Source organism: Idiotropiscis lumnitzeri, chromosome 1 (genome assembly GCF_059441095.1).
Source record: "Idiotropiscis lumnitzeri isolate Australia: NSW breed Sydney's pygmy pipehorse chromosome 1, RoL_Ilum_1.0, whole genome shotgun sequence".
NCBI lineage: Eukaryota > Metazoa > Chordata > Actinopteri > Syngnathiformes > Syngnathidae > Idiotropiscis > Idiotropiscis lumnitzeri.
The window spans coordinates 16166085-16283058 of NC_142391.1; the positions used below are offsets into that span (position 1 = coordinate 16166085).

The following is a 116974-nucleotide window of genomic DNA, read 5'->3' on the forward strand; positions in this document are numbered from 1 at the left end:
AATAAGGCGGTGACCCAAACGTTTAAACATTTGAACTGCCCAACAATTCACCAAAATGGCACAACCTCTCAACCCTTCTGAAGCGCTTGACAGCGTCAACTAAACTTTGAGCGCGAGATCACCCCACTTGCCCCGTCCCATCACAGAAGGGTTTGATTCACAGGACTGACAACCTTATTATGCGGCACACTTATTATTGATATTACGCCGCAGAGGCGCGGTTGCCATGGTCACAGAGCGAGAGACATTTAATTTTCTCTCCTCCATCATCATTATCTATGGGGCCATCTGTTGTGGAAAATGAATTCAGCCTCATTTGCATGACTGATAAGCACATTCTTTATCTGTCCCACAGAAGGTCATATGCCATGGATTTGGGGGTGGGGGGGTTGTCATGTGAAATGATGCAAGGTTTTACTTTTAGGAATAAGGTGTACAGGATCATAAGGGTGTGTGCGTTTGTGTGTTTGTGAGAGTGTAGGTATGTGTGCGTGTGTGCGCGAGTGCCTGTCGTAGCTTGGATGAGTGCGTGTGCCTGCATAATCCATCGACATGTAATGTTTATGTATGCCCTCTTGTTTATACTCATGCCATGCCTTTGTTCTCATTTGGATGCTTCTGAATTTGCATAAGCACGTTTGTGTGTGGGTACCACTTTTATGAATGCTTCCAGCAAATTTAACACTGACAGCATTCAGTAGTGTGCATGTGTTTTTGTTATTATATGAAAATGTATTTTGTGTAATGCCATATCGAAATAAAATACATTATATATAAATTCAGTCTCTGGCGGTGTAGGGGTTCACTCGCATGACTTCCTCTGAGGCACTCTGGCTTCCATTCCCACTCAGTAGCAGTGCGAATGTGAGTGTGAATGATTGCTGTCTCTATCAGTGCACTTTGATTGACTGCCAACCAGTCCTTGGTTTAGTCTCTCAGATGGAGTTGGCTCCAGCTCGCCGCGACCCTGAATGTGACAAGAGCTATAGATAACGGACAGATTGGTGACGACAGTCTTTATGTAAAAGTTACATAATTGATTAATAATTGATATAATATTCTTACAAAAACAGCACCTGACATAGCCCACTTCCGGGAAGTCTGATTTGTCCCTTTCAACCAAAGACGGCAATTTTTCCCATTATTGCATGTATCCCAAGATTATCTGAACCGATTATCCTGTAATGGCGCCTTATGCTCGTGAATTTCAAACATGATCAGTAGTTGCGACGAGACTATGACTTAGAAGTGGACAATAGCCTGTCAACCAAGGCTTTGTTCTCACAGGATCTCAATTCATTTTTTTTTAATCCATATTCGACACATAAACAATTTTTTAATTAATTTTTTTGAATGCACTGAGAAAAGTACAATTACAAATTTTTTCAAGTCCGACCCAGGCTTCTTTCATATTTGGATTTAAACTGGATATGTATGTGATGCGTCTACAGCAGTGCTTCTCAATTATTTTTTTGTTACCCCCCCAACCTATTCTACGCAGCAACTAGGATTACAGCATTTTCGTCGCAAAACAAACCTACACTGTAGCGTTAATAAGGCAATGAGAGCGCCACTGCCAACTACTGAAGTGGATGTGCAATTACACTTTTTTGGAGTACGGCGGAAAAAAGCATTGTCACGATCCATGTATTATCGTTGCAGCTGGGTGGGCGTGCCCGACGGCGCGCTACTTTTGGACTCGGCCGCGAGCGAGACGCGCTCACGAGCCACACAGCTGCGACCCATGAAGATAATGAGTCACGGACTATTTAAGCCATCGACGCGGACACACTCGCGTCGGATTATTGACCGAACTTGCTCTTGTCCATGTGCCTTCGCTACAGTCTTCGCCCGAGTTTTCCCGTGTATGGTGTTTGTAAGTTTTTGTTGTTTCCTATGTTTCAGCTACGTTTCGGCTCGCTTTCTGTTCTCGCTTCGTGCATTGGATCTAACCTTACCCTTTTGTGGAAGGACATTCTCGTTTTCGGTTTTCTTGCATTGCAAGCATTTTTCTGTTCCTCGTTTTGATTTTCCTGGTGTGAGTTTTCTCCACCAGCGCTTTTCGTTCTCGTCTCCCGACGACAGTAAATATAGATACCCAAGTATTATTGATAGCAAGTTACCTTGCCTATTGAGTATTGATTGTCATTTGCCGCTCAAAATAAATCCTTGTTACCCAACCTTTTCCCTTGTCAGCGCCTTAAGAATCCACCCTCACCGCTTTCCAGCCCTGGCTGGAGAGCGGTCCTCACAAGCATGTTCCCCAGGGTCACATGCGCCCCCCTCAGCATCGTCCCGAGGGGCCCGCCCCGCTATTTGAGAAGCACTGGTCTACAGTATGCATGCTCATCACACATCAGACCTATTCGTCATCAAAAGCCCAGAATGCGCTCCTCAGGGGGTCTGTTAGTCTGCTAAATTGTTTTGAGAAAGTGTATATTTGACTTTAATTTCATCCCACTCGAAACATGAAGCATAAAGTGGACATTTGGACAAATTTATAAAACAGTGTTCGAATGCTACATATTAATTTTGCTAAGTAAAGAATTGGAAGAGTATTTTACTCTTTATTGGATCGAAATGGAAATTAGTGTGATCGAACATCATTTCCTTGTACAATATGTCTTACAAGTCATTAATCCCAACAGAAATAACAAGTCGTGTTGGTGTGCAAATGTCACCAAAATGTAGATACCAGATAAGACAAAAGGTTGTCTAGCTTCTTCTCCTACTTTTTCTTCTTCCCTGTGGCGCCATGTTGCCCATCACGGGTCAGTCCGTGTACTCTTGCAGACTTGTGGCTTTGGGGTCGAGACTCTTGATTGTCGATAGAGATATCGTTAAGTGGGTGGTGTGCTGCAATATTTTCCTCTGGATTGTTGTTTCAGCCCACGCAGCGAGTCTATTGTTCACTCACGCCTATTTTAAGTTACTAGAGGCTAGTTGGTAACTTTGTTTGACATTTTGGAGTTGGTTGACACTGTGTGGTAGGTCGATAATTGCACGTTTCTACACTATGTCAGATTCATTATAGAAAAGGTGTTCAACCTCCCCACAAACTTCAAACTTTAAACTGACAATTTTAGAAAAAAAAATAAAATTGTGCCCAAAATTAATATTAAGACTAATTAGTAAAATTACAATTATTTTACGTATTATCCCGAAGTAACACTTTGTAAATTGAATCTATTTTTTTAGTTAAAGTAGTTAAAAAGTCCAAAATGTTAATTCTTCATTCATTTTAATTCCTGACAAAACTTTGAGAGAAAAGTCAACATTAAAGCACTTCATGATACTGGATGTTCTTTGAGACGAACAGTGTTGGGATAACGCATTACAAAAGCAACACGAGACATTAACAGATTACATCTTGGCGTTAACCAATTCATAGAAAGAGTTGCTCATTTTTTTGGTATTATTGTTACAGTTACTGCATTTATTATTATTATCAACTCTCTCTCTCTCTCTCTCTCTCTCTCTTTATCTCTCTCTCTCTCTCATCTCACACTCTTTCGAGTCTGGGAATATTTATTTGCTGGACAAAATATAAATTCCAAAGGTTATATTAAAAAATAAATCTTAATTATACAAATATTGATCAAAAGTCGTGTTCTCCCACCGCAGAGCTGAAACATTTAATATTATAGCCCACACTATAGAGTTAAATATCTTAGGAGTTAACTATGCCTGCTCGAGTATGATAGAACAATTTTCCTTTCCCTTCGAAATGAGTCAAAAACATTATTAAATAAATGAATCCCTCATTTATAAAAAAAATAACTTAAAAGTAACTTCAACTTGTGTACCCCATTACTCTATAAAGACAGTTATATTGTAAAGAAGCATACTACTTTCACATGCAAGTGACTAGCCATATGACATATATTACAGCTGTGATGGTTTAATTAACGTGACCCGCCACATCACAATGAGTGACAGTGACCTACTTATATCTCAGAAATGTGTTTTTTGGTTTAAGCATGATCAAAAATAGCATAATCTAAGCTTTCCAATAATATTTTAACGATTACGCTTTGCTATGGTCATGCAGTCACGGTGGTTTTCTGGGCTGCTACAACGTGCTGGCGTATATCTGGGATTATTATTACAAAACAATACAACTTTAATTTGTATTCATTACACTACTCTATCAAGCAGTAACAGACCAATGAGAGGCTATTATTGTTGGATCATTAACATGGCAACTGTTGCTATGCAAGAGTTCACGGCAATTATTTTTGGAAAATCCTGTGGAACCCCTGCCTAATTTTAGCTCATGATGATGTTCAATTATTCAATTTAGTACAATTGTTTTACCATATGTTGAGTTTACTGACGACTTTGTTGAGTATGTTTTACATAACGTGACATTTTGAACCATGTTTATATCATGAAAATGAAACTTTCAACTGAAATGAAAGGAGTCCATGTTTGACCTACTGGACCATTATTGCCTCGCATCTCAGGATCTACCTGATGCCGGGGTCACAGATTTGTGAAGCACTGTATTTGCAAGTCGCTTCTTCTTGACATTGTATGTCACAAGGGTTAAACGGTGATTACTGAGGCTATAAAGAGCTTTTTTTTTCAATGGGGTTTAGATCACACGAGGAGATGCACTTCCCTCCTGGGCAGGTCCTCACAATGGCACTATTCAATTGTGAGGGCACTAATGTATTAATCCAATGGACGCGTGTTTTTGTATGCGAGTGCGTGTGCATGTTTGTGCGTGTTTGTCAGTCAAGTCTCGCCGCCTTATTCGTCCCATTAAAAAAAGCCACGCATCCACGCACACACCATAATGTAAGGTTAAAGCTTGTTATTCCTCTTCTGTCTTACTCCCAGTGCTCCAGCAATGCAGTCTCTCCTCCCTCAAGGTTTCACTCTTCCTGCTCTCCCTTTTCTCCCAGCAGCTCAGCTCCCTCAGTCCCACTGAACAACAAGTCTTCACCTTCTCCCACGCTATCATCTTGAGTGAGTCCCACATTGCACTTTCTCCTCATGCTTTCCCTCCCTGCACTTTCCTGCAACTTGCTTTTTACTCGGTAACATCGCTAACCTCAATAACATCTCTTTCCCTCCGTCCCTCTCGACCCAGCAGCTATCGTGTCCTTCATTTTCTGTCTAGTCTTGGAGCAGTGTTCGCCATACATGCATGGACTGTTCAAAAGTGGTTTATTTGTGGGAAAGAAAAAGGTTGTCTCACTTACAGTAAAGAAAAAAAAGTCTTGAAAAAAATACAATTTGAAGCCAGTAACAGCCAGGCCACCATTTTCATAGACCTGCACCTGTGGCTTGATGCAAATGCCAGCGTATCCTGATTTTCGTATTGCTGCAAGGCTCGCTCCGTGTACATGCCAATTGGAAGACCTGTCTCTGCTATGCTGGGGGTTCCAGCGTAGGGAGAGGACGTCCTTGGAGATGCACCCTGCTGAGTGACCATTTGGCGGCAGAAAGTTTGTCTAAACTTATGCCCCTTCAGACCACGTCTTAATAATGGCGTTGCTGGTCTAACACAAATTGGGTAAATTTGCTCAGGGCACAGCGACAGACAGATTTTGAGCTTTGTGGATCTATTCTGTTTGTTGAGTTGTGACTCTCGTGTGTGACTTGTGGACCACTTTCAAGGAATTGAAAGGAGCCACGTTGATTAGCCGTGATTGAATTCGGTCTTTACCACTATCACTGCTGCGCAGCATTGCTTCTCGCAGATCCGCCGGCCTGCACTTGTCTCTGAAATGACAAACATTGGAACTTAAGCAGGAATTGTCAATCAGATCTTTCTCAGTCACCTGCATTCACCTTTTGGTTTGACACAAAGCAAAGCTCTAGTGATCGTGATATTCAAGCAGGTCCATTCCCCCATCTTGCTTGTTTATCAGTCTAGACGTTAGTGTACGATCGCTACTGAGCAACAGTCGGGGTAAAATATTTTTCAATCAGTTCAAATCAAATTCTTGAGCCGCATCACACCATCAAATTGATTTTATGATTATAATTCTTTGCACAGTGATATAGTCAAATGAATTTTAGGCTTAAGAAAAACATTTTGATGGTTTTCTCTTGTGAATGGAAGACTACAAAATGATCAACTGAGACGTCTTTAATGATCGACTTCATTATTACTGGCCTCCCCACGATGGCTCCCAATAAATCGGAGTATTTTGTTTAAAAATATTATTTGCTGGTTGACCTCATTCTACTTTCTCGAGCTTTTCCACCAACGCTGTCCCAGACGCCTGCAGACAGATCACTTCTTGTTGTCCGAAGCGCAAACTTAGTGGAAATGGAGTCTTTCCTGTCGTAACGCGCATACTCTGCAATGAATTGACTTCGCCCCCACATTCACACACACACCCACACACGCGCACACACACCCCCGCGCACACACACTAGATTCAACTCGCCGCACCCTGCTTGCGTTCAGATCCCGTTTGTTCTCCTTGGCGTTCTCAGACCATATATGAGAGTTGGCAGTTTTGGGTTGAATTTTATGCATGCTTTATTTACCCCATTATTGATGTTCAACATGTTTCCCAAATATGTTGTTTGTTATGTGCTTCATAAATAAATTTGATTGGAACTGCATTGGACATTATGACGTAAAACCTTCAACTCACAATTTAGCAACATGATTAGATGAAACTCATTAGACTGTGAACTGAACAGGTGTACCTAATGAAGAGTCTACTGAGTATTCGATAATTAATGAAATTTTTAATTCGGGGACATGGCTCCACTTTGGTTTATTGGTTTAACAATGAATTAATTGTGCTGAATTGGCATTAACATCGCCAAATAAGAAGTGGAATTTACTAATACAGTATCGGATGCCCAAAGGGTGTCTGTGTCCCAAACCACCAGAGTAGTTATCATGTCTTCCTCAACAGCCTGGCAGCATTGTTGCAAATATCTGTTTGTTTTTCATCTGATCAAAAAAAAAAAATAAGACAACAAAAAAAAAGGGGTATGCCATTTCATTTGATTTCTGCCTTGAGCAAGATGGAAATAATGTGCCGGATGTAAATGAATTAAGCAGAATGGAGACTTACACCATTGAATGTTACTCAAACATTTTGATATGGTCATTGATTTATTTGAAATTGTTATTTCATTGGACATTACAAAAAGCATGAGCCTACTGTAAGTTTCCCCGGTAAGCAGCCTGCAGCTGCAGAGACACCCCTGGAGTGCAGGCAAATGAATAGATTCGCACCTCTTGTCCACTTAGAAATGAACCAAATTTGTAATCTAATAATGATGGTAACTCATCTGAATTATCAATGTCTGCATGTGTGGGCAAATAAAGAAATCATATGATGAAACATCACAATTTCGTAGGAATACATATTTTTGGGTGATTTGAGCTACAAATAATGTTGCTCAAAGTCACGAGCTCACCTGCACCCCTAATATGGATAAGTGGTATGAATGGATGTTTTTTTTTTTTTAATATGTCTCAAGCTTAAACTGTTGGCTACGAAAAAACTTTTTAATCATACACACAGTTGTCACGTCTAATAATGCCAACAATTTGGCTGCTCTGCTTTCATTAAAACACAGAACCAATGAATTACTCTGATAACAAATGTTGACATGAGGTGACAAATGCGTCCCTTATCTGCCTATTCTTCATCTCTTAACCCCCATGTATGATTTTGGAAATGTGTCTCACTAAACAGTGACCAAAAGCAAAACGCACATGCAGAGGACAGTGATGTGTGAGCTCATGCATGACGGCAATTTGAAATTGGACGGTTTGCACAACCAGTGGTGTATTTCAACAGCAAATTCCGAATGTTACCATCCGAGCGTTGTTGGAGCTTTTGGAAACAGCACGTCACCCGAGGACCAGTGCCGCCTTCCACTGTACTATTTCACGTTGTGTGCTCTTTATTCAACCAAGAATAGGGAAAAAGCTTTACTTATAAGCAAGCAGACCATCTATTAGTGTGCATCGTGCATTCCTTTCAAATATGGCCATGCCAGAAAAGAATACGTGTGTGAGAGCCCATTTCAGGACACACCAAAATGTGTCTGTGTATTAAATGCAGTGCACATATTTCGCATGAGCCCGCCCCCCCATCATCTCTTGTCTGCCGCTCTCGCCCTCCCTCCATCGCTTCCGTGGGCCCGTGGGAAGAGCAGAGTCTGGGAGCAGACAGTCTGCAGCCCTAAATATATGTAGAAGAGGGAGAAGGGGAAGGGAGGGCACATTAGCAGGCAGAGGAGCAAGAGAGAGCGAATGAAGGGATGCAAGAAAGGAGGGTGGGAGGGAGGGAGACATACTGAGTGTTGGAGGACATACATTGCACAGTGTACAGAGAGACTCACATCCACAGAACAAGGAGTGAGAGGGAAGCAAAGCAGAGAGGGAGCATTTGGGGTTTCAACTCACATCCCTCCTCCTCCTCGGAGAAAACACATGCTCACACACTCTCCGACTCTCTCTCTCTCTCTCCCTCTCTCTTTCTCCCTGACACACACGCACATGCACAGACACACACGCACGCACACACACACGCAGACAGAATTGCTTTAGGGTATACCAGTCGGCTTTGGCAATCCTTCCCTTTGTTGTTTCAGCTATTGGTTAGTCTCGGCAGCAGCGTGGCGTGTGCCTCTATCGTTGGGGAGGGTGTTTGTGTTTGTGGAGTCTACGAGGCAGTGTATGAAAGGATGCAGCTAACAGGAGCCGGGTAAGTCCGTTCCTTCCTTCCTTCCTTCCTTTCCTGCCTTTCTTCATGTTCGCTTCCCTCCACCGCCTGTGCACATTGGCTACATAAAGCGCTCATCTCTCTCTTCCTCAGCCTCTTTCTCAGTCTGCTTGACACCGTCTCCTCCCAACTGTGCTCTCTCCATCCTCGCTTCCCTTGCCCGCCTTCCTCTACTCGCTCACTCGCTCACTCTCCCTCGCTCCCTCTCTTCAGGCTGTGCCTCATTGGTGTGTCCTGATTTCCCTTTTTCCATTAGGCGCCGGGCCCATTGGTTGCCCGCCTTCCAACCATTATCTCCACTCGTCCAGCTCTGTGTCATCCTGTCTCTCTCCACTCTGCCTCCTCACATTCCCGGTCATTACTGAAGTCGTTTAAAAAAAAAAAAAAGAGTTTGCATGCAATGCGGGAGCAGAAGTTTGCATTGTGCACGTTAAATGAATTGGGGGAGAAGTAAAGGGAAGACTCTCAGAAAGAAGAGGAAGCACATTTTGGAGAAAAGTTTAAAGAGAAGACTGCAGCTGGTAGGTAACTTGCCCTTGTTTGTGCTTTCTTCTCATCCAAAGAGTTGGAAAATGCAAAGTGATCTTTATATTTGTGAGGGAAAGCAACACATGGCGAAGTTATTTGCTGTATTGTTAGTTGCACTGTTGTGTGTTCTTACTGGTGGTTCTTTTGACAGTAAGTTTCCTCACTTGAAAATAACCAGAATCATGCAGATGAATGAAGACGTTTAGAGACACTGAACATTTCAAAGTTTGTTTTGAAAGTTTTGTCTTTCTATAATGGATGAGTGAACAACTCCATGCAAACGCTCTGTGTTTTGATTGTCATTTACAAATTGCCTTCTGCAGAATTTGTGTTGTTTTCAGGCTTTGATGAAAAAAGATTTTTTGCAGTGGGACTTTTGTGTTTATGTGTGTGTCATATCTTGTGTATTCACAGCTGAAAGTCAAATTGTTTTATTCTGTAAAGATAAACAAAGTCAGCTGCTTATGTTTTATCTCCGTCGCCCGCAAATTGTTTGGATGCAACAAGAGTTGCGCTCCTAAAATGTGAGGAATAGTTAATAGAAATTGTATAGAAACCTATCAATTTGACCATATTATAAACTTGGATTAATTAAAATCAAGTAATTAATTGGATGCAAAAGTGTGAAAAAAAAATATTTATTATTGTAAAATTGACTTTTTTCCCTTGCACCCTGCACACTCACCATGCGGGGGACAGCTGACTTGGCATAAAGTGAGACCACATTCTTTAGGGTCGTCCTCCTCCGGTAATGTCTTGCTTGTTAAGCGGAGACTGGTGTTTTCGTGCGGAGAATGTGTGCATGTGGAGTGCCGCCACAGTGCCTGATGTGCTTTGCGGCGGACAGGAAGACGGGCCACTGTGATTACATTAGAGAGGGAAATCACGCTACTCTGCTTGTACTGAGAGCAACATTACAGGGGGACACCCAGACACCCACCGCCCCTAGCCCCCTGTGTGTGTGCGTGTGTGTCTCACTCTGGCCACTCACAAGCACAACTTTCTGGTCCGAGCTCCAATGTATCACTTTGCCTTTAGTTCCACTTTCGACCTTTATACTCATTCGGATTGAAATACAAATTAATGATAAGCCAGATAGAAGACAGACAATCAAGTTAAATGAGCGAGTGTCTTTACTCCAGCCTTGCGTGCCAGAAAAAGTGAGTCCACTCTCCTCTTCCACTGCAGCCTAATGAATTGCAAAAAGTCTGTCAGGGGGATCCCCTGCATGCAAACAGCAGTGGGTGCTTAGTTGTTTTTGGTGTAGATCTCACATGCGTTCATGAGCCTCTGATGCATCTCTTTGTGAACATAAAGAATGTTTAGTTGCGCTTTAGTGTTCAGGCCATTTTGAAGTGACTATTTTGACTATTATGTCGATTGAACTTAATTGCACTTTTCTCCATCTTTGCCATCGTCAGTCGTAGAAATTTAGGATGAAAAACTTGCTGAATTTGACAAGAGACAAAGTGACATATGCAGGCAAACGGCAAAGTAAACGGCATCATCGTGCCGATCATGTTGAGCTAAACTTTGCTCTTTACTCTGATTGGCTGCTACGATAATCAACGAATTCTCAGTCATGTTTAGCGCACGGCAAAGATGACGTTACCGCATTGGCGATGTGAAAGATGATAGAGTGGGGTGGTGTTTCTCTGAATGCACTGGAACCACCAACATTTTATGACTTGTGCACAGTTGAATGTACAATAAGTGTATGTAAAACTTATTTAAATGTTAATTATCACTGAATACTTCCAATGCTTATTTATTTTTGATTATTCAGTGAGAGTCTATTTCTAAGTCGAATGAAATAACTCATGCACAGTCAAATGAGATTCCATCAAAGACATGCACCAAAAGTGTTCCATTTACAAAGTCATGGATGGTAAATGTGTTTTATTGCGTTTGTGGTTGTATTATCCCCTTTTGTGAGACAGAATTTTAGATAAGAACACCTTGATGAAGTTGTGGCCAATGAGTGCATGTCTGCTACATGAACACGAATCCTTGTGAAACTTTGAGAATCTACCTGGGGAATCAACTTGCTCTTCCAGTCTTCCCAGCGACGTGGTTAGGCAAGGGCAGAGCGGGGATTGATCCATCTGAGCAGACACAATGTCAATACTGATGTCTGCTCAGTGTGAGATGTGGCTGCTCTCGTGTCCTTCACCAAATCCCCCTGCAACGTTTGATATATAGCCGCCATGAATTAAGCCACCTTCATTATTTACTTCTATCCTTACTCAGAAGCATTAAATAACAATTAGAATGAATTGTAACCAAAACTATTTTTATAGCGGATACATGAGATGTGACTGAATTTGCATTAATCATGCTGCCATCTACAATTTATACAGTTTGGTTCTGTTAAAAAAAATAAATAAATAAAAAGCATTGTTTGGCCTTTTTTGAGGACGCACGTTATGTGCTGTCCCGGAGCCAATTTTAGCTTGTCGCCATGAAATGACATCCAGTATGAGTCAAAGATAAGACGATAGGTTTAATCTGGGGACTATCCTTGCATCTGCCTGTTCTTTGTATCTAACGTTGGTAACCAGACTGGAATTGTTACGTGCGCATCCCTCCTGAGATAGCATGGGAGTCCACCATGCACACACACCTCCGTGACTCTCCTCGGGGAAAACATGATCTATCTCCTGGTGGGCAGGCCAATTAAAAACCAATCAGGCTGCATGAAGTGCGCTGGTAATGGGAAAGCCACAGTGGTGGAAGTGGGGCTGATAAATGGACACTTTCACCTTGTGGCATAACAGCCTCCCACCAGCATCCATCACCCTCAGGGACAAGGCTCTCCTACACGCCACTCGCAGCCGCTCTGCAATATACTGTACACTCACTGACCACAACATCAGGGACAACTGCAAGATCTAATACAGAAACTACTTGTGCAAGGCAGTCTTTTGTGACATCGCCAAAGTTAATTTTTTGTGGATTTAGAACTGGGGTACGTCATACTCATTTACAGATTGGACCATTTTGGTGATGGCGCTTGCTGTTGTTGCTCTTTATCTGCATTGGGTTGTCTAATCAAATTGTAGCAAGGAGCTCAGTAGATGGAAATGAACTACCAACGCAAGAGTTTATCATGATGCTAAAGTCCAATATAAACCAGCCTAACTTAATAACACTAATCATAACATGCGGTACATTGATGATTGGAAGCAAGTTTTTATGATTTTTAGTGATGTGGGAAGTGGGTGGTGCTTTCATTTTGACTCAAGCAGCAAAACGAACAAAGCCGCGCGCAGTTTTGTTAGTCATTTCACAGTATTTTTGATATTAATGGAAGGTGTCGTCAATTGGTCTGTAACTTTTGCATTTTTGCGGGAACAAGCAAGAGCAAAAAGATCAACTAAATCCCTTGGATGCATTTTAATTCAGATGATTTGTCTCCAGTGGGAAAACACTCTTGTCTGCTGCTGATATTTACATGCTTTTGATGGATGTGTCAAGTTGTTGGGTGCAAACTTGACATGTGTACTATTTAAAGCATCCTTGCTAAATACAAGTGGAAACACAGTTTTCGTATCTTTGCCCCCGGTGACAATGTAAGGCCGCTGAAAAGAAAACTATTAAAGAGTGTGTGAGGGGATTCATTCCATTTCAGAAGCTGCTGTGACCTACTTCACACAGCCAGGCAGCTGTAAATAAGGATTTTCATAACCTGGTTTAGCCTTTTCCCATCGGAAACACTACCGCGTCTTGAAGATTGTTGTAAAGAGCACCGGAGTCGCTGTTTTGAGTGTCGCTATGATATCATCAAAGCGCTGACCTCGAGACTGGGGGAGTTGTTTTCAGGCCATTACATTTACTTTTTATTTTAGAATGAACAGAAGCTTGGAGAATCAAGCCCAAATAGAAAAGGAAGGTGCTCATTCAGGCAGGTTGATTCCTGCAGCCTGTTATGAACTGTGTTCCGGTCATACTATTCAAGAGCAAAACAAAACAAAATTAAACTAGCAAGTTCAATATGAATGTCAAAGAATCACCGGACAAGTCAAATCTGAACGGCATCCAAACTGGCCCTTAAGTCTCTCTGGATCTCAGCTCGGCCAGTCATGCGAAAGTGGTGTGATATTGGCAAATGATTACTAAACAGACATCCATTATTCAACATGGCAATTGGAGAGGTCACAATCTCCTTATTTATGCTTGCTCCATAAATCTGATTTGTCACTTTTGATCGCTCTCTCCGTCATGTCGGCAATATTGGGTGAATATTACAATGTTTGATGGGTAATTGACGATGGCATGCGACAGCGGTCAAGACGAATGGACACTCTACGGACGCAGTCAGGGGGAAGGGGGGGTTGTACTGGAGGTGAGTCAGACGAGGCAACATCGGGGCACCATAAAAGGGAGGAAAACACTGACAATTGTGAAGGCCCAAGACTGACTGACTGTTTTTTTTTTCTTTTCTAGTATGGTTTCACTATGTCAAATCTGTGTTTTTATTTGCAGGCTTTAACGCTTGAGCTCATGTTTGCATATAAATTTGAGCCAAATCCTTTTGAAGTGGAGACAGCAAGGCATGGGAAAGAATAGGATCCGGAATGTGTATTGACTAAAGAGGACATTGGAGTGCGCCGTATTTGTTTCAGTCACCACTCAGAGTGGTTATTGTTATAGACAATGGAATAAATGATTCTTATGATCACATTGTTATTGCCACGGACAATGAAACAGACAATTTGAATGAACGTATTATCCACGCTGTTTCCGTGGCTGCTGTGACATTTTTTTGTTCAAACATCCAACTTTTGTGAATAAATGAAAATTGAATTAAAAGTAGAGGGTGTGAGGTGGTTTGGTCAAGCATGAGCCTGGAAGGGTGAATGTCTTATTGGTGTCTGTGTGCGAGGCCTGTGTGACAGCACTGGGAGGAGGCAGCCAGGCAGACATGATGTGCTCTGAGCCGCAGCGTCTCTGTGAGGGTGGCCTGACCTCTGCCTTCAGCTTCGCTTCACAGGACAGCAGCAAATGAGAGGTGTCATTGCATGACAGCAGCGCAGTCCCTCTTTAGGACTGACGGCTCTCGCAACACACATGCGCAAGCATGGAGTCCCAATGTGCAAATGGGCCGGCACATATGTACACGAGCATGCATGTCGAGGTGAACGCTTTGCCACCGAGTTAGGGATTCAGTCGACGTAAAAATATTGACAGATACACAAGCTACTCTAGAGCAGTACTCTGTCACAAATATAAACTATGGTGCTGCTTTGTTTGAGGAACATTGATAGGAATTGCATTTTGGCCATTTTTAAGCTTAAATCTTGCTTTGACCAGCTCCAGTCAGACAACAATCTGGCATTGCTTTTAAAGGGTAAATCGTGCACAATTCCATGCATCCATCCATCCATAAATGATTTTTTTTTGTTCAGGATTGCAAAGATGTTTGCCATACGTTAACCAAATATTTTAATGGTCTTTGGAATAAGAAAAACTATTGAATAAAATTTGACAAAAAAACTTGACATTCATTGCTTTCCCAAACTCTCGCAAACATTCACTGCTTAATACAATATGTGCTTTATCACCTTGTTTACCAAAAAAGACAAAATCTGCATGACTACAGATCCGGCACCTATCTGCCTGTCAATATCACGCTCCATTTTTCCTTCACTTGAGGCATGATCCAACCCCTAACCCAAACCATTTTCCTACTGAGGATCGTGGTCTCAAATTGGAAGGCGCTGAGCCTCATCCCAACCAGTTCTTGGCTGTGAACTGATCTAGCGGGTTGTTGAAAGTCACAACTGGATGACACCAAAAGAACCACATCTGCAAAAAGCAGAGATGTTATACTGAGCCCACCAAACCGGACCCCATTGTCGTATTGGCTGCGTCCACAAACGTTATTGGTGACAGACGGCAGCCTTGGTAGAGTCCAACACTACTGGAAAAAAAAATCACTCAATTCCTGCAATGCGATCCAACATCTGGCACTGGTCTTACAGGAATGGTGCCACCTGTTTCGGTGTGTCCGATACCCCACACTCATGAATCAAAGAACTCCACAAGGTGGTAGCCATTGAGCCCCACATCCAGACCTGGCTAACTCGTGCCCAGATTTGGGTAATCCAAAGTCCAATTACTTGACCATAGGGGGTACTTGAGCCATGCTTTGTCTAGTTCCTCACCTAGGACCCGTTTACCTCTAGCAGGTGCATAAAGCCCCAGACAACTTAGATCCTAGCAATCTTTAATACACACAAATCCCTTCACCACAATATGGTGACAGCTCTTTGTAATTTCATATTTTGTGTTTTGGTTATTAACACTCATTTGCTTCCAGCCCTGGTTAGATATATATATATATATATATATATATATATATATATATATATATATATATATATATATATATATATATATATATATTTATTTATTTTTTAATTTTTTTTGTTGTAATTTGCAGTGACAGACTGTTCTACATCACATGCCTCTATTTGATAACTAAATGAAATGAATATATCAGAATCTCTTCCATGTATAACGCATTGCAGTTTTGTTTCAATCGAAACAACGCATCATTGTTCCTATAATGGCAACATTTTTCACCTCATTAGATTGTTGAACTGCACATGTGTATTTAGGACTTATCTTGTGTGAGAGAGGACTCAAACTAGAGCACAGCCACCTGCCACCTGGAGACCTCCTCATGCAAAACCACTGACAAGGCAACTTTGAGCCTTCATGCTAAGTCCCTCCAAGACACAAACACTTGCACGCAGGCACGCACACGATTATCCTCATGTACCCTCTTCTTGCTTGTCCTCCCTTTGCTCCCTCTGTCAAGCTCCTTTATCTCAGCCTGACTGTCTCCCAGAATCCTGTGCATCTCTCTTTTTCTCTCCAGCGCCCTACCCCCTGAGCCATTTTGCTCTGCTGCCAGTGCTGCCATGCATCTTGATTGTTATACTGGTTTCCGCAGCAGGATTTCCCCCCGTCCTGCTGGATGATTAGTTCAAATGACTATTAGTGGTGGGTGGTGATGCAACTTTTCCCTTCATTTTTCATCTCAGTTCAGCAGTTAACGAGGGGGCCGGATCACGTATTTACTGATATCAAGACGGGTGCTATGGCTTCTCATATCCTCTCCAATCCTCATCAATTGCACCCGGCTTTCCCATGCATAATGAATCGGATGAACAGACAAGAATGTCAAAGTGTGTGGTGCTCTGCTGCAAAACGCAGAAGGAATAGAAGCGGCACACTCAGAAGAGGATTCTCGCCCACTTTTCATTGCTCAAATGTATTCAGGTCATTGCCAGGGTCTCGTTTAGCACACGGCTTTGCTTTTTTTTTTTTTTTTTTTCCTCGTGCTGAGCTCCTGCATCATGTTCACTCGGCTAGAACCTGTGTACCCCGGTCCTGAATTAAAAGCGCTACACATTTTAGCTCTTTAGTCTCAGCCCTCGCCGCCCCTCGCTTCCCCGACCAAGGTACTGCCCTGCTCATGTAAGTGACCTAATTTTCCTGCTCGTCCCAGCATTTTCTGATATGAGCTGTTCCAAAATAGAATGGCTACAGCAAAGCGTGGCTTTGCTCATTTCCATCTTGCATAACAGGAACCAAACACACCCTCCTCGTCCTCCTCCTTCCTCTCCCCTCCACGCATACCCCAACCTCTTCCTTAGTTCAGTAGCAAGATGGCACATCCTCTCACAGGCTTAATATCATCTCCCCCCTCACAGTGAGAGGAAGTTGGTGTTATTATGGATTTAATGAATTCATTTTCTTTGCACATTATATATCATCTCTATATTACCTCTCTTGCAATGTGTGCAGCAGTAGTTAGAATACTAAATCCTCCTTTCCACGATCATTATATTTTATTTCAATCCAATGCAATAATTCATTATCTTCAGTATTTTCAGAGGGGACCAAAATGAATGATCTTGCTGTCAGACTTTTGGCATTTCCCAATTTGTGTGTCAATACTGTAGCTGCTTGCCAATTCATTTGCTCCACCGATACATTTGAAGCCCAATAATGTCATACCACAAAAAGGCTGTCCCAATTAGAGCTTCTTTCAAACACAGCTTTCTATTACTGATTTTGCAGGATGCGTTGCTACTTTCCTTTGCGGCCTCCCATATTCCAGAATATTCTCAACATTATTCATGTGCCAATTGTTTTGAGAAATAAAAAAAAAGTATATAAAATATGGTTGTCACCCAGTTGAAACTTAACGGCTTATTAGCTTTGATTGGAAGGTCAGAAATAGATTCTAATGTAACCCCAAATTCACCGTCAAGGGTAGCAACAAATTGCTGAAACAAGAAATCTTCCCAAGGAAGGACTGTTCATGGGGTGACAGCGCTTTCATCTCTGTGGGCTGTGTCTGGCATACCGCTTTTGGTTTTGGAATGGCATGAACACAACAAAGGGAAGTTGTTCTCAGGCAAAGCTTGCAGGCCATTACCAGAAAGAAAGAAAATAGAATTCTCAATGCTGTATTGCATCCCATCGCCTGTTTACGCTGTGTCCGATACTAAGTTGCAACGTTTACATAGCCGTCAGAGCCATTGATCTCCCGCCTACACACACCAAGTTTACTGTTCCAAATCATACAGACGTTGACTCAACCTGTGTCTGCTAAGTAAGAAATTACGTGGCAACAACTGGACCAGATACACTAGATTCAGACAAATATTTTTTTAAACACAATTTTCGATATTGTACTGAATGTCGCCGTGCCGATAACATTGGAGCAGTCCCACATTGATACTGTGGAGAGCTCCTTTGACTGAGTCACGTATATTTCTGGCTCTTGCCAGGTTAGTACATCGTAACCCCTTTCTAAAATCTCAATTAAGATGCTATAACGGTAAAACCGCCATAAGTGCCGTAGCTACTCCCCGTTGTTGCGTTGGCTGTAGATGGAGATAATGAGAAGTAGGGGCTTGAGAGCACAATCATTATTTTAGTCATGGCAACAGTGCTTCTTAACGTGGTCTGTAGGGCACCTCAACAAAGCTAATGTAGAGAAATGGAAACAGATGGAAGGCATGATTATTTGATCTGCAAAGACCTCTTGGTGGGCTTTGTAGTAGCTGGACTAGACTGCTCAGAGGCAAGTGAATGTGTGTGCGTGTGTCTTAATGTGCGAGGGTGTGGGTGGTTGTTGTGTGGATGCGTGCGTGCATGCGAGATCTTGCTTGTATGCCCATCTGTTTGCGTGTTCAAATGCTCATCTAATAACAATAAAATGATTTGTCACACACTTTCAACATATGCCATTCTAATTACGATAGAACACTGACGGTGATGCAGGTCGAAAGTGGGAAGAAAGCCCGTTCTGACCTTTCTTTTGCCACATGCCTGGCATCTGGAGTTCCTTTGTTTCTTGCAGTGCCCATACTGTGTTGTCCAGTGAAATGGATGACTGCTATAAAGCTTTGCACCTGTGGGCTACATTAAGACGAGATTCGCATATGACTATCAGGTCTCAAAGCTTCCCTCCTACACATACTTATTCTGTACTGTATAAACTGCGGCTCCATTTGCATGCATTTGTCTGCTTGATTGCCTCTGCTCACACTAGTCCTCTTTCCTTTCAGGACTCTTCCCTTAGCAAGGGATCAATTAACACATTAAACATTCGTATGCATACGACGATACTCGTGTATGCTTCCGAGAGAATTTGTTCATCTGTCGTTATATAGCTAACTGTTTGTTGATCTGCTGAATGCAACACCCAACAATTGACTCGCAGATAAAACAGGGACGCACATGTGCACTTTGACCAAACATGCAGCCTCTCATATAATCCCTGTTTGCCAAACGCAAACATACGCAGACATCCAAAGGGGTACATTATCACATGTGATCCCCCTGCCACGCGCTGGCTTGGAGGACATGGCCGGCTGGTGTGTGCGTGACTGGCGGCCCACACCTGTCAACAGTACTCCATGGGTCGGGTTCTGATTCTATCTGACAGCCTGGCTGATATTGTAGAATGTGTGCGTGTGTGTTCCCTGACCGTTTGAATGAGTCACTGTTATGCCTCCGCTGTTATGTTCCCCAGAGGACCCTGTCTGACTGGTAGTTTTAGACTGTGTGCGTTTGTCGATGTGTCTTTGTGCATGTGTGTTCGGCCTTTATTAACAGCTGGCCTCTTACTCATGCAATAAAAAAAAAAAAGTTCAACCATCACTTTCTTAGCGATCTGGTCTACAGAAGGGTTTGCACCATGCCTCTGCAACCAACCCAAACATGATGCCCTCAAACGCTCACACTGTTTTTGCATCGTGCATTTTTCTGCCTGAGCTAAAATGATTCATTGTAGTGTAGAATTTTGTGCTTTAACCTCTTGCACATCACGTGGCCAATAGATCTAGCTCCCCTGGTTGCTCTCAGACGTCATTCTTCAATTATGGCTGCCACCGTCCAAGTATTGTGAAGCAGTTGTACCCTCCAGTGATTTTCAGCGGCGCATGCACTTGGCTGAAATATTCAGCTGGGCTCCCTACATTACCTTGCATGTATAATTACCGGATATGCTGCCTGCTGCTGATAACTCTCCCAAACAATGTTTGAAGGGAGGAGGGGGCGATGAATCCCCAATGAAGTGTGAAAAAGACTGATTAAAATTGCCATGGTCAAAAGCCAGCACACCAATGTGTTCTGCTCTTGTGGGCCAGGGGAGATGTGGAGACAGACTCTGCTGTGCTCTCAATGCTTTGGAAATTTCTCTGTATTATTATTTTTGCGGGGGCTTGTTGTTTGATTTTTATTCACATTTGATGCTGGCCGTTTTTTGGTATTTTCAAATATATGTCCTGACAAATTAGTCATGATAAAAAAAAAACAAGTTTCCAGTATTTCTTTTTGCAGCATACGGTGCAGTCGCTTTTAGCGATGTTTGGGGCTTGCATAAGACTGTGTTCTTAAGATACAATTGTGAGCGCTTTTGGGACCTAGAGCCTTATTTTCATGCCTAGCGCTAGTCAAATGCAAAGTGCAGTCTAACAGTGTGGACTTTTCATTCATTTAGTATTTTTTGTTGATGGGAGCAGCCAGAAAGGGATGTTTGTGCCATTGTAGGAGAGAACACAGCCAGCTTCTTTCCCGGCCAATGGAAGCGGCTCCCCTTTTGTCCCTTTAAATTCAGCGCAGAAGATCAGCGCATGCATTGTAGATTTAAAAAGAAGCTCTCCACTTGCGGATGATGTAAAGTTGGCCACTGTGGATAGGCACTTCCCTCGCCGATTGTCCATCTGTGCGTGACAACACAGATCGGTGTAGCAGGATTACCAAAAAAATATTTGAACAATTTCTGTGGGCTCATTTAATGTGATTTTTTTCTTGTTTGTTTGCTTGCTTTGTGACTTGTTAACTCAGGGGTGGGCAAATTATATAAATAAACCTTGTCAATGTTTTATTTTCTAAATACTGTGGTTTTTCAAAGACATTTATATTGTTGGAAAGCTTTTGTTCACTTTCATTTAAAATTAAATTTATCAAAACACTCCATCCATCTCCTCCTGGACTGGCCCCTCTGTCAAATTTCAGAACCCATTGTGACCCGCCAATCAAAAAGTTTGCCCACACCTGAGTTAACAGCATTACAGAATCACCACTAAATAGCTTTTATTGTATTGTTTTTAACATATTTTTGGTTGAAGTGTGGGAAATGGGCCAGTTGCATTTTAGTACATTTAGGTGTGGATCCTATATTCCATTTATTTTGTTAATATTTTGCCATATGTTTCTTAATTGTTTGAACTATCTGCAAGAAACAAGCATAGTGGCAGGAGGTGGTGAGCTATAAAGTGTTTCAGTTTGGTCTAAATTTGGATTCTTGGGCATTGTGCTGTGCTAAGTGGCATTTTAGGTCATTGCGATGTGAGGACATATACCCTTACTTTTCTACAATGCGCTTGCTGATACAAATGTCTGTGTGTGTTTGTGTGGATGAGAGCCCAGGCGCCTGGGAGCCTATTTGCAGGGAGGAAGGAGGGCTCGACGGCGTGTGGGCGTCAAGCTCAGGGCACCTAATTACAGCAACGTCTCCCACAGCCTGCCTGCGTCTCCCTCAGCCCCCCGTGTTTGGGTGCATTTTCCCTGGCAGAGTCACATGATACTCACCCCGTATCTCTGAAGCTTTGGTCTCAGGAGGACCCCACCTCAGCACAAAGCAGCGCCACGACTGATTAGCCATCCTAAATGAGATCCCCAGCTAGCAGGCTAGATGCTCGCTCTCTTTGTTGACAGTTGTCGTTTAGCTTCTTAGTCTAATCCGTTGATTTCTATATGATGTCTTAAAAAATCTTTAGGGACCTCATTTGGGCTATGTGAGGAACTAGTTCAGGCACATTCTGGCGAATCGCGCCTCTCTGCCCAAACGGCATCAAGAGTGGGCTTTTGTATGATCTATTTCATTCTTTTGGTACACTGGTGATGTACAGTTCACTAATTGGTGGTTGTTAGGGAGCTTTCTGGAAGAGGCTGCTTCACCCTTTCCTCCCCAAAAGGACAGCAGTTTGCTTTTATCTCATTTCAGAGGCTGAAAATGCAGAGACACTATGGAAGAAAGAGATTGCCTGTAATGGCAATGAGTTATTCATTTATTAGGTTATTTACCAATAGTTGAATCGAGGCACAGTGGTTAAAATTGGGGACACTGCTTGTTGCTTTTGTGATGTCTACCCAATTATTGGCTGAGGACGACAGAGTGACTAGCAAGAGATGGACTTTGTTGGAAGGAGAGGGAAAGAAACAAAGGCTGACACAGATAACATCCATCAGTGTCGCAGCAACATGGCCAGGTTTATCATTCTAAAAAGAGGGATACCCACACACCCCTCCCATCCGTTCTCTCGCTGTAGCATTCCCTCCGAAAAGCTGGGAACCAATAACTGGGCCAACCCACATCAGGGATTAGCTATCAGGCTGCAGAGGACTTTGAATGTGCGCATAGCAAGATGTGTGCTTCATGTGGGAACGACTGTAAACACACACAAAGGTGTCAGAGAGAAGAAAGACACAAAGCGAGATAGATGGGCTTCCCTCTGCGCTCCACACCGTTTCATGGGAGATATTTTAATATGATATGTTACAAAGGGAATGCTCTATTGCTGCATTACATGGAGAATACTGATTTTAACATTTGATGCCTTGATATGCAGGAGATATCGGATAACAAAGGATGTTCAACTCAAAAACTGACCGAAGAATGAGGTTAACGAACATGCAGCGTTTTAAGTTTGGACTGGCTTGACTCTCTCTCCCAGCCTGGAGAAAAAAAACGAATTGTGTCACTTCAACCATGAAGTGTAAATCCAGCCTTAAATAAACGTCATTTTCGGCCTTGTAATTAACTGTGTGTGCAAGAGGAACAGTCTTTTGTTTATGGATCTGTACGAAAATTGTTCGTTTTCCTATACTCCACCTGTGGACAACAGTGCAGCTCGAAAGCCAGTAAAACGAGCATCGACCTGTACAGGTTTTTTTTTTTTTAAATTTCAAAAATGCGTAATTTCAACAACCCTTGCGCCATGCATTCCCCTTCCATCTGTCTCTCGTTCCCTCTCAGCATCTCCCCTTTTCTTTTGTTCTTGGTCCATTAGAGTTGTCCTTGACTAGCAAGCAAGTGAGTGTATTGCATCCTTTAGTTGAGAGGAGCCATTCAAACCCTCCTTTGCTCTCCTGTTGTGGCAAGAATAGGAGCCGGTATGGGTGGTCGACCTCCAAATGGGTTCGTGGCAAAATGGAAGAAAAAGCCTTTTTTAATTGAGAAAACATCTTGCACGCTGTGAATGAGACCGGGTGAATCAGGAAGTTTCTCGAGCTTTAAGAATCTTGTTTTGACAGACAGTAAATAAAATACATTGTCTGATTATAGGGAAAGATGGTCTCGCATGATCACTATTAGTTAATATTAATCGAAGACTTTGTTTTTTACCCTCCTGCTGCGGCTCGTTAGTTGGCAGTGTTGCACCTGAACAAATTCAATGAACAAAAAAGTACATGAAATTGTCCGTACTTTGGGCGTACGTGAAATGAACGCTTCTGGGGCTAATGACCGGTTTTTGAACGGTAGTTTGTTTTTGTTCAAGAGTACCAGGTTTTATCTTGTTAAACTCCAAGGAGAATACTCGCCTCAACACACTGTAAATGAGACTTCATTTGGCGGAAAAGGAAAAACCCCAGCCGCCAACAGTCGCATGTCTCGTACGTCATCAAAATTGGAGGGCTGAATAACGTTGAATAACGCAAAGATGGAGCAAACAATAAATATTCTTAATATAGTATTCTCCTATCATAAATATTCGAGAATTTTAAGAGAATCACAGCGAGGATTCAGGACAAAAACAATCTTACAATTTTCTGTAAGTTTCAAAAACATACACGGACTGAAATTGCAATGAAACTGAAACGTCACATGGATTTGAAGCACCCTGCTAGCATTTTGTCTCAATGGTAACTAAAAAAATCAAAAGAAATTACAACGGTAAGTCAAAAAAGATAATTGGTGGTGCGCCATGATTTTTTTTTTTTCCCCGACGTGAACTTGGCTCACTAAAGGTTGAGAAGCACTGGTTTGGTTTGACCTGTAAGAGCATAATGGTGTAAACTATGGATAGGGAATCACCCTATTCAGTTAGGCCAAAAATGTTATTGGTTGCGCTACCTGTTTCACCCCTGGGATTGAGAAAATAACCTATGCGCTTCGTCTATACTCTCTTGTCAGTAAATCTTTTTTTAACCTGAGTCGCGACCGGTATAAAATGGGGTGAGGAGTTCATGTTTGTCCTTTTACAAAGCACCTTCACACCGAGCAAAAAAACAGATGGCATGCAAGCAGGTAAACAGGCAGATATATAGGTGGGAAAGCAAACAGATGATGAATAGACAGGCGGCTAGTCGGGCAGATTGGCTGAGCGGCGGCCAGCCTGGCTGCTTTCCGGCAGAGAAGTATTGGCCAGAAAGAGTCTCTGGCAGGCGGACGTGCAGATGGACAGAGACGGAGACACAAAAGCAGAGGGATAATGGCGGGGGAGAGAGAGAGAAAGGCTGGCTGGACCAAAGACAGGCAAGCAGAGCTGCAGACATGCACCATTGGTAGCAGGACAGGCAGTTGGCGTAAGGAGACGCAGGGACAGCAAATGCCTTTGGCAGAGCGGGAGAGCGAGGTAGCCTGAAATAGAGCTGCAGAGAGGGAGAGAGAGGATGAGGTCAGAGCACGGTTGGCTGGCTGACTGTTGATCTGTGTGGCACTGGGCTGGCAGGAGATTCTCCTCAGGGACAGAGCAGCTCCACACAGCCTCCCTCTCCATCCCACTATTGCGCCATCCTTCAGATGGACTGAAAGCTAAGCCTGGGAGGAGATCTTTAGCCCACACGCATGGCTCCAGTGTGAAGGCAGGGTAACATTTGCTATCGAGTGATGGCTAGGGGTGCTCAAACAAGAAGGAAAGAATCAAGCAACTACTCTATAGTATGTAATACTGTACTTTTTAAAATGAATAAATATAACTGTAGTGAAAGGTAACATTGGCTGGATTTATTTTTTATTCCAAAATGGCTCTTTAAGTAACTGCCTGAATAAAAATTTCCCAATTGCTAATCAGGTTCAGGGTGTATCTGGTGTGTATTATTTGTTAGTTACGTTATTTTTGTATCTTTGTTTTTAATAATGGGACTTTTGTTTCAGAGGATGTCGATATGCGAATTGAAGCACAGAGGATGTTTTTCATGGCTACATTTAAACAACATTAGTATGTGTTTGTGTAGGAGCATGTTTGTGTGCGTGCGAGAGCATGCATCTGCGTGCGTGCGTGTGTATGTGTGTATATTTGTCAGTGTGTGAATCTGTGCATGTGTGAGCAGGCTCAGGTGGATTGTGAACCCGGCAGATGGACATTTGGAGCAGCTTTTCAGCCTGCAGCAAAACGCAACTCTCTCTCTCTAGTTCTCTTTCTCTCCTCTCTCTCTCACACACACATGCAGCTGCACCCCCATTAACATACACACACACATACACAACCAGGTCATGGCATATGTTTTAGAGAATAGAATGAAAATATTTTATGCAACTGTCAGTCCGAAGATTTTAAGGAATTTATCCCCCCATCAGTTTATAGTAAAATTACTTTTTTCGTCAATGCCTGTTAGGACAGGCCCAAGAATAATGGCAGAAACCCACCCCGCAACAAATATTGCTTTCTAATTTGAGCGCCATTCAGACCTATGTTGGGTTTCACAGCCATTTGCATGAAAACATCCCACCTTTCCAGGAGCTGTCACCTCAATGTGGCTGCAATATGCAGGGTGATCGCAACCTAACAAGTTTGCTGACGACGTTCCAAAAATGCACATATACATATTTCACAACAAGTGTTATGAAATGTACAGTATGTGTGCTAGGCGAAGGAAACACTGTGTCTGGAAACAAATGAGACAAACATTGTATGCATTTAAGCACAATTTGTCTTGGTCCAATCAAGAGCAAGCAAATAACACTGCCCAAAAATGGGTGAAATTTTGGTGCGACAAGATTTGTCATCTTGCGTTTGTTTTAACACTAGCGTGGTGCAAGCCACTCGCTGCACTTATCATCATTGCTATTTCTTCAATATTTGTGTGGAAAGAAATTTGGTCCGACTGAAGCATCATTCTTCAGATTTATAACCAATTTCAAATATGCATATGTAAATGAGAATGTATGTAATAACTTATTACATAAGTTGAATTCCGTAGATTGAAGACTTTTTACGGATGGATTACAAAGACCATATATGGATGGATTTGGATGTGTGGAGGGTGAGATTCAAATGCCGGTTTATGACTCCGTTCCCCCCACAACTCCTATAAAAATCATCCCTCCATTATCTGTACCGCTTATCCTCAGAAGGGTCGCGGGGGGTGCTGGAGCCTATCCCAGCTATCTTCGGGCAGTAGGCGGGGACACCCTGAACTGGTTGCCAGCCAATTGCAGGGCACACAGAGACAAACAAACATCCGCGCTCACACTCACACCTAGGGGCAATTTCGAGTGTTCGATCAACCCGCCTTGCGTGGTTTTGGAATGTGGGAGGAAACTGGAGTACCCAGAAAAAACCCACACAGGCACAGGGAGAACATGCAAACTCCACACATGAAGTCCGCAGCCGGAATAAGAACCCACGACCTCTGCACTGTGAGGCCAACGTGCTAACCAGTCCTCCAGCGCCCTCCTATAAAAATCATTAGCTGGCTAATTTATGGCTTCCCCTTTGTTCTCTCGTCTGTCGTATTGCAGTGAACTAAGTACAAACAAATTGACACGGCAATGTGGGACACGCAAGGGACTGAGAGAGCTGATTGGTTGACACAAGGGACCAGGTTGACGAGCACAATAGAACTGAATGAGACAGTCTTTGACAAAAGGGACACACGGACAACATGACTAAACTAAAAACTAATCAAAACCAAATCCTCCAAACACAGAACACGACAATCCTTTTTTTTTTTTTTAAAGGTGTGGAAATTCATTTTGAATAGCCTGTTTTTTTCCACAGAACTACATGGTAAAAAACCACAATCTGCCCACGTGAATGAATGGCTTTCAAGGAGCTATAATGAATAACAAATTGAAACACACTCAGAAAGCCCAATCCCTTCGACTCAGACTGTAGAATCTTAGCAGCTCGTGAGGGGGCATTCTCTCGCTATTCTATTATGCTGTTATTTTTAGTGCCACAGGATACCCAGTGACTGTGTAGAGACTTGTCAGTGACTAATGTGTTTGTGTGATCAACAGGGGTGGGGTAAGACACGTGTGTATGGGTGTGTGTATGAGTGTGTGTCTGTTGCTGCATTTGACATGGATGGAATTTGGAAAGTGCGCATTCTTTTACCTTACCTATAGTGTCTATGTGTGTGCGCGCGCGTGCCAGAGACAAGAGAGATGGCATGTGTGTACAGTAGCTGGGTGTTCTCTCTTTTTCTGTCTCTCATCCTTTCTGGCTCGCTCCCCTGCAGTGATCAGTGAGTGTTTTTCAGTGTGTGTGCGCGTCTGCATTTGTGTGTGCAACTCTGAATGTTAATGACTATGAAGCTGAGGGTTTGCATGCCGCTCTGTTTGTGCCTGCTTCATTGCCTATGCTGACATACAGCAATGAAAGTTGTGGGTACTTTTGTGTGTGCGCGTGTGTGCGTGCGTGCGTGTGCTTGCCTCTGTTGTCATCCCTGGGTAAAGCCTCAGGACAAATAGGGTCATGTGACAGGCAACCCTCCCTATCTATCTGCAGCCTGCACCATCAGTATTCTGGGCCAACACTGGCAGCAATGTAGGTGGGGGACAAGAAGAGAAAAAGGAGGGAAATGAATGGGTGCAAAACTGCGAGGCTTATACTGTATATTTATTCAGATGAAGACGTGCTTTCTAAAAAGATTACACAAAAAAACGGGAATGCATTGATTCAAACTGCTGCCGCTTCTTGTTGCTTGCAAGCTGTCTACGATGCCGCACAATGTGCAGACAATGTAATCTGAACAAACGGTGCTTCTACCGACCACGTGCAGAACGACATTATAGACGCTCTCGATTTATATAGTCATCTTCTTGTTAACTGCGGTAACAGGAACGTGTCTATTATTGAAGACATTTTCTGAACGTGTATTCAGCTTCCTCGCGAGCACAACTTTATTATTCACACTATCTCAACCACCCACCGCCACTTCTGAAGTCAATGGGAATGAGCGAGTAAAAAGGAGTGAGAAAAAGAGTTGAGTTTTGGGATGGAGAAACCCAAGGAGAGGAGAACAATGGATCTCAGTACATTTAGACGTGGGTGCTGTGAGACCACGCATACGAGGAAACAAGTGCATGTATTCATAAAGACGTGAATATACAGAGTAGTCCTTCAGTAATCAGGATATTCATGGTCAACTGAGTCAGAGGCATGCGTGTCACCGGTAAATATAGGCTCCCTCACTTCTATACATTCCATCCGTCACGCTGAGCGAAAAGGAGTCGGTGCTCCTACATATTGTCTGACTGCTAGAGTACATGCATGAGCATCACAGAATGTCTTGGAACATGTGGCTTCTGACAGGCTGCCATCTGGGAAGTGACTGGTCTTCAGCAAGCCTCAGCTTTCGCTTACTCTTATTCGTTCAGGTAAAAAAAAAAAATGCAAATGGTGGACTACATTTTATTTTACTGCATAGTTGGAATGAAAAATGTAGTATTCTGTGACCAAAAATAATAATTAACAAGACATGATTCTTGTTAGTTAAACCTCAGCTAACACATTTTGGATGTCCAATTGAAAATTGTGACTGATCCAGTCTGGCCCATCGTAATAAGTCTTTCTTTCAGCCCCGCACAGTGGCGGGCCGTGCATTTCCCACCTACGCCTTCAGTGAAGTCCTACTTAGTTCGACTTGAATAAATACTCTTCATAATGACATCATTTATGACACCACGGCTGGACAAATAATTTACAGACACACACCTACGCACTAGTGGGTGTTGGACGACCTCAGCTAGCTTCTCTTGAAAGGTCTGTCTTGAAAATGGCCTTGCATGTATATTGACAATGAAATCCACACCTTTTCCTCCTTTGGCCATTGTGGGTTAAAAAAAAAAGCAAGAATATATATTAGATTTTTTAACCGTTATCGATTATCTATCAAATCTAAGACCCTGTTCATTCGCACTGCACAGACGCCCGCATGATTCATTCTGAAGACGTACTTCGATAGCTGTGAGGCAACATAAGCTAGCTGGATTCTAATTGAAAAGCAAAGCATTTGAGAGTGGAGACATTGGCTTGATTTTTCATTATTCTAAAGCCTTACACAAACTATGCAGCCAACACAACTGGACCTTTGACTTATTGAATTTTTTTTTGACCCTTTAGGAATTGTTTTGGGGTCCCCCCGGTGTATCTTGTCATGTAGTCTTCTATACGAAGTGTTGTCCTGTGGCTTTTCTAAGTTAAGGCTCTGTAATCTTGCAGTTATTTTGCTGCTGGGGATAAATCACATTCTGCCCCCCCTCTCTCTCTGATTCAGAAACACACACATTCACAAACACACCCCCACACACACAAAGTCCCCTATCAGGGTCGTGAAGTGAACGAAGCCTCCCCAGTCTGATAATCAGCCATGCATACACGAGCTGACACACACTCCCACTCCTTTTTGAACACACAGAGCAGCAGAAAAGAGAGATTTGAATGAGAGAGGGAGGGAGAGAGAGAAAGGAGCCTCATCAAGTAATTAAGGCCCTGGCTTTCCCTTGGAAATTAAAGGAATGGTCCTTTGCGCTCTCTCTCTCTGTTTCTCCTCATGGTGGTCTGATTGCTGTCTGGCTTTTGCGCTCACCTGAGTATTCCACGCCGTCTCCCCAGCAGCTGACTAACAATGCATTGTGCTGGCAATTTATCCACTGTGGCTAATTTTACTCTGTCACCTCTCCTCACGTTCTACCGCAAAAGGAGAGAAGGGTGGGGATTTCACATCATTCTCCATGTGTTTTTAAAAGCCACATGGTCACCAAAGTGATGCTCTTTAATTTGGCCCGCTACAGTACAGTTTGCCGCACAGATGAGTTCAGTTCAGTTCGAGTGTGTCAAGTGGCAGACAAGGACGTCATGTTTACGTGTCACAGCAGTTCAGTCCAGCAGGTCAAGCATACCTGGTCAGTTGCGCCTCTCACTTCCTTTTAATAGAGGAGCGGGTCAGAAAGTGGCTTTTACCATGGTTCACACTTTCTTGTTGATAGGTGCAGGGAGGTCATAAAGAGGCAGTCCACTTTAGTACCTGACAGCTTCTTTCACCTCTATGCCTCCGAGCATACTGCCGCCCAAATGTATTGTGTTGAGGGCACATTCTGTGGCAACAAAGAATCCCCTCTCAGTTACTTTATGAGATGATTGATTGAAAATCTGCTTTTAGATGTCTTTGTCAGTTCATCGGAGGGCTGGCTTGAATTAAAATGGTAAAATCCGGACTTGGTTGAGCAATAACAAATGCTCTGCTATCCTTTGAATGAACCCGAGCTGGACTCTCTTTCCACAGTCTCGAGCTCATTATTATAAAAATGTGTGGCCCAGAAAAGGGAAATCAAAGGACTGAGGGGTGACATGAAACATTGTGATGACATTAAAAGAAACACGTTAAACAACCTCACTTGATCTTGGAAACGGTCCAATAGCAATGCACTTGGGGTTTAGTGTCATAACGCACTGCGTCAATCAAAGAGGTGTCTCGAACAATCTGATTACTTATATATACAGTATAATGTTCCCCCGCCACTTAGCGCTTTCCATTTTGCGGCTTCAGTGTTTGGTGGGATTTTTCAAATTTTTCATAAAAAAAAAAAAATACTACCATATCGACAGCCATATCTTGGAAAGACTATCGGTTAAAAGAGATGAGTTGACTCTGAGGCTTTGTACATACCCACGGTCACTCCGAAAAGACGTGATTGCCTGCAAAGACCTTGCACCTTCTCCAGTCTCGTCCACGTTAATATCATTTCATTTTTGTCTAAATGTGCCGTTCAGTTTGTCGAGCCAGATAAGCGGAAACAGCTGTGTTCCAAGGCTGTGAGCGGAGCATGCTCGGCCACCCGACAAGCATGGCTCGCTCAGAAAGAGACGAATCATCGGCACATAAAATGTTAATATGTTAAAGTTTGTCTGAAAAATGCTTACCTAGTTATTACCATTGATGGTGTCAAGGTGCACTCGCCTGACTTGTGTGCGGGCAGTGTTGGAACTGTTCGGTGCAACTGGCTGGCGACCAGTTCAGGAGCGCGCCTATCACCCAAAGCTGGGATAGACGCCAGCAAAATGGAGGTTAAGTGCATCTTCTTTTGACTGATCATACTTGAAATGTTTCAGCTTAAGCAGAGTCCACCTGTGGTTATTTCAGTTGATTGGACATGATTAGGACAGGCATGGAGCTGTCTCACAGATGACCAAGTATCAAGTCAAGGGAATTGTCTATCATCCTCAGAGAGGGTTGTTTTGAGGCACATATCAGGGGAAGAGGGCAAAATAATTTCTTTTGGGACATGTTGGACTATTGCAGACGCACTGTATACAGATTTATATCATTAGGTGAGCCCAATTATGGTAGATTTTCCTCAGAATAGATGACATGTTTCTGCAAACAAAGATTTGCCTTGATGCCGATGTTTTGTTGTTTTTTTCCTGTTGATTTCTGCTTTATCACTATTTGTACAGTAGGAAACACTTTTCATTGTGATCCTTTCCCCGTGGTGGGAATTCTGAGTAAACACTCACATAGGCAAAGCATGAATCATAGTAATTGACCTTCGCTCTGTCCAGATGTGCCATGTTTCAGGTTGAGAGTGGTCGCAAACCTCGCATGTTTGCTTTTTGTGTCTTATATTACCTCAGTTGGTGCTCGCAGTACAGTCTGGTCGAGGTGATTGAAAGAATACAGCGTGAAGACCAAAACAGAGAATCAGGTGAACCGACCCAAATGATGTCATTGGATTTGCACACAGTGACATGCGATAAAAACGCAGGAGGAGATTTTCGTCTGTCCTCTTTGATCTTTGTCTCAGACTGACATGCCCAACACTCAGCAGATCTTTGATATGCAACACAGAGAGACCTCCAGTCTGACCCTCAACTTGGCCGGAAACCCATCAAACACATGGAAGTGCTCTGAAAATTGCCAGTTTCATGTGGAACATGATGACATTCAAGCAAAGAAATCATTTTTGTGTGTGTGCGCATGTGTGTGTTGCACAGAGAACACAGGATATAGAACACAGAGAGAGATTCCATCTCCTCTCTGCCTGTATACATATCTGCTAGAATGTAGGTCAGGCAGCTACAGTCTCGATCAGAGCCTGGGAGATGAGGTTTGGTTGTGTGTGTGTGCGTGTGTGTCGGCACGTCACATGAATAAAGCATCCCTGCGTGGCCCATTGTCCTCAAGTGTCGTATGTACGTTTTATTTAAATAATGGGTATGATTTCTGTGAATTTGTGTGTTGGGGGTGTTTTAAACTCCTGTCATGTACAATATGTGTCACTGGAAATGTGACAGCAGACATCACATCTCCGTGCACAGAGCGCAGCAAGTGTGCCCATACAAAAGGTTTTCATTGTTGTGTTCGTGGAGGTTTGTGGATGACGGAGCAGCCAGTCTTTCCCAGCTATTTGTGGTGTGTTTCTTGGCTTTGATAGATATAGAAGGCCAGTGAAGGGCAGACATGGTGCTCCTCATTCTTCCAGGAACACTCAGTGAGAAGTACACACACATTCACAATCCTGCTTTTCATCGCAACAAAAGGAAAGGATGTGAATAGCTTTGTGCACGTGTGTCTTCGGCTGTCTATACATCAGTGTGTGCTTGAAGAATGCTGTGTGTGTGTCTTCTCTGTGGGTGTGCCCCCATTGCAGTTGGAGGTCTATTATTCCCTCTCTGTGCCTGTGACTGTCGCTGTCCTTGGTTCTGAAACTAGCACACAGGCGCCTCAACTTCATGACCAGAATACCTTCCACATATTGCACACAAGCTGCGGCAGGTTGTATTGTATTCATTTCCATTGTCTTTCTTTCAATCGCTCTTCTTTTGTCGAAAGACCCCCCACCCCCCTTTCACACTCCTTTTTTTTTTCCCCCACACATGCACATAGAAAACACTAAGGGAATGTGGGATGTGTCCTGATTAAGAGTCAGAGAGCTGTGATTTGTCATCAGCCCCCACATGAAGACCTTCATCAGAGGACAGAGCCAACACTTACACGCTGATTATAATGACCAAGAAGCCAGGATGCCTGTGCCGTGTGAGAGAGGGGAGGAGTTTTAAGCCACAGATGTAACAGTTTGGACAAAAGTATTAGGACACAAGGCATTTCAGCCGACACATGCCTACATGGAGCTTGTTTGTTGCCATTAATTAATGAGGTTAGAGGTCATCTACGTTGGACCTATGGTGGACCTGGCTCATCATCTCTGTTCTTGTTCATGCCAAACCAGTTCAAGTTAATGTTACATAGTTATGCGGGAACAAAAAAAAAAAAAGTGGGCGGGCTTTCTCTAAGTGCTCCCACAAAGCTGGAAGCATCCAAATGTCCAACATTTTTGATTCATTAATCGTGTGTTTTCACATAATAACAATATTCTCTATGATTGAACTTGCTATATTATATTATCTTAGCTTATAATTACTGTTAGTTCTCATTTTAATGTGTTACATGGGTCTGCATGATTTATTAAAATTGACCTGGCAAAGAGATTTGCCAAAACGTGGGAACAACAGATGTTTCTTCATGTGCTTTTTTTTTTTTGTGACTAATACCAGAAATGCTCCGCTGTTCCAAAGTAAAGACCACTTAAACTTGGAACAGCCAGCACGTTTTACATAATACACAACAGCCACTCTGCACATTCACTGCTTGCCCACAGTTGTGTTTGTCCCAAGGGACCAATGATTATTTTGTTTGAATCTGCTTTGAGATGGGCTGTGAATGACGGTGTGTGTGTGTGTGGGTGTGTGTGTGTGTAACGGCCAGTTTGTAGCTTCCAAATGTGGCGATAATTTGTTTCTCTGCGCCACATCTGCTTTCCCTCGATACACTCTTTCAATTAGCAGCATCGGAGGCAACGAGACAGGCAGGCAGTCTTTGAGCGACACCTCTGTAGCCTTTCCTAGCTCTATGTTCATTTCCTGGTATCGCATTTGACCTTTTTTTGACAGAGAGGGACCTCTTTTCCTTACTCCCCACCCTCACCCCCCATTTCCTCTCCTTCTGGAACTTTGCGAAGGATGGAGAGCAAAGCAGAGGAATCATGGAGGCTGGAACGGATCATTAGCTATATTTGTCCCCCTCTTCCCGCGGAAGATGATAGATCTAGCTAATTACCCCATGTTGCCGAAGCCGATCGCACATGACAAGCGGTCGTCTCTGTGGTAGAAATCTGCATTGGCTCGGGCGTGCGCCGCATAGATGATGCTATATGATTATTCATGAGCTGGAGTCAAAGGAGAGGAAGAAATATCAGATGGCTCATGTGAATGTGATTGTTGTGAAAATGATTTTAATGATGTATGTTCTCCCTCTTCTTTTTTCAATGTAGAAAATGAGTCTGGAGGAGATGTGGTGAGCATTTCCTCTCCAAGTGAACGGCAGTAGGTTAAAGTGGAAGCTGAGGTCTGGAAGAACTGTCTCAACGCCAAAGCACTGCAGGTAGCGTGAAACCTCTTTGCTTAACTCAACAAATTCATACATTGTACTTTGTCAAAATGTTAAACCCACACTCAAGTCAAGTTGAAGAATGTTTCATTTCATTATTCAGAGCTGTTTTCTTGTCATCAAAAGACTGATGAACTGATTTCTCTGAATGATTTGCAATTATCCTGTGATGTTGTTTCCCGATCTGTTTGGAAAAATACAATCTGAAATTTTGTGCAATAGTTCTACTCGCAAATACAAATTAAAATTTACATGACTATTTGTTAACCACATTGGTGAGGGCATCCATATGTGACACCCTTGGAATAATTATCACGCATCATAATAAAATCCAGGTTTACAAGTAAAAAAATCACAGAAAGTATGAAAGCAATTAAATAAACCGTGTTTAGAAAAGGATTGTTGTATGCTGAAGCTAAACTTTCTAAACAGAGGAAAAATGACTTTTCAGGATAAAACGTTTTTTAAGTAAACACAATGAAGATGGATAGATTGTAAGGTGTATTTTTAAGTGGAAATTAACATCCCCCCCCCCCCCCCCCCCATCTTGTTTGAATTTACAAAACATCTGAGCAGGGACGGCTCCAGGATATTTTCTCTCCCGGGGCTAAAGGGGGGCTTGACTGATACATGGGGGCGGCTGCGAAAAGAAATTATAAATAAATTATCGAATATCAAATAAAATACGGAAGGGGCTTAACTGATGCTACACAGATTTTTTTATGGGGCAAGTGCTGCCCCCCCCCCAGCACCTGTGTAGCGCCACCCCTGCATTTGGGTAATTATTAAAGACATCACTAAATTTGTCTGTTTTTAATTATCTTCATAAAACACTCTCTCATTAGACAGGAAATGTTTAGAATCAACATTTTAACGTTTGTAATTTTTTAAATGTTAACTGAAAATATTTAACTGCAAAAGAGTAAACAGTAAATTTGTACTCACGCTTATCGCTGACTTAAAGAAAATAATGCTTGTGCTTCATAGATGAGAGGTTTTCCATTCCTCTGTTTGCAGTATTTCTCTTCTTTTAGTATTGTCATTAACTTGTCATTAAATATTGTTCCTACGTGAAATTAATTTACACCAAAGCCACTTAGTTTAATCCTCAAAAATGTGTTTGCATGAGCAACACACTTGGCATTGTTTTTGTGCAACATGTAAGGTCACTTGAAATTGAACACTGCGGGCGCATTCCACTTTTGAGGTTCCGCGTGTAGTATTTTCAAGCTCGGATTGCATAGTAAAGTGGCACAAAAACAGATTTTCTATCATTTTCAGCAAATGGGTTGTTGCGCTGGTGTTCTGATCAGAGCTCTTCATGCTCAAACCACATCAGTGGCACACCGCAGGCCATTTTTCTCCACACTAGTTACAAACTCCACACCAGATTTCTGTCTCCATCCTCCTTGGCCGTTCACTCACTCTGTCTCGTTCTCACTCAATGCCCTCCCTGACGTGCAGATCTCCCCAGCCTTTCACACTAATTCAGATGCACTTAGCATCGGGTTGGCACACGTTTGCTGTCACTAGATGATGCATGGCAGAGCTATTTGCAGAGAAATTTGATAATGCCGATGGAGGTTTGGTGGTTCTGTAGTGCTGCTCTGGATGGCATACCAATGTGCGAGTGTGAATCATTGCGTGCTTTTGTGCTTGGGTGTGTGAGGGTGGCTGTGAGAGAGCGGGATTGGTTGCCATGTATAAAACGCATTCTTCCAAAACTTGAAGGTGAAACAAAGAGAAACTGATTACAGTGTGACATGTTTTGACAGTCCTCTTTTCATCTGACTTTGTTAACAACATTTTAACCACACATGGTCCGGTCTTAGAGGCTGTGTGTCTTACCAGCTTTTATTCATGGCAATATTGTTCATTTTGTCTTTCAAAAGCTCATTTTATTTGTATCATGCTCATTTTTCGCCTCGTTAAAATTCTGTACTCATTTTATACGAGCCAAAGTCTAAATAGTTCACATATTTTTAGTAGAAGCTTTAAGGTGCTAGCTAACTTTGAATTAGCTGAGCCAAACTCAACTTATTAAAGTATCCAAATGTTGATGATGAATTAGTTATATGTCGTAAGATCGACTGTTAAAAATTTAAATTGAATGTTCCCTTGATTTTGTTTGACTGTAGGCTTTCAAGGCCAAAGCAACGCGCAAACCTGGAGAGCATTTAAAAAAAAAAAAAAAAAAAAACTTTTATCACTGCCTTTTATTTGAGGTGTAATTGGCACTTGAAAAGATGGAGTGTGCTTCCTCCTCATCTTGAATATGCAGACCAACCTTCGTTTTTCTTAAGGAATGCAGAGAGGCTCAGAAATAACAAAACACATGGAAGGTTTTCCAACATGTGCTGGAGAGGCAAGCATGTTTCTAGGGAAGACATGGACAAACTATGGCCCGCGGATCTTTTTAATCCGGAAACCATTCAGATATGTTTCTGTGCTCTCTTCATCTATTTGCATTTTCTATGAGGTTTGTATACTACACACAACACTTTAGTATGTCTGGCTCAAACACTCCATCCAAATGTTCCTGGCGCGGCCCCTCTGTCAAATTTTAGAAGCCATTGTGGCTCTGAATTGGTCTCCAGTCAATCATAGGGCAAATCTAGATGAAAAATAATCAACAGCCATGGACAATTATCGATCTTTAATTAATCTAATACGAATACTTCCCACCTAAAAAGGGAATTATTTTATGGGAAAATGCAAACAGTGACGTGATAGCCACATGAACCACCATGAAGCTCTACTACTACTATTTTTAAAAATGACCAATCTTTTAAGAATGTTAGTCACATTTCAGAAGCTTGAAAGTCCACAGTTACACAACATCCACCACAAGATTGAACCACACTGAACACTTACTAAGAACCCAAAAAAGCAGGTGCTATTTGTTATCCCACAAAAAGAGTGCATGGTCTGTTGCGAGTGTTGGGAGTGATTTGTAAGATTGCAATCTTTACAACAATAATCCCCCAAATTGTGCTTGGCTAAATTGCACATTCACTCACTCAGAGCAGAATGTTTGTGCTGTTGGCAACAGGTGCACTCGTGCAGGAAAGTAGGTTTTTCACTTTTGGTAGAGGTGATGGTTTGCCCTGCGAGAACAAACATTTGAAGTGATGGAATTAATAATGCTAACCATTTTTTTCTAGTACTACCATTTGTTGTTGACTGAAAATGACATCAAAGTGCCTAAGATCTCAGCTTGCAAATGTCACATGACCAAACTCAGAAAGTGGATGAGCCGTGACCGTGACTTTTGTACTGAAATTTAATTTTCAGTCTATAGTAAGTGACAAAATGGCCGCCTCATAAGATGGATAAAAACAGGTGGATTTATCTGCTAATTTCATATTTCACAAAAGCAATTTTAATTAGACTACCGTGTTTAGGCTAGTAGGGACGTATCAAACATATTGGGTTCGGTCTGTCAGCCGTCTTTTACTATATAAGCCATCAGTGGCTATTTCTTTTTGAAAATTCCGTGCAATCAAGCTATAACGACTACGTGAAAAAGTCCATGTTCCCTAAAGTGTTATGTGTTATCTAGGCTACAGTTTCTCTGCTGCCCGTATGCGTGGCGTACATATTGAGGCAGCGGACGGCCCAGCGGCCTCATCAGAGTGCTCACTAGCCGGGCGTGACATCGCCAGGCTTGGAGGAGGAGAAAACAAAAATCGTCCAGGGGGATCAGTGCATCACTGCGTTGTTGTGGCCACTTCACAGTGCACCACGGTTGGCCACAATTTTGCCAATGGCCTCCTGAATTTCAACTGAGGCAAAGGAGGGGAAAATTGTCCCAACCCGCCCGCCAAGACTCAGAGGATAGCCCATGAGAGCGTGGGCATTGCTCGGAAGAAGCCGGGAGGGCGTGGAATAGGCACATATTAGATTGACTGCTGAAGGTCGGCTTCAGCAGACACACCCACACAGTCAGACTCCATCTTTCATTATTTTGGAGCCATTTGATACATCTGGCAATTTTTTATTCATTCTAATTTGGCACACTTATTAATACACTTTTGGTGTGTCAAATTCACTAGACATTTTTTGTCACTTTTGACACAGTAGATGTTTAAAATCAAAATCTGTGAGCCTTACTGCAAGGGAGCATGATTTCTACCAGTCAGTCTGCACAAGAAAATAACAATAGAAAACTAAATGCAATGTTACCATCATTTTATAAAAGCATCAATAATAATTGTGGAACATTACAAAATGAATATAACAATGAATAAACAAATACATGTTAATGGGTTGAAATATGAAATTTTCTAGTATTTCAACACCACTCCTAGAAAGGTTAAATATTCACGTCTAGTCCAGGGGTGGGCAAACTTTTTGATTGGCGGGCCACAATGGGTTCTAAAATTTGACAGAGGCGCCGGACCAGAAGCAAATGGATGGAGTGTTTTGGTGACTTCACCTCATCGGAGAAAAAAAAAAAAACATTTAATTTTAATTGAAAGTGAACAAAAGCATAACAATATATATGTCTTTGAAAAACCATTTATTTTTTTAGAAAATAAAACATTTACAAGGTTTCTTCATTTAATTTTTTTCAAGTTTGGCGGGCCGAATTAAAACATCTAATGGGCCGCATGTGGCCCCCGGGCCGTAGGTTGCCCACACCTGGTCCCGTGTATAACCTCAATTATACAATCAGGAGTGAAAACCTTTCACTTTTGACTCATCACCACCCAGTTTGATTAAAACAGATTCCCGGGTTAATTGTACCATCATGTTAAAATTGTTGAGAGATTTTTGTCATTTTTCCATTGCGCTTCAGCACCATCAACCGTACAATTATTAGGGACACCTGTAATAATAAAAAAGGAGATAATTATCTAACAAGCAGGCTGTTTAGAGAGCTGACCTCCACCACACAGAAAATCCTGTTGGTTTTTGTAATGTCAGACATTTTTTTTTGCAGGTGTTTCTCCACTAATGGGATCCACACAGTAATGATTTTTTTCGTGTCCCTTCCTGTCACTACACAATCCTCATTCGTGTATTTGGACAATTCCAATAGTTTTGAAGTTTCTGGCAGCACACTGGCGGGCTTGCACGTGACCAATTGTTGTTTTGATGTTGGTATTAAGTTGTGTTGTATAATTTATAAACATCTACAAGGCCACAGAGCAGCAGCTCACCTGCCAAAAGAAGAGCCAAGGTCATCATAATTTCCATACATGCAGTCTGCGAAATATGGAACAATTCGCTCGCTGGGCAGTTGCTCATCATTGTCAGTCATTTGTCCACAGACATATTTATGTTCTCATCCTCCCTCACAAGTACGTAAGGTCATTCCATACCAGCTTACCTGCTAATATTTACAAGGTATCTCTGCCTTTTATCATTTTATTTTCCATCCTGTTGAAACATTTATGGACATTCATAAAGAAACACACTATTAAGACTGAAGGGCTCGACAGTGGCCTAAGTGTAGCATCAATAAATCATGTTTAATAAAAAGAGACAACCAAACAAGTTCATGGCCTCTGTTATTGCCTAAAGCTAGCTTGCATGGATATTTAGGGATATAAAAAAAAAAAGAAGAGTTCAAAGGTCTTCAGGCACCTGAAGAAGTGACGTGTTGTACGGAAGGAGAGAGACACATCTAACTTAGCTCTAACATGCTTGGAATAGTGCTTGAAAGGGATCATATGCTGACTTTCGTGAAAAAGATATGTAGTGAATACAAGCTTTTAGAAAGCATTAATTTGTTGAATTGATGCCTTTAATTGCTGAAAAAAAAGGAATAAATTGGATGTAATGATCCCATGGATGCGTGGGTTGCAATAGAAAGAATGGAGGATTTACTGTAACAGATGGATACATTTATGGATGTAATGGGCGGCAAAAGAATGTATTGATTGCATGTCACGGATGGGTGACTGATAGATGGATGTATGATAACTGCACCGGCATTGTGTATGGAAAGATTGGAATGGATAAATGCAAGACGAAGTCAGCTCTCCGGCATCCGATATCGTATCAGAGGCGAACAGCGTGAAGCCGCGATCAGAGTGTGAAGTTTAACACCCGACACTCACATCCCACGGCCTTTTGTGTCGAAAGCACTTGGTGCTGCTGCAGACGTTGGCGCTGATGTCACCACGCATCTCATTATCTGAACACGTGAAGCCGCATTGCACACTACGAACACGTCCAACGGTTTCTGTCTCCAAGGCACAGCCAAATAATAAATGCCTTCCATTACACTCCTGATGAGCCAATTTCCAGGAAGGCAGTGTGAAATGAGCTAATACTGTCAAGTGGTGATGCTGATGTTGGAATATCTGTCGTTAAAAATCCCAAAACCCAAAGAAAAGGCGAGGCACAAATGCGACTCTCTTGTGGGGTATGATGACGCCTCACATGATATGCTATTTGTGATAATGAACGATTAAAGATAATACCGATTTGATGATGAAAAATGATTTTCTCGCAAATGCTGTCACTAAGTCAGTCAGTCATCCACATGAACCCTCCATTTCTCCGCCTACGTCAGATATAGGCCATGTTTGACAAGTGGACGATAGCGCTGGGAAGCCAAAAGAACGTGTATCTAAATTAAAGATAATTTAGTGACGCTGTCTGGAGCCAGCGCTTAACAGCTTGTTTGTGCCTTCTCTGCAGATGGAGGTGGATGCAGACGATAAGCGCCACCGCACACGCGCCAAAGGTATCCGAGCTGATACACACAGCTATTCAGGGTGACCTTCACTCCCCTAATAGCCAAACACACTCGCACATATATATTGTACACACCACTGCACATCTCACACACTGTCACACTTCAGTTTGCCATGTCACCACATACCGTGTCTATACCTCTTTTTAATATAGCTCACACAAATGAAATATGAATAATAAAATGAATTGTGAAACACAATAAGGAGTAGAAGGCAACTCATGGCCTTACTCTAATGTGTGATTGCCTATATTCATTACGACAATTGAATAAAATAATGACAAACTTTGGAAAGCTCTTTCCAAAACGTCAATGAATATCGTGAATTACTGAGATCTCGCTTGGTTCTCCTGTCATTGCCAACTCAAATACTTTACTGTAGGATAAAAGGGATGGCAGCAAAGGAGAGGCCATTGTTTAATGACAGGACAAATGTGGCTTCGACTTTTAGTCCTTTGACTGGATTAATAATAAAACATTCTTGACAGAATAAGAAATAAACGCCTGACCCTTGACCTAACGCTCAATGGATCAATCATTTAGTTGCTGCAGTTGTGGCAAATCATGATCTCGTTTTCATTAAGCCATGTAGGTCGCCTCAGTCAAAGGAGGGAAATATCTAAGAGAATGTCCAAAATTCATGTCTCGTAACGATATAATCTTCATTGGTTAATTACAATTAATCGGTTGTGTGTTGGACTACATTACCACAAAAGAAATAATAAAAAAAAAAAAATGATGGCATACCTATATAAACACTTGACATTTTTCACACTTTTTCTAATTACGAGATGCAGAAGTGGAAAAATTGACATTATGACAAACACCTAATTTAATTTTCATAAATTAACACTATTTGTGTAAAAGCAATTGAAGAGCAACGGTTTCAATTTCAGCCAAACGTGGAGAACACAAATTATTCCTGTTACCCGTGGTTATTCCATTTTTCATTCTGTAAGCTCATACATAGTTTGATAACTGTTTCCATTTAAGTTGCCAGATGTTAAGAGAAAAAATGGAAGGAGTTTTTCGAATTCCAGGCTCTATATTTATAGAAGGTGCAGCTGCGCTCACGTATAAACTAGGGCATCATAATTTCCGTGCCAGTGCAAGCCTTGTTTCACCTGTTTGGGAATTTGGTTCATCTCTCTACGCCATGGTGGGCGTTGTGGCGCAACCCACGCCACATCTGAAATTTTAATGGCACAAAGTCATCTAAGCTTTTTACCTGTTAGAACCATATCTAACTGTTGTCACAAAGTAAATCACTTGTCGAAATCAATTTTAATCATTTTGATCTGGCTGGTACAGAACAGGCAGATTCTGATCTCCACAGACGTGCTGTGCATGTCATCGTATTTCATGAATAGTACAACAGCGTCCATCAAATTCTTTTAAATCATAGAAATCGATACAATCAATATGTTTTTAATATATTTCTTTAACATCATCCCACTGGCCGCAGCACAGCTGGTGGGAGAGGAAGGAGTGTTGGGAAGGATGGCGGTTTCCAAGTGCCCACTTCACAGATCTGTGATCTCCCAAGCCAACTTTACATCATTCACCCATGGAGGTCTGCTTTATTCGCCTCCACCTGCCACAGGACTCAAGCAAATCAGTATCTTCTTTCTATGTCAAGGACTGTCGGCACCCCTTGCGAGCTACGTTTATTATCAAAAGGAAAGAGATCGTTTGCCAGCGAATAAAGTTGAAGTTGTGTTCACGCCCACAATGGCACCAAATACCCTTTTTAAATCCCCCATGCTGCATCCGTTTGCAGGTGTCTGCAAAAATACCAAAATGAAATCTTCCCCACCTCCACGAGGATTTCGACCGCTCCTCGCACTAGACTTGCACTGGCACAGAGATAGTTTAAGATAAGGTTGTTTGTTGGCTTTTTATTAAAGTTGACAGTTTTCATTGTATCAAAATGAATAATTAAAAAAATCTCTTGCCCGTGTGTACTGTATTATTTCAACCAGTGGAAAAACTGTAACAATGATTTTTTTCCCCCACTTAATACCACAACTGTTTAATAGTTAATTTCATTGTTAAGTGATTCAGATAAAAAGTCCCATTGATATACTATACAGCAGGCCTCTTTTGATGTTTTAGACAAGAAGGCAACGTACCTTTTCTTTTTTCTTAACTGACATTTCTCTTTCACTCTCTCAGTGCCTGTGGATCCAGCATTAACACAGCTTTTCAGGTCAGTTGAATTTAAAAAGTGTTCTCCGTTCCAAGCTGACACGCGCACACACACCCCTACACCCCCGCACACACACACACACACACACCCCCACACACGCGCACACACAGAGAAAGCAACTACAGAGTATGACACCTGCTCTAACATCAAACACATCACACAAAGCCAGCCCCATTTTGTGTTCATGCTGAGGTGGAAACACTTGAAGGCATTTAGTTCATTGTTCATCATTAATTGTTTTAGCAGCAAGTAATTTACATTAAAATCTGTTTTGTAGAGTTCTGCCAGTGAGAATCATTCCTACTGTGTCTTGCACTTTGGCCCTTGGGCATCTTCAACATCACAAATGGCAGACAACAAACCAAACCAAACTACAAGTCTACTATTCTTACAAATGTCCCATTAATACAATTCCACCATATTAAATATTTAGAGAGGTGGTTTCTCTGCTTTTAATGTTCTAAACTAGACAACATAAATTATTCTGTTTTGTATCATGCACTTGATAATGTTAAAAGTGATATTCAATTATCAGTTCATTATCCATGCAGTGCAACTCGTTTGAAGCCCACATGCTAAAAGAACGACTTTTGCGTGTTGAGTGGGTGGAAGGTTGAATGTTTTCATTTCATTTAGCTCTTCAAAGTTTTCTTTGTCACCATAAGTAACTTGAACTATTATTTTCAAAAATGGTCTGTAGTACCAGCTTGGTACGTCACTTTAGTTACTTGTTCATTTTTTTTTTTCTGACATTTTACCCGAGGTGGGCGGGTCTGTAAATTCGCCAGTGGACGTCACCCGTCCGTCATCGGCAGTCCGTCATTATTTCAAAACTGTCATTGTGGGTCTGGGTCTGTCACGCCGTCATAATTATTTTTATCATGCTTCCGTCATTGGTAAATTATAGTTTGTCACTGCTATTTAAGAACCGTCAGTAAAAGACAGCGGTTCGCCAGTTGGCTATCGTCAGTCTGTCATTCTTTCATCCTCGTGTCTTTGCTCAATCTATGATCTATAATGGTGCAGTCAGACTGAACACCAGCTTTATAATTCTCTTTCTTCCACCACTTCTTCTTCTACTTCTTCTTCTTAGTTTAATGGCCGATTACTGTTTGGTGCTAGAAAGAGACTTGGCAGGCTATGTTACTACTAAAGGTCAAAGTTGAGCGCTTCTGGAAACACGCTTCCATAGGCAAAGAAGTCCACTTGAAACAGCCCCGGGGTATATTCCCCCACGCGAACAAACACACGCGATTTACTCAGCACGTGCTTTCATCAGCCATTAGCGAAACGGGAGTCTGTCGCTACTGACCCGGTTAGTGACGACTGCGGTGATGGATAAAAACCTGCTTCCATCGTGCTTTTTATGTAAGTTTTAAAAAACTTTACTGTCTTTTGTCATTCATTTGCAAACCGGGATTCCGTAAGTGATGGGCCGACGGACCTTTTGTCAGTGCCCAAATCTGCAATTTTCCATGGCTATTGGCTAGCCCAGGGTGCACTTGTGGTAAAAAATAGATGGACGTTAAATAATAAATGCACATTAACCACGTCACTTTATATTCACTAGTACTCTATTTTGTTTGAAATCATTAATTGATTCTCCGGCATCAGAATCTTCCACAATCCTTTCCATTCATATGTACCTACCACTTAAAGGGCTTCACTGAGCCCTTGTCACAGTTTATTTGCTCATGTTCCACAAAGTGCGGCACGTTCTCCTGGGAGCATGAGGCATGTAGCCCAAAGGATGTGTGTAGTTCATTAATAGTCGTCACTCAGCCTGCAAATCCACACAAGTCCAAGGTGCCGCAGTCATGTTAGCCCAAGAGGGCAGAATTAACATGTACTGTCTGATTTTAATATACTGTGTATATACATGCAATGCATTCCCCATTGTGTTATTATTGCACCGTGTTCAGAATAATCTGCTACGTAGCTCCAAAGTATCTATTTCAATGTCCTCTACTTGTCTTTGGGAGTTGTTTCCACCCCAACAATATGTGAAATTCATTTGTCCTTGGCTATGTGTTAGGAGGCTGCAGCAAAGATAAGGCTTTCCGCCTATTTATATCAATAAATAATATTGCACCTGGAAGATTACTACTTTGTTGCCTTTAGCTGATATCCGTAGATAGTATAGGTGTACCCTTCCTCCTCGCTCTCCGATCCTTCTCCCCCTATACTCTCCATCCCTTCCCCATTTTAAGGCAGTCGTTCCTCTCTCACTTACCCCTCGCTCACGCTCCTGCTGCCCGCAGATAGTAATTAATCAGGGGATCGATGTGAGGCCTATCTCCACGCTGAGGCGTCTATAATGTCGATAATGTGGCTCAATGGCCCCCTCGCTCCAGACTGCTGATCGTTCCCAAGATGAATAAGTTTGACTTTTGATAGAACATCCTGGGTTGGGTCACAGAGACCGCCTGTCTTAAACTAGAGAGAACGTGTTTATATTTTGCATGCACAAACAGAACCGAGTCAACACATGACAAAGCTAGAGTAAATTCAAACTGACTGCAGTGTTTTTCTTCTCATAACCTGACAGCACTTGAATCAAAAATAAATTGGTGGTCCCCAACCTTTTTTCCACCGCAAACCGGTGCGTACAAGACCAGCACGGGCTACAACAACTAACGCAAATCCACTGCGCATTTTTATGTACCTTAATATGCTCATTCTTGGAATGCGACAGACACCACAGAACAACTATAATGTGCAGGCAACACAAAACCTGGAGTACTTTATAGATATTACAATAAACTTCAAGCCACATTTTTATTTGAATATATTAACATCACCCACCTGAAATGTCCTAACAGAGGCACCACTGAAGTGTAAGAACATATACAACTCACGATGAATCATCAGAAAGAACCGATCGCCGCATATTAATTTTTTTTTTTTACAAATTTTACTAGCTTGTGAGCTTAATATTAGCGTAATGTGACCAAGACAATTAGCATCTTGACATATGTCAAGAGTCCATCATAGATGGATGTAACGGCGAGAAGCCAGTCACTATTCAAAATACAATATTTTCAACCTTTCAACCTGATTGTAAAATCACTGATAACATTTGCTGAGAAATTTGGAAATGCTGCTATTAGCGACTGCACCACTTCAACCAGTGTGAGTTGCAGTCCCTATGAATAAATATATATATATATATATATACTAACACTGTACATCATGAAATTGTACGTTATTATCGTCCGTCAATCATTTCACATTGCATGACAACTGCACATTATCACGAATGTCAGCAGAAATATAGTTGAGTAGACATCATTATCATGAAATTTACAACAAATATAAAATAGATTTTAGACAGTCGGATTCTTGCACAGAAAACGGAATTGGCAACTACCTAATGGTGGTCCATCTGCATAAGTGTATCGCAGATGTTGAAGGATGGCAGGCTTCTCAGGAAATACATCCGACTCTGCAGTCAATGTCCACTAAACAGTCCAGTTTCCCGCCTGAGTTACAAGTAGGACGCCACAACCTCCATATCCACTCTCTCGATGTCCACTCGCTACAAATTGGGAAGCGATTGCCAGAAGTCAAGCACCATCTCTCTGCTCTTCCTGTTTTTGAGCTGTACCTGATTTGCGTTCCACCATCTCCTTGTCGAGGCTCCCGTACTTACCACCTGGTGAGTTTACCCCAGGTCAGTAGAACACATTCTGCCAGGACCACTGCTCACCTCACATCGTGAGCAGTAATGAGGGTGCAGATGGAGGTAAAAGATGGAAGCGGAGCGTCGACTAAAACATTGAGGTCGATGGCCGTTTTATTGTTCCCATACTTCCTGCAGCCATTACAGACCTCACATATGTTCTTATGGCTCGACTCCCTCTCTCACTTCTTTGTGTTCTCTTAGAGTCTAAAATCATTCTGAACACACCTCATCTCTTCGTCTTGAAGGATTTTTTTTTATTTTATTTAGAATGTCCTTCTCCTCACTCGTTACTAATTGCTTATTATGAGCAAAGCAACACACCGTCTTAACTGGGACCATGGTGACCGTCGAAAAAAAATCAGCTGAACCGTTAGGCAACGTGTAGCTCCTTTGATGTCCGAACTCCACACGCCATGCAGTACACGCGTGTCAATAGTACCAATAGCAGACCCAAAGTGTCTCGTCTGCCTTTAAAGAGCTAGATACAAAATCCAAATATCCCAGTGCGTGTGTGTGATTTTATCTTATCTGAGTAAATTTTGTTTGCAAGATTGGTCATGGAGCTCATTAAACTCCTAAGTCAAGTTTCTCTAGTTGATTTCAAAGCCTTTATAGGTATAAAGAGCGAACTTAAATATAGACAAGCCTAAAACCAAAACAAATATATTGGGCCACAGGATCCATCGTACCTTGACCGGTGACATTTTGACATGGGATGGGGAGGGGGGGGGGTGGCTTGGGAGCAAGAAAACTACAGTGCTGTATTCGCTTGATGTCAAATCACTTTCATATTATCACTTCTCATGTACTTTTACAAGCTTACAGCTTACAAATGGTCTGACTTGTAAAGAGAAACCATTTGTGATTGATAACATTTAATTGATAGTGCTGAATACATGCTGCCCCATAGGCCAATGAGAAAATTGGCTTCTGCCAGTCGTGTCCACTCGGCTCTTTGAATGACAAAGTAGGACTCATTATTGTGACACTATTAAAGGTGCACGTATTGCTTTTTTATCATATCCTTCCTGAATCCCATTTGAGAAGTCTTTCCGGCAACCCTGAAATAATGTAGAGTTATTTATTTGTTCCGCCATCCTACCAAGTGGTCACGAGAAATGGATTGCAGGCCAAGTGGAAAATACTCTTTCGGCATCGTGTTGCTCACAGAACAGCATCTGAATGGGAAATTGTTTATAAGACTGTCCGTGCATGGTTGCAGTTGACAACAGACTGCCGAGACTGGATGTGAATGCATCTCCTCCATTCACAGCGCCAATTAAATGGTTGAATTTTTTTTATGAAAGAAAAGGGGAAAAAAATGAAGATCGTTTCAGCAGAGACCCCATCTGAATAAAGCCCATCATGGCTTTCACACTCAGGGTGCACAGAGAAGGAGGGGGCTCGCTCCTGATATCACATCGCACATTCCCATCTGCTCTTTTATTTGCATATTTACAGTCTGCCATGCTAATCACGTTTATTGGGGGATCTAAGGACTTTGCATGAGCTCAATCGAGAAGGACAGCATTTGTACCAGCCTCTATTAGATGCGCTGAAAAGATAATTCCACACGACCGCTGCCACCCAATACACACACCCCTCTTTGAAAGGAAATGGTTTCTTCTTTGCTAATCCAATTTCAGAAGACAAAAAGAGCCATCTTATGTAACTAGGACAGCTTTTGCTAATTATAGTGTTAATGCACGGAGAAGAATTCCCCAGATTTGGAACAGAGACCAAGATTTGTGAGGATATTTTTGTGTTGTTAGATGTTGGCTGTTTGAACTAGTACAGATCTCAGGGTGTCGCATTCATAAAAAGCACACGATCTATCATTAACATCTGCTTTGAAGTTATATTTTGACAGGCTTAAAAAAATAAAAAAATGGAAGGGAAACTACACCGCACGCAAGGATCAACAAACACAACAAAATTCAACGGATTATAGGTTGAAATGGATTTGCAAGTCATTGAATTCTCTTTTTATTTACGTCTTACAAAATGTCCCAACATCATTGGAATTGGGCTGCTAATATCAGTATATTAAAATTTATGGTATTATCGTTAGCAAAGGTCCTTATCCAGTAGACTTCTTTGTCAGTCCTGCTGTTTACTACGTGAGACTAGCTCGGCTAAGTTTTCGGAGAAGATAAGGCCAAAGCCTTTATTATTTTTTTTCCCCCTTACAGATTTGTGCTTCCACACAAAAGACATACAGTTGTCCTCTGCCGCACACCGACCGGGTGAGTCAGTCATGTAGACCTCGGCCGAGCTTTAATTGCTGGTGTCAGGGCTGAAACACGGTCGAACAGGAAATAATCAAGTTAATGAAACTTTTTAATTATTCAACATAATTGTGGAATGTGAGGAACGTGTCAGCGAAACCCAAGTCTGCAAGGTGTTCCCTCAAATACACACACACACACGCACACACACTCCAAACACTCTGTCTCTCATTCTTCTTTGTTTCACCATTGAGAACACCTGCTTGCCCTCATCTGTATTACGCACACAACAGGAGAGAGATCAGTCTGCGCTATAATTACTTGTACTCGTCCACTCTGGGTCGCCGCTCAATGCCAGTCACCTCTGCTTGCATGCCCACTGCCCCGCACCCCTGTGGCCACTCGGCATGTCACTGCAGGACTTGCTGAAGTATTGATCCAAGCAGGAGCCGCAGAAAACAAAAGCGAAGGTCTTTCTTTGCATTCCCCCTTACTGGTTTGCCAACTAGTACAAAGACTAATATGTATCACATGATCACACACGTACAGTGCTCGGCAGATAATTAAGGGCATAAACGGCATAATCAGCTCATTGCAGCCCGAGTCTTCTTCTGTATTTAGTATTTCTTTTTGTCTTCTTTCTCTTCTCCTGATAATAATGCTGTTTTATCCTTCCTTCCTTCCTTCCTTCCATGGGTTGTCTCCAGTGCTGCTAATTCCCTCTTCAGATGGCACAGTCCTCATTTGCGTACTTATCAATGTGTTTGGACTTGCCGACAGAAGCTGTAAGAAGGTGGGGGTCGTTAATATGTTAATTAGCCTCCTCCATTTTCCCCTGCTCGATTTTAGACGTGGGTGCACCAACCCATATCCTCCACCGGATTGCTCACTTTCCTTCATGCACAATAGAGAAGCCACAAAAGGAGAAAACGCTTTTTGGCATCGGGATGCTTTGTTCATCCCATTTTATTCTTTTTAAGCATAGGAGTATTTTTTTTTTTTGTTCATTTTTGTCCTCCAATCAGTGAGTTGTGGTGTGACTAACTTTACGTCAAAAAATTTCATTCCAAATTAAACCCAATCTACCTACTTAGTTTTTGATTATGTATATTTAATAGCCACCCTGGGCTTTATTTATAGATACTTTATTTGTCTATTTAAGCGTTGCTACAACATTCCATATCAGGGCCGTGTAGCTTCTCAGACATGGATTACGTTACGTATGCATCATACAGCTCAGTGCCGATTTGATTTTCAACATGCCAATTTCTTCCATATGTAAATGTTACAAAAAGGAAAAGGAGACCTTGTTATTTCTGACTTAGCTCCTCAGTGAACAAAGTATAGCAGCCGCCTGTTCTAACAGGGTTCGGTGGGCATTACACTGCAGATTAGTGCATATGAGCGATCGATTGAGCGGGCTTCTTTCAGCAAGCAGCTGTTGCTGACAATAATTAGGAACGGCAAGGGATGTTAGAAGCAAATGTTGGTGCAGCACATCCAGGGAATTGTTGCCCTTGACCAAAAAGTTGTTTGTGGTTGAACTGTGGTGCAATCCTTAGCTCGTTTGAAAAGTGCTGTATAAGTTTATTAAAAATAAAATAACTAAATATGTATTATTATTATTTTTTTCATTATTATCAATATTATCATTATTACTGCAAAGTGCTTTCCAACCAGTACCATTTTTTTTTATTACTGGGTTTAGGCATCATGAAAATAGCTGATTTTGCCCTCTTTCACATTAAAGTGAGCATAAACCCGATTATTGAATGTCTTTTTTTCCCCCAAATTTTCCTGACCAATTATCCTTTTGGTGCATTAAAAGTGTGTTTTTTTTGTCTCCCCAATCTGCCCAATCAGAAACTTTAGACCACTTTATTCCCACCGCCCTCGCCTTTGTGTGAATTGTGGATGCGATTCTTCTGTGAACCGAACCAAAAGGTCTTGTCTTGTGGGTGCAAGTCGGCCTCTAATTGCCCATGTCACATGCGCAGCCGACCATATCTTCCACAAGGGGTGATCTTGCACGATTTGCCTTTATAAACGCACTTGATGCATACTATTATCATGCACAGACCTTAGCAATTTCCATGCTGAAATTATTGTATTTTTAGGTTAAGACTGAGCAGCAGTCAGTCCACAAAATGAAAGTACATGCTGCTATTTCCGGGAAGTTGCACCCCTAATTGTTTTCCACATCAGAGTCCTCTGGAATAAGATGGATATTGATAGCTGAAAATCCTTACGTGTGTGGTCAGCACGGAGCACAGCCGAGCCACGGATTCTGTGATTATAATGTAAATCCTAAGAATAGCCAATCAGGAATGAAACCTGAAGCGCGCGCTGTTGCCAGACACAACTAGCAGAGCAAAGGGTTCTGTTGAGTGTATGTTTAAAGTATCCCCTAAGTCATTCGTTACGTTGACTTGGATAAACTAGTGATGTGAAAATTTGCTTCATGAACCAGCTGTTGTATTTTTTTGAAGCCTCCTTTTCCCGTCTCTAAGATGAAGTCGCAGTTTGCCTATAGTTTTTTTTTTTTTGTATGTCCTCATGCATCATGCTGACTATCCCAGGTCAGTTTTGCTACTACCGAGATTTAGGATTGTTGATGGAGATATTATTACTTGTCATATGTGGGGTCTCGCAGCTACTGTCTTGTGTTTTCACTGACTTTTTTTTTATATTTACAATAATACATTTACGCAAGTCAGTATGATTCCTATTTTCCCCACTCTGATGTTGTGCCTCTCTACAAATGCAATGAGATTGAATGAGACCAAAGGTGAAACAAGGTGAGTGATCACCTTGTTCTTTGTTGTAATGAAAGCCTCCCAAACCCAACTGACCTTGCAATGGTATTCATATTTTCTTCTGTGCCCAACAAAGAGGGCGTCAAGTTCAACCCACACAGTGCACACTTAATAATTACGCTCACTTTGAATGCAAGTTCCAAGCTGGGGAAATGATTGACAGATTGTATCCATGGTGTCAAGGGGACATCCCCCTCCTGACTAAGGCAAAAATTAGAGAACAGCAGGAGCTAAATTACACATTTGCAAAGACCTCTGCCAAGAGGACAGGAAGCATGATGAATGAGAAAATGATGAGAACAGAGAGGCAGAGGGTGAGTCACATCAGAACATAGAGACGATTGGAGGAACGGATCTGAAATGCACACACACGCACACACACGCACACACACATGCGCGCAGCCAGACACATACACAAGCATGTATGCATGCACTCACGCGCACACTCCCACAGTCATCTCAACGCACTCATGCTCTCAAAGCACTCAGACTGATATGAGAGCAACAAGCAACCAGCGGAGTGGCAGAGGTTTCCTGATCTCAGGCTATGTACGGCATAAGAGCTCAACAACAGCAGGAGGTGGGCAAGATGAGTGACAGATGGCTTCTGTGTACTTATAGTGAAGCAAAATAGCTAAAGGACACCATCTTATGTGGATGCACCTGAGGAAAAAAAAATAGCATTGCTTCATATTTGATGCGGAAGGAGCTTCGGGATGATAACGTTCAGGAAAGAGATCTTTTGTTAAATTTCCCAATATAATTACATGTACGACTTTTAAATCCAAATGCTCTCATTCGGATTTCATATGATAATTTCACCTAAAAGCTGTACATGCACATTAACAATTGATGCAGAGAGAGTATATGTCCTCTGTTGCCGTATGTAGCTAATCCTCACCACACATCGAAGGTCCTTTTCCAGAGTCATCAGAATTCACGTTTACCTCGACACGTTTAAAAGGAGACTTGTTGTAAAAGTCATCTCCATTGAGTTGATTATGTTTTCTTGTTATCCTCAGAGAGTCTTTATTTTCCAGATGACAGACATCTCGCAGAAAAACACACAACAGTGTACTTAAGACAGAAGCATTCAAACTTGTGCTAATGTACCAATAGAGAGGAACATAATCGGATTTGTGAAAGCAGCACCTTTTTCATTGTCTTCAATGTCTAGTTCCTGCTTTGTACGGAGTCCCAATGCTTTTGTCCTTTTAGCGTATTTGTTTTATCATAACAATGAATGCCTTTTACCCCAAAACTTATACTTGCTGAATTCCTTTTTAGATGCAGTGGCATCCAAGCTACAAAGGATTTGTTTCGTTTAATTAATATGCACCAAAATGACGGTCAGTGAGTTTAGGTGCTGCAATCCTCCTTTTAATAACACTATCACGCTACAAAATGTGCAAAAATGCTATGTAAGGAAGATGTAACATTAAAGAAGAGACAGTGGCATTTACCATTATTCCTAAAGAAAAAAGTCCTTTAGCTTTATGGTCCAATACATCGCCTCCAGACAACTCTAAGCCTCTACACTACAAATCATCATCGCAATCAATACATCTTGTAACATGACAGAAACATAAAAATTTTAAATATGCAACATCCGCTTTGGATATGCTGATGCAGACCTCCACTAGCCCAGTCTGTGTCAGCTATCTGTAGCACTCATACTGTACTGTGTGCTGCTCTAAAAATGCCCAAAGATCCTTTCCTGGGTTGACAAAAAGCCACCCAGAAGTGATGTTAGTTGACTAATCCTTACAATGTCTAGAATTTCTTGAAAAATTTAAAATGTTTTTTTTTTTTTATTCTTCCTCCCCTTTAAATAAAACTTTGGTAAGCAAATTTCACTCAACCAGTCAGAGTAGTAAACGTAATAGGCTATTTAGCACAACCAGTCAGGGGGCGGGAAAAATCCAGACGTCACTCTGAGCTTTTGTGAAGGTGCAGTGGTGAATCTAAAATCTGATTGGGTCGATAGAAGAAACGGCTCTTGTTATTGTGCGTTCTGTGGGTGGGTATGTCCTAGACGCCAGCAGTCTAAATTGCAAAGACCTTGGGCAGGTTGTATTTACATGGCAACACTAAAATCTGACCGTTACATATCTGGAACCTGGGCGGCAAGGCATATGCTATGAAAGGATAATAATAAACCATTATAAATGTAGGTCAGCGCTTCTGATATTGTGGATACAGTAACAATAAGAAACATGCATATCACTGGCCATGTGGTCATTTTTTTTAGACTACCAATATTCCAAAGTGGTGGAATGCAATCAAGAAAGCTGTGAGCTCAATAAAAGTGTTGTTTGGACCACATGGTGGTAAAGGTTTTTCGACTTGTATAGCGCCTTTACACCTATCAAGGTTACTCAAAGCGCTTCACACTGCTGTCGCTCAGATGATGACCAAACATCAGGAGCAAGTAGGGGTTCAGTATCTTGCTCAAGGATACGTCAAGACGGTCATGGCTGGGGGATCGAACCCACGAGCACTTGGTTGAAAACGACAATTGTACCACTGAACCATGCCGCATCACATGACGCGTGCGGTGATTTGAAAGCAATGTAACAATCAGATAATCAATTGCTCATTTGACGTGCAACAGTAACTTTTATACGAGGAAACATTTCTCTATTTAAAAAGTGACAGCGACGACAGAACAATTTCTGTCGGGCTGATCCCGTATTCTGTCTCTCGTATTTAGACTGTCCCCTTGGTTTCAAAATATTCACAAAATTAATGTAAATTTGCAATTTTCGTCCATCTTTCCTTTCTGTCGGGAAATTGTGAAGCAGTAACGGAGGTTGACAACTCTGTAACACCTTTTGTAGTTTGCATACAAAGATCCTACAACCGCTTGTTTGGTAGCCATATTTTTTTCCACTTCATTTTCACACATTCACTAATGATATATATGCTTATGAGTAAAGATTTGAACAGTATATTCTTTTCATGGTGAGGCAGCTTGCTGGACCAAATCACTTGCTAATCACTCCACCCTGAATGGTCCACAGAGTGTTTGCCACCGAGCGTGGTGCATTGTAGGTGTACCGCTATCTGGCTAAAGTGCTGCCATCCCGGCTTGAAGAGCCCTTGACTGGAGCAGGGCCTTCAGAACAGGCTCTCCTCCTGGAAGCAGAGAGGGTTAGAGAGGCAGAGGGCAGCACACTGACTGCACACATAACACACACACACACACACACACACACACACCTTCACAGGTCACACATTTCCTCCAAGGCTCTTTCTGTGTGTGCAAATGTAGACATGCCCACACGCATGCACACACCTCCGAAGCTTTCACACGCATACAGCCTGCTTCACATGTAGAACAGCATTCCCAGATGAGTGCTTCTCTCCAAGCTGGCAATTTCAGAAGAGTGAGACTCAAGCTAAAGTATTCAGGGCATCACGTTGGTTTCGCCATGGGTAGTTGAGGGGTGAATGGCGAAATTGTCCCCACTGTAGGATCAAGCAAGATTCGAGATATCTAGTTCATGTATATCATTCAAAGTATGTCTGAATGCGGCCAAACAAGCTAAAATGTTTCAGAATACTGTTATGCCGTGCTATATTTTTTTTCTTGTTGATTTTCTTCTGCTCTGGTAGTTCAAAAAAAAAAAAAAAAAAAACTTGCAGTGAATAGAAATTCTCAGATTAACGTCATTGATTACATTTACGTGACTAAACAAACCAGGTTACTGAAATAGTTTGTTACCTTTACTTGTTGTCTCACGTTGCATGCGTAAGTTAGACTGACATCCTTGGTTGGCTTTCATCACTCTAGGTGGCAATGATGATGCGTTCAGCTGTCGTTTTTTTTTTTTTTGTTGTTTTTTTAATTTAATGGTTTGATGCGACTTGCTACTTCCAAGCTGGAACTCAAAGCTGGACAAATGAAAATCCCAGAATGTTCTGGGAGTGTCGACTTCAGACTTTATCAGAGAGCTCCTAATTGGGAATAAGTAGATGGTAATGGGTTACTTTGATTTCGAAAAACAAAACTGTCCGCAGCTCAGCCGTTGCATATAAGTTACATTTTCTACGTTGCGTTATTTTTGTGTATGATCATTCATAACTGAATAAAAGTAATATAATGGAATACCATTTTTAAGGCCCACTTTTAAATTACTACAACACTTTACATTACTTTTTGTGTATTGTTACTCAAATTGAATAGAATAGTTTGTTCATGTAAAAATACTTTTTGTATTTTTGCTACATGGACCTGCTGATTTGCTCAGGTGTGTCATTTCACTAGAGATGCCGATCAGTCAATTAATGACAACCATATACCTGCGAGGGGAATGTGGTTTCAAGTAGTCTGCATGTGTTTTTAAAAATTCAAATGGCCAGATTAAGGCATTCACACGCTTTGTAAAAGTTGGTTAAATGCAATATTTTGTTGTTGTTTTTTTTTTTTTTTACGCATGTAAATGTGCTGTTTTGGGTGATACGAGTGGCACTGTAGATTCCACAAGGCGCTGCTATAAATGAATCATGAGTGAATCTGTGAGGCGTGAATAATACATGGGAGAAGAGGTAAAAACAACACAAAAAAAGAAAGGAGTGCTGTTATTATTTGTTAATAAGGCACTCTTGAGAATTGCTAACTAGATCTCATTACCGCAATACATGCCGGAATGCAAACGCACACGCACACACCTAACAAGTGAAACATATGCAGGTGTTTCTTTATCCTACGTGACTATTTTTACCTGTGAAGCCTGCCGTTGCCTGGCAACGTGTAATTACATCCCACACTCTACCAGTGAATGATTAGACGCAATGATGGATGGGTTAACGCAGCCAGCGAAGGATGCCTCGGTGCAAAGCTAATTACAGCAGCATACGTGTGTCGTACACCTGATACATGTGATGGCCCTCACCGTGTTCCGCCGTAGCTGTGGGACAAGCGCGATAAAAGTGGACGTCGTGTGTGCTGTTAATCAACAGATAAGAGATGATGAAGTAACTGCACTCTTGATTAATAGATCCACATTGCTCGAAGCTGGCTTAAGTACAGAATGACCGAGTGACAGTTGGCGAAAGATACATTTTTACACGCTCTCACGATGTAGTATTGTTTGCGAGTGATTTCTTTCAATTCTTTTTCGACCCATCCAACCATTTTGTATACTACGTATCCTCATTAGGGTTGCAGGTGTGCCTGTACCTGAACTTGTTGCCAGCCAGTCGCTGGTCACATAGCGACAGCCATTCACACTCACATTCACAACTAAGGACAAATTAGTCTTCAATTAACCTAACATAAATTTTTAGAATGTGGATTGAAAGTCATTTTCATGTAGAATTTTTGGTCTTCTGACAAGTATGTTCATTCACTTGCCTTCAACGCTTGGATGGAGCACCTTTGGCATGAATTATTGCCTCATTGTGGCGCGGCATGGAGGCAGTCTGAATACCGAGGTCGTTATGAAAGACCAGACTGCTTTGATAGCAGCCATAGATTTCTTTGCAGTCCTGGCCTGGAAATTTCCGGGTCAATCAAGCACACTCTCCATAAAGCTTGTGTTTATGTGTGTACTTGTGGGAGTGGGTGTCCCAAGCTCTGGCAAACAGCTGCATTGACTTTGGACTTTAGAAATCACAGTGCACAGTGAATGCCTGCAGATGACATGGTACCCAAGTCATCACTGTCCGTAGTAAATTTCGTCTTGACTTCAAGCAACTTGGATTGGGTGTCTTTCCACTCTTAAGGCGTAAGTCCTTTTTTGCGCGCCTGGACTTGTGCATGTTTCATTTAGATGTTTTCCCTCATCCAGACTTCTGAAAAACACCCACCACGCGAAAGCTGGGAATGAACATGAAAACATGAAAGAGGTGCGATTTACTGACAACTGAGGCTGGATTCAAATGATGGAAACAGGCCTCTTTCATATGACACGTGTCATTGAAATCCCTGACACAAGTTCGATTTAGAAATACCTTCTACTAGTGGATGCTGTGTGTGGCCGGCCAGTTGGAACATGCACACAACTCCAGCTACACTTTGAAGGAGAACATGGGAGTGCATCTTGTTTGTTTTTTTATTCTGGAGAAAATAAAGCCAATAATTTTAATAGTCAGAATACAGTGCTTTCAACTGAATGGATGTTTGGAGGTCCATCAATTAAAAATGAGAGTGTGCCTACCATGTTATTGATCAGCAGTCCCAACTGTCCCAACATATTTTGACCCACTGGCAGTGAAGCAGTTCAGAACAAATGATTAATCATCCAACTCACCATTATGAGAAATGTAGTTGTTTTAATTAGTGTGAGCCCTGTGCTTGTTTCTCTTCTTCTCTTTTTTTTTTTTGTCTTGGAATGCAGAACTTGTCTGAAGCGGAGTCCTTCCTCACACTTGTAGATGTGCATCGTAAACAAACAATGGAAAAAAAGACTGCTAATGCCTGTATAATTTGGCAGTGACTAAATATCACAAGTTATAAATACCGCTCCAATTGCTGACCAACAGTGCCTATTTGATCAATTCAATGGAATATTTTTTGTTCAGTTTCTCTCTTTCTCTCTCTCTCTTTTATATATATATATATATATATATATATATATATATATATATATAAACTAATTAATTGTGATTAATCACATTTTTCAACTACTATTTTTTTGTGAAGCTTGTAGCAGGTATTTACTTGAATAATATCTTGGAATTAATGTAAAACCACGAAATATGAAGTGTATTTTAAATCAAAGACTGTACTAATAGCTTTCGTTGATCCATGAATATGATCTAAATGGAGTCGGGCATTATTCTTCGAAGCAATTCTCCAAACTTCCCCAGTACATTTAGTTGTGCCCACAAGCACCACTCTCCAGCAGTTGTTGGTTTGCAAGGCTCAGTGGTAACTTGAGCACGGTGTTATGTTCTGAGATGATGTAATAAAGATGTACGGCTAATATTTATGCAAAGTGCAATATGATGCTTGGACTCCTTAACGCTTGATTTACTTGACTGACTGGAGTAGGTTTTCCTTCTCCATCCTTTTTCATGTGCATCATTTTCCATAATACATTTTCCCTCCACTCAACATATGCACAATTTTGGATCAGGAGCTCTGTCGTGTATTCATGTCCACTTACGCATACAATGTGTGTACGTGTGTGTAGATGCGTGCATGCTTGTATTCAGGCAGGTGCTTTATGGTCGCCACATCTGCAGCTGAGGCTGTGGGCTGAGTAATTGCCTGTCTTCATAGGGACAGCACAGACGCGAGCTAAAAGTCAAGTGTTCCCTTCCTGCCGTGGGCCTCATTTTGATTCCACATAGCTAGCTAGCCAGCTAGTGCCTGCCAGCGGTGGGCCTGTATTATTCATGGCTTGACAGATAGCTCTCACTAAAAGCATTGGAAGTGGGCCAGGTGGTGACGATGCGAGGGCGAGACGTCGTTACACCTCACTTTCTGGCTCAGAAGGCGAGGATGGATTATAGCCATATAAAGGATTATTTGGAAATAAAAAGATAGTGACATTAACATTTTAACAAAAACAAGCGCAGTAAATTCCTCCGTGGGAGAAAGAAGAAAGAGGTATTTAAAGATAAAGAGTGGGCTGGGGTGACAAAGCAAATCTGACAGATTTATCTGAAGTTTCATGAAACAGTTTTGGGTGAGCTGCTTACAAAATTTACGACTGGTTACTGTCATCTGAAAGTAACTGTTGATACTTCATTACTATATCAGAATATGTTAATCTTAATGCTTTTTTTTTTTCATTTGGATCACATGGGCATTAGAGCTTGTAAATATCCAAGCTGAGAGGTGGGCGTTGCTCGTAGCACGAGCCATATGCTAAATGCCTCTTGGTGTTTGTATACTTGACCTCGCTTAAGGACAAATACCTGAACACTTCATCTTCCATGCAAATTGTATTAAATTGTATTTCTCTGTATTCTTATCCTGGCTCTTGTCTACTCAAATTAAACAATTAAATTAAACATTCACTATTTGGTTTTATAGCTTCAGTTTGTGAAAAGAACAGGCCACTTTGAGTCCTCCTGATGTGCTTTTCTGCAGCATACCAGATTTTTATTTTGGTCAAAAACATTGTTTTCCCTCTCAGAAAAAAAAAGACATTTTGAAGACTGCTACTTTACTATTTTGCTTATTATTCAATTTAAACGTGTTTTTGTTCAACCATTCATACACATAGGCGTCAAAATGTAATCTGTGCGACTTCAAAAGTATCTCTGAGCCACCAGTTAATGTGTTGTGAGCTCGAGTCATGTCATTAGCCTCAATGCACTGAGTCACGTAATTGCAGATGATGGGCTTGGCTTACTTTGTGGCAGCAAAGTGAACATTTTTTTGCATACACTTTTGCATGCACTGTAACGTTTTTTTGTGTGGTCAATGCTGAACACATTCATCCTGTATTTGTGTACTGTATCAAAGCGCTGACTACAATTCTTATTTTGACTTTAAACTTGGTCATAATATTAGCAAGCATAGTTAGCTGCTTGCAAAATGTTCTTGCATGCTGCACTCACTCACATCCTGTGCATCCCTCCCTTGGGGGCTAACGCTAAACCCCATCTTTCTCTCCCAGCCATAAAATCTAGTGACGCCCCTGGTTCTCCAAATGTACAGCACATGCTGTAAACATGAAAAAGAGAAAAATTGTTTTTTTTCGCCACATGAAAGAAAAATGTGAGTAGGCCAAAGGGTAATGTCACAATTGCCGGAAGGTCAATTGTATACCGTTGTTTTGGATTTTAGGTCATTATGAAGGCGATCATAATGTGGTCAGACTGTATGTGTGAATACACACAAAAAAAAAAGAGGCTCAAATAGAGAGGAGTCACAAAGGCAGAGCACGTGAGTAAACCCATTCCAAACAGAGGATGGAGACGAGGGAAAGAGGCAACCATCCGCCCCCATCAAGCTCTCCTCTGTCTCCATGTGCAGACCCAGATAAGGTCGCATTAATCAAAATGTGCCACTTCCTCTGCCAAATAAACACTTCTATGCCATCAACCGCCCTCTGTGTGGTATCTGTCACCCAAATGTAAATTTCCATATTTAATAGGAATGTTTTATATGTCTAAAAGTGTGTAGGTTGGATCCGTCATTTCTGTCACTACCTTGGCGTACTTCCATCTTAAGTGCGATACTATAGTTACAATGTCGACAATATGATGAAGCTGAGAAGTGATTGGGTTCACGATATAATAGATGTGATCGCTCATGCCAGCAGAACAGAGACTATTTCAAAGCCACACTTTTATTGTTGAAAATTAATATACCTGTATCAAGGTCATCTTTCTTATGCTGTACTTCCAGCATAAGCCTTTACTGCAATCAAATAATATAATTTGGATGCTTTTCAAAATTAGAGCCACAACGTCCTTCTGCGTATTTTGACAAGCCTACCTTCCTGACACTAACTGGCGTCAGATAAACAGGTGGTGTTTGTGCTTTTTTTTTCCCCAAACCTTTCTATTTTTTTTTTCTTAGCGCCTCCCCGAGGAGATACATCAGAGGGAATAACAGATCATGTGCTGTGAGTGTGGAGCGTGCCAGGGGGATCCAGGCACAAGGGCGGGGATGGAGGGATTTAGGCGTGGGGGGTGGGCTGGTGCTTAGGGCATGCCCAAGGCTTTTCCAGATCCCGACCTGCGACCCTCGGACCTCCCAAAACCCTCTGCCCCAGACCTGTCCTCATGCTGCTGCCAACTAAATTGCATCAATGTCAAAAAGCCTTGGTCCTCTGCCGGGGAGTGGTGCCTAGTAAACAGAGCCCAGAGAGGAGGTTCGCAGCCCAGCATTGAAATTAGACATGGACACACACACACACACACACACGCACACGAGATACTGTAAACGTAATTCAGCTGAAAGTTAAACATTCATTCTACACAGTATTTGTTTTACAGTCTGCTCATACACTCCAAAATAGAGTTATATCACATCATTATGTTGTCACCAAAAAATAAATCAGTTAAAATCTGATTATAACCTGTAGAGATGTAAAGATACATCAAAAATCTAAGATGTAAAGAATAAAAGAAGAAATGTCATATTAACCAGAGCCACTCTTTCATGTCTTTGTTGTGAATAAACTAAACACACAACTGGTCTGCAAAGCGTAATCCGGGTCATCCGGGATGCAATGGGTAGTATAGTTTCATGGCGTTATCAACAAATTCAGAAAGTGGGAGATTTCACAAAATGACTTAATGCAATGTAAACCTGCCTTTTATAGCAACACAGCGGTGATAAACGGGCACCCTTGAAATGAAGCACGTAGCAGCTGATGTGCGATTTAATTTCTGATTTCGGGACAGTCGTGCCTGGAAGCTCACTTGAGTTAGCACACGCAGGCTACGCTGTGCCTCTGATGGAACGCTACACGCAATGTCCTGTGGTGGTCCGCTGACATTGTAGTGTCTGCTGTGGATTACGTCGGCATTAGTCAGCGAACTCACATTTATGAAAAACCTTGTTTCACATTGAACAGCAATAGCGCATGTGGTACCGTTTGTTGTGTTTATAAACTTGGAAATCTCAGCACTCAAAGGAACATCACATGACCCATTTGCCACAAGCCATTAACGGCAACATCTAACCAACTGTCAACAATGTATGGGTTGGCAGTGCACATGGTTTATGTCCGTCTGAGACTCAACCCATCGACCGTTGTTTGGTTTCCCACCTAAGTTTGATGCTGAGGGTTGCTGCCCCTTCGCCTCCCTCCATTTTCACACCATTGTATTAATTATTGAATTATGCTAATTTGATGTTAATAAATTAGGCAATTGTCAGGAAATTATAAATCTAATTTGTTTTGAACCAAAATGGTACCTATGTTATACCAAAGGTGTAAGAATAAGAAAGACAAGAATGAAATATAATGATAATCATAACTTTGAAATCACATTTGTGCCCAGTCTAATAATTTAATATTACATTATCTTAATTTATTCCCATATGTTTCTCTCCGTTACCTCGTATAGGCAAACAACTGCTGTGACATTTGTTTAGACGAATGGACGAGCTGGCGGATGTAGTCTTCCGAGAATGGCTTTTGGGCAAGCAGCTAACTTGCTCCCTTGTGGGCGTGCGTGTGTGTGTGCGTGCGTGCGCGTGTTTGAGTTGCATGATTGATTGAAGTCATTACTGTGGTAGAGAGACTCCTTACCTGGCTAATCCAGGAGTGAAGCTGCAGGATGACAGATAGCTGAATTACACGCCACACCAGTCGGCTGCCCAATGAGCTTTACTCGTGCTCGAGAACTCTACTACCAAATTATGCAAAAGGTGTGTGAGTGGTACACATGCACCGTAAACACATTTCACTGAAGCACTGGAGATCCATTCTGTACGACTCTCATTGCATATTGAAGGATTTATATAATTGGCTTTGTTCATCCAATCCAAGCACAAATATTTTGTGAGGATCCGGACATAGGATACACTTGTTGCTGGATATTACGTCTATCCTTCTGGAGACACACTACTTTATTTATGTATTCATTCATTCATTCGTTCATTGATTTAAACACAATTTACAACACCATGTAGTGGTCTTGACATGGCCAAACTTCTCAATGGATGAATAATTACAATACACTTAAACATCCCTATTTCACATTCTGGTTCATGTCATTGATTTTTTTGTCAAATGCAAAAGGTGCAGAAGGCTTTTGTTGCCATGACAACTCGAGTGGAGCTAAGACACTCACACAGCGGCTGGTCACTGCTAACTTTGCAATTTAGTTGCTATATTTACCAACTTTTCCGATCACTTCTAGTATTTTTTTTAAAGCAATGTGCAACAATCCTCGCAACTTTTTCTGAAGGTATTGGCAATATTATGAGATGCTGCGAAAGCAAGAGATCATCCTCCACCTGAACTCTTGCTTGCTCTTGGAGTGATTTCTGGGAAGGCACTCCAGAGACCCAAGCACTTTTGGTCAAACAATTGACTATAGTGTGAGCAAAACCTGTGGCATACTGACTGTCAGATTCTTATAAAGAAAGACTTTGTTGACAATTGTGTGTTTTCGAATCATGTCCTGCTCATAGTATTTCTTTGGCCGCAAATTTGTCAAAATGGTTCTGCGGAGGACTTCATTATTTATTCATATTATTTCATGATATATGTAAACTAGCCGTCAGTAAGTAAAACTCTGTTATAAACAAATATAAGTTTGTACATGATACTATAGTTTCCGAAGTAATTTGCCTAAAACTGTTAATCACAATAGATTTTCGTCAAAATATCACGCAATTCATGCGATCTTGCTTGATATGTCACAGCTGGGCTTGCAACTGTGCAACCGTTGTAAGAGTTTGCTTTTTTGTTAGTGATCATACACTGGCAAAGGTCAACAATGCACATTCTGATTTGTCCAGTTGTGTTAATAGGATTGCATTGGCTTGACATTAAAACATTTCCCCCTCCTTCAAATGATATAATGCAATCTATAGTCCTCTTTAAGAGCTGCTGCAAAACTAAAACAATGCCCCACTTGAGGAGTCCCAAATCTGTCTCATCCCGTCTTTTATGGCCTCTGCTTCATCCCAAGAAGAAGCCTCGCCAGTCGCTATATCGCCCATCCATTAAACTGCAGCGCCTTAATGGGAATAGTATCAGCAAGGTACACAAACAGCCTGTGAGGAGGCGTTTACCACCAAGTGTGATGTCGGAAAAAAAATAAATAAGGGAAAGAGGCTGAGGCTTTCTGAGTGGTGCAGGAAGAAAGAATGAAACGTAGAAAGTTACCTGCATGGATTGAGCGACTTGCCCCTCTAGAGTCATTGCTTGCCACTGTACTGTCGCTTATGTTCTGACTTAGCGGTTCAAACTGGGCAGCCAGTATGCTTTGAGGACACTTGCAGCGACATGGATAAAAAGAGGTGTAGCAAGAAGCGAGAGTGTTTTCCTAAAGCTGAGACGGGGCTCATTAGCTGCAGGCTACAAATGTTGGAGATGTGCTATTGAATGAGAACAACAGGCTTATCGAACCGCCGAGCTGAACAGCCTGCTGCTTGGTTCTGATTCCTCTCTGCTACGTACGTCGCACACGCTGTGTTCAACATAAAAACCGTTGTAGTCAAGTCATCTCAGTTGTTTGTTGTCTTTCCAAACATGAGGAGACTATAATTAAACAATGCTTGAATTGTTAAGACCCAGGTGGACATGTGGGGAGAGCTTGCATACGTCTATTAAATTGCATTGAAGAGGGATTATTTAGGCACCGCAGCTAGAACCTTAATATTTAACAAGTTTTAGTCGGAGCTGACAGGCGAGCCATGGTGGCTGAGATGTGAGCTGGAGCCTGAGCCGCCAGAAAACGCCCCAAATTGCAGTCGTCTGCCTTGTGCTGAGCCTCCTGCACCAAGACTCTGTCTTTTGTTCTCTCCAGCTTGCGGGAGAAGCCTGACAGCTTTGAAATGATCCGCTCTGCTCTCTCGCTCGTTCTTGCTGTCGCTCTCTCTCTCTCTCTCTCTCTCTCTCTCTCTCTCTCTCTGTCAGACACACACACACAGTCCCACAAAGTCGTGTTACCAAAGCTTCATCACTTAGATTGCCATTATTTTACTGATGATTAACCCTAAATGTGAAAATAAAAAGGGGCAACACTTAACAGACATTACTGAATAAATTACAAAAGAAATAAGCCTGTAGAATATGTTTTACTAAATATGTGTATAACTTTAAATGTGTTGAATTTATTCAAGATATTTGTAGTTGAGGTTGTCTCCGAGCACCGTGAAGACCATGGTGGAAGTCACACAACAATATGGGCAAAAAAGAAAAACATCTGCTTGAGAGGATGCGGCAACAGACCATCCTCCATCCCCCGAACCCACGGCTGTGGTGTCCTTGAGCAAAACAACAATACCCTGAGCGGCTCCCCTGGTGCTTAAGTAGCCCCTTGCTCCAGTCTGTGCCTCTAAAAAAGAGTGTGCTTGCTGTGTCCACAACTGTGATGGGTTAATGCAGTGAGAAAAAGCATGTATGCTCAACAATTCGAAGATGATCCTTGTTCTCGTTTCACAGTCTAATATGTTGTGTGAAGTTGTTAGTAAACGAGACACTGAAGTCTCCATTGACCTGTATGACAGAGTTGGGACGATGAAATTGAAATCTCGCGATCTCAGCTTGCAAGGCGTCACTCACACTGCCTGTAGTACTTAGTTTCTTAGAACCAGAAGTTTGCCTATTGGTGAGGAAGCTCACATTCCCCCAGATGATCTATAGAAGGAAATACTCTAATCTTAATCTCCTCCACTATTTAGTGCTCTCTCTCACGTTACTGTAAGAAGTGCGTTGTTTTTTTGTTTTTTTACAAACCCCAAATAATCTGGAGAAAATTCTGATAGATATTGATTAAATGCTCTTTTGCGAGAATCGGCGGAGTTTGTCTTTATAATGGCGCGCAACCCATATGCGTTGTTTTGAAAATGAGTTGCAGTTTCACTCGCATGCGAGAGTATAAAAAAGCCCAAAGACAAAGGAATGATCTGATGCCATCCTGGCCACATGGCTAATAACTGAGGGATGACTGCCAGATGCTCACAGGTGCGCTCCTCTTTGCTCAACTCCCTGCTGGGTCGCGAAGGTTACAATTCATTCAGTATCGGAAAGATTGTCAGTAGGCCTCAGATATGATGGTAGATTAGAAGGAAAAACTCTCATTTTTATTACCATGAATTATATAAATTGGTATAGAATTTCTCCTCTGCATTTAACCCATCACAAAAGTGAACACAGCAAACACACATGGTTGTGGCACATACTGGAGCAGGGGGGCAATTAGTGCCCAGGATACAGTGCAGGGGTTTGGATGGCCCTAAAGGTGAACAAAAAGAAGTAGAACATTATAATACTATATAATAATATTGTAATAATAATATTGATATTCATAAAATGGCTAATATTTAAACTGTATTCACACCAAATGTAATATGGCATGCAGTTTAAACAACAGTAATTTAGTCAGTAGTAATGACAATGCAATGTGTGCCAATTTCAGCAAATATTTTCCTTGACCTTCCCAATTTCTGCACCCAAACACAGAAAGAAATATTCTCTAGGTCTATCCTTGCTTGTCTGACTACAGATCCCATTTTTTATAAGGCACTGGCTTCCCTCACAGTCAGCCAGTGAGGATAGCCAATCCCTCATGGATTTCTGGAGGCTATCACCATGGAGACGGTGCTCTGCCACACGTGTCTATAGATCCTGCTGCTGGATAGAAGCCCCAACCAGAGGTGCTGCTTTCCCTGCATCTCTCGTCAATGGAGAAACAACAATGAGCAGGGATTGTGGAAGAGATAAGATTTGGGCGATATATAGTGTATATGCTCTTAAATATTTCCAGGCGCAAATGCAATGGAGGGAAGGGAGCAGGTGCGGTGAAGGAAGGCGGAGAAATGTGGTGTGAGAAAGTTGGGTGACAGGAGAGGTGGATTATAGAGGAAAAATCTGCAGTGAGAAGTGGAGAAGGGGGAAGAGGCAGCCTCATCCTTGTGTCATCGAGACAAATAGCATGTGATGCTAATGACTGGCTAAAGCTTTTGCCCCTGCTGAGAAGAGTCGCTAATATGACTGCTAATAAAGGTGCCATGCAACGCTGTCGCATTCCAGCAGTCGCTCAGCTTTCACCCAAAATTAGCCAAACGGGAGCCCTCCGTCTCTTGCCTCTCGCCCCCCCACCCCTCTCCTGTCTCACATTAAGGCTCCACAAATGGGCTTCCCTCTCTTGAAGTGTTATTTCTGCATGTAAGGGCCACTTTCCTCAAAGTGTAATAGAATTTGTTCCATCCCATAATGCTGAGGGTAGCCACTCCATAAAATATGAAGTGGTCTTTTTGCAATGTGAAGCCCTTTTCCTCTTTGATTGCTCCGTCTCCCGCACAGTCCTCCTTGAGGATTTCCCAGGGGACACAATTTTTAGGGACACTTAGAGCAAGAGTGACGGGGTGTTGGTTAGATTTGTGATTTTTAATCAAACTTGCCTATCAACATTGTTCGTTGGTGTAGTTGCAAAGCCTTGAAGCAGTAGAGATGTAAAATATTTTACCAACAGAGGCCACATGTAATTCAGGCGTGCTACTTTTGTGCCAAAATCGGGTCCAAAAAAATAAATTGATATTTTTTAATGGCTTTGTTGCATCAGTAAGGGCTCAACAAGCCTCAACTTTTCTCCCTCAATGGGCTGCAAAGCAAAATAAAGTCAGATGATATCTTCACGACAGTTTAAAAATACATAAGGATTTGACAAACAAAACAAAACAAAAAAAATAATTAAAAAAATAACACAATTGTGCACTGCACCAAAAATCATCTGCGAAACATGTACACGTACTAAATGACAAGCGCTCACTCCGTTAAACAGTCATAAAGCTGAATATGACACGCTCCTCTTCAGCTGCAAGATGCTAAGCTAATATCCTTGCTTTCATTCTTTTGAGGTGACAGTCGCCCCTGCCAACATGGCCGCCACATATGCATGTCTCTTATCTTGCTCTAGTCTGTACTATATATCTGTGACAACAACGGCACAACCCAGAAAAGCATGTACCAGTCTCTGTAAGTTGATTGCAGCCAATTCTGGAACTAATAGGCTTTCACAGCTGCACTACGTAAAAACATTCTGCGTGGAATGGACAATATTTTCTGTCCATTAAATCCGGAATCTGTGGGTTCTGGGTCCTTAAATCAAGTGGCTACTGTGCGTTTTCTAAAATCCCAGTCATTGTGGAAAAACATATTGTGTTGTGTTATGTTATCTAAAATCACTCTCTGATGCATACATTTTATACGTATTATTGCTTTAAATACAACTGAATAATTTTCTCACCAAGTGGTGTGAGTGGGCTGAGATGTAGCTGCGATGGAGAATGTTGCATCCAAGGTCACACAATGACAGCATCAGCGAACGTGGGATGGAGCTGTGGAGGCTTCCTGTTGTTTAGTCATCAGTGGGGTTTGGGAGCTTTGGGGTAAATATTTCTCCCCCCGTTTCATAGCAAGCTGACAGCTCAGGGACATAAGGACGCCTGAGACCCAAAATGTCCTGTAGGCAACGCAGCGGGATTAAAAATCATTTACATGAGATTTTCAAATGGAGCTGGATCATTTGACGATTTATATGAATGTTGGGGAGTTGATGTAGGTTGAATATCAAGCAGAGATGTATTATACTGTTTACATCATGTTCGTTGAAAAACATTTTTGTATGTACAAATGTTAAGCCCAAATATTGGAACACTGAACATGTGGAAAAACTCAATGTCCAAATACTGAATTCCCAAAAATGCCGATATATTTGTTTTGCGTAGTTAAGGAGCATAATTATATTCACACAAAACTATGCTTGGCTTTAAGGTTGTTTTATTATCATTCGCACCAATGACAAACTAGATCCATCCATCCATTATCTAAGCCGCTTCTCCTCACTTCAGCTGCGGGTGTGATAGAGCCTATCCCAGCTGTCTTCGGGCAATGGGCAGGGTACACCCTGAACCGGGTGCCAGCCAATCGCAGGGCACACAGAGACATACAACCAGACACGCCCACAATCAGACCGAGGGCAATTTAGAGTGTTCCATTAACCTACCAAGCATGTTTTTGGAATGTGGGAGGAAACCCACACAGGCACAACGAGAACATGCAAACTCCACTCAGGAAGGCCGGAGCCGGATTCGTACCCTGCACCTCTGTGCTTATTTTAGAATTTTGGTGGAATACGTACAGCACATTCAGATTCCACTAGTCCATCCCTCTCACCTTCTCCCCTCTCCGGACTTGGCAGCAGCTAACCTACCGGGTCCTGCCCTCGATTTATCTTGAGGGTCCTGGTACGGAGGATCTGCAATGAGTGGCATTTTAATGTGATTTTCAGGTGTTTGGCTGAAAAGACTATTGATCACAGTGCTGCAGCTTACTCACCGCACACATGCATGCTCACACACACACGCGCTGCCTCATAGACCCTCATGCAGCCCTGGGGCAGAGGCCTGGCTGTCAGACAGGGAATGAGTTTCTATGTGGGTTTGGATTAATGAAATAGGGCCCCTGGTTGCAGAAGAGGCCAGGGGGTCAGACCATTAAGGAATCCCTGGGCAGGGTGAGATTGAGCCTGCAAGGCAGTATGGCCGCTGACTGACTGATGGACATCCAAGAAAAGGGAGCAAGGGAAGGGAGAGGATGGAACACTCGATTGGTTGCGTTTCCGCAGATCCTTAAAAAGTCTGAACAGGCATTCAACCCATGAAACTAAATACAAGCCTTTAATTGGCATGAAAAATGTCTTTTAGAAGTCTTAAACGTGTATGCCCCCCCACTAGTCTAAACACGGCATTTTGATTATTCTTGCATTTGTGCCGCAAAATCCACACGTTTTTTGCCATCTCAGGGCAAAGATATTTTGTAACCTCTTTCAACTGAATATGACATCACACTTGCTCAGAGCTCAGGTAACAACTAATCACAGCTCACCTGTTTTCTGAAGCTTGCCTTAAACTGGCGGAACTCTACACCCTGGAATTGTGATACTTTTATAACAAGTGGTAAAAAAAGGGTAAACATAGCCACGTCCTGTCCCATGCATGGCATTTCAAAAGGACACTTTTGAAAGACGTTGCCGGTTGAGTGAAAAGTCAATCCATCTATTTTCTTGACTGCTCGACCTCAGGATTACAGATGAGCTGGAGTTTATCCCAGCAGACTTGAGGCGTGATGCTGAACACCCACACAAATGCTCCTAGGAACAATTCAGGGACTTCAATTAGCCTTCCTTTTTTGCCCCCCCAGTGTGCCGATTGCTTTTTAATAAAGACATCACTGCGAGCCTGATCAATCCTTTCCAATCCAAACTGTACTGTGGCAATTTGTTACGGAATTAGAGCAAACTTGGGGAATTTCTCCTCGACTAAAGCACCAGACATAAATTTCCCCGAAACTATTTATATCATCACTGTATTTCACACATACAGTACACAAGCTTGTGCAGTCACTCAGTCAAGACATTTTTTTGTGTGTAAAAGTAGAGCCGGGCCAAGGGAAATATCCAGAGGTTGTGTGAGTGTTTGTAAAATAGCAGCCCAGGGATATTTCACAGCCGAGTGAACGTGCCCAAAACGTGTTTAGCTCCAAGCTTGGAAAGGGGCTTTATTTGATGGCCAAAACACTCAGGGCTCATCATAATTCTGAATGTGTGGGTTGCTTTTGTTCAAATGTGCCAGATTTGTGCGCACAGCCACACATTCTTAGTCAAAGTACAAAAACAAATGCCATGCTCACATACACGTTGGTCAGGTAGCTGCGTTGAGCTTGGGGAATTCAGAAGAGATAAAGCCGGTGTGGTCGATAGCCACAACAAACGATCACACACATGATCTGATTTGAATTTGTTTTCCTCTTACAAAAAATGGTTGTCTTAGAGGAATGTATTAAAATCATACACGCCTTGCCACGATTCAATTAATCAGACTTCATGTTGTCTTTTCCCCTTTTTATCGCAATCCCCGACCGGCAGTTGTCTTTTGATGTGCTGGGTTCATGTCAGAACAAAGGCATGTCAGTCTGCTACAACGTGTTTGCAGAGCATACAGAGTGATTTTGTTTCGCCTGAAGAACAAATTGGTTTAACCTGCAAAAAAAGGAGCTAAACCTCTGTTCAGTTTCGAATCACATCAACATGTAACTGTTTACTGAATTTCGGTGTGAATTGCTCCTATCTAATTGAGGTAGCAAAATATTTATATGAATGCTTTTCTTTCTGTAATAACTGCTTGCTGTAGTTTGCTTAACATAGCTCCTGAACAAAGAGACTCCCTGCAGAGAAAGTGAACATTTCTGTCCAGGTGAGGCTAAGCGCTAATGGCGGCTCTCCCTTATCTCTCCCATGCAGTGTGTATGGATGCCCTGTGGCCAAGAAGAGAAAGAGTCTAGACAGACAAACGTTGGAGACCTCCCCCAAAAGGAGCACCTACCTAGACGACATGGACAACTCCACAATGGAGGAGTGCTACGAGACGGATGGAACGGAGGAGATGGACGACAGAGAGGAGGAAGAGGATGGAGCGCTCGAGGAGGAGGGGGAGGTGGAGGAGGTTGAAGGCTATATGGACTACAACGAAGAGCAAATGGAGCATGAGGAAGGCGAGATGGGGCGAGAGGAGGGTGAGGAAGACGTAGATGTGGAGGAAGAAGACGAAGAAGAAGAGGAGGAGCGGGTGGAGGAGGAGGAGGAAGAGGAGGAGACAGTGGCGGTGGAGGACTATGAAGAGGGGGAAGAGGTGGAAGGGGAGCAAGGGCAAGGTGAGTCCTGTAAATTGCAATTGACATCCGAAAACGATGCCGGAATTTCATTATCATGATTTTTTTTTTTTTTTTTTTTTTTTTTAAAGTTCCTCGTGTGCATCCTTTGCATATTCATGCTTGTATTTACATATTTGATGGGCTGTGTGAAGTATTTGGGGCTGGTCGACATGATGTTCAAACATTGTGTTTTGCATTCGAATGAGGAATGAGATCAGTAGCAACATTCTGGAAGAACAACATGTCTGTGATCGCGTAGTCCTTTGAGACTTTGCTTTATTGGATTCATTCATTAATTCATTTACAAATTTTACTTTCTGTATTTCAAGCATTTTCAAAGCTTTTATTCCACTCTATTAAGGCAATGGCAGCAGTTTGAGAACCTTCATTTGTTTCCCTCCAATATAAAGAATGTATCTTAAACCAAATTAACTTGGACCGCTTTCACAAGTTTATCTGAATTAAATGGCTAATCTTCACGTTGAAACCAGTCTCGGAATTGCTCAAGGCGAGGAATCTTGCTCAACTGCCAAAAGAATTGGGTCTCAATGATTTCCCTTCATCAATATTGAATTGTATCAATATTAGAGCTGTTGACACACAACAGAGCGGGAATAAATCCATCCCTCCTTTTTCTACACTGCTTGTCCTTCAAGGGTCGCAGGTAACTAGAGACAATGCATGTGCTTTAGTTTTGTTTTGTTTTTTTGAGGGGAGCATACTGTATATCGACAAATAATTATTCATAGTTACACTTTGCATCGGTGGACAACTTTGGAGTTCATAAGAACGTGGTTATATACTGTAGATCCAACAATTTGATGGTTAATTAATTTTGACATCAAAAGTCAAGAAACTGGTGTTTAATCAGAAATCAGAATACAACAATAATTTTAAAAACATGTTTGCAAGCAAAAACACTTACAATATCACATTGATATTCAAAATAAATACAATTTTCGGTTCCGGGACAGATTTTAGCAAGAAATGAAGGACATGATTTGCAGGCCACATAAAATGATGTGGCGTGGTAAATCTTGACCCCTGGGTCTGGTGTTTGCCACCTGTCTTAGAGCGTATTCACTTATTCCAAAGTGCGTGTCTTTGGAATGATGGAGGAAGCTGTTACCTCACATGAGTGTTGTGAGAATATACAAACTCGGAACAGAGATGTTTCAACACAGACACAAACCCAGATTTCCTAACTGTGAGTCAGACGTACTAATCACTTCCTCTCTTTGCTGTCGTAACTTCAACCCTCGGATGCTCAAACTTGCTAGTTTTGTGACTGGGATTCGGGAGACTCCTAGCCCGTATGTTGCCCCCTTGCACACCCCCCCCCCTCGCCCCCAATCGTCTTTGACGTGCCTAACACCAGATTTGGCAGGTTTCTCTCCAGCAGACTCTGCTTTGCACCCCCGCATTGCGATTGGACCTGACAGTGCCTTCAAGTCCAATTAAGAGTGAGGCTCTGAGGGGGGAGTGTGTTAACCCCGTTTGACGCTCCGTTCTACCCACCCAAAGTGTTGATGTGGCGCCTGAGCAGCCGCGCTCTTATTTTCTTGCAGACATGTGAAAACACCATCACAGACTGATTCATTACGTCCCGCAGCCTCGCCTTCAACAGAGACAGTGGCTCCTTACCGGCCATATATTTTACCAGTTAACCTTTAACACAAAATCCACAATGCATTCCAGAACTTATTGACTCTCATTCTAAGCACTGAGCTCTGTCATCGTAATACAATTTGCCCGATTAGAATTTAATACCTTACAGAAATTTAATTGGAAAGTATTTTCCCATCGAAATCTTTCCATATGCATCAATATTATGCTTCACGTTCACCCCATGACAGCGGTTCCGGATTGTAGATTCCAATCACAAAAAACGTAATAGAGGTGACATCCTGGAGCTTCAGCTGTGTTCCTCTGCGGCATGTACATCTCTGGAGCTAATCCAAAGCCAATTCATGGCAGGAATGCGTCCCGTTTCCTCCCTTAATCTGTTTCACTTGCACATTCCTTTTGTGTACTGTGATTGCTCCTCTAATTGCTTCCCTGTGCCATGTGTCATACCATCGAAAATTAAACCCCACAAGTGCAGGAGGCTTCTGTTAGAAGACTTGCACTGTCAAAATATGCGCCTGGACACTTGTGATACATTCCTCCTTAGCTGTGGAGCAGCAATGGTGGTTTTCTTAGAATTTTGGATGTCTGTGTGCACTCGCACGCACACACTCACATATGTGAGACCCCTGACACACGTCTCACCAAATACATTTCGGTAAATGAGTCAAGAACCGTTTCAAGAATCCGAATGTTTAAAACTATAAAGGAAGACAGCAATACTGTTTTAAACATTTGGGGACGTGCATCTGTTCATTTAAAAATGGTCATAAAAAATTCTGGAAAATGTAAGTTTCTTTAAGAAGGCCTTAAATCATAGAAGGTGTCTCCTGTAAAATAGAAAATCTTTAGATTTTATATGCCAGTGAGAAAGAAAGAAAAAATCTAAATGATGAAAAACAAAAAAGGAAGTTCATTTTCTTGTTTGGAATTATAATTTTAAAAATAATGCAAATATTTTTTAGGAATGACAATTCTGGCCAGGTCCTAGAGTTCGTGTTTGTTTGTCAAGTCAGTTTTGATTAATATAGCACCAATTCACAACAGAAATTATTTTAAGGTACTTTGTACATTGTGCATGTCAAAAACCACACGACTCATACATAATGCATACCTTACATCAAGGTTTAGATCAATTATTCTCACTGAGAGCCAAATTAGATCAAGATTGCCAAATCGTGGAACAAAATTGTCCTGGATATTTTCTTTCTAACATTGAACTGTTAAAAAATGTTTTTTGTGGAGAAGCTATTGTTGCTGCTATTATTAGCAGTAGTATGATTGTTGTAATTAGTAGGATGGTTTGTTTTCGTAGCAGATACTAATGATTACTAATAATTCAATATATATTTATATATTGATTGGTGGGTTTTCTGTGTTGTAAATGGGGGGGGGGGATCTAAAGTATGTGCAGTTGCATTTTCTATAAGTTTATAAAACTAATTGTTATTACGAGTGAACTTGAAAAAAAAAGTGCCAAATTAAGATCATGGTTTTTTGTTTCAAAAACGATGAAATCTGACATAAACCACGAAAAGACTTTCAAATATATATATTTTTTTATTATTATAGCTGACATGTTTAACAACTTAGATTGCTAATTTGGTTGTTTAAATGGAAAAACTGTGGAAACCAATATGAGCTTTCTGAACTTTCTGACCGGTCGAAGTCAGTTACCAATTTAAGACAAAGAAACCAATTTAAGGCCTTTCTTTTAGTACCAATGACATGTCATCTCCACATTAGGATATTGTGGTCAAATGCAAAAACAGATTATAGGACAAGTACAGAGGCAGATGCAACAAGGACGCCGTTCGAATATTTTACTAATGCTTTTTTAATACTGTGAAGCATTCTAATCCCTGACTGAAAGTTTTAAATAAAATCATTATTTTATAGAAAATCAAGTAACTGTTTGGCAAATGCTTGTAGATAATGTGGATTTTGTTCTGTAATTGGCTGTCAGAAAATACCAAGAAGGCATGGTTGCTGAGAGTGATGATCAATATTAACATGATATGTAGTCAACCTGCCTACTGTGCTAATTACTTATTTGCTAGCTGTTGTTGTTTACATCTACTTGAAAGTTTACGTCAACGACGATTATTTTACCGTCACTAGTTACAAACTGTCATTGATGGCGAGGTGTTACATTCGCCAGTTCAGGCACCATGTTTTTTTTTTGTTTTTAATGCATTCTGTATTGAACACTTTATATTCTTGCACACACGTGATGCTGTTGCAAGCACTAATCGTCTTGTTGGTTCAAGCCAGAAATGTGAAAACAAAGAGTGGAAGTGCTCCAGGAGTGAGAGCTGCAAATTCCTGACAGAAAAGGTTCTGCAACCTGTCTTAATTAATTACGTCCTGAAAAGAAGTCTTAAAGTTGATTATAATTACACCATTGATTCTTAGATTTAAACTAGAACTTGGTGTAAAAGAAAAAAAATACAAATTGTCTCTTCACAGTGTTTAGATTTCCTTTGAATGAAACATTGTATGTATGGTAATTTGAAAATGTGAAGTGACTTTAGTCAGAGTGCTTATGATTAGTATTCAGAATTGCATCTGAGGCAAATAGAGAAGGTTCACGTCATTTTCAAGAACATCTATTCCTGGAATAATTGCAAACTGCAATGTAACTTCCTTTGCTGATTCACAACTCTGAAGCTCAGAAATCTGGTTAAACAGGATGATGTCAAAGGAATTAAAAGATCTTTGTTCTTTCTTTCTCAATAGAAGAGCAGCCAATGAGCGGCGGTGAGGGCAGCAGTGGAAGTGGAGGTGGAGTTGGCGGCAATGCCAAGTCGGGTCCCACAACGGAGAAAGACGACAACAACAACGACGAGTACGAGAACTACGACGAGCTCGTAGCCAAGTCGCTGCTCAACCTTGGCAAGATCGCCGAAGATGCCGCAAACCGGGCGATGACGGAGTCAGAGATGAACAGCAACTCCTCTCACAGTGCTGAAGAGGAAGAAGAGGAGGAGGAGGATGAAGAGGAAGAAGAAGAAGAGGAGGAAGAGGAGGATGAGGAAGAAGAAGAGGAGGAAGAAGAAGAAGAGGAGGAGGAGGAGGATGAGGATGAGGAAGAAGAGGAAGAAAGCGAGCAAACGCCAATTGGTAATCAACATGATCTGAGTTTGGACGTTCATAGCGACGTGGTTAGAGAGACCGTAGACTCGCTCAAACTCCTGGCACAAGGACATGGAGCTGTGCTGTCGGACAATTTAGAGGGACAGGACTATGCGGGAGGCATTGCTGGAAACGGAGACTGTTCCCACAACGGCTTAAGTGTGCACAACGGTGGCAATGGACTCAGTAAGACCGCCGGCAACGGACCGTTCGAAAACAGTGATGAGGAAGTGTGTCTAAGCAGTCTGGAGTGCTTACGCAATCAATGCTTCGATCTTGCTCGGAAACTTAGTGAAACAAAGCCCACGGATCGCAACGGGTCATTCCAACAGAATCATTACCTATGCGGGGACATGAATCAGCAGCCCCAACATCACGGCTATGGCGAGTTCCAGCATAGCCAGGACGACAGACGAGCACTGGACAGGAACTATTCAGACATGGACAATCTGTTGAAGCTTGAGGAGCAGCTCAGCCCGCGATCCAAGGCCTTCGCCAGTTGCGCGCAGGGCGACCGTTTTCACCACCGGGACTTTGACGAAGACACGGCCTCTGTGACGTCAGACAGGTCAGAGGAAGTGTTTGACATGACAAAGGGAAACCTTTCCTTGCTGGAAAAGGCTATTGCGCTGGAATCCCAGCGTGCAAAGGCACTGCGGGATAAAATGGAGGCGGAAGCAGCTCGGAGAGACGGCGTGAGATACGGCCATGATGACCACGGCTCACGGCATGCTTATGCGGTTGAGCGTAAAGGACGACTCCCTGATGGAATGAAGAAGCTTTTCTATCATAAAGGTGAGCGCTCCACACTGACATGATCGGAAGACTTGATAAAGATCAGGAATAACGTGCAGGAAACACTTTCGATTCGGTGCAATATAATACAGAATCAAAAGAATAATCTTGTCTTTTGATTGACATTGTCAGACAGGTTAACATTACACAATCTGAACTACTGCACTATTAGCTGCAATATATGTCAAACATATCAGTAAATGATTCCATCCATCCATTTTCTATACCACGTTTGTCCCTAATTAAATCATGGAAGAGTGAAAGCCGATGCTTTCTGACGCTGGGCGAGAGGTGAAGTGCAGGCAAACTCCACACACGAGTGCTTGAATCCAAAACCTTTTAACCGTGATGCAGATATGCTGATTAAAGCATTCGAAAGAAATAAAAGAAACTAAATGATACATCGAATCTTATTGAATGCTTGACGCAACTCTTACTTGAGCTCATAAAACATGTTTCAGATTTTGCTTCACTGAAAGGCTCTACGAGAGTATATATTGACGACTATATTACCAAAGATCTTCACCACTGTCCATTCTTTTACTGCCGACAGCAGATATGCCAAATGCATTCTGGGTTCCCCGCTATAACCCCAGGACGAGCCATTTTGCAGCCAATTTGAAAATTTGAATCTTGGTAGCAGCAGGAGCAGTAGCAGCAGCTTATGTTGTTAAAATAGGCCAGCATGGAAACATCAGAGGGTAGGCTTGTCAGGCATAAGTAATGGCAATCTGCACGGCCTGTTAGGGCCGTACATTTCATCCTTGGGATGCAGCTTGGGGTAAAGCCTCCTATTTTTAAACCGACTTTTAAGGACGCGCATAAGAGGAAGGCTTGCATCCTTTGCAGAGAATTAATTTATACATTCCTTTACTATGCGTACACCCGTCTGTAAGGTTCGGATTTTCAGTAAGCCCACAAAAGGACAAACATAACGAGTGGCGGTTGTGCTGGCTGTCAACAGCTAAAGACTGTAAAGAGCAAGCGCGACACTCATTCAGGGTGGTTTGAATGCTGTTCTCCTCCTTCAGTCCAAATGATTCCTCTCTTAATATCTTTTTACTGCTGCAATATTCAGCCTTAATTAGGCTAAATTATTTCTCCCCACACAGGATATTTAGACAAGAGACACAAATAAGAGCATGCTAATTCACAGCAGGGTGATATTAAACCTGAAATGCCACACAATTCTCAGCAGGTATATCTTGCAACGTAAATGCCACACAAATGTTAATTTTGAGAGTCTTCTGCGGACTCCGTGTTTGAATGACGCTGGAATGAAGAGTGGAAGGCTGATAATAATCTGGATAGCAGATAGACGATAGTAGCAGACACTCACTCGACGGGGTTCCTGCGCGTGATTTATAAAACTCAGCATGGTGAAGAGATTGAGGTGGGGAAGAGGAGGTCAGGGATGAACGCAGTTCGGCAAAAGAAGCACGAGGTTAAGATGAGAATGGAGGAGTACCCGAATGACCGATAAGGAACAACGGGCCCACTGACTGCACATTAATTATCCAGAGATGGTATGGTAATGGAGGCCATCGGCTATGCAAAACACAGCCCCTCCCAAGCCGCAATCAATATCCCCTTCCTTCTAATATGCCTTCCACTCAGCTGCTCCCACTCGGAAAAAGGCTGGCAACCAAATGTATGTATGTTCGAAATATTTCATTTGTATATTATCTCATTCTCAGCGACGGGTCCTCAAAAGAAGTCATTCTTAACAAGCCAAGTGATGAAAATACTGGTTTATATCAAAGCCAGACAGAATAGAAAAAAAACAAAAAAAAACAGAACGACATCAGGCAGCAACCTCTACTCCCAGTTTTTATTTGGGTGAATGAGTGGGTGTGCTCTGTCACCTCTTCTTAACCCTACTCCTCACTTGATACAGTTCTTCTTTGTTCTTACTTTATATCCTCGGGGGGTTTTGTGGGGTTGTCACTTAGTGCCTTAGGAGTTGCAGAGTTTCAAACCTTTAATCAGCCGCGCATCAGTTTGCTTGTAGCACGCGATAACACCACCACCACCACCCACTCCCTCATAATACTCAAATGCTACTGCCTAATGAACATTTCCGTCACTCGTATTGTTGCTTTTTGGTGCTTACAATGTGGAGTTCTGCAAAAAAAAAAAAACATTAATAGGTATTTCTCCAGTCATGAGATATTTTACGATTTCAAATCCTAAGTCAATTTACAATCCTTGATTTTGTCTAGCCGTGTGAAAGTCTTAAAAGTACGAAGAGATGTTTGCACAGCTTCATATTACCTTTGTTTGGTGGTTCCATTTATGATGTGGGTTGGGAGAAAATGGAACGATGGAGGTCGGAGCGCCGTGGAATCGGTTGTTGAAGAGAACACATTTGCAACTCGTTGTAGGTCACTGAAATTTCTGTTGTGCAGTAAACGTTTGCCCAGTTTTTCTTCATATACTTTATTTCAAATGCATCAAAACATGTCTATATAATAATGACATATATGAAATAATTATCTTCAATCAATATATAAATGAAGATTGGTCATTCAGTATTTCATTGGAATTATTTAAAAATTCAACGATTACAGATTATTAGTGTGCGTGTGTTCATTGTTGTCTTTTTGTATCATGTGAAAAGTATTCTGCACCCACCTTGAGCAACCCAGAGCAAAGAACTCCAGTTAGATTTTAATTGGGTGTTAAAAACAATGAGACCAGAGAACGCCATAATTTCGCCAATCAGTGAAGAGAAGTAACGATAATAACAAAAAATGTAAATCCCCCAAAATTTAATTATAGTATCATATTGGATCGTTTGAAGTTAAGTGAATAATTGTAATACAAAGTCTTGACCTTAATGAAATGTATCTATTGTATTTTCTCCAACAACTGTCAAGGGTTGAATTGTTCACTATTTCAATGAATGCCCAAGGTTAGGATTAAATGTTTTTTAACAAAGAGAAATCATGTTTGGAAATTAGGAGTCTATTAAATGATGAAAATTGTGATGGGTAGTGCCAGGAATGAGTAACTAACAAGCTGGCATTTAACCTCCGCTGGGCCAAATTCTTCAGGCTCAACAGAATACTTGCTTTGACATGCAAAAAATAAAAATGAGAACCCGGTCAAAACTCACTGGCAAAGCACTTGAAAATAAAATGTTTTAATTTGACCTTCGACTCTTTGCTTCTTTAGCCAACTCCAATTGTGCTGCAGGCCGATTAATAAATAACCTTCCTTCACGCAGATGCTTCCCGCGCGGACAAGAAAGAGAGCCGCTGTCCGACACCGGGCTGTGACGGCACGGGTCACGTGACCGGCTTGTACCCCCACCATCGAAGTCTGTCGGGCTGTCCGCACAAAGACAGAGTGCCACCAGAAAGTAAGCCATCTGGTCTCATACCAGCACCCAACCTGTGGCCTGCACCTTCCATGTCACTCTGCATGTCTCCCTGTGATCACTGCTGAGTCGGACTCGTCGCGTGTGTGTGTGTGTGTTTGTGTGTTTTCGGAACTGTTTGATCGTGAAGGCCTGCAGCGGCACTTCTCTTGTGACCTTTTGCATGCAGCCATAGTTTTGTTCCCTGATTGCCTGCTTAGTATGCCATGGTGATGAGGTATGAAATGAGGACTTGATCTGGTTGGTGAACGTTTTTGGCATGAGACTCTTTTACCCACTTTCTCGACACTGGTCACGTCCACGCGAGTGGTCACATTCATTGTTTGTCACAGCATGATTGGCTGAAAGATTTCATTACCTCCACCAAGATGTTTATGGGCAGTGTGTTTGCGGAACCTAATAACCATAGACGCGATTATTATAGCATATATCAGCTAGCAGATCACACAGTTCTTTATTCTGTTCGTTAAGCACAATGCGGATGTTAGTGGAACTTTTGCATTGCGCGGTTGGTTCATAAGCTTTTTTCGAAGGGTTATGCAATTGAAAGAACACATTGAATTTTTGTGGCACTAGTCTGTTCCAGCAGATGGAGACATAGTGAAAAAAAAAAAACACCCACACTGTATTTCTTCCGTTTTCTGTCACATAAAGACTGGATAGGTCAATATTTATTCATTTTCCAATTATAAATAGTGTACAAAATAAACAAATGTAAAACCTAATCTTGATCTATTTCTATGTAGTTTATTCACCACTACGTTATGAGGCGAGCAGGGAAGAATCTATTGCTGCGGTTTGCAATTAAATGGCTCTTGATCATTTTCATTCAATCCAGAGCACAGACCTTGATAACACTGAGCCTTTCCGCAGCCATCCATGTCACAAAAGCCATTCTTTTATTTGTATTCTTCGCTCAATTATGCTGCATCGAATGGAAAGGCTTGTACCCTGTCTCACTATTGAATATCACGTGAAGCGACAATAAACATTAGCCTTGAATGAATCGTGAGACTTCAGCTTGGCTATTTAGCCTTCTCAATAAAAGACAGTTTATGTGTTTTATTAATGGGCCCAGTGAGATTCAAGATATGATCTGCTGTGACAGCGAGCACAATAAAAATAAGAGAGGGTTTTAATAATGGCAAATAAATTAGTTATCATTAGAATAAGGCTTGGAAAGAACATCAGTGTCACGGATGAAAAAACATAATGTGGAGCATTTGACCTTAAATCTGATCAAAAGGATCCAAATTGCGATTGGTGTTTTCTTGTTTGTGTTGACTCGGCCGCCTTTTGTTGGTTTGCAGTATGAGCAAAATTCATTTGAATAGGATACAAAACAAGGATGTTGTGATGTCCAGTTATGCTTCATATAATGCCAGAGTGTTTGACTATTTTTAACATTGACTCTCAGGAATTTCTCAGAAATGAAATTGACGGACTTGACCCTTGACTGATCCCAAATTAGTTAGCAGGACATTAAGACCTTAGCACATTTGTCATTTTGATCACAAGACCATGACAGTTTTCTGATCAGATATGGCTTCACATTGTAATATGGACAAAATATCCCAGTTTTTGTGTTGCTCGTTCGTGCACGTAATGGTTGTTTGGTCACATTACCAAAATGACCATATTGAAGTATATAAAAATACACAGTTTCTTGTAGCACTCTATTAGTCAGCCAACAACCAGTCCCGCGGTTGCCAGTCCACTAAAGTTTTGGACTTGTGTGCACCGATCCGCGGTGGAAAACGGTTGGAGACCACTGTGCTATGTCAAACGCAGGCTCAGCACAGGCAGACACGTGTTTGAAAAAACAAAACAGTGTTATAAACCTTTCCGTCCCACATTTTCCCTTATTGTTTTATTTCACCAGTCGCCGCACTTTGTGTATCTGTCCGTTGACTTGACTTGATTTTTGTGTGCACGTGGGTGTGCATAAGACGCAAGTACGTTCTCGACACTGATTGGCTGTCGCCGCTACCGACGGACTGGGCCGGCCTGAAATAATGACAGAATGATGACAGACATGCCCAGCACTGCCAATTACAAATGGATCGTGCAATCAGTCTCTCTCACATTATCGCTAACGTGTGAGGTGATGGCCCTCCTTGCAGCCACAGCCACAGACAAACCTATCTCAAGATAAATGTTGTCAGATTATCGAGTGGACAGCATTTGATTTGGGCTTTGCATCACATGATGTAGTTGGTCGACTTAAAAATTATCATCCTTGTGCTGGCAAGAGCTAGGAGAGCTTTGATAATATTCAATCAATTAAAAACAGAAGAGATTGGAGATTAATTTACCTGACGACAAATTGAAAACAATGACTTTAACGATGTTTTTCCAGGCCGAGATGTGCAGCCATGCACATCATATCAAATTTGTAACACGTGTTTAACCTTGATTTGTCTCAATGGCTGTCCATTTCTTTGGTTTTATTTTTGTTGCTCACCGCAGCACAATATTTTAGCCAGGAAAAATATCACCGTGACCGGGCTGTGTGTTGCGGTTGTCGGCAGACCACTCGCAAGCGTGCATGCCTGCGAGAAATGTGCTCACACGGGAAAATGATTGACAGAAAATTGGCTCGAGTTTCCTCGCGCCCTGACAAGTTTACTAATCATAATTAAAAATAATAATAATTAAAGCCGTAATATGGGGCCACAAATGGATACTTTTTAAAAGATAATTTTAACAATATTTTAGTGTCCAGTCATACACACAGTTTGAATATATATGGCCACATTTTCATTTAACACTTTAACTCTACCTTTAATAATCTGTTATCAAAATACAAAATATAATAATGGATTCAGAAAGCTTGCAATGCATCTCAGATTTTTTTTTTATCTCACACCGATATTAATTCTACTACACTGTCAACATGACCCAATTATTACCTTTGTGACAATATCAGTCCAAAGTCCTAACCGAGCTGATCAGCTCTTGAATTGAGTGTCATAACATTGAGCGGGGGCACCTATTGTCGTGGTTGATGAGTTTACGCGCTCTTGCTTTTGGTGCTCCAGTCGAACACACAGGCTGCAGTCTCGTGACATCTCAAAGGTGACCCACTTCACACATGAAATCTCTGCATCGTCAGCCAATCACTAGCTCCCTGCCAATATGTGCTCGATAGTCTCACACAAACAGTCTTTGCTTGACTCGTTAAAAGGTAAAGAAGACAACATGCCACACAAGTGAGTACCTGCAGGGCAAACTCAGCGACAGACCATTCTCTTTCACTGTTAATGCATTTGCTGTGCTGGATAGATTATGTTTTATTAATGCAGTGGTTTCATTTAATTGGGAAATCACACAGTGCAGCCAGACAGCTCCTTGGGAAATGTGAAAAATGACAATTAAATTATATCTCAAATTCATTAATTCCCTTCACCATTTGCTCATTTTAGCTTTCTTTTTCTCTCTCCACAATATTGTTAGAATTGATTGTTAGCTTTTTTTTTTTTTAAAGTCATTTGCACACGTAAGACACGATGCATTTGCTCATACAAATATTTTGCATCCTCTTATTCCTTCCCGCTCTCGTCCCATCTTGCAATTTGATTAAGACTATTTTGTGATGCTTCAATTTCCTGTCTCTTAGCAGAGGGCAGGACAAATCTCGGATATGCATAATGTATTGGCTTGTGGCAAGTTGAGGTGGCGGGCTTTTTCCAATTACCTGCACCCAACACCAATTAGTATGTAAGGCAAAGAGGATGATGAGGGGTGAAAGTTTAAGGGGGTGATAATGATGAAGCTGGTGCCGATGGGGTTTGGCCCCGCATGCCACGGTGTGGAGACGACCCTTCCCCGCACCCCTGCTTGCAGTGCTCCGACAGCTCCTCTCAGACATCCATAGATCATTAATCTAATTGGCTGGTTGCCACGGGGCGTGAGACAGTTATGGAGTGTTTTAATGGTAAACGGTATTGAGGACCACGCTGTCTACGCTAACAACGTGCCTGTGATACCAAAGTGCAAATAACAGAGGGAAGGGATCTTCTATTGATTTCAAGACATGTGTTTTGCATGATTGTCTGCTGTTGGTTGAATCTGCTTTCGGCATGGCCCCAATTCCCCCCCCCTCCATTTCTGTGTCTTGCTGAACCTAAATGGCTCCTTTTTATTCATGACCGTGCCTATTGCATGAATATTAATTTGAAAGGCTCGGATAAGTGGAAGCAATATGGCGGGAAACCTTGCCTGCCCTTTCAAACTAGCGTTCATTAAAATGAAGACGAGGTCATTTGGGTTCACGCAGGCTCATTTCTTAATGATGTTTATAATGCCAAGCTCACACAGTAATAGAACTCATGCGTGGTTTCGAGGGGCTCCTAACCTTCCGTGTTTCTCACTCCTGTCTCCTGTCGCTATGAAGTTGTGGCTATGTATGAGAACGTTCTTAAGTGTCCTACGCCTGGCTGCACTGGACGCGGCCATGTCAATAGCAACAGAAACTCCCACAGAAGGTAAGTGACAGCCTGCCCGGAAGAAACAGGCTCCAGCCATGTCCCTTTTTTTCTGTGGGATCTTATTTCAGTTCATATGGATGTGAGATCTTGATTTGACTTCTTCTTCCATCCAATCATTATTTTATGTGTTGATTATGATCATAATGTTAGCTTGATGGGGATCATTGCCTCCATCAGGGATGTTATGTTGTTTGCATTGTCCGCTGGTTTCTGTCTTGAAATGATTTTTTTAATTTATTTATTTTTTTATTTATTTTTTGTCAGCAACGTTTTGTTTCAAGCTTAACGCATCCACCTGGAATATTTGTGTCATTTTGTTTCAATTAACATATAGTCAGGACTCCAGATATGAATGAAGTTATATTATATTCTGTCTTCAAACGTCCATCTGTCGTGCTTATTTCTCATACAGACCCAAACATAATTTCTATAGGCATCAGCAGAAGCATAGTTTGCCGTGTAGGGGATGGTTTGGACCCAAACCACCCACGCAAAATGCACACTTTATGGGAGGAAAACGCTTCAATGTTGTAGCGTATTCTCAAACACAAGAGCAGTACAAATCAAATACATACCAAAAGGTCAAATTAATTTTAATCTCAGTGCAATTGAAGCATAAACTCTGTTAACACTGTAAATGGAAAAAAAAATATTTTGTACACATTACGGCCTGAGACTAGTCGTACACTCATCACAAAACAAGGCACAACTCAGCGAGACACAAGGGTGGGAAAGAAGATGAGTTGCTCAGACACCAAAGTGTCAGGTCAAGCAAACGGGACCAAGTGAAGCTAGCGACCGTACAGTAGACTACGTGGGTAACACAAGATGGATGGTGGCATATAATTGCTAAATATGAGAAAACACAAAAACAGGGGAGACTAATATTGAGGGAAGGAGCAAGCAAGTAACCATGTCGTTGGCTCTTTGAAAATCTGAAATATCAAAGCAAGTTGCGTCCCAATTTGAGCTGTTTGAAATTTAACACGTTCATCTCTTCTGATGGAAGATAATATGACATGTTCTTCTCTTGGCTCCAGAAGAAAATTTAGCTTTCTAAAGGTCTGTACTCTCTGAGGGCTTCAAGTTGTTCCTCTACTTCACGATCCCATATTTCAAATAACACTGATTAGCAGTGCGTTGGCTCACACATACTAAAGCGTAAATCATTCAACAGACCCTGGTAGGGAAAAAAATGGCATCCATCAGGTGCAAGTTTGGAGGGAGAAACAAAAATAGCCTTGCTGTCAGATGGGGTGAGGTTGCAGTGAAAGAGGAGTCACCAGCAGCAGATGCTCGGGGAGTTGGGGCATAGCAGCAGCTATTAGCACCTTTCTGCCACTCCGCCGGGGTGACAGCAAAGGTGCAGACCTGGGAAGACCACAGTGCCCCCATGCTGTGCTCAGTGACACGGCTCGGGCGCCAAATAGACACGTGCATCCACACGAGCCATAAACTTTCACTTTTGCTATAAAAGAAATGATGGAGATTCTATGCACAGGCACACATTTGTGGGCGTTGTGTGACAGGTGCTTATGAGCACAGCTCCAGATTGGCTTCAGGCCGCTGTCAAAGTGCATTTTGTGAGGCCTGACACATTACATTGGGCAGAGCAGTGCAGTGGAAAATGGAGGTCAAGGATCGCGGCATGTACTTTTGCCACTTTTGGTCAGTTAGTTGTCTGGACATTTGCACTCTGTCCCAAGCCATAGAAGATATATTTCCATATTCCCTCGATTCAGTATGTACACTTAACAGATATTAGACCACATTGTACGACTTACTTATTCATCGGATGGCTTGATAAGAGATCTTACCTCCGCAAAATAAATGTGTCACAGCATACAAAGCATAGTGTATAGGAAACAATATGGAAGAACTTGATGTCTCCAACCTCAAACATTATTAAAGATCAGGCACCATCAAGATGACAATGTAAAGTGAATTTCAGAGCAAGAACGTCACTGTGGAAAAGTGGTTAGCGCATCTGCCTCAATGTTCTATCATTTGGGTTTAGAATCGCTGCCTTTCTGTGTACACTCTAAAAATGTAGTTGAAAATGGACCGATCCACTACTTGGGTCAATTTGACCCAACCTTCTGAGTTGTTATTGAAAAAAACAACCTAAAAAATTGGGCTGTTTTGGACAAAACAGCGCGAGAAGATGAGTCACATTGACGCAATTAGTCGATCGGTCCATTTTTGGCCTAAAATTGCTTTTTTTTTTTTTACCCGACCGATTTTAGAGCGTGGAATGTAGACAATGTTAAAAGGACAATCAAATTTGCGGGCTGCAAATAACGTGCATTTACCATACGGCAACAATTTTGCAGACGTAAATTGTGAGCTTCTCAGCAAGAAACCTACAGGCTACTCTAATTCGAATTCAGACAAGCACATCAACATTTATCGCCTTTTCCAACACATATAATTCAAAATTGTGTTTAAGAATTTGCAGCGTGCCAATGTTGACACGGTCTTTGTATTTCAGTCTGTCTGGATGCCCCATCGCTGCAGCTGAGAAGCTGGCCAAGGCCCAGGAGAAACACCAGAGCTGTGACGGCTCCAAGCCCAACCAGGCTTCTGACAGAGTCTTAAGGTAGGATCCACTCACTTTTCTCTTCTTCCTCATCAGGTGGCCTTCAAACAACGTTGGCTGTCAAAACTTTTGGCAAATCCACAGTGGGAGATAAAAAGATAAAACGAGCGTTTGTTCTGCCATTTGATGACTTCACATGAATGCTTCGACACATGTTCTGACTATGTTACAGAGAGAGCTCCATGTTTGTCAAATATTTTCTGTCGCGCTGAAATGTTTTGTTCCTTTTTTCCTTGCATTTCTTCAAGCTAGTCAAGTTTGAAGTGCTTTTTGTTTCATGCTCCAAAAGATCTCCAAAAATCGCATGCTCCTTTGCCTCCTTACTATTGCAGATAAATCTCTTTATTCCCTTCATGCAGTCGGTCACATGTATCATATTGTGGCACAGGTGGGCTTTTTTGTTTTGTTTTTGTTTTGTATTAGAAACTGTTTTAAAGTCACAAATAGTTAAATGTCACAAGTAATTAAAATTTTTATATTTAGAGATGACTGAATCTAAACATAATTAGAAACGTCATTGCTTCCTTGTTATGATTTGCAACGAGACAGGTCGGGCCCTATTTTAGCGTCTTGCGCAAAGTCGAACTGTGTGCATGAGTTTTCTTTCTTTTGGTATTCTGTTGGACTTTACACAGGTAAAAATGGACACCTGTTTGCGCATTTATGCGTCATTATGGAATGGAACGTAGTATTTTCTCTGGCATTGCTCACATCATCACTGATTTGCGTTGAAATCAAGGCGGTACGAAGCGCACACTCGAGTCCACTGCGGTTGAACATTGCGGAAGCAGAAATTAGTTGTTGCAACTGCAATATCGCTCCTTTTGGGTGATGTAGTTGGCCATGTGTATGATGTGCAATTGGAGACCACCCTGCCCATGTCATCCTCAGCCCTCAACCTCATGGTGATGGGGGTGCTATTAAAATTGTTTCGTGATTATAATGATTATAAATCATGATTCCGACAATTATTCTTTTGGCCAGTTTAGAATTTAGTTTACGTTTTATCTCCAATTTGCAAGCTGCATGGGGGGTGAAGCAGAAACGCGTCGAACAAATTGACAAACACGCTGAACAAGACCATTGCCCTGGTACGAAAATGACAATGCACCCCTTTTTACAACTTTCTGTCACCAAATATCCAGTGCGTTGAGGTCAAGGCTGCTTTGTGCACCGGCATGCCCTGTAAGCGCAACACGGCCTCAAACACGCCAGACTACATTTGCACTGACACAAAAATTACGTTACAGCCGTTTTTACACCGATGGTACTGGAGTGAGTCTACCAAAATTGTGTTTATTTGCATTCAATTATAAAACCATTAACAATAGTGTAATAAAAAGAAACGTTTTTTTTTTGTCATTGGGAGTGGAGGTTAAGAATGATACACACACAATGGGAAATGGAGGGAATATCCTTTCTGTTAAAGAGAAGCCATTTACCAACATCCTCCTCCATCTTTCAATCCTGGAGTATTGCCAACAGTCTGCGCTTTCCTTTGAGTCTGCCCACTTGAAGCCAAATTTCCTCCCCCTCCCTTGGGCAATTTTCAGTGGCTCGGTCCAACTTCCACCCCCTCGTCATTTATTTTCCAGGCCTATGTGCTTTGTCAAACAACTGGACTATCCTCAGTATGGTGACAAGAACAATGTTTCCACCAGCACACCCCGATCCAACCTGGCCAAGGAGCTGGAGAAGTACTCCAAGACCAGCTTTGACTACATGGCCTTTGAGGGCTCCGCCAACAACCACCAAGTGTACGGGAAACGGGCCATTGCTCCCAAGGTTCACGGGCACAGGGATACCTCCCCGAAAGGATTTGACGGTAAGATTTCATTACAAATATCATAAGTGTCTCGCATTTTCTCTTCAATTAAGCTTAGCTGTCACTTCGCTGAAATTGTCATTTTTACAAAACTGTAAATAGTCTCATTTTCACCAAGGATTAGGTTGTAGTACAGTTCAGTGTTTCTATAGTAAATATTCTCAGTTTTCAGCGTCCTTGCCCTGGAATAATGGTCAAAGGGGTATAACACAGTTTTCTTGTGGATTTTATACAAAGACAGTGAGCTACGCAATATTGAAGGACAAATGTTCGGAAGTCTTTGATGTAAAACAAAGTCAGGAACATTTGGGAAATTTGCGAGTCTTTACCAGAGAACAGAAGTATTTCTATCAAAGCCAGAAGAAAGCCAAGCGATGACCATAATGTGTTGGGCATGTTGTCATCCAAGGCCACGTTACTATCGTCTCGTCTTATCTGTGCGTAGCTATCACATTTGTCTGCTGGATTTGGGTGAAAACTTGCCAATCTTTTTTAATTTTGGGCAATGAACAACCAAATCCTGTTTCTTGCTTTGCACATGTTGATGTTCTTTTGCAACAGAATATATGTGTGTGTATTGTATATATATATATATATATATATATATATATATATATATATATATATATATATATATATATATATATGTATGTATGTATGTATGTATGTATGTATGTATGTATGTATGTATATATATATATATATATATATATATATATATATATATATATATATATATATATATATGTATATATATATGTATATATATATATATGTATATATATATATATATATATATATGTATATGTATATATATGTATATATATATATATATATATATATATATATGTATATATATATGTATATATATATATATATATATATATATATATATGTATATATATATATATACACCTCAGAAATGTTTCTTTCTTTCTTTTTTTTCAACGCCGACATATTTTTAAGGCAGAATAGTGAAATGTTGAACTTCTTGTAGGTGTCTAGTGCTCTAGTGTCCTCACAGTGGCCGAAAACAGTGATGCATAAATTAGATTTGAGTTCTCACTTTCTGCTCTGTGCCCTGCAGCCAAGCGCTACTGCAAGAACTCCAGCTCGGCCAGCAGCACCACCAGCACCTACGCTCCCAGCAGCAGCAGCAGCAGTCTGAGCTGTGGAGGTGGAGGAGGGGGTGTCGGAGGAGGCGGAGGGAGCAGCGCCAGCAGCACTTGCAGCAAGAGCAGCTTCGACTACAGCCACGACATGGAGGCAGCACACATGGCTGCCACGGCCATCCTCAACCTGTCCACGCGCTGCCGAGAGATGCCACATGGTATGGGAGGAAAGCCCCAAGATCTGTGCTCACAGGTAGGAATCCAGAACATATGACAGCAATACGGCCTACATGGTGTTTTTTTATTTTATTTGTTTATTTTTTTTAAATTCCGGCACGCCACCAACTAAAGTAAGCCACATACCAGGAAAGTTACATGGTCTACACTGTTTGCTTGAAAAAATGATCATATAATTAATCTTCCAATAGCAATGCCATGAGCTTCATTCAACACCATGTATTCATTGATTCATTGTTCGCATTATTCATTGATTCATTATGAACCTCACTGCAAATGATTGCTTACATGTTTTTAAATGTACATTAAGGTCATGTGACTTTTAAAGGGGAAGTCAAGTCAGTATGTGCCTCCACTAGTTTAGACGTTACATTCTGATTAATATTGCGTTCGTGGAATATGAATTAAGGAAAAATATCCACCGTTTTTAATCCATCTCTGGGGACGATCGACTAAAACGATATCACAATGCCTAATGGCTCCGGTAACAACCGTCACGGCTCATCTGTTTTTTTTGGTTTGGTCATGTGACATTTTCAGTAGACAACTGGCTGTACACAGAACCTGAGATGCTTTAATCATATTCCACAAATGCAATATTAATCGGAGTATATATCGTAACCTAGGGCAGTGCATCCCGACCTTTATTGAGCCGAGGCCCCCATTTTAAAGTAAAACAAACATTTCACAACATTCTGAATTAAAATCACGATGGTGATCTCGTCTCAATTTTGTCACAAATGGACTTACTCAGTGTGAAAGGTGGGCCTATTGAATTGACACGAAAGTGATATACTTGCAGGAAGCCATGACTTTTGACTATTGTATGAACGACAATAAGTGGATACATCGGTCTATCTGTCATTTGAATGAATTAATGTTTTTTCTCATCTTTGCATTTGCACAAAGTACCAAGCAACAAAATTGACCTATTTAATGGATTTAATACAAGAACATTTAAACGTCACGCTTGTTTTTAATAAATCAATATTTTCAGACAAATTGAGTGAAATTAGACAACTTCCTACAGCATCTGATGATCTCTCGGAACATGTGTCAACAATGTGTCGCAGCGCCCGGGTTGCTGTGACACACCACAACACTTCCAAAATGACAGTGGAAGTTGACAACAATTCCTTTTAACATGCTGGTTCATTTCTGTTTAGAATTTGAAACAACTCTACAACTGCGCTACTGGTCAGGTGTCTTATGTGGCACTATGGCTGAAATATATTGTCCCCCCCAAAATTTAAGTTCAAGTGAATTTTACAACACACTCATCATAATTGTGCAAAAGTCATTACTTTGCATGAAATACAACCTACACCCATGTGTCTTTTATCTCTGCTCCTGATGCCCCTGTCAGAGTTGGGAGTTCCTCAAGGTTGAAAATGTGCCCTGATATGATCCTGCAGCCTCGTGTGACTGCATCGAAATGAGGCTCCATCTCCTGTAGCAGTCACAGACATGTCTACCCATAGATTATCTCGATGCGTCTTTCGTTAGATAAGTGCTAGCAGAGAAACCTGACAAAGATCGGGAGACTCCACCTGTATACTCAAAATAGACACACACATAGACAAAAGCGCTATGACTGCGTCTTATACTCGGGACTCAGTGGGGCATTTTTTTTCCCTCCCAGTGTAGGGATCAGATAGGAGCAGGACCAAGCGTCGTTTCACATGGCATAAGCCCAGCGTGTCATTTCTGAGAAGATAAGGTGACGCTGTTTCTGTATTATCTGCGCCGAGATGCTGAGCGGGAAACGGTGGGAGTACGAGCGAGGATGTGAGTGAGTGAGAGGGTGAGAGTGAGACAGAGAGAGAGAGAGAGAGAATGTTTGCTCAATGCTAATGTTGATGGCGTAGATTGAACTGATAATAAAGATAGCGGGCAATATTTTTTATTTTTTTTTATTTTTTGTGGCCAGTCTCTAAATGTCACAGTGCAGAAGGGATGAGAATATACGTACCAGAGTGAAGGAGGAGGGAAGTGGAAGAGAAGCCAAAAGCCACACACTTTCAAAGCAAAGTGGAAAGGAATAAAGTTGGCGGGAACAAAGGCCTGAAGCAGTCAGGACTTCCTGTGGTCCTAAATCATTTCATTGTCTGTCCTATACGTCGGAGCGAGACAGACAGGATGCTCCCCGGGCAGCACGGGAAGACAGGAGACTTCACAGGGCTTTTTTTTCCCCCTCCTCAACTCCTTTTCCTCTTTCATCTCAACACCTCGGGTCGTGCCAAATCTTTGTACAACTCCTCTCTGACTATCAGTGCTCTTACACACGCACACACACATGCAGACACACACTCTCTAATCAAGCCTCCTTCTTGTTTTAGTCATTATTATTTTGAGCTCAGTCCTCTAGTTCATTTGGCATATACCTTCAAATGACTTGCTTTCATTAAAATGGATGCCCAGTGTTCGAATGTAGTCAGAGGATTTATTTCACTAGTAGAGCTTGGGGGGGAATGTTGTTGGTTTTTGTGATTCTTGTACACAATATCGCAGCTGACCAGTCAGATTTGCACAGATTTACATCTTTAAATGAATGTAGCTAATATTTCAAATGAATTACTTTCATATGTGCTCCTACAAGAACATTTAATGGCGTAATAGTTTCTTCTTGAGCGTGCTATGATTAAGACTCTTTTGTGATTAAATGAACACCATCATCATGCACACAGACTTATTGACTGATACCGTTCATATCCACTTTGAATACAATAAGTACACAATTAGATGGCAATGTAACAAACGGGGAAATTGGACCTCAAAGACTGCAGGGGTGAGGAAAACTGAAAAAAATATTTTCATTACATTGGAGAGAAACATTTCCTATTTAAATTACCAAAGAGGTATTTAATTTACACTGACATTAATATTCTGATGTTCACTTTACTGAGGAAATTCACACAATGGTAGCTAGTTGACTGGTCAACAGCAAATTTTAATCAGTGATGGCTTTATGTGTCCCTAAATTAATTTTTGACATTTATTTATTTTTTTTTTAGAAAATTAGATTTTTATTTCTTTGGTTTGACCTGTAAAATTTTGCACATTGCGGATTGTTGTAATTTATAGCGATGACATTACAGAAAAAAACAGTCCACCTTTTGCTAAACCTAATCCTTAATGCATGACTATAACTAAATCTAATGCTAAATTACATATTCTTTTATTGTTATCGTTATTATTGGTATTATCATTCAAATCTGATGTGCTCGATGAAAAGATTTTAATGCAATCTGAGAAAAAAGGATGCCACATTTTAGGGCTGTTAATGCCTGACATGATCAAATTCTATGGACGTACCTCAATACTTGGACAGTGTGTGAACAGGTTAAAAATGCAACCTCAATGAAGCGTGTGCGGCAATTTGACTTTAACTTTTTACTTTAGCGGACATAGTCTTCATACAAGGGTGAAGAAGAGAAGAAAAAAAGAGAAAAATCGCAACTATGAAAAGTAGATGTCAACGCGTTGAAAATCCTGTCACGTTATTGTGAGGAAAAAACAGGCTTAAGAATTTAGATGAATACAAAAATACCTTTAATTTTATCACAACTTTGAAAAAGCAGTGCAGCGCATGACTCATGTGACTGTTTGAGTTTGTAGGCGCTCGGGGCTAGTGTTAACCATTGTTTGTACAGTACTTTTAAAACTGCTGAGAAGCATTTGTGACAGTTGGCCAACATGCACAAAGTTTGAAGCCCACGGCTTTTGAGAAGGTTTATTTCCTTAACGAGAACTGCTACAGCTCCCAAACCGATGGAATGACCTCATTGGTCAACCCTCTGCAGTGAGAGACAAGCAGCCGTAGAATGTTCTTGAGTCTTTGACATGGTAGCAGAGGTCGAACCACACCAAGGGTTCAATGAAGGAGAAGAGGCACATCCTCTCATGTTATCATTATTATATTATGAGGGGCTGAGTCATGCATTCACTGACAAGGCGGCAGAAAAAGCCACTCAATATGAATTAGGCGCATTTGGGACCTCCGCCGTTGCTAATGTTGCATGAGAGATCGTGGCTCACAAACTAAACATTCACCCCAAAGGTGTTTGACAGGGTTGAGGTCAAGGCTCTCTGCCGCACCAAACTCATCCAACCGTTATTGGATCATGCTTTGTTGCCTGAAGACATGTCATGTGAGTGTTATTAAATGCGCTTGCCCGAAATGTCTCCACACAATTGGAAGGATAAAAAATTATTTGGAAGATGAAAAATATGTAAAAATAAACATCCATCCATTATCTGTACCGCTTCTCCTCAAGAGTCGTGGCGGGTGCTGGAGCCCATCCCAGCTGTCGTCAGGCAGTGGGCGGGGTACAACCTGAACTAGTTTTAATATTTAATACATGGGTATTTCTGAAGTTCTTGTCACATACAGACTGCCCCCCTCCCAATTTGGTATCATTTCACAGTTTAATAACATAGCTGGAACTTGCTCAAACAATCTCATATCTTAAATAGATGAAAAATTTAATAAATTAAAATGACTAACTTAAATATTAGTTTCATACTTTATTTATTGTTTTTTTTTCAGGGTGAATAATGACATTCATTACTCATAAAAAGGCAAGTTGGGTATAATAATATGCTTGGACTAGGGCTGGGCGATAAACCGAAAATTTACCGTTACCGAAATTTATTCCAATGACCGAAATCATTTTGCCCATGTCGGTAAATTCGGTGTTTAAAAAAAAAAGAAAAGCCTTTTCTGTCTGCGGCAATGTTCATGCCCCTTTAAGACGACTACGGCGCCTCTAGTCACGTGACTCCACCCGTCTGATCGAGAGAGAAAACAGACGTCGCGGTCGAAGCTGGCTATTCAAATCCGGAAGCTTTTTCACCACCCACAACACAACCATGCTGTGCTAAAAGTTCAAAGTGAGAAGCAAGGTTCGACAAGTAACAACAGCCTATAACGGAAGCGACACCATACGAGAGAACGTCTCAGAGGTGGACGCGATAGCCTAGCACATAGCTAAAGATTTCGCTCCTCTAGTTACAGTGGCGCGCACAGGATTTAAATGCTTCATGAAAGCCGTATTTCCCAATATGGACTACATCGGGCCGGGAGCTTAGACATGTCAAGCATTTTGCATCTCCATCCGACTTGTGGTCGGGTCGCAACATGGATCCCTGATTGAGCCTGACTGTGCATTACATAGACGACAAGTGGCGACTGCGCACCAGAGTACTCGAGACAGCACATTTTCCCCGATGATGCACACTTGTTTATTTGGCTTGCATTGACATTTTCTTTCATTTTATTTAGCATTTTTTTTTATTTGGCTTTATTTACATCCTGCCAGCATCTTGGCGCAATCTATTTGCAGAAAAAGATTTTTCAAGAGGGACCCTTTTTCTTTGTGACATTGTTCAAGTCATCCAAAGCAAGCTATTTGGAATGTTTATTCAAATGATTTTTGTACTTTTATTTTTCATTGAAAGTAATGTGTACCAGTTGGTCAATAAAAAAAACAGTCAATATGCATTTCCTGCATTTATTTTGATTTTAGTCCACGGGGGAAATTTATCGTGCATTTATCGTTATCGAGGTAAAATTGCTCAATTTCTCACGATATTGATTTGAGGTCATATCGCCCAGCCCTAGCTTGGACATCGTCAAACAAGCATGTGCAGTTGGCATTTTCAAGGAAATCCAATAAAAATACACCAACAAACAAAGAGGAACGCTGTGTGTGCAAGGCAATAGTCTCGACTCAACTTGTATGCTTGTTTGACTTTCTTTGACTGAGGGGGGCAATTTACAAAAATGTGCCAATCTGTCATTGGTCATCATCAGCGGCTTGGGCACATTGTCAGTCCGTCATTTTTTTTTTCAAGCAGAACCAAACTGTAACCGTCAGTCAGTCCACCATATTGTTTTAACCGCGTTTACGTCATCACTTGGAAAGTTTCAACGGTCCGCCAGTCCATCTAATGCCAATCCATCAGCCCCTCACTCCCTTAGTACTTGACCCGGTTAGTGCAGATTAGACTGACAAACAAAAAAATTAATATAAAATACCTCTGTCGGTACTTAGTCCATCATTCTTGTTTCAGTACTTACAGAATGCCCGCCTCTGCTGTTTAAATGTATCCAAACACACAAAATGTTTTTTGAATGTCATTCTTCAACCTGAAAAAAAGAACAAGTACAACATTTTACATGTCACTAAACTATTTTAAGTCCAAAATCTTCTCAACCAGGAGGTTTTAGCTCGTGACACCAGGAGACCACGGCCACAATCTATATTATTCCTTGTGAGGGGGGGACAAAGTGAAGAGGCGATGATGGAATTTGAATCAAGCGTTATACAGATTAGGGAGGACACAACCACAACATTAGGTATAACTGCAAACTCTAATAAGGTCCGAAAGAAGCAATGATGCCTTTTTTTTTTTTTGTATATATAAAGATAATGGTCAGTTTTGATTGTTGATGGCAGATAGATCAAATAACTATCTTCATAATTGTGGTTTGCCTGGGTGTAGAACTGAATTTCACCGATAGTATATTCAAATTTCTGGGTAATAATTGCTGCACAAGAATATCAAAATATTAGAACCATATCTCATTCGCCACAGTACAGTTACAGTACAAATTATAAGTACAATAATATACAAAATATCTCCACGACAGTTTCAATCAGAACTGAGTCTGATTGTATTTTAAAGGCATTTCTTACATCCTGTATTGGATCTTTTTAAATGGCGCAGCTTTACCCAATAGTGTAAGATAAGATAAGATGTCCTTTATTAGTCCCACAATGGGGAAATTTGTCTGTGATACATTTTTTTTCCTTTATAAAATACTTAATCTCATGATGATAGTGTATAGACCGAGAGGAACAAGCAATAAAGAAAATATAGAATAGTGAGCCGTGGCCCACTTTTTTGTTGGTGCACAGCATGGTTGTGTCTCTATTTTTGGGTTTGGAGCCGTCTAGTTGCAGCCATTGCTACTCATGACTGCTCTTGAAGCCAACCCCGAGTCCTCAGCCCCTCACCCCCTCCACCACCTCCATCCCATGACGTCCACTCACATTAGAGTCACACGAGTGCAACACACAGTTGTGCAAGCACACCCACTTGTGACTGCGCCGAACATGGGACACACTCTACAGCAGGCTGGAAGGAAAGAGAGAGATACAGAGAAAAAGACATGCTCGCAGAGGGATTCGCTCGTCCTTGAGCACTGATGACCTCGTCCACTTTTGGCCCTTTGCAAGGGCAGTAGTATTGCTAAAGTACATGCTTTGTTATTCAGAAGAGAATTTGTTAAAAAAAAAAAAAAAAAAACATAGCTCGTTTGCGATAGCTGAATTGAAAAAGGAAATGTGGAAATAGACGCTATTCCCTGTATTTCTATTTAAATTCAATCGTTGTTTTATAGAGCTGTTGACTGTTATTTAATCTCAAACCCTCTGTCTCTGTCTCTTCTCTCTTTCTATTTTACATTCTGATGTATCATTTTCCCTTCATCCATTATCATTGGACTGAAAACCCCAACACACACACATGCATCACCAACATCATGCGCTTTCACTTTACACCTTCCAACCACCACCACATCCAGAGTCCCAGCCTGGATGTTGACGAGAACGGTACATTGGACCTGAGTATGAGCAAGCGTCTGTGCAGCGGCGGAGGGGACTCTGTGCTCACCCCGCTAGAGCCAATGTCCCCGCAGAGGCAAGCTGCCCTTCTGGGCTCCCGCTGCTACGGCATGGGCGACGCTGCCGACTGTTGGGACCTGCCTGTAGACTACACCAAGATCAAACACATAGATGAGGACGAGAAAGAGGTAAAAGAAGGAATACAAATATCATTTGATTCATGTGATAAAATATATTTGTTCAAATTCTTGGAACTGTTGGTGCATCACTCTATTTCAGTGACATAAAAAATATTTAAATTGAAACGATGGCTTCTGTTTCTGTTATGTTCAGTCCTAATTGATTGATTCATTTGAAGCATGACAAAACAAGGTCCATGTAGTCATGGTTGGATGAGTTTGGTATGGAAGGACCAGACAGCCCTGATAATATCAACCACACCTCAGACCTCTCAAATGTTCCAACAAAAAAAAACATACAAAGATACAAGTCTTATAGAAAAGTGTTACCATAGGTGTCGTGACTTGAACATCTTGTCGCAATTTGCCGGTAAAGTTATCAGTGTAGTGTGCTTTCATGTCGTCTTGCCTCATTTTGTGGATTAATTTCCTCCTAAAAAAAAAAAATCGCAATGAACGCAATGAGGTTGAATAACTGTAATGAAGAGTAATGACACATACAGTAAATTATAGCATTACAGTGAGATTTTTCTGGGATGGAGGTGGTTTTAGACAGCACAGATTGATGATGCAGATGCTTCACTTCAAACTGTCTGAGCTTAAACCTTCCCTCCATGTACAGATTCCACATAGTCAAACATTTGCATTGCTGTTTGAACGTCATATCTGGGTCTCTCGCCTCCTGTCTTCACTCACTGTCGTATTTGGAACACTCAAAAAGTAATAAATATACATTTCTCAGGCAAGTCCTAAAAGTGAATTGACGTCAGTAGTAAAATGCATTGAGGTATCTCCTCTGTTTGTGTCATGTTCCCCACATCATCCTACCTTTCTTTTTTTTTCACATTTTGCTCTTCTCTGAGATGAATTATGCAAAGTAGCACCTTGGGAGGGAGGCGGAATAGCTCATCTCATCAAAGAACTGCTGGAAATCAATGCACCACTGCTGGGTGCATCTGTCGATGTGCACAGGCGCCCCAATGTGCAGTCTCTTGCTCGCTCGCTCGCTCTCCCTTTTTCTCTTTCTCTCTCTCTCTCTCTCTCTCTCTCTCTCTCCCCCTCTCTCTCTCTCTCTCTCTCTCTCTCTCTCTATCTGTGTGTATCTGCTCTGTATATGCTTTGTCTGCATGCGTGTGTGTAAGTCTATGTTTGAGTACGATCCAAAGCGAGCCTACTTTTTGCGATGCGTGCCTGCTAGCTTTCTGACTTGTTTTAATTGTCGAGGCGTACGAGACGCAGCCTCACACATACAGTTTAAGTATACCAGAGTCATTTCGGACAATTTCAGGTAATGTCTGTTCATAAGCTATACTGTACGTACACTGCGGGCATAGAAGAAGAAAAAAATAGAAAAGAGAATTGCATCAACTGCCGCCGTGCCCTGGTTGCACGTTGCACACACTGCAGACAAAGCGCGGCCCTTTTTATGGTGGTACGACGCGGCATTGCCATCTAGTGGCTGAATTGTGGATTACAAGAACAAGCCCAGCCAACTCCCTCAATTGTTCTTCAGAATGGAAAAAAAATCAATACTGTATACCTGTACCTGCAGTGAAGCTCACAAAGAAGAGCCTATTCGGATAGCAAGGTTAGGCTCAATAGCTACATCCATCAACGACCACATTGAGCCTCCATTCATCCATGTTCTATACTGCTTGCCCTCATTTAGGTCCCAATTGAGCTGGAGCAGCTGATTTTGGGCAAGCGGGCGGATGTGCCTGAGTCTTATCACCAGTCAATTGCAGGCACATGTAGACAAACTACCATGTACACTCACATCCTCGCATATGGACTATTTAGAGCACTCAATTTTAAAGCAACATACATGTTTTGGGAATGCCCGGGGAAAGATCTAAACTTAACCTGAGAAGGCCAGAACTCAGATTTGAACTTTGAATCTCAGAACTATGAGGTATTATTGCGATACCACGTTAAACCTTTGTTTTTGTTTTTGTTTGTTTTTTAGTAGTAGTCGTTGTAGTAGTGATGTTCTTGCTATCCATGATTTGGGTGCATATCAGCATGAGTTTCTTATGATTATAAGAACTGATTCATCACATTATCTGAGATTATGTTGAGATAATTTATCTCAACACAGATCTGCATTTTTCTCCCTGAACTGAAAAGACGTGCTTAATTTTGCATTGCACATTATTCAACTGTGATAAACTGATATCATTTTAATTTTAAGTTTTTTTTTAAACAGATAAGCTTGTCTCCCATCCAAAAACATGTGCAGGATTTTAGTTCAATTAAAGACTCTAGATCAGGTCTAACCAACATAGTGCCCACAGTCACCAGGTAGCCCAAAGGACCACTTGAGTGGCAGATGTATTTTTATCAGCTTCAGAATGTCTTCTTTCACCTGGTTGCAGTACAAGTGTGGTATGGATGTGAATGAAATAAAGAGCCAGCAGCATTCTGCCTTCCGCTATAAAGCAAGTCACACTATATTTGCATGCTAACAGGAAATGGCCAAACTGTTACCACTGTGGTATTAAGGTTTGAAATTAATTCCATTTTACTTTGTGTAACGGTACTGCTACAACAATTGGAAAACACAGCTTTGATTATGCCAATTTGTTTTGGCACTCAGGTCAACTGACAAGAGACTGAACGAAACAGTTGATAACAAATGTAAATGTGTTTATATTAGTCAGTGACAATTTATAGAGAATGGAGTGCATTGCCAGCCAAATGAAAGTCAGCAAAGGTTGATTGTCAGTCTTCTCCACCTCTGACAATCATGATCTTACTCTTTTTAGTGTCGTATGAGGCTTTGGGGCCTCAGGGTCCCCTAAAACACTGCAGGCAAATGCATGATTTGTTGTAGAATTGTGGTCAAGTCTTCTTAACTCATTCGCTACCATTGACGGATATAGACGTACTTTCATTTTACCTGGGCTGGCAGTGAATGAGTTAAAATGTGCTTCTGTATGACATCATCTCTTCCTCTCTTTTCTACATCCTGCAGGATGACCTGGACCCATTCCAAGACCTACTGGAGGACCGCTCCTACACCACAGATGTCAACATGCCCAGTCCCAAGCCCAAGTATGCCCAGTGCAAGGAGAGTAAGAAGGACCTGATAACGTAAGAATCAGCCACAATGACGTATCTGTTTTATGTAGACAAGACACACCTGCACTGTCCATCTAAGCCACATTCAATCATTATTTGTAGAGTGCCACTTATCTTGCTTGCGCTTTTCCATCCTGTTGTGTGTGCTTGCTGTTTTCTTATTTCATTCAGCAGCTTTATATCCATTAGTCCACACTGAATCAGAGTAATCTGTTTTGTACCAAGTTAAAAAACTCACAAGGAATTTGCTAGCCGGTAGATGGTGTCATTCTCGTAGTGCAAAAGAGCAAAAAAAAAGTTTAGCATAGTGAATGAACAATGAAGCTTGCTTGTAGTTAGCTCTCTCTTTGTAGTTTGATTTTTCAGTCTTACACAACAACCAAAATATAAATTAGATGAGGAGTCCCAACCATGAAAGGAATCACAGACAGTGAAGCTAAACTGGAAACAATGAAAGCCAACAACAATCTCAACACCCTCTTTTCTGCAATTTTCACATTTTCTTCTCCTTCCTTTTGGCTTTGTAAATCTGTCTATTTTTTCGGTGACAGATGTCCCACACCGGGGTGTGACGGAAGTGGTCACTTGACGAGCAATTTCGCCTCACATCGAAGGTGTGACTTCCTTTTCTCCTGGTGGTCTCCTCCTATTTATTGTTTTCAGTTTACCTCGACAACGCTGTCAATATTCTTTGGCAAATTGGCAGCCTCAAATAAGTCTAATATCAGTTTGAAGACTACAGTTTGTAAAGATGGAATCTTCAAAATAAACCTTCAAATAATAACTTTGAAAAATTATAATTATTATTATTGTTTTGTTTTGTTTTTTTTGCACCACAGCTTTAACCGTTTAGAGCATGCCTGGGCAAACTACGGCCCCGGGGCTACATGCGGCCCGTTAAACGTTTTAATCCGGCCCGCCCAATTTGAAAAAAATTAAATGAATAAACCTTGTTATTGTTTCATTTTCGAAATACTGTGGTTTTTCAAAGACATATATATTGTCGTAATGCTTTCATTTAAAATTATATGGGGTTTTTTTTCTCTGATGAGGTGAGGTTCCCAAAACACTCCATCCAGCTGTCAAATTTTAGAACCCACTGTGGCCCGCCAATCAAAAAGTTTGCCCACCCCTGGTTTAGAGCATGACATTTTACACAGTGTTGCTTGTTAATGAAATAGTTTTGCAAGAGTTGAATGATGCCAGTCTGTAAGGTACACTTGAGCTCATGTCACTTTCCTCATCAAGTCAATCATATCTTTGAAAATATGTCAATTAGGTAAGTGCATTGTGTGGAGTGCGTGTTCACTACACTAATGTGCACGAATACAGCAACCAACAACACGTGTTCTACATATCATGACTGTTTTGCATTCTCAAGTGTTTGTTCATGTCAATTTTGCTCCAATTGTTTGGGTTCCTCATCATTGTTTTATTGCTAATGTCGGGGTGTATTTCTCAGTCTTTCAGGTTGCCCCTTAGCTGATAAAAGTATTCGGAGTATGCTGGCCAACAACGCGCAAGAGCTCAAGTAAGGCGTGAGAAGACTTGTGCGATTTACACTTCTGCCTTTCATCATGTTTCAAATAAAGACAAAGTCACTACAAAGTTGGTCTTATTTCGCTTAATTTGAAAGTAACTCATTAATGAAAAGAGATTTAGTGAGTTTCCTTGCCTTTGAAGAAGTATTGAACAACTCTGTAGAACATACAGTTTGTATATCAGCATGTGCAGGTCCCAACTTTTCTTGGCCTTTTTTGAAATTGTTTTCACGTTGTTTTAATTTTATTAACAAGTTCATTTTGTAATTTAGTAGAAACGAAAATGAGTATATCTTTTTTTATATTTATTTACATGATGCTAGGCCCTGAGCCCTTTTTGTGTTTTCTGCCCCAGGTGCCCGACACCAGGGTGCGACGGTTCGGGACATATCACTGGCAACTACGCCTCTCATAGAAGGTATGCAGCGCTGACTTCACAAGAAATAGACCTGCTGACTGAACTCTGACAAAAGAAAAGTGACGTATTTATTTTTAAATATGTTTTTCCCATTTGCAACAATTTATCTGCAGCCTCTCAGGGTGTCCACGGGCCAGGAAAAGTGGGATAAAGATCATCCACAGCAAAGAGAACAAGGAAGATCAAGAGCCTATCAGGTAGGACAAACTAAAAATATAAAATACAAAATAAAATGGAAAAAAATGACAGCACTTTAAAAAAAAAAATAATAATTGAAACTACATTTTACTTTGTACATCTACAAAACGAATTAAAACTAACTATAAATAAAACGAAAATGTCCTTTGTTTTCATCTTTGTTAATTACTTTCAAACATGAGCTGTGGGGTTTCTTTCAAATGATGAATGTGCAGTATTTATGAAAGATGGTGTACAGTCATTCTGGAACTGTAATTTTCTCCAGTTTATTACACAATGCTTATTGTAATCGTTTTTTTTTTTTTTTGTTTTTTTTCAAATCTTTCACTCAAAAAATACACCAAACCTATACAACTAAAACTAATACTTAAACTAATAAAAACAAAACTAAAAAAAAAAAAAGCATTTTTGAAAATTATTACAGCCCTGATACATCCAGAAAATATGAGATTCTAAAATGAGACTTTACACCACAGTGAACGCAAAATAACTACGACATTAAACCGTGGTATTGCATGTGCAACAAATGTACCCACCATGATGAGATCCAAGTTGTAAGTAAATCTTGAGCTTGTCGCCATTTACCAAACTGGTGTAGTATTTGGTGCGCTCCTGCAGAACCACCAGGAGAGAAGGGAGTGAGTGATTGGCAAGCAGAGAGGCGGGGAGAGATTGATTGGACGTTACCTAAATCCCTCAGTGGGCTTCTGCGGCCTCCCTCCTGCAGCCAAATTGATTTCTCTTGTGGTGCAGAACACAAACAACACACTTGGGCTATTCTCAAACTAAATGTTTGTTGGAGGGTGATGTACCACATGTGCCGCTGCTCGAATGAATGGAATTGAAATATGCTATGTACAGAATATGGGCGCTTCTTTTGAGGAACATTATTTCAGAAGGTGACATCACAGTGGCCGAGTGGTTCACATGTCACAGTTCTGAGTTTTAGATATAAATGGGGCTCGGATTGAATAAGCAGTGCAATAAATGAAAGGACAAGCAAATGAGATGACAATTATTGAGACAAAAAATCTGCTTCCATTGTTTTTGTCGTCCTTTATTTATGCATATCAAACGTCAGCTGCTTCGTGTGAGGCAAATGTCCCCTATGAACATGTGCAATTAGTCTCTCTGTTTTTGCACAAGAAGGCTTTTCCGAATACGGATATTTCAGACATTGTAACAGACAAGTAGCTGTTATGTATGTTTCAAGGTATTAAAGCACTTTTCCATATGTCACATTAAAGTGTTAATCGTCAAAATGCACATTAACATTGCTGTTCAAAAGGATAGCCTTGTAGTAGCTTTTAAAGGAAAGTCTTGAATGTTGTCATGGGAGAGGCCCCCCGAGAACAAATCAAACAAGAAGGACAAAACTGGACCAACACACTTCCATGACTTCAAATCCCCTTGTTGAAAAAATGAACGACAGGTAAAACAACACGTGTGAGGACTTCATCATAACACTTTAGAGTGTCGTAATAATTTAACTAAAGATCACACTTATTGTAGTTGTAGCAGATCAGTGTTTTATTATCATTTACTCACTACAAATAATTTGTCTTTGTTCATCTACCGTATCTATGCCAGCGAGATTTAGTTGCAGGCAGTACAATTAACTGAAATTCCATTAAATGGTACAATTATCCACCTGGAGCCATTCATCTGAAAAAAAAAAGACCCAAACCTATGCACACATTTTGTGACATCTTTGTTTGCATATTTGCTGAGATTTTTTTGGGAATCGACCAAACATGAAGATAAAATGTGCTTGGCTCTAAAAAAGAAGCTTCAGTCTACATCAAAGGGAATTAAAAGGATATCTAAAAATCATCAAGTTGATCTCAGACCAATAATTCCCAATATGCAGGCAAAAATGATGCTTCTGGAGGCTGACATTATCTTCCCCATAATCTATTCGGTGAGGTTTTGACATTTGGAATTACTTAAATCCTTATTGCATCTGATTAGAGGCTCTGCTGTGATGCATTGTGTGTGTGCGCGTGTGTGTGTTTGTTTCTATGCATTATGGGGACATAGGTGTGCGTGGGTGTGATGAGATTGTCAGTGGGATGGCTTTAAATTGGTTGATCAATCTAGTATTTTAGTTTACTTCAAAAGGAGGAGGAAATATGGAGAATGTACACCTGCTGACCAAATTATCGATAGCCTAATGTTTATGCTGAGAATTAACAAATAATGCTTTTGCTGTTGATGGGTATTTTGTTGAGTGAGCAAACTGCTCCAGCAAACTCAGATTTGACGGGTGCCTTCTCAAAATGGCATCTTTCATCCCCTTCCACATCCCTTTAGGTCGGATTTAGGTCAGGGATCCTTCTGTTTTGTTGTTAAGAGCCAGTTATGTTTTTTAACTGTGTCTGTTTTGAGTCACAATCCCGTGTTTGGGATCAAATCCCATTATTGTCAATTACAGGTTATTTCAATGACCATTGTTGTTTTTTCTTTCAATAATGGGAGGGTGGCAACAATTGTGCCTGTGCCATGTGTGCAACGACAACAACAACAGGTTAGGCTGCTTTGCTCCATCCAACACAGGTTATTGAATGTTGTCAGTTGTCCGAAAGATTGCTTTCACCAGCAAGTCATGGGTCCTTCAACAGGACAAGGACCGCAAAACACAGCTAAGAAAAAAAAATATTGTTAATATTGTTAAGCAGTCCCTGGTCTCCAATCTATTGACAATCTGGAAGGAGATGAAACATGCAGTCTCAAAAAGACACCCTTCAGGGGAGTTTATTCACGAGGATTGCGTCAAAATAAGTACCAACAGAATTGTCTGCAAATGTAAACGTGTGCACAGTCTGCTGTTTGAGTCTCAAGAAGACAACAGAGAGTAATAGATGCTGTAGCTAGTCATACTCTGTGATGTTATACAGCTGCATCATCGTCACGTGCAAACAAAACGACCGTAAAGGTCTACTGTCATCAACATAAATGTGATGGAACATTGCAGATCAATACAACTATTAGCATATGTCCTCTGTGCATGTTTGACTCTTGACCCGGCAGGTGTCCTGTTCCTGGTTGTGATGGTCAGGGTCATGTGACAGGAAAGTATGCATCCCACAGAAGTGCATCAGGATGTCCCATAGCGGCCAAGAGACAAAAAGATGGCTACCTAAATGGCATCCAGTTCACATGGAAGTCTGGCAAGACGGAGGGAATGTCCTGTCCCACGCCAGGCTGCGACGGCTCGGGTCACGTCAGCGGCAGCTTCCTGACACACCGAAGGTACCAATTGACTTCATTTGTTTAGTGCATGAATGTAATCATTTAGTGGGCACATTTGTTGAATCAAATCAAAAGTTATTTAAATAACCCTAATTTAATTGTTACTAAGGTTAATAATATCTTCGATTAGGCAATGATGATCATCATTTTTTTTTAATGATAGAATTTTAAACATCCACAACCACTGAACAAGGAATCCAAATCCAACAAGATGAGGTCAAGCCTGCTTGGTGATTAATAAAACTGTTTTCAGCACAGGTTTCAAACTCAAGGCCAGAGGGCCAGATCTGGCCCTATCGCATCATTTTATGTGCCTTGCAAAAGCAAAGTGCGTGACTTCATGTTTCTTGATAAAATACGAAAATTGTCTTCACATTTGAAAAACTTTGAGATATTGCAAGCATGTTTTTTTATCAATCCTCCCTTAAAAATAAATGTAATATTTCAAGAAACTCTTTTTACTGGCCTCTAATTTCAAAACTAGTCATCACTTTGTTGTGTATCTGTAATGAGGCAATCATACATTTATTTGGTGTCACCATTCACGGTACTCGTGGCCTGCGACAAAAATGAGTTTGACACTCTTTGTTTTCAGCATTTTACTTGAACAAGTTGCAACCCAATGAAAACTGTGATGCCCAAGGTTTTGCAATTAAAATTTTGGCAAAGTCCTACGTGTATAACCTCAGGGATTATTGTCTTTGCAGAGATGCGTGTGTGACTGTGCAGAATATGTCCCAAATAAAACATTTGCTTTTCCAGTCTGTCAGGCTGTCCGCGTGCCACCTCTGCTATGAGGAAAGCCAGGCTCTCGGGAGTGGACATGCTCACAATCAAGCAGCAGCGCAGCAGCAATGGTACCTACAACCATGACTTACATCCACAATTAGCGGAAAGAACATTTTTGCCTTCACTTCCTTTTTAAGGGCAAGTTGTAAATGATGACACAAAGGAGTGACACCAGTCCAGAAGTAGCCTGTTCATAAATCTCACATTGATTAACTGAGCTACATATCGTGCTGACACTTAACTTTAGCCTTTGCTGAATTTTAGATGCTCATAAATGATGAGAGAGGATCATCATCCAAAGTTGTCTGAGATTCTTTCTTCCTTTAATTGACTAAAATGATCCATGTCAAATATTTCATAGCGGTGAAGATTGTGTCTCATAATGTCCTTCATAATTCATTGCCGCAGAGTTTTAATGTGTCATTTTAATGATCCCTATCAAATATGAAGTCTGCTGTCATAGTTTAGCCCCTTTGCAAGGCCTTGCGCAAACGTGTGACTTGCCGCTCTGCAGGTTTGGATCACGAAGAGGAGCTCAAACATCTGGATGAAGAAATCAAAGACTTAAGTGACTCCAATTCACAAGTGGAAGCGGACATGATCAAACTCCGAACTCAGGTAACACTTTAAAGCATTGGCATTCATCCCACCTGACTGAGTGAGATATCCAAGTCATCTCTGTGAGCCTTGGTACCTCTTCTCCCTTCAGATCACCACTATGGAGTCCAACTTGAAGTCCATGGAGGAGGAAAACAAGGTGATTGAACAGCAAAATGACTCTCTCCTGCATGAGCTGGCCAACCTCAGCCAGTCACTGGTTAACAGTTTAGCTAATGCCCAGCTCCCCCATATGGTAAGGGCCCCAAGGAGCGGCAAGCCAGACAGTTGCAGTTAACAGTCATTGCGGAGAGGCTTGTTTGTGTGAATGTTGAGAATGATGTAATCACATTAATGCTGTTGTGTGGTAACCCTGAAAGCTGAATTCTCGCGATGTATGTGACTACACAAGACCCCGAGAATCCATTTGGGTCCCGAGCCAATCGCAAAGCAACAGTGTGTTGGGGGACGGGTTATGCGGCTTTGACGAAAATGTTTCTTGGTTGACAATCAGCTAGATTAAAAAAAAAATACATTGTGTTAAGATGCCGTTTGCCATCTGTGCCAATCATCGAGATAACAGGACTCAGCTGGTCAATGCAAGGCGCATGTGACGGCAGGTGACGACATTTCCATGCGTTGCCGGGATTGGTCAAAACAAAGGTTTGACAGAATAAGCACTTCCCTATAGTCTCCCCTTTTTTGGTACGGCCATTTGACCAATGGATGGAGCTGTTGAACCGTGCAATTTTTATTTTTTGGGAGGATCTGAGGTCAGGCTGGACCTTTCTGCCACACTTGCCCTCTCACTTGTGTATTTGAGCAGGAAAGACACAAATTTAGCTAGTTTAAAGATGGAATCAGAGTCATTAGTGTTTTCAAAGACAAAATGATTATAATTCACAAATCAGAGAACTAAAGTGGAAACCAATTTTATGTAGCCTATGGCTAATCATGGTTATTATTGCAAATTATTTTACATTCTTCGCATACAGGTGAAGCGCTGCCTTCCCTAATGGGACATTCCTTATAACCGCTGTACTGTAATTACCATTGACACTGTCATAATTTGTCCAAACAATACAGAGTGTGCTGTTTTTTATGTCACAAGGTTATTAGCCTGAATTTTTTTCCACATCATTTTCATCAGCATTGCACAAGATTAAAAACAACAATTCCAATATTGTATAGCCCTAGTGTGGAAATCCATTTATGTTCAGACAGTTCCATGTTTACTGGGAGCTTAGAACTCAAGTCAATTTTTTTTTTTGGACATGACTTAAACTGCAAGTGTGCAATGGATTCCATTTGAAATGCCCGCCAATGTACTATTCAAGATGCCATCATCAAACAACAACATTAACAAACAATTTGAAATGGGTTACTTACCTTTTCTAATAAATCCATGACCACTAAAGGCAGAAATTATAAAGAAGTTAAGAAAAACAAGAACCCGGTGTGAACAGAAAGGTAGAATGGCTCATGTGTCATCCCTGCAGCTCACAACTACTATTGGGGACATTTTGCAATTTTTCTCACTTTGGTATACAGACATGCAATTTCTCGTCGTATGAGAATTGCATTTTGTGGTCTTTGTAGTTTTTTTTTTTCTTTTTTTAAATGGAGAAGTCAGTCATTAAACATTCACCACAATTCCATTAGATTATCAGAAAGTCTACACACCCAAGACAAGTGTTTGTGCCTTCAGCGAGAGATGAACGTTGTTCCAAGTTTGACAACTTTATACCAAGTCTAATTGTTGTCTTATTAAACATTTTTTATTTCACATTTGGCTTTTGAAGGTGAAAGAAATTCCCGTATATACATTTTTGAAGCAAACAACTGCATACTACCGTGTATAGATGCATCTTGATTACAAATGTAGTAAATGGTAAGGAAATATTTTTGTATTCATCTAAAAGCATGTAAGATCTGGTATGTTGTTTATTTCCACAGAAACCGCTGGCACACAAAGAACCTCTTCTTCGGAGTAACGGTTGTTTACAACTCCACCAGCAAGTACGTTTTTGTATTTCACATTTATGGTCATAAACTGTAAAAAGCAATAAATCACATATTTTACTGGACCACTATGTGTGCATATTAGTCGGCCCAATATCAATGAATGGATCTATTTAATGAATTAGTCTCTCTAATCGCTTCTTGTCATGTTTTTGGACCTCCAGGAGCCCATTGAACAAAACTTTGATGCCTATGTCACTTCCTTAACGGACATGTACACAACCCAAGACCAATACCACAATCCAGAAAACAAAGCCTTGTTGGACAACATCAAGCAGGCGGTCCAAGGGATCCAAGTGTAACTATTTCACCCCTGCAAGATGTGGGCCGTGTCTCTTAATCCTCAAGAGCGGTGAAGGTTTCATCTCCTTGGTGCAGAGCAGTCACATATAATGTACAGTGTTAAATATTCGGAATACTTTATGAAAAAGAAAGTTATTATGCTTAGCAAGAGACATAAGACAATTTCTTTTCTTTTCGGGGGTGGGGGGTGGGGTCTTGCTTCGAGGAAGAACACAAAAGCATAAACAGCAAAATAGTTTTTGAGGACATTTTGTACGTTTTCATATGAGCTGACAGTGTCATGTAATGTTTCTAGCTGCTCACATATGCACATTTTAGTGTATACGACTGAACAGTAAGCTGATACTAACGGAACGTGAGTTCTTTTTATTGCTTGACCTCAGAGCATTTTAGATGACAAAACAGAAGTTGAGCTGGACAGTGATCTGAAAGGACAAAAAAACAACATGAAAATGAAAAAATAATTTTTGGCCTCAACGGGTGGTTTGACATTTTTTTTTTCTTTTTTTTTCCTATGTCTTGCTTGTGGAGTGTTCAAGGGCAAGAGCTGGCTTGCAAATTACTTTATTTTTGACAATGCTTGAAACAAATGTTGTGTTTTCTTTTATTCTAAAAAAAAAAAAAATACGTGTAGCTGAAGTGGGGTGGGAGTGTATTTGGTGCTGTAAATGAATCTAGAGGGGGAAACTGACCGGACGTATGTATGAATGTATGTATGAGCAGTTATATTGTACACATCATTACACGGAAACCCGATGGTGGAAATCCCATGATTTAAGAGACCAAATTATTTCCTAGAGGAATCAATCTGTGCAGTGCATGTACGGTCACATGCATCTCAATCGCAATTGCAACTGTTAAGGCAACGACCTCGAGATATCATTCACATCCTCCTATGAAATCCAAATTGTGTTGCTCGACTCAAATAATACTTCAGCAATATAAAAAGTAAATAATTAGTTTATTATAGTTATGAGATACAATCTGCAAGGGGACAAAATATAGGGTATATGCAATTTCTTGTTTTTAAACAAAGTGGGGCAACACTAATCTTTTTAATATAGCTATGTAAAATAGTGATGTTTTTATACAAATCTTTTAATACAAAAAAGTTTTTTAAAATAATGTAGGAGGAATCTAATTGTTGAGTTGTCAAAGTGAAACCTTGGTTCCACTTTTTTTCTGTAATATTTTGCACAGGGACACCTTCGTTTCCATGTTCTGATGTTCTTACAGAACTAAAAGCAGTACCCGAGAGACGAAAAGGAGGATTTTGTAAAGAGTATTTATAGACAGCGGGACTTACAGGGTCACTGTCCCCACGTATGTGCCAGTAGACTATTTGCACTTGTCCTTGAAGATATTATCCTTACATATGGCGACGTGCAATTTTCCAGGTGACCTCTTTGGCACACGATTGGAGCAACTAACAGCTTGGAGCCACTGTGTGGATTAAGTACCACTGAAAAAGGAAGAACAGGGAAGAGGATGACTATAACCATAGCAGTTGTACTGTAGGCTATTGTAAAAACATGATCAATGTTCATTTTTGCTATGTTTTAGGAAGATGAAGTTATCCCCCAGCAGCACTTTATATCTAATCACTGTACAAAGGAATTAAGTAATCAATTAATTCAAGGTTTAAAAAAAAAAAAAAGAAGAAAAAATAGAAAGCAGAAGACAACAAGGCCTGGTGAAACGAGACCTTCCGAGAGAATGATACAATCCAGCATCACACGCACCCATCGTGACTGTGTGCGCCTCTGCATTCTGTCGTTCGGCTGTTTGCGCTCAGCAGAATTTGCCTTGTGTGGAACGAATGGAGCTAAATCTCATCAAATGAACTTTGCCGTCCACTTCCGGGATTCTCTCGTGCGCATCATCCATGACTGCATTCGCCTTTTTTCCACGGCATTGTGTCTGCAGCTTTTTGCCAATATAGTGATGCTTCAGTAGAGTAATTGCTAGTGCAAGTTTTTGGGATTAATTGTCATTATCAGTCAAAATGGAAAAAGGGATTATTAAAGCACAAACTGCTCATCTGACGTTGGTACGTAAATAACAAATCCGAAGAGTTATCTGTGACTATCTCATAGGAACACAAAAAGGTTGCAACATATTTAGAATGATGACTTTTCATTCAAAAAAGATTGTTGAACATCAGATTTTATTACTTTATTTGCACCATTTAGTTTTGAGATGGGTTTCAGTGACCATGAACAAAGACTGGATTTTGTATAAACTATTGTGCTCTCTGTGGAACTGAAGTTTGATTTATTTTTGTACGACACAGCATGGATTTGTTGACATTTTAATTTTGCTATAAATGTGTGAGATCACAAGTTGCTGTGATATTTCATTTATAAATTGTGAACTTTGTACAATTTTTGTCATGCTGGATGTTGACACATCTTACTCGAATAAAGAAAAATGTGTTGCCAGAGGCCTGTAAACTGCCTCATGTTCTTTTTGTTGTTTTTTATTCTGCCATAATTCTTTTAAAGTTTAATTGGTGTCCATTGTGTAGTACATACAAAGTTTGCCACTTATATAAGCTCGAGTACTCGTTTCTCTTGTTTAATTTGATGTGTTGTATTAGTGCTAGCGTTGAAGACAAATGCTAGCATGTCTTATCTTTTAAATGGCTGCCTAGCATGGGGAGGGTTGTAACTTCTTAAAAAGTATTAGTATTGTAGTCTTACAAGTGTATTATTATTCATTATTCATTTAAGTCCGGGGTGTCAAACTCATTTCTGTGGACGGGCCACATCGTAGTTATGATTTCCCTCAGAGGGCAGTTATGAGTGTGAACCCATATAAATGTATGCTCTTCTTACGTTATCACATAACACACGACAAATTGATGGAAAGCCAGTTTTTAAATCAGAAGCCAGTTGGTATTGTTTTTTCAACAATTCTTCAATGTATTTTAAAAGGGGAGGGTTGATAACAAATGGCAATATCTCATATCTCAGTGTTGTTAAAATTGAAGAAAATGTGCTAGAAAAATGAAGTTGACACATGATTTGAGGTCGTGGGCCAGATCTGGCCCCCGGGCCGAGAGTTTGACACCAGTGACTTAAGCGCTTACATACGTTTATTACGATACCTTTTTAAAGCATAATTTCATTGTTTCATCAATTTCCAAGTACTGTTACAACTCTTGCCGGTACACAAATAGGTATACCTATTTGTATTAGACATTAAATCACATCATTTCTAATAGTTTAGTAAAAATCCTAGTGTATGTAATAGCAGACAAATATGAGTCCCACATATCAAATTTTGACATTTCGCATCACAGTACAGTACATCAATTCGCCAGCAGATGTCAGACAACGCAAACGGTGCAACACAAAGGTGCTGCTTCATACAATTGGCAGTTTTTCGTAGCAAGTTGATTGATTTCAACTTCCCAAAACACGTCTTGTTTGTAGTTGTTCGGAAAATGGTTCATGATAAGCATCTTTATCGGTTTTATGGAGGGAGCGCATAATGGTGGACTCCACATTCTTCTTTCATACATACTAAAATATGTTTCACATTATAATTTGGCGTTGCACATTTGACACACTATTGACTATTTATTCACCTTCCAAGTAAAATGGAGCTTCAGAAACTGTAGAGATAAAACCGGCCTCCACAAATAATTAATATTAATATGTATATCAATAATAAATATCACGTTTGTGTAAATTCTGTAAGACATTTTTCATGAAGGGTTCTACTCTAAAAATATTGAAAAATACACTGAGTCACAAGTTAGCAACCATCCATCTATTTTCTGTACCAACTTGCCTTCATTGGTTTGTGGCTGCCCCAATGCAGCCGACTTTGAGCGAACACTTGACAGCAAGCACAACCGCACACGCTCACATTCACAACAGTGGGAAATTTCGAGTCTTTCAGCAAGTTTTCGGTTATGTGGAAGGATATTTGGTGAAAACACACATAATCACATAAACATGCAGTTTCAAACCCTGAACCTCAGAACTGTGAGGCTGACATACTAACTGGCCATTACAACCCACCAGCCATTCCCTGATCGGGGAAACTTGGTCAGAGAAAGACTGTTTAAACTTAAAGATTTCAATGACAAGTGACAGCTACTTAACCTGAGTCCTTTTTTTGCACTGGTAGTGCAGTCCTGTATGGCTGAGTAAAAAAAAACTTTGTTTTGTTCAGTGACATGCCTGTGACTTCCAACAGTGTGTAACAAAGGCCTAAAAACATGTTCAATGAATCTATGATGCAATGAAAACAATTAGAGGAGTGCATACAGTACACAGATGTTTCCTGCACTCCGTTGAGATCAAAGCACTGTTGTGTCTCCAGAACATGTTTAAAAACAGGATGAAAAACAAACAATGTGATTACGGTTAGGGCGTGAGACAAGGTTTTGGAATTTAAACAGTGACGTTAACTATTTCTTGTTTGTACTGTACTGTATGTCCAGACGTGCATTGTACACAACAAGGCTGAATTGGAGCCAGAAAATGAGCTTATGTTTATATTTCAGACAAGAAAACATTGGGAAATTTAAGGTGCAAAATTAGGTCTGCTAAAAGATGGTTAAAGATTCATAGTTTTTGCTGAGTTTAAATATTGATAAGACATTGCCATTATTTTGTGTTGCATAGCTGATATAAATTGGTCTCGTGCGGCCCAGATAGAAGAATGCCACATGTAATGTTGAGAAAAGGCCAGTCCATCTTTGGAATTGTGTTAAAGTGCCCTGAAGCAAGTTGAAATCACTGTTCATATTTAAGACCTATTTGTATCAGTATCTTTAATCCACTGTTTGGCCATTGCTGGAGTTATAACTTTGCCTTATGTCCCACAATCGTGTTGCCACAGCAGTTCAGAAAACCATTACATCTTTATTTCACTGGGAAGTGGATTATGCTCAAAATGACAACTCGTCCCCAGGGCCACTCTTTTTCACTCTTCATCCACTTCTTTTCACAACACTCTGTACTCCCATTGGAGTTGTTGGTCAGTTGGAGGCTATCCCAGCTGACCTTGGGCAAGAGGCATGAGACACCCTGCGTTTGGTAGGAAGGCAATTGCAGGGCACATATGGATTATAGATTACACTGTCGAGTTCAAACTCACATCCCGGGTGGACTCACCCATTTGGTGATGGATAGTCAAAAACATTTTGGGTAAACTGAAACTTTAACAATAACAACATATACCTGCCAGGTGTGATTTCATCAGCACCACAAGTTTACTTAGAGTTAATGGTAATGCTACAGGGGGGAAATTGGTTTTAACTTGGCGTTAAATGCATTTACAATTTAGCCTTGTACTAATGCTCTGTGTAATGACGTAAATGCCCACTAAGGGGCG

At 41.2% G+C, this 116974-nt stretch overlaps 1 protein-coding gene across 6 annotated transcripts; it reads left to right on the forward strand.

Moving 5' to 3' along the window:
- The first annotated feature begins 8308 nt into the window (after positions 1–8308).
- On the forward strand, positions 8309–114088 carry myt1lb (myelin transcription factor 1-like, b). Of its 6 annotated transcripts, none has more exons than XM_088288648.1 (23): positions 8310–8699; positions 8974–9238; positions 34339–34448; positions 41109–41154; positions 43339–43372; positions 72001–72410; positions 76776–77966; positions 81196–81330; positions 85745–85835; positions 88330–88437; positions 90033–90262; positions 91350–91627; positions 99203–99430; positions 102396–102514; positions 103965–104033; positions 104399–104461; positions 104575–104658; positions 107690–107911; positions 108674–108768; positions 109215–109318; positions 109410–109553; positions 111254–111316; positions 111484–114088. In XM_088288648.1, exons 4-23 carry the CDS (start codon positions 41109–41111, stop codon positions 111619–111621), a joined length of 3852 nt encoding a protein of 1283 aa, XP_088144774.1. In that variant the 5' UTR covers positions 8310–8699; positions 8974–9238; positions 34339–34448; the 3' UTR covers positions 111622–114088. The 6 variants fall into 6 exon arrangements, with proteins under 6 accessions (XP_088145030.1, XP_088144774.1, XP_088144830.1 ...); XM_088288816.1 differs by having other exon boundaries at positions 8311–8699; positions 109410–109457; XM_088288751.1 differs by having other exon boundaries at positions 8311–8699; positions 90099–90262.
- Positions 114089–116974: the final 2886 nt, after the last annotated feature.

Coding starts and splice junctions, on each gene's coding strand:
- myt1lb (XM_088288648.1), top strand. CDS start 41,109: ATGGAGGTGGATGCAGACGATAAGCGCCACCGCACACGCGCCAAAG. Junction 81,331..85,744: donor AGACAGAGTGCCACCAGAAA/GTAAGCCATCTG, acceptor GTCGCTATGAAG/TTGTGGCTATGTATGAGAAC. Junction 99,431..102,395: donor TAGATGAGGACGAGAAAGAG/GTAAAAGAAGGA, acceptor TACATCCTGCAG/GATGACCTGGACCCATTCCA.